Source organism: Arachis stenosperma, chromosome 3 (assembly GCF_014773155.1).
Source record: "Arachis stenosperma cultivar V10309 chromosome 3, arast.V10309.gnm1.PFL2, whole genome shotgun sequence".
In the NCBI taxonomy this organism is placed as follows: Eukaryota; Viridiplantae; Streptophyta; class Magnoliopsida; order Fabales; family Fabaceae; genus Arachis; species Arachis stenosperma.
The window spans coordinates 111,275,798-111,390,520 of NC_080379.1; the positions used below are offsets into that span (position 1 = coordinate 111,275,798).

Genomic DNA, 114,723 nt, shown 5'->3' on the forward strand with positions numbered 1-114,723 from the left:
TCTGCTGTCTTTACTGGCGTTTAAACGCCAGCAAGATTTTCCTCCAGGGTGTGCTGTTTTTCTTTCTGTTTTTCATTCTGTTTTTGCTTTTTCAGTTGTTTTTGTGACTTCACATTTCCATCAACCTATAGAAACCATAAAATAACAGTGGAAAATAGATAGATATAACATTGAGTTACCTCTCAACAAGCGCTTCTTTAATGTCAGTAGCTTGACAGTGGGCTCTCATGGAGCCTCACAGATGCTCAGAGCAATGTTGGAACCTCCCATCACCAAACTTAGAGTTTGAATGTGGGGGTTCAACACCAAACTTAAAGTTTGGTTGTGGCCTCCCAACACCAAACTTAGAGTTTGACTGTGGGGGCTCTGTTTGACTCTGTATTGAGAGAAGCTCTTCATGCTTCCTCTCCATGGTGACAGAGGGATATCCTTGAGCTTTAAACACAAGGGAGTCTCCATTCACTTGAATGATCAATTCTCCTCTGTCAACATCAATCACAGCTTTTGCTGTGGCTAGGAAGGGTCTGCCAAGGATGATGGATTCATCCACACACTTCCCAGTCTCTAGGATTATGAAATCAGCAGGGATGTAGTGGTCTTCAACCTTTACCAAGACATCCTCTACAAGTCCATAAGCATGTTTCCTTGAATTATCTGCCATCTCTAGTGAGATTCTTGCAGCTTGTACCTCAAGGATCCCTAGCTTCTCCATTACAGAGAGAGGCATGAGGTTTATGCTTGACCCTAGGTCACACAGAGCCTTCTCAAAGGTCATGGTGCCTATGGTACAAGGTATTGAGAACTTTCCAGGATCTTGTCTCTTTTGAGGTAATCTCTGCCTAGTCAAGTCATCCAGTTCTTTGGTGAGCAAAGGGGGTTCATCCTCCCAAGTCTCATTACCAAATAACTTGGCATTTAGCTTCATGATTGCTCCAAGGTACTTAGCAACTTGCTCTTCAGTAACATCTTCATCCTCTTCAGAGGAAGAATACTCATCAGAGCTCATGAATGGCAGAAGTAAATCCAATGGAATCTCTATGGTCTCAGTGTGAGCCTTAGAATCCCATGGTTCCTCATTAGGGAACACATTGGAGGCCAGTGGACGTCTATTGAGGTCTTCCTAGTGGCGATCACTGCCTCTTCCTCCTCTCCAAATTCGGCCGTGTTGATGGCCTTGCACTCTCTTTTAGGATTCTCTTCTGTATTGCTTGGAAGAGTACTAGGAGGGAGTTCAGTAATTTTCTTGCTCAGCTGACCCACTTGTGCCTCCAAATTTCTAATGGAAGACTTTGTTTCAGTCATGAAACTTTGTGTGGTTTTGATCAGATCAGAGACTATGGTTGCTAAGTCAGAGTGGCTCTGCTTAGAATTCCATGTCTGTTGCTGAGAAGATGATGGAAAAGGCTTGCTATTGCTAAGCCTGTTTCTTCCACCATTATTGTTGTTGAAACCTTGTTGAGGTCTCTGTTGGTCCTTCCATGAGAGATTTGGATGATTTCTCCATGAAGGATTGTAAGTGTTTCCATAGGGTTCTCCCATGTAATTCACCTCTTCCATTGATGGGTTCTCAGGATCATAAGCTTCTTCTTCAAATGAAGCGTCCTTAGTACTGCCTGGTGCAGCTTGCATTCCAAATAGACTCTAAGAAATCATATTGACTTGTTGAGTCAATATTTTGTTCTGAGCTAGTATGGCATTCAGAGTATCAATCTCAAGAACTCCTTTCTTCTGATTTATCCTATTATTCACATGATTCCTTTCAGAAGTGTACATGAATTGGTTATTTGCAACCATTTCAATGAGTTCCTGAGCATCTGCAGGCGTCTTCTTCAGATGAAGAGATCCTCCAACAGAGCTATCCAATGACATTTTGGACAGTTCAGACAGACCATCATAGAAGATACCTATGATGCTCCATTCTGAAAGCATGTCAGAAGGACACCTTCTGATCAATTGCTTGTATCTTTCCCAAGCTTCATAGAGAGATTCACCTTCCTTCTGTCTGAAGGTTTGAACTTCCACTCTAAGCTTACTCAATTTTTGCGGTGGAAAGAACTTTGCCAAGAAGGCATTGACTAGCTTTTTCCAAGAGTTCAGGCTTTCCTTAGGTTGTGAATCCAACCATATCCTAGCTCTGTCTCTTACAGCAAAAGGGAATAGCATAAGTCTGTAGACCTTAGGGTCAACCCCATTGGTCTTGACAGTGTCACAGATTTGCAAGAATTCAGCTAAGAACTGATGAGGATCTTCCAATGGAAGTCTATGAAACTTGCAATTCTATTGCATTAGAGAAACTGATTGAGGCTTAAGCTCAAAGTTGTTTGCTCCAATGGCAGGGATAGAGATGCTTCTCCCATAGAAGTCGGGAGTAGGTGCAGTAAAGTCACCAAACACCTTCCTTGCATTGTTGGCATTGTTGTTGTTTTCGGCTACCATATCTTCTTCTTGTTTGAATATTTCTGTTAGGTCCTCTCCAGAGAGTTGTGCTTTAGCTTCTCTTAGCTTTCGCTTCAAGGTCCTTTCAGGTTCAAGATCAGCCTCAACAAGAATGCTTTTGTCTTTGCTCCTGCTCATATGAAAGAGAAGAGAACAAGAAAGTATAGAATCCTCTATGTCACAGTATAGAGATTCCTTGAGGTGTCAGAGGAAAAGAAGAATAGAAGGAGGAGGTAGAAAGAGAAGAATTCAAACTTATCAAGAGGGATAGAGTTCGAATTGTTGATAGTGGAGGAGTGTTAGTCCTTAAATAGAAGGATGTGAGAAGAGGGAAAGAATTTTCGAAAATAAAGTAAAAGATTTTAAAATAATTAAAAGAAATTTTGAAATTTTGATGAATGATTTTCGAAAATTAAAGTTGGGAAAGAAATAAAGTGATTTTGAAAAAGATTTTGAAATTAGAAATAAAAAAGATATGATTGAAAACTATTTTGAAAAAGATGTGATTAAGAAGATATGATTGAAAAGTTATGGTTTTAAAAAGATATGATTGAAAAACAATTAAAAAGATTTTATTTTTAAAATTAATGACTTGGCTAACAAGAAATTTAAAAGATATGATTCAGAAAAGGCAACACACTTGAAAGTTTTGAATCAAATCATTAATTGTTAGCAAGTATTTTTGAAAATGGAACGAAATTGATTTTGAAAAATATATGATTGAAAAGATATGATTTGAAAAAGATTTGATTTTGAAAAATTATGAAAACTTGAAAAAATTTTGAATTAAAAACAAAATCTTCCCTCTCGTGTCATCTGGCGTTAAACGCCCAGAATGGTATCCATTCTGGCGTTTAACGCCCAAAACACTACCTTTTTGGGCGTTAAACGCCCAGCCAGGTACCCTGGCTGGCGTTTAAACGCCAGTTTTCCTTCCTCACTGGGCGTTTTGGATGCCCAGCTTTTTCTATGTGATTCCTCTGCTGTATGTTCTGAATCTTCAATTCTCTGTATTATTGACTTGAAAAGACAAACTTTTGAAATTTTTTTTGGATTTTTAATGAACAATTAAAATGCAACTAAACATGGAAAACTAAGATTAAATCAACAATGCATGCAAGACACCAAACTTAGAAGTTTGTATACTACTGACTATAATAATTTAAAAATGCATGTAAGAAACAACTAAACACACAAAACAAGAGAATTTAAAGACCAGAGCAAGGAAATCATCAAGAACATCTTGAAGATCAATGAAGAACATAATGCATGTAATTTTTCGAAAATTAGAAGAATAAAGACATGCAATTGACACCAAACTTAAAATTAGACACTAGATTCAAGCAAGAAACATAAAGTATTTTTGATTTTATGATTTTATAAATTTTTTTGTGCTTTTTCGAAAATTATATGGAGAAGTAAAATAAAGGATTCAAAATTCTTAATGAGAATTTCAGGAATCATGCAATGTTAGTCTAAAGCTGCAGTCTAAAAAGATTAGACATGGCTAGTCAAGCTTCAGCAGGACATTACATTCAAGAGCTAGATTGATGGGAATCAATCAACTTTGGTGATGATGAAAACATTATCTGAAACTCTAGAATTCATTCTTAAGAATTCTGAAGAACAAAATAAAATAAAATTACCTAATCTAAGCAACAAGATGAACCGTCAGTTATCCAAACTCGAACAATCCCCGGCAACGGCGCCAAAAACTTGGTGCATGAAATTGTGATCATCAATGGCGCCATCAACATGGTACGCACAATTATAATCTCAACTCTTTATCACAACTTCGCACAACTAACCAGCAAGTGCACTGGGCCGTCCAAGTAATAAACCTTACGAGAGTAAGGGTCGATCCCACGGAGATTGTTGGTATGAAGTAAGCTATGGTCATCTTGTAAATCTCAGTCAGGCGAATTCAAATGGTTATGGAGGATTAATGATTAAAAGATAAATAAGACATAAAATAAAGATAGAGATACTTATGTAATTCATTGGTGAGAATTTCAGATAAGCGTATGGAGATGTTTTGTCCCTTCCGTCTCTCTGCTTTCCTACTGTCTTCATCCAATCCTTCTTACTCCTTTCCATGGCAAGCTGTATGTTGGGCATCACCGTTGTCAATGGCTACAGTCCCGTCCTCTCAGTGAAAATGTTCAACGCGCTCTGTCACAGCACGGCTAATCATCTGTCGGTTCTCGATCATGTCGAAATAGAATCCAGTGATTCTTTTGTGTCTGTCACTACGCCCAACACTCGCGAGTTTGAAGCTCGTCACAGTCATTCAATCCTTGAATCCTACTCGGAATACCACAGACAAGGTTTAGACTTTCCGGATTCTCAAGAATGGCCGCCAATGGATTCTAGCTTATACCACGAAGATTCTGATTAAGGAATCCAAGAGATACACACTCAAGCCTTGTTTGCATGTAGAACGGAAGTGGTTGTCAGGCACGTGTTCATGAGTGAGAATGATGATGAGCGTCACATAATCATCACATTCATCATGTTCTTGGGTGCGAATGAATATCTTAGAACAAGAATAAGATGAATTGAATGGAAAATAGTAGTAATTGCATTGATACTCGAGGTACAGCAGAGCTCCACACCTTAATCTATGGTGTGTAGAAACTCCACCGTTGAAAATACAAAAGTGATAATGGTGTTCATTGGCCTCGGCCCCAGAGAGGGAACCAGAAGAACCAAGATCGATCCGAAGATGAAAATACAGTAGCAAAAGGTCCTATTTATAGAGAACTAGTAGCCTAGGGTTTACAGAAATGAGTAAATGACGTAAAAATCCACTTTCGGGCCCACTTGGTGTGTGCTTGGGCTGAGCATTGAAGCTTCCATGTGTAGAGACTTTTCTTGGAGTTAAACGCCAGCTTTTGTGCCAGTTTGGGCGTTTAACTCCAGCTTTTGTGCCAGTTCCGGCGTTAAACACCATCAAATCTCAAGCAAAGTATGGACTATTATATATTCCTGGAAAGTCCAGCATGTCTACTTTCCAACGCAATTGAAAGTGTGCTAATTGGGCTTCTATAGCTCTAGAAAATCTATTTCGAGTGCAGGGAGGTCAGAATCCAACAGCATCTGTAGTCCTTCTTCAGCCTCTGAATCAGATTTTTGCTCAGGTCCTTCAATTTCAACCATAAAATACCTGAAATCATAGAAAAACACACAAACTCATAGTAAAGTCCAGAAAAATGAATTTTAAATAAAAACTAATAAAAATATAATAAAAATTAACTAAAACATGCTAAAAGCACACTAAAAATAATGCCAAAAAGCGTATAAATTATCCGCTCATCAGTGCGTCATTTAAAACACGACTAGCATAGTAAATGACATGCATGAGCTTGTCATGCCTCTGTCCCAACACTGCACCAATGGCATGATCACTGGCATCACACATCAATTCAAATGGTAATGTCCAGTCTGGTGCAGAGATGACTGGTGCTGTGACCAGCTTAGCTTCCAGGGTCTCAAACGCATACAAACACTCCTTATCAAAGAGAAATGGCGTGTTAGCAGCTAGCAGATTACTCAGAGGTTTGGCAATTTTTGAAAAATCTTTTATAAACCTCCTATAGAATCCTGCATGCCCCAGAAAGCTTCTGATTGCCTTAACATTGGCAGGTGGTGGTAATTTTTCAATTACCTCTACCTTAGCTTGATCCACCTCTATACCCTTGTTTGAGATTTTGTGCCTAAGGACAATTCCTTCAGTCACCATAAAGTGACATTTTTCCCAGTTTAAAACCAGGTTCGCCTCTTGGCATCTCTTTAGAACAAGTGCTAGATGGTCAAGACAGGAGCTGAATGAGTCTCCAAATACTGAAAAGTCATCCATGAAGACTTCCAGAAATTTTTCCACCATATCAGAGAAAATAGAGAGCATGCACCTTTGAAAAGTTGCAAGTACATTGCATAGACCAAATGGCATCCTTCTGCATGCAAATACTCCGGATGGACATGTGAATGCTATTTTCTCTTGATCCTGGGGATCTACTGCAATTTGATTATAACCTGAATATCCATCCAGGAAGCAGTAGTATTTATGGCCTGCCAGTCTTTCTAGCATCTGGTCTATGAATGGTAAAGGAAAATGATCCTTTCTGGTGGCAGTATTGAGCCTTCTGTAATCAATACACATACGCCACCCTGTAACTATCCTTGTAGGAACCAGTTCATTTTTTTCATTATGGACCACTGTCATGCCACCTTTCTTAGGGACGACTTGGACAGGGCTTACCCAGGGGCTATCAGAAATAGGATAAATAATCCCAGCCTCTAGTAATTTAGTGACCTCTTTCTGCACCACCTCCTTCATGGCTAGATTCAGCCGCCTTTGTGGTTGAACCACTAGCTTAGCGTCACCCTCCAATAGGATCTTGTGCACGCATCTGGCTAGGCTAATGCCCTTAAGATCACTGATGGACCACCCAAGAGCTGTCTTGTGTGTCTTCAGCACTTGAATTAGTGCGTCCTCTTCCTGTGGCTCTAAGGTAGAGCTTATAATTACAGGAAAGGTATCACCTTCTCCCAGAAATGCATATTTTAGGGATGGTGGTAATGGTTTGAGCTCGGGTTTGGGAGGTTTCTCCTCTTCCTGAGGGATTTTTAGAGGTTCTATTATTCTCTCTGGTTCCTCCAGATCAGGCTGAACATCTTTAAAGATATCCTCTAGCTCTGATTCGAGACTCTCAGCCATATTGACCTCTTTTACCAGAGAGTCAATAATATCAACGCTCATGCAGTCATTTTGGGTGTCTGGATGTTGCATGGCTTTGACAACATTCAACTTGAACTCATCCTCATTGACTCTTAGGGTTACTTCCCCTTTTTGAACATCAATAAAGGTTCGGCCAGTTGCTAGGAAAGGTCTTTCCAGAATTAGAGTTGCACTCTTGTGCTCCTCCATTTCCAACACCACAAAGTCAGTGGGAAAGGCAAATGGCCCAACCTTGACAATCATGTCTTCAATCATGCCTGATGGGTATTTAATGGAGCCATCAGCAAGTTGGAGACATATCCGAGTTGGTTTAACTTCATCAGTCAACCCAAGCTTTTCGATAGTAGCTGCAGGTATTAGATTAATACTTGCCCCAAGATCACATAGAGCTTGCTTGGTACAAGTACCTTCTAATGTGCATGGTATCATAAAGCTTCCCGGATCCTTAAGCTTCTTAGGTAAGCTTTTTAGAATGACTGCACTGCATTCTTCAGTGAGGTAAACTTTCTCAGTTTCCCTCCAATCCTTCTTATGACTCAAGATCTCTTTCATGAACTTAGCATAAGAGGGTATTTGCTCAAGTGCCTCTGCAAACGGAATCTTTATTTCAAGAGTCCTGAGATAGTCTGCAAAGCGAGCAAATTGCTTATCCTGTTCCGCTTGGCGGAGTTTCTGAGGATAAGGCATTTTGGCTTTATATTCCTCAACCTTAGTTGCTGTAGGTTTATTGCCTACAAATGTGGGTTGAGAAGCCTTTTTAGAGGGGTTGTTATCAGTACTTGTATGTGTCTGATCTCCCACTAGCGTTCGAATGCCAGGGGTGGAAGCTGGAGTGGCGTTAGACGCCAGCTCCCTACCTGTTTCTGGCATTTGAACGCCAGAACTGTGCTTCCTTTGGGCGTTCAACGCCGATTCATTGCTTGTTTCTGGCATTGAACGCCAGAACTGAGCATGGTCTGGGCGTTCAGCGCCAACTTTCCAACCATTTTCTGACGTTTGAGCGCCAGAGTTATTCCTCTATGGGCTCTGACTATCCTCAGATGAATTTTGGGTGGTTTGCTCATTTCTTGGCTTCCTGCTACCTTGAAGTGAGGTATTTAATGTTTTTCCACTTCTTAATTGAACTGCTTGGCATTCTTCTGTTATTTGTTTTGATAACTGCTGTTCTGTTTGCTTCAACTGTGCTTCCATATTCATATTAGCCATTCTTGTTTCTTGTAGTATCTCCTTGAATTCGGCCAGCTGCTTTGTTAGAAAATCCAGTTGCTGATTGAATTCAGTAACTTGTTCTACCGGACTGAGTTCAGCAGTTATTGTTTTAGCCTCTTCGTTGATGGAAGGTTCACTGTTTAAGTATAGATGATGATTTCTGGCAACTGTATCAATAAGCTCTTGAGCTTCTTCTATTGTCTTTCTCACATAGATAGATCCACCAGCTGAGTGGTCTAGAAAAATCTGAGCTTTCTCTGTAAGCCCATAATAGAAGATGTCTAATTGCACCCACTCTGAAAATATTTCAGAGGGACATTTTCTTAGCATCTCTCTGTATCTCTCCCAGGCATCATAAAGGGATTCATTATCTCCTTGTTTGAAGCCTTGGATGCTTAGCCTTAGCTGTGTCATCCATTTTGGAGGAAAATAGTGACTCAAGAATTTTTCTGACAGCTGTTTCCATGTCTTTATGCTGTCCTTAGGTTGGTTATTTAACCACCTCTTAGCTTGGTCCTTTACAGCAAATGGAAATAGTAATAATCTGTAGACATCCCGATCTACTTCCTTATCATGTACTGTATCAGCAATTTGTAAAAACTGTGCCAGAAACTCTGTAGGTTCTTCCTGTGGAAGACCGGAATACTGGCAACTTTGCTGCACCATGATAATGAGCTGAGGATTCAACTCAAAGCTACTGACTCCAATGGAAGGTATACAGATACTACTCCCATATGAAGCAGTAGTGGGGTTAGCATATGACCCCAGAGTCCTTCTGGACTGTTCATTTCTACTTAGGTCCATGATGGAGAAAGGGAGATAACGTGGATTTATTTTATTTAATTTTTTATATATATTTTCGAAATAATAAAAAAAATAAAATAAAAAAACGAAATAAAAATAAAAATAAAAATAAAAATTTGAAAATATTTTATGAAGATTTTCAAAAAAAATGAGGAGAGAGAAATTGGTTAGGATATTTTCGAAAATTTTGAGAAAAGATAAGATAGAAGATATGATTTGTAAAAGATAAATATGATAGGAAAAAGATGTAATTGAAGATTGAAAAGATATAAAAGATATTTGAAAAAGATAAATTTGTTTTGAAAAAGATATTGTGAAGATTTGAAAAAGATATTTATGAGTTGAAAAGATTTTAAGAAGGAAAAGATATAGATTTGTTTTGAAAAAGATATAATAAATTTTTTTAAAAATCTTAAAAGGATAAGATTTGAAAAATTTTGAAATTGAAATCTGAATTTTTATAAAAAAAATTCGAAAATATGGCTTAAAAATAGTTAGAAAATATATTTTTTTGAATTTTGAATTTTATGATGAAAGAGAAAAACACACAAAAGATACAAGACTTAAAATTTTAAGATCTAATGCTCCTTGTTTTCGAAATTTTGGAGGGAAAACACCAAGGAACACCAAACTTAAAAATTTTAAGATCAAAACACAAAGAAGACTTAAGAACACTTTGAAGATTCACAAGAATAATAAGAATAAAAGAAAGAACACCAAACTTAAAATTTTTAGAAAACTTCAATAGAATTTTCGAAAATTATAAAAAGATTAACAACAAAACACCAAACTTGAAGTTTGGCACAAGATTCAATCAAAGAAAAATTATTTTTGAAAAAAATTTTAAAAAGAAGATACCCAATTATCAAGAACATAGACCAACGCTCTAGCCAATTGGGCAGTAAATGTAACGTGTTTTAAAGATGTATTATTTTTATAGATAAAAATAAATTTTTGAAAACTAATGTTTTGAAAAAGCACAAGAAAAACAAGAAAAGACACAGAATAAGACAAACCAAAGATCAAACAAGAAAAATTGACAAGAACAATTTGAAGATCAAGGAAAAACAAAGAACACTAATTCGAAAATTTAAAGGAAAATACAAGATATGCAATTGACACCAAACTTAGAACAAGACACTAAACTCACGAAAAAAATTTAAAAATTGATAAACAAAAATAATATTTTTGAAAAATTTTTGAAAAGGAAATACAGGACTCAGAATTTAATGACTCTATAGCAACAAAAATAAATTATTCCTAATCTAAGCAACAAAATAAACCTTTAGATGTTCAAACTCGAACAATTCCCGGCAACGGCACCAAAAACATGGTGCACAAAATTGTAATCCCAATATCAAAATCAAGATTTCTTATGATTTCGTACCACTAACCAGCAAGTGCACTGGGTCGTCCAAGTAATACCTTACATGAGTAAGGGTTGATCCCACGGAGATTATTGGTTTGAAGCAAGCTATGTTTATTTTATTATTCTTAGTCAGGATATCAATTATAATTATCAGTTTGAATTATTAGAAAAATAAAAGAGCGTGAAATAATTACTTGTTATGCAATAATGGAGAATATGTTGGAGTTTTGGAGATGCTTTATCCTTCTTATTTAAGCTTTCCTCTTGTATTCCTCTTCCCACACGCAAGGCTCCTTCAATGGCAAGCTGTATGTAGGGTGTCACCGTTGTCAATGGCTACTTCCCATCCTCTCAGTGAAAATATTCCAAATGCTCTATCACAGCACGGCTAATCATCTGTTGGTTCTCGATCATGCCGGAATAGAATCCGTTGATTCTTTTGCGTTTGTCATCACGCCCAACAATTGCGAGTTTGAAGCTCGTCACAGCCATCCAATCCTTGAATCTTACTCGGAATACCACAACAAGGTTTAGACTTTCCATATTCTCATGAATGCTGCCATCAATTCTAGCTTATACCACGAAGATTCTGATTAAAGAATCTAAGAGATACTCATTCAATCTAATGTAGAACGGAGGTGGTTGTCAGGCATACGTTCATGGGTTGAGGAAGGTGATGAGTGTCACAGATCATCACTTTCTTCATAGTGAAGCGCGAATAAATATCTTAGATAGGAACAAGCGTGTTTGAATGGAAAACAAAAAGAATTGCATTAATTCATCGGGACGCTGCAGAGCTCCTCACCCCCAACAATGGAGTTTAGAGACTCATGCCGTCAAAGAGTATATAATTCAGATCTAAAAAATGTCATGAGATGCAAAATAAGTCTCTAAAAGTTGTTTAAATACTAAACTAGTAACCTAGGTTTACAGAAAATGAGTAAACTAAGATAATTGGTGCAGAAATCCACTTCTGGGGCCCACTTGGTGTGTGCTGGGGCTGAGACTTAAGCTTCTCACGTGCTTGGGCTGTTCCTGGAGTTGAACGCCAGGTTGTAACCTGTTTTGGGCGTTGAACTCCAACTTGTAACCTGTTTCTGGCGCTGGACGCCAGACTGTAACATGGAACTGGCGTTGAACGCCATTTTACGTCATCTATCTTCGCACAAAGTATGGACTATTATATATTTCTGGAAAGCCCTGGATGTCTACTTTCCAACCCAATTGAGAGCGCGCCAATTGGACTCCTGTAGCTCCAAAATATCCATTCCGAGTGCAGGGAGGTCATGATCCAACAACATCAGCAGTCCCTTTTCAGCCTAACTCAGATTTTTGCTCAGGTCTCTCAATTTCAGCCAGAAAATACCTGAAATCACAAAAAAACATACAAACTCATAGTAAAGTCCAAAAATATGATTTTTGCCTAAAAACTAATAATATTCTACTAAAAACTAATTAAAACCTACTAAAATCTACATGAAATTATCCCCAAAAAGCGTATAAAATATCCGCTCATCACATGTTCTCATGCTAAACTCAAGAAAGACAAGAAAGGAGTATTAACATTTATTCAAAGTAAACTACCTATATGCAACCTATCTATATGAATGCAACTATTTAGTCAAAATAAATCAATTTCCAAGAAAGCATATATGATCACAAGGGCTAAAGGTATTAACAACCAAGTCAAATCCACAATTGAATTGAGTCCTAGAGAAGAATTTACAACTTGTAAGATAAGAAATAATAACCGGTGGAAATATAGAATTTGAGCAATTGAACCCTCAACGGATGTGTATACGCTCTAATCGCTCAAGTGTGTAGGGTTGATTCACTCAATTCTCCTCTAATCATGCTTTCCGAGATTTGTTTTTCATCTACCAATCAACAATTATCCAATGCATGCATACAAATATCATGAGAACTTTTCACAAGGTTGTAATGGGGCTAGGGTCAATGTAAGATTGTATATGGTCAAGTGAGCTTGAAATTTGAACCTTTGATTAACCTAAGCTCTCACCAAACACATATAACAACCTAGACTATTCTAATGCAAACCTATCTACCCATTATTCACTTTTTCACACACTCATGCATTCTCTTTTTAATCACAACACATATGCATTGTTATTATTACTTTTCTTGGGACATTTTGTCCCCTTTTTATTGCTTTCTTTTTCTCTTTTTTTTTAATTTTTTTCAAAATAAAATATATACAAGTGTATCAATGCATATGGTCTACACATTTAATGCATGAGTATATATCCAATTCCCAAGATCTTCAACAAAAGTACAAAAATACACTTTTATCTCAACCAATGTTCCCAAACTTCTCCACACTTAAATAATACACACTTTCACTAGCCAAAACTAATCAAAGATCCAAATGAAGGATATTTATTATTTTTTGCTTAAGGTTAGTAATGTGCTAAAATAAAGAACAAAAGGGATTAAAATAGGCTCAAAGTTGGCTAACAATGGTGGGTAAAAGGGTAAGGCCATTTGGGTAAGTGAGCTATTTGAAATGAAGGCCTCAATCATATAAATGTATTCATACACAGAATAACGGACATAAAGAATAAAAAAAATCAAAGATTACAATCATAAAAAGAGAATAATACACACAAAAATGAAAATAGTGGTTATATGATGTAACCACACAATTAGGCTAAAAAACTCACAAGCTTATGTGTTCTTAGCTCAAAAACATGTTCCACAATATAGTTCAAGCAAGTTTCAATGAAAAATATTTTAACTCAAATCAATTGGGATGTCAATGCCCTATTAAGAATGTTCTTCTTGAAAAATTTCATTATTTTGACTAAGCTTATTATATATATATATGCAAATCAAGACAATGCAACTAAGAATTCTAAAAGTCCTAGTGATAACAGAAAAATTAAAATATGAAAGTGTTAGGATTAGAACTTTCACCTAAGATTGGCCGATTGGTCGGACAACCTCCCCACACTTAAAAGTTTGCACCGTCCTTGGTGCATTCAAAGATGAGTAAGCAGGTACAGCGACTACACGGATTGCCACCTCCAACTGATAGATCAACCGGCTGTTGTGTGTTCTTTCTTCCGCTTCCCTTTTCACTTATGGTGACTTATCTTGAAAATAGAAAACAAGATAAAAAGGCAAGTAAATGCAAAAGCAAGGAAGCAAATATTATTGGAAGGAGGTAAGAATCACTAAAGTGAAGTGAGTGATAAGTGTGTGATATTAAGGCAAAATAGTGTTGAAAGCTATGTCACAATTACACAAAAGAAGTATACACTTCACTCATTCTAGTGTGTTTAAAATACTTCAAAAGAAACTTGTGGGTTAAGACAAACAAACAAACAATAAAGAGGCATGAAAACACTCAAGCAAATAATCAAGCAATTGTGAAATGGATAATGAATAAAAATTGGTTGATGTCCAAGAGAATTTAACGGATCAAAGAAAGTATGGAACTCACACATCAATCAATGAGACACTTTGAATTTTTTGTTTTGCATCGCCTAATTGACATAGAGTGGGGTACATGGGTGCTATGCAACTTAGGAAAACAGAGATATAAGGTGAGATTAATCACATAGCAAGCATGGTCCACAAAACTTAAAAAGCTCAAAAAAATGTCATTAGGTAAGCTTACGATCTAATTTCACAAATCCAAAATCTCAATGCATGAACTAGGTGACATAAATAAAAATCAATCATAAACAAGCATCACCTAACAAAAAATGCGTTGAGTATATACAATTGCCCAATAATAGATAGTGAATTTAAATTACATGGTGGCTAGCTACAACATGCAATTCAAAAATCCAAAAGCATTCTTAAAGGCAATATCATAAGTACTTAGTATGCAAAAAAATTAAGCATGAACAATTCAATATCAAGCAACAAAGTATAACCTCAATAAAGAAATCCAACAATGAATATTAACAACAATGATGCTAAAATAGCATCAAGGCAATAATCAGCAGCAATAAACAGCAAACAAGATTAATAATCCAACACTTTGCACCAAAACAGAAAATTAAACTATCTAACTAACAGATTAACTAACAAACTAACTAAAAAAGATGATGGTAGATGGTGAATGATAGTGAAGGATGGTGGTTGAAGGAAGGGAAGAACAGAGGAGAAGAGAAAAGAAGAAAAGAAATGGAGAGAAGAGAAGAAAAGAAGAGTGTGTGAATAGAAGGGGGTCACGCGTACACAAAAGTTCACGCGTACACGTGAGTAGCAGAAATGGGATACGACGCGTACGCGTCTGGCACACGTAGGCATGAGATAGGAAAATAAAAGGTGACGTGTACGCGTGGGTCAATCGTAAGCGTGGGAAGAAATTGTATTAGACGCACAGTTCCTACATACTACGCGCACAACTCACTGTCTGGACCGTGCGATGGCACAGTCCACGCACGATCCTGGCACGCTATGATTTATGGGGTCACGCATACGCGTGGGTCAGGCGTGTGCGTGATAGGCCTCTCTTTTTTTTTAAAACATATAATAGAAACAGGGCACTCCCACCCACTATTTACATATCTAACACCAACCAAAATCAAAATTACCAAAATTCCTAACTTCTAAAAACTATTTAAACATGCAACTAACCAATTCAAACCAAAAATGCAATTCAAAACAAATAACCTACAACTTAAAGCACAAATCTAACCAAACAAACTAACATCTAATGGCAATATATACAAGAATAATATCAAGGGAAAGAAAGTACCTAACAATGGTAACTCAATTCATTCATCAACTATATATACAAGAGAATGGAAAGAGATTACCATGGTGGGGTATCTCCCACCTAGCACTTTTATTTATTATCCTTAAGTTGAATATTTTGGAAAGTTCCTTGTCAGGGTGGCTTGTGCTTGTATTCTTTCTTAAATTCCCACCAATGCTTGAACTTCCAATAAGCTCCAAAGTTCAAAATTAATAGCACCAAGCTTTGAAGAAGTTCCACACAAGCTAAGAGCTCCCAAAATTGGTCCACATGATGTATACCAGGATCCCAAATCTTGTTTCTATACCCGTCTTCAAGTGGATCATCAAAATTCCAATCAGGTGGAAAGCAATCCGAATTCTCACTTAAGTACACAAACATCTTTCTAGACCCAAAAAATCTAACTCTACACCAATCCTTGCACTTCAACCTTGAGCTCTTAACCATAATGGACTTTGAATGTTGTTTCCAACCACTAACCATCTGCATTTTTCTCTTAAAGCCACAAAGAGGTCTAAGTTGACCATCCGTCTCAAGCAAATCATATTCAAGTGGAATAAGAAAGCTTAGGAATAATAGATTTACCCACTTGAATGAAAGAATGAATGGTGATGGCTTAGTGAGAGAGGCTACAACCGGCTTTGGCAAAGTGATTGGAACTCCCTTTGACTCCTCCTTAATAACTTCCACCTCTTAACATGCTTCTTCAGCTTCAACCTCTTCCTCACCAAATTCTTCTAATTCTTCTCCATCACTCAAGTCATAAGTTGGAAGTTGAGTGAGATCTACTCAATCTCAAATTCAAATTCAATGGGGGAGGATTCATTAGGCTCAAAAGAATCATATGTTGATGTGGAATCATCATCAATAGGACGACTTGTTGCTTGCTCCACTTCTTTCAATTCTTCACTCATGACATACTTTGGAGGTTGCACACCCTTTTCAACACTAATCTCAAGCTTAATGGAAGAAGGTTCTATAACTCTAGATGATGCACAGAAACTTGTCTCTCAACAAATTTTCCTTCGGCAAGTATACCGAATTGTCGTCAAGTAAAAACTCACAATAGAGTGAGGTCGAATCCCACAGGAATTGATTGGTCAAGCAACTTTAGTTAGAGGAATGTTCTAGTTGAGCCGAGCAGAAATTGAGTTGAGAGTTGCAGAAAATTAAATGGCGGGAAAGTAAATTGCAAGAAGTAAATTGCAAAATCTTAAATGGGGATTTGGGGAGATGAACATAAAAGTAAATGGCAGAATGTAAAGAGAATGGGTAAGATCAGAAATGGGGGATTCATTAGGCTTAGGAGATGTTGCATTCTCCGGATCAAGTTCATTCTCATCTTTCCCTCAATCAATGCATTCATTGATCTCCTTGGTAATCTTAGGTGATTGGATCCCAATTCCTTGGCAACACAATCTCTCTAAACTTGAACTATTGCCCAATTCCTTGATTTAATTGCTCATGGGAAGAGATGAAGTATGGTCACTGATTATACCATATGTATTTCCAATTCAAAGTATTGGGAGGATTATATGTCATTGTATCCGTCCAAACCCCAATTTGGTCCAACATGAGAAAGCATTTTTAGCATGATCTCCTCATCCCTTTTCCAAGGCTCAGAGGAGATCCAATTATGGAGAGTTTATTTTCCAAGACAACTAACCAATTGATTTAAGATCGAAAGCTTTCTAGTAAAAGAAAGATGAAGAAGAATGAAAACTATAATTGATCCATCAAATTACAACAGAGCTCCCTAACCCAATGAAAAGGGGTTTAGTTGTTCATAGCTCTGGAAATGGAAGATGATAGAGAAGAGTACATTCTAGAATTGCAGGAAAAGTAAATATATAGAGTGTAGTTCTCCAAAATGCCAAGCTCCTTTTTAGTTCAAAACTACTCCTATATATACTACTCTTCTTGATCTTCTAGTCAGCTCTTCAAGTCTTGGATATGGGCCTTTGATCTTGAGTTGAAGCAGTTACAATCTTCAGTGAGCTCAGCTTTGCTTGCAGAAAAAGTGTGAGTCAGGCATGGGTGGACGTTAGTTAGGACGTTAGTGGTGTTAACGTTAAGTGAAAATGTGGGTTCGAGAACGTTAGTGATGATAACCTTTTTTCACTAACGCTCCAAACCAAATTGATCCATGTTAACTTCAACGTTAGTGGCACTAATGTGACCACTAACGTTGCCTCTTAGTCCTTCACAAACGTTATTGGCATTCACCTTTACCAATAACGTTGTCTCTTAGTCCTTCGCAAACCTTATTGACATTCACCTTTACCAATAACGTTGCTCTTTGCTTCTTTTTCCCACGTTAGTGATCCATGTTAGTGTAACTAACGTGGCCCTTAACGTGGGCATGCCCAAGCTTCGAGAGCGTTAGTGACACTCACCTTTGTCACTAACGCTTCAAACGCCTCTTCTTCCCACGTTAGTGCCTCACGTTAATTGCATTAACGTGACCACTAACGTGGTGGTAATTGCCATCTCCAATGTTAGTGACAAAGGTGAGTGTCACTAACGTTAGCCTATCATTCCTTGCTCCACGTTACCCTTCACGTTAGTGGTCTTAACGTGACCACTAACGTGGGCAATATTGGCTTAGTCCAACGTTAGTGACAAAGGTAAGTGTCACTAACATTGGCGATTGCTTTCTCCTCCCACGTTAGAGTTCACGTTAATTGGATTAACGTGACTCTTAATGTGGCTAAGTGGGCCCTTTTGGAACGTTAGTGGTATTCACTTTTACCACTAATGTTGGAGCTCCCCTTTTCCTCCATGTTAGCTACCACGTTAATTCAATTAACGTGGCAACTAACGTGGGCTATAATGGCTTCGAAGGCGTTATTGGCGATCACTTTTTCCATTAGCACTGCAAGCTTATTCCCATTCCACGTTAGTGGTCACGTTAATTAGATTAACGTGGCTGCTAACGTGGCTCTTCCTTGCTTCCTTTGTCCTGAAATCAAGCAAATAAAGTGCATCAAAGCTCTGTTCCAAGTAATGAGATCATGCATTATCCATTTTATCATTCAATTCATGCATAATTCTCATGAAATCATGTAAAGTTCACAATGTTTGCTTGAATCAAGATGTAAGTGTATTTTTATCCAAAACTTGCTTATTTACTAAGAAAATGCATGAAACTACCCTAAAACAGTAAAGAAAAGGTCAGTGAAACTGGCCAAGATGCCCTGCATCACTAGATTCCCATGGACATTCTGCATCTCCTAAATCTTCAATCACTTCTTTTTCTTCAATTATTTTGGCTTCTTCCACTTGTTCCAATACAAAATCTCACTCCTTGTTCTCCACCAGAGTTTCTAACCTCTCTTTCATACTCCGTTCTTCATTTGATTCTCCACATATGACCATGGGAGTGCTTTAAGTGTCTAAGTATTGGGAGACTAAATTAGTTACTACCCCTTGAAGAATAGTATAAAGCTCCCTTTGCTCTTGGAGAATTGAAATGAGAGTGTCATCCATTGGTGTTTGGTTGGATAGGAGGGTTCATTGTTTGGGAGAAATGGTTCATAATAGGAAGGTAATTCATCTTGGTAAGCATATGGAGATGGTGTATATTGAGGTGGTGGTTCTTGGGAGTATTGATATTGGAGTTGGGGTTGTTCTTTGTATGGTTCATATGGTGGTTGGTATGGTGGATATGGACTAGGGTCATATGGAGGTGAACGGTGATATGGGACTTGTGAGTATGGTGGTTGAGGGTTATGTTGAGGATATGGCTCATAGGCATATGGTGGTTGTGGTTGATAACCACAAGGAGGTCCACCATAACTATTGGATTGGTATGCATCATGGAATGGTTCTTGCTCATAGTACATTAGAGGATGTTGTTGCCATGAAGATTGATCATATGCTTAATGCTCCTCCCACTTTTGATGTTCCTATCCTTGATGCATGCTCTCATTATAATTCTCATTTCCTACAACATAGTCAGAACCAAACTCATAGCCAAAATGGTGAGAAATTTATAGTAGAAAAGGGAAAACAAAAACAAAAGCTAACAAGAGACAAAGGAAACAAACTCCAAAACCAAAACTAGCAAACAAATAAAAAGCAAACTATTTACAACATTCACATATGAACAATAACCAATAACAATGACACATTGCAATTCCCCGGCAACGGCACCAAAAATTTGATCTAGGAAAATCGTTGGTATAGAATTTTCACAAAAAAAATCTTGTCAAAGTATAGATCTAAACCGACAAACAACCATTAATCAAAGTTTAATTTGTTTGTCACTTAAACAAACCCAATAAAAAACGAGAGTATTTAAACCTCGGGTCATCTCTCAAAAAATTGCAGGGAAGTGTGCATATTATTGGCTATGGAAAAGTATTTTTGGGGTTTTGAATGATAGACAAAAAATGTAAATAACAAGAAAATAAAGCTACAACTAAGAAAGGTCTTAACAAGGGTTAAGAATTGGAATTCCTATCCTCATTATCATCATCAATTGTAATGGTAAGTGTAAATTGTTTTTACTTAGTTAACCTCTAACAAATGAAGGAAAGTCAAGTGAATACAATTAACTTGAGTTCACAAGTCCTAGTCAACTCATAGTAAAAGACTAGATTTAGTGAAATTCAAGCCAACTAGCAACCTTTAATTACCAATCAACAAGAGATTTAGATAATTTAAGAGTCTCCAAATTACCAATTTCAAGTCAAGAATACAAAAATCTACTCTAAAATCCAACCAAGCATTTTATCAAATACTTAGAAGGTATAAAAGAAAGCATGGTAAAATTGCAAGAAATAATAAAATCTAAAACTACCAAATGTAAGAAAACAATAATAATAATAATAACTCAAAAAAAACATCAATAAACAAAGAAACATCAAAATTACATTAAATGAAAATTAAAATCAACCAAAGTCATGAACATAAAAATGACATAATAAAGGAAATAGAAAGTAAAACTAAGGTTGCATTTGTTTCCAAGAACAAGACAGGACAAGACACTGAGAACAGGACAGGATAAGACACCGATGGACAGAGACACAAAATTTTGTATTCTTGTATTCTGTTTGGTGATAAATAAGAACAAATTATGAAAATCCAATTTATTCTCTTTTTTTTTTCATTCAAAAAATTTGAGATGAAAAATATAATAATAAAAAATATAATTATAAAAAATTAATAAAAAAATAAAAGAAAAAATAAAAAATAAATTGTGTCCATTGTTAGTCCTTCCTGTCAGGATGGACACAAAATACACTAATTTAGTGTCTTTGGATACATTGTCTCTGTCTATGTCTCCTCTGCCAAACACAATTTTGTGTCTCTGTGTCTCTATCTCAGTGTCATGTCTCTATAAACAAACGCAGCCTAAAAGAACAAAGATGTGAGAACAATAAACTGTAAGGAAACTAAATTAAAGCAAGAATTAAACCTAAACTTAAGAGAAATCTAACCTAATCTACCCTAATTCTAGAGAGAAGAGAGAGCTTCTCTCTCTAAAATATGACCTAAAGTATGTTACTAAACTATCCTAATTGCTCTCCCTTGTTCCTTCTTAGTTTTGGCCTCAAATACTTCAGAAATGAGTTTGATTTGGGCTTGAAGCAACTCAGAAATTGACCCCCAGTATGTTCCTTTAATGAGGTCACATGACCAGTGTCACGCGTACGCGTGGGTGACCCGTGCACGTCGCTTGGCGAAATTTCTTGGTTACGCGTGCGCGTGGGTTATGTGTGCGCGTCGCTATGATTTTCACAAATCCTCATATCTTCATGAATTCTCTACTTTGCATGTTTTTTCTTCACTTCTTCAATCCAATCCTTTCCTTATAAACCTGGAATCACTCAACAAATATATCAAGGCATCGAATGAAATTAAAGTGAATTAAATTTAGCAATTTTAAGGCCTAAAAAGCATCTTTTCACTCTTAAGCAGAATTTAGGAGAAATTCACAAAACCATGCTATTTCATTAAATAAATGTGAGACAAGTTGATAAAATCCACTAAATTCAACACAAGATAAATCACAAAATTGGGATTTATCAAGAGCTCAACTAGTTTCGATTATAACTTGGAATATTTGGAATGAGAGGTGTCGGTCAGTCTTCAAGTATGTCCAGGAGCCTCGGGAAAAAGTGCTAGCAACGTCGCTTAAGTTGAACTAGGAGCTATCTATTTTGCCTTATGCATAGTGTGAAGGGTATTTACAAATTTGATTAATTAATATTATTAATATTATTATTATTATTAATAAACGGTTACTATCCGTTTAGTACCATTTGGCTAAAGGGACACAACTTTTTAAGAATTGTGTATGTTCAAAACATTGTATCTATTGGCTAAAGAGACACAACTCTTTAAGAATTGTGTATGTTCAAAATATTGTATCTATTGGCAATAGACACAACCATTTATGTACGTAACAAATTATAATTGCTACGTGCAATATGTATAAATAAGTCCTTGTCCACTATTTCAAAAATGAGTATTAAGTGTACATTTTACTCAACTATTAAGAGATTTTCTTTGTTCAAAAGAGTTGAAAATTTTTTACTGTTGCTAATTAAAAACTTCTTAGATTTCATTGTATCCTTGAAGAGTATTGTCATCAACCCTATAACAACTAAGTGTGGGGACAAATATCTCTCTAAAGAAAGCAATCTAATCGTACCTTGAAACCAAAACACAATTAATGTTTTATGATCTTCCCATCTTTGTATACCCAACAATTTTAGAGATATATTACTTGAAGATGGCACAAGATCAAAACACACGTTCAAAGTCATGAATCAAGAGTTTGTCAACTTAGATCGCTTTGATGGAACAAACTTTAACTGTTAGAAGGACAAAATGATGTTTCTTCTTTTAGTTCTCAATCTTGCATATGTGATTGAACCAAAGACTACACCTATTGCCGATGCTGCTAAAAATTCCACGCCGCAAGAGAAAGAGAAGATTGTTCAATTGAAGAATTAACGTGATGAAGATACTTTTTCATGTCAATGTCATATTCTCAATACGTTATTCGACTAACTCTCTGATCTCTATATGTTAATTCAATCACCATTGGAGATTTAGAAATCTTTGGAAGAAAAGTACAATACTAAACGACAAGGAACAGATAAGTTTGTTATGATAAAATATTTTGAATTTATTATGAATGATACTATACTTGTTATGGATCATTCATGAATTACAAATTCTTGTAAGTAGATTTCGTGATCTACAAGTGGTGATCCCTGAATCATTACAAGGTAAAGAATATTCTTTTTAATGAATTTGATAAATTTTGTGAATTATGTGGTATTGTGCATGAATCTTTTGTTCCATATACTCTGCAACAAAATGGTTTGGCAAAAAAAAAATCGTACCTTACTGGATATGGTTAATTCAATGTTACTAAATGCAAAATTGCCTTACAATTTATGGGGTGAAACATTATTGACATTATGACATATCCATAATAGGATACCATCAAGATATAGAAAGGTTTTTCCTTATGAAATTTGGAAAGGAAGCAAACCTAATTTGAATTATCTAAAAGCATAGGGGTGTTTAGCCTTTTATCGAGTTCCTGATCAAAAGAGAACCAAATTGGGGTCAAGAACTATAAAAGGCACTTTTATAGGATATGCTCAAAATTTTAAAGCATATAAATATTAGACTTAGTGTCTAATGTAGTTGTTGAATCAAGAGAGGTAAAATTTATTGAAAATAAATTTATGAATGATTCAACTTCTAATTCAGAATATCCCCAAAATGATATTAATGTTCTACAAGAAATTTATATGGAGCAATAAGAAAGCTATGTGCTATCCGAAAATGAAAAGAAAGTTTGTAAATTAATTAAGTCTTTGTATAACATACAACAAGCGCCTAAACAATGACATGAGAAGTTTGATTCGGTGGTGTTATCAAATGGCTTCTCACATATTAGTGCGGATAAATGTATTTACTCAAATTTACCAAAGATTATGGAGTAATTATTTGTCTATATGTTGATGATATGTTAATCATCAGAACAAATTTAAAAGGAATTTGTGTAATAAAGGAGTATCTAACTTCTAAATTCAAGATGAAGGATTTGAATGAAGTTGATACAATATTAGGCATAAAGGTGCATAAGAATGAAGTTGACGTTACTTTAAGTCAATCTCATTATATCAGAAAAGGTATTGAAAAAAATTGATCATCTCATAATTAAATAATGAAATACACCCTATGATCCTAATCTTGAATTAGAAGGAAACATGGAAAGACCTATAGCACAATTAGAATATGCTAGTGTTATAGAAAGTTTAACGTATGCAATGCATTGTACTAAACCTGATATAGCATTTATTGTGTGCAAATTATCAATGTTTACAGAAAAGCTTAGCAATCAAATTGGAAAGCTATAATAAGAGTTCTTTGTTATCTCAAGAAAACCATAAACTTAGGATTACATTATAGTGATTATCTCGCAGTTTTAGAAGGTTATTCCGACGTGAGTTGAATTACAAATCTTAGTGATAACAAATCCACTTCAGGATAGATTTTTACCATAGGTGGTGGAGCAATAAATTCGGTCTCAAAAAAACAAACATATATTATACATTCTACTATGGAGGCTGAGTTTGTAGCTTTATCAGCCGCAGGTAAAGAAGCAGAATGGTTAAGAAATTTATTATATGATATAAAGCTGTGGCTACAGCAGACGACAACCATTTTAATCTTCTGTGATAGTGAATCAATCATGTCTTGAGCATATAATAAGATTTATAATGGAAAGTCTAAACATATAAGTTTGAGACATGAGTTTGTGAGGCAACTAATAAATGATAGTATAATTACCATCATTTATGTAAGATCTCAAGGAAATTTAGCAAATCCTTTGACTAAAGGTTTGTCAAGGGATAAAATCAAAGAGAATACTGCTAAAATAGGATTAAAACCTATTATTGCTAAATGATGGGAACGCAGCCTTATTTTAGTAGACCACTAGTTTCAAGATTTAACGCGTAATAACAAGTTATTTAGCAATTGGAGCACTAAGATATAGGATTTAGTGCTATTTACAATAAATTAGGATGGTGAGTTAAACTCTTAATGGAATGATAATATTATTTATCAAAAGATTCCACCTATGTGAGTATAGGAGTGGTGCTGCTCTAATCGAGAATTTTAGAGGTTTTATTCTCGTAAATATTCATGAAATCAAGATGAGCACAAGGTCATATAAGTGCTTAAAATTATAAACTCTTGAACTTGGAGGGTATAAGTAATATGTGTGATTTTTGGTACTAGCATATGGAGTATAGGATTAATGGATTTGACACCTATTACTTCGTTAGAACTTTAAAATTTACACTAAAAGAATGTTTAATCTTAGTGGCACATTCTTTATCCATATACTTGTATGAAATTTAAATTTTGTAAATAGCGGGGGATTGAATGGTATTTACAAATTTGATTAATATTATTATCAATATTATTATTAATATTAATAAATGGTTACTAACCATTTAGTACCATTTAGTTAAAGGGACAGAGTCTTTTAAGAATTGTGTATTGTACCTATTGGTTACACTTTGTTTTGATGAAAGATGGAAAATGAGAAGGAAAAAAAATGAAATGAAAGAAAATGGAAGGAAAGAAAATAAAAGGAAAAGTTGATTTTTTTTTATGTTATTTGGATGAAGAGAAAATAGATGGAAAGAAAATAGAAAGAAATTTTTCTTGTGTTTGGATGAAAGGAAAAGTAAGAAAAGAGAAAATCATAACCAAGTGAAATTACATTAATACCCTTCTTTATATTATATATAAATTATAATATACTAATGTATTTAAATTATTTTTGTAATAAAAAAATTATCCAAATTATATTTCAAAATTTTAACATGTTTTCTTCATTAAAAATAATATTTTTTGAATTTATTTTTATGAACTTATTTTTTTCTATTATCTTTTAATGTCATTAAAAAAATATATATTATTTTTTTTAAAATATATAAATAAATAATGTCGTAAAAGAATAATAAAAACTACTCACACTTTACATCATTAATCTCCTTAAGCATATTTAAAAAAAAGTTTCACTAAATTGTATTTACAAAATAAAATATTATCAAAAGTAGGTAGCATTTCTTTCTAAGTACGTGCGACCAAAAATTATATACAATTTTTATAAACATATAACAAAACGCCAAAAAAGTAATAACCAAAAGAACTTCTAGAGAGTACTATTTTATCATCAGACAACACTTTTCAAAAGGGTCATTCTTCATGGTCAGCGACATCGCCTACTTCCAAAAAATCAATTCTACATAGCTTGAGCTATCTGTACCCATCTATTTCAAAAAAATAAAGTTTCTCCGAATCAAAAATATTAACACATGATCGATTTTTACTTGTACTAAGCAGTGTACTTCTTGTTCCCAAACATTTTCAAGTTATGATTCCTGCACGAGCATATACAACAAAGACTGTAAATCACATGATATATTACTCAATGCATTGGATTAGCACCAAAATTCAATGGACTTAGCTACTAAAAGCACTTAATAATTTAGATGGCCAAAAAGTAATTTAACCAACGCAGCATTTTGTATATTATGTAAAATAATAGTTGAAAATGTGTTGCACAAATGCTTTCTTGTGCAGATAAAAAAGGAAATAAAAGAAGGATATAATTAAGAAATGAAATCAATACAAAAAAAGGAAACAAATAAAAAAGAAAGTTAAGAAATCAAACATGTATAAATGATTGTCATAACTGAGCATCATGTGTACGTATTCTATGAACATTAAAATTTAAATTTGAAACTCCCAGCTCCTTAAAATTTTGTTTATTAACAATTATACTATACTAATATCAGTATGTAACACAAAAATTAATCTCTACTTTTAGACAATAAGAATATAATTAGAATTTATCAACGGTAATTATCATTACATACATATAGATTGAAATTTAACAAAATTAAATATAAAGTATGCAATTAAAATTTCTTAAACTTTTCAAGGAGGAAACAAACTTTATCCATGAGCAATTGAGAACAAATTGAAACATGTGTACTGTATATAGCAGCCGGGAAACGAAACCAATTCAAAGGCCATCAAAAGCTCATAGATGTATGGCAGAGTAGTCCCACAACCAGGCTTGCAGCAGCAAAGTCTTCCCTAACAAAGAATGTTCTAAAACATGTTTTCCTTACTCAAGTAGGCCCTGCCTTTAATTTGATGGCTGCACCATACTAACTTGTCCCTCTTTTTAAATAGTATTTGTTTATTGACTGAGTAACCTTAAGTTAGAAACAAGTATATTATAGTATTAAATTGCTAACAGAGATTTTTTTTACCAATTCAAGTTCTTTTCAGTAGCCTTGTTATTTTATCTAAGTGTATATTATAGTATTAAATTGCTAGTACTACAAAAGGGCTAAATAACCCTTCAAAATATCTAAGATTTACATCACACTGCTAAAGTATTTGATTCAAAATATTGTAGCATTGAATACTCCAAATTAACAGTTATTTAGTCCTTTCTTTGTCAAATTCAACTGAAATGAATTTATAATGAACTTGAAATCTCAAATTTATTATATTCATACTGTATTTTGCTATTTGTATCTTTTAACTATTGTGAGTATCTACATAACTATTTTAGGAAAGTCAAAATTGAAGTTTGAAATGAGATCATACCAAGACACAGTAGAGAGCAAGATAAAGCATATAAATGATGATAGTCGATTGCTTGGATATTTTAAGGATAACATAGCTAAAGAACAATTGAAATCAAAAGTTCTTGAACAGTCTTTATCTAGAATGACTAGAAAATTACGCATCACAATGGAAGAAAATCGTGTTATGAGGGAGCGTGTTAAAGAACATCACCTTCGTCTGCCCTTTACACGAATGAAGACGCGGTGGAGCTCTCACGATGCCAACGAAGCTGCTAGTGATGTTGAGGACGGTGAGAACTTGCGGTGGCTGGGTTGAAGACGCCGCCAAAATAGGAGAAGAGTACATCAATTTTTCAGAGAAGAGTGTGGGTTAGGGATTTTGGTTTTTGTTAGTGAAATGGTAACTTTGGAATTTCAACATTGTTTAGCTTTCTCTTGTAGTTTTCTTCGCAGCATTGAGAAGAAAAAATTTGTATGGGCCCCATGGTAACTTTTTTGTTTTCCATTCATTTTCGTCTCTGATCCAAATAATGGAAAATGGGCTTTTCCTTCCATTTTCTACTCTTTCATTTTCTTTCCTTTCAAAATCTCTTATTCCAAACAATGTGTTAAAGAGACACAACTCTTTAAAAATTATGTATGTTCAAAATATTGTATCTATTGACAATAGACACAACCATTTATGTACGTAATAAATTATAATTACTACGTGCAATATGTATAAATAAGTCCTTGTCCACTATTTCAAAAACAAGTATTAAGTGTATATTTTACTAAATTATTAAGGGATTTTCTTTGTTCAAAAGAGTTGAGAATTTCTTATTATTACTAATTAAGAAATTCTTAGGTTTTATTGTATCTTGAGAGAGTATTATCATCAACCTTATAGTAACTAAGTGTGGGGACAAATATCTCTCTAAAAAAAGCGATCTAATTGTGCCTTGAAACCAAAACGCAATTAAAATTTTATCATTTTCTCATTTTTGTATATCCAATATAGTACCCTAAGATTTCTTTTTTATCTATTTTTTATGTTATTTTTTTTTACAATTTCATTTATTCTTGAATATTTAAAAATTCTCTTTTTCTAATTTTTTGTCCTAACTTTTAAACATTAAATTTATTTTTTTTATAGAATAAAATATCACCATTATCTCTAAGAAATTTTTTTATTAGAATCTACTTATTTTATATTGTACAGTAAATCTTAAATACCAAATTAGTTTTTCGTTCGTAGTTACAAAATATATATATAAAATATGATCGCATCGGTTCAGTTTTTAAAAGATTTGTAATATTATTTTAGTTAATGAAAGTTTTATGAATATATAATTAATAAAAAAAAGTATTAGAGGTGGGTAAATTTTATAATTTATAGTTATTAATTAATTATTATTAATATTTTTAATAATATAAGATTATATTTAATGATATAAAATTATTAATTTTTTTGTTTAGTTAAATACTAATAAAATTTTAATAAAAATGTTGTTGTTAAATTTTTTTTTTTGGAATAAAAATACAGTAATGAGTAGTTAGTAATTCGGCGATGCAAATGGAAACGGATATAGTCACCAAAAAAAAAATGGAAACGGATATGTAATTGCAAGCAAAGGAATCCGACCCGGTTAGGGGAAAAAATAATGGAAGGTTTTATCGGATTAGGTGACAGTAGATACTCATTTTCAGATTAACATCTTCAACTTCTTCAACCTCGTCCCGTCCCTCCATTTCCATAATCATGCATTCAACTCATGTTGTTGCTCAACTATATTTAAATCTTTAAACCCTAATTTCATAAACCCCTTTTGCTGTTCCATTCATCCATTTATGAATTTGCCAGAACCATGAACATTCTCTCCCCACCCAACAAGCCCTTCTCCACCTACCATGGAACCTGGAATCCATTGCTCTCCAACCATCGCAATAGGAACCTTCCAAAGCAGTTTCTCCTCCGTAGGTCGCTCACAGTGCAGCGTAAATCCAATTCCAACTCCTCTAAGATCAGCGGTGCCAGCTCGGACGATTTTGTGAGCAGAGTTTTGAAGGAGAACCCAAGCCAAGTGCAACCCAAGTACCTAGTTGGTGACAAGTTCGTTACTTTGAAAGAAAAAGAGAATTTGGGTAGAAAGTTCAATGTGGGTATCTTTGATGTGTTGTCCAAGAGGTTGCAGAGCTTGAAGCATCAGAAAAAGGGTGAGGGAACTGAGAATGAGGCTCAAAATCAAGCCTTGGAAGAGAAAGATTCTGTGCACTTGAGAGACTTGCTTAAGGAGTATAGAGGGAAGCTTTATGTGCCTGAGCAAGTTTTTGGCCCTGAGTTGTCAGAAGAGGAAGAGTTCAATAAAAATGTGCAGTCTTTGCCCAGAATTAGCATTGAAGATTTTCAGAAAGCTATGAGTAAAGACAAGGTTAAGTCAATAACTTCAAAGGGAGATACGGCTCAGTTCTTGAGCAGTGGTTATAGGGACTACATTGTGGAGTTGAAGGAAATTCCTGGTGATAAACGCTTGCACATAACCAAATGGTAAAAAGAGAATTGAATTCTTGGCTCGTTTATTCGCATTGTTGTTTGCAGTGCAGTTGCACTGAGAGTTTATATGTTGCAATTTTGTAGGGTTCTTAAACTGGAGAATAGTGAAGCTGAAGAGATCTTGGAGGGCTACACTGGACCACGATATGAGATAGAGAGGCATAATACGGTTGTTCATCTTTATGTCTTAAATATTTTGAAAATTTAATTATATTATGACATATTATGCATTCAGATTTCAGAGTTTAAATCATTCAGCATTCTCCATAGATGCGATGCTTTTGTGGGTGACCATATTTTATTGTTCTTATTGCAGTATTGGGTAGGAAAAATACCTGAGTACCCACATCCTGTTGCATCTTCCATATCTAGCAGAATGATGGCTGAACTTGCGGTGGTGACATTTTTAGTCAGTGTTGCAGCAGTTCTAGTTAGTGGCTTCCTTGCAGCAGCAGTATTTGCTGCTAGCACTTTTGTATTCTTGGCTTGTTTCTACGTCGCATGGCCTATTGCCCAACCGTTTGTCAAGCTTTTCTTTGGAATTGCTTTTGCAATTTTGGAGAAGATTGGGGATGCCATTGTTGATTTTTTTGCTGATGGTGGCATTTTCTCCAAGTTTTATGAGATTTACACTTTTGGTGGCATATCTGCCAGCCTCGATGCTTTGAAACCAATTCTGATTGTTGTTTTGACTATGGTCCTTCTTGTTCGTTTCACCCTTTCAAGAAGGCCTAAGAACTTCAGGAAGTGGGTAAGTGGCCAAGTGTTTCAATGACGTAGTTATTGATGAACTATTGTGCCTATTTTGTTCTGTGGATATGCTTAATAAGCTTTTTCTGAGTTTTTTTCTTTAATATGCAGGATCTTTGGCAGGGAATAGACTTCTCAAGATCAAAAGCTGAAGCTCGTGTTGATGTGTGTTGAAACCTGTTTCATTGTTCACTGTTATTAAAATAGTGTTGTATTAATTTATTATTATAGCTTTGGGAAAACATATTTTCAGGGTTCAACTGGAGTTAAGTTTTGTGATGTGGCTGGAATTGATGAAGCAGTAGAGGAACTTCAAGAGGTAATTCATTAACTCTTTCATTCTTAGAAAATATTTATGTTATGTACATTGTACAATTAGGTATATAATTCATATTAATTTAAAACCTTCAGTGACCGTGTCCCCAGTAATTTGTTCCTTCTTCTTCTCCCTCCCTTCTCTCTTGTATTTCTAAGTGTTTATGATAAGAAACTATGGTGTCATTTCATTGATGTAACCATCCCCATCTAGCGGAAAGATACTTGGTGGTTGTTGATGAATTCTTTTCTTATGTCTCATTTTGTCGTTTCTGCTTATTGTATTTTAATGCATGTAAACTTATAAGGACTAAAGGTTATTCATGGATTGTCTAGTTGGTGAGATATCTAAAAAATCCTGAGCTATTTGATAAGATGGGAATCAAGCCTCCACATGGTGTTCTTCTGGAGGGCCCTCCTGGATGTGGCAAGGTCAGGTTGCTCTCTCCAGCTATGCTAGATGTAAGAGTCTGTTTGAAACTGTGTATCATATGTAATCATGCATTTGCAGACCTTGGTAGCCAAGGCTATAGCTGGTGAAGCTGGTGTACCATTTTACCAGATGGCTGGATCAGAATTTGTGGAAGTCTTAGTTGGTGTTGGCTCTGCACGAATTAGGGATTTATTTAAAAGAGCCAAGGTAATTTCAACTTCTATTTTATCTGGATTTCATTGTAAATTAATGCATACCAATTATAGCTTCTTCCTTTTTTTTTTAAAGATGGTGTACATTGTAGTGTTTCATGTTTCTATTTCTTTGGAGAACTGGTGGTGTCAGGTTCTCAATTTTTTATTCAATTTTATTTTCAGGTAAATAAGCCATCAGTTATATTCATAGATGAAATTGATGCACTGGCAACAAGGTATGGCCATCTATGTGTGGAAAGTTTTGACTTTTTTTATTATCTATGGCTTGTTTACGTTTAGCAGAGAACATCTTTAGAATGCTAACATTTTTCAGCCTTTAGCCAAGTAGAGTAAATAGTTTAAGTTTAACTTTATAAAGCAATCGGTCACTATGAGCAATCGGTCACTGTTGATCAATTGGAGCTTGCACTACCATTTTGATATTCTATTATATAGTGAATAGCAGTTCCTGCCATAGTGATATTGCGTGGTTTACATCTGTTGTCAACTTTCAGTCCACTAAACTTCCACCCTGCTTGATTGTGAACTGTGTTTGATTAGGCGTCAAGGAATTTTCAAAGAGTCCTCAGATCAACTTTATAATGCGGCTACCCAGGAAAGAGAAACTACGTTAAACCAATTGTTGATAGAGCTTGATGGTTTTGATACTGGAAAGGGTGTCATATTTCTAGCTGCCACAAATCGTAAGGATTTGTTGGATCCTGCACTTCTTCGTCCAGGTCGCTTTGATCGCAAGGTTTCATTCTGTGCCTGAGTTATTGGATGTCCTTCTCAGTTATTCTAAGTATGTTGTCTTAACAAAACACAAAAAGGTGGTAAAATGGAGAATCAATTGAATGCTCTTTTTAAAAATACAATCTTCGGGTGCAAACAATGATTATCCTGTGCACCACTGTCACTACTTTTGTTTGATTATATTTGTTGTGGTTTATGAAGCTCTCTCAATGGTAATTTTCTGTTGGTGGCCACTAAAGTTTTCTCCTGTAGATCAGGATTCGCCCTCCGGGTGCGAAAGGAAGACTTGATATTTTGAAAATTCATGCTAGCAAAGTAAAAATGTCAGATTCTGTCGATTTATCCAGCTATGCGCAGAACCTACCAGGTAAGTTTACATCTTACACTGATTGAATATTTGGTTTCAATCTCTGAGGACAAATCTCAATGTCCAGGATGGACTGGAGCAAAATTGGCACAACTGGTCCAAGAGGCTGCTCTTGTGGCTGTCAGGAAACGGCATAACTCCATTCTTCAGTCAGATATGGATGATGCAGTTGATAGACTTACAGTAGGACCTAAACGTGTTGGAATAGAGTTGGGATATCAAGGACAATGTCGTAGAGCTACTACTGAAGTGGGAGTTGCATTGACTTCTCATCTGCTCCGGCGATATGAGAATGCAATAGTTGAATGCTGTGATCGCATCTCAATAGTACCTCGTGGTCAGGTCCTTGTTCAGCTTCCTTAACTGTATCATTCACTACTATCTTGTGGAAACATTTTCAGTCTTTCCCTAACATATGCTTGAAAAATTACTTAGTAATAAACATATGTGTGCTTGTCTGGCAGACATTATCTCAGTTGGTATTTCATCGACTTGACGACGAAGCATATATGTTTGAACGTGAGCCTCAGCTGCTGCATCGCCTTCAGGCATGGGCTCTGGTTCGATGTTTCCCTTTTCTCTCCATTTGTATTATGGTTCGCTTTCAGATCTGTCTTTGATGTACAGGTTTTGCTCGGAGGTAGAGCTGCTGAGGAGGTCATCTATGGACGTGACACATCGAAAGCCTCAGTTGACTACCTTGCAAGTGCATCCTGGCTTGCTCGCAAAATATTAACTATGTTGGCAACTCGGCATTACTAGTATTTTATGCATTCCGTTTTGTTCTTATGTTGTTTTGTTTTATGAATGCATTTGCCCTTGTTACTTGCAGATGGAATTTGGAGAATCCAATGGTCATACACGGAGAACCGCCTCCTTGGAGGAAGAGTGCTAGATTTGTCGGCCCTAGGCTGGATTTCGAGGGGTCTCTCTATGACGACTACAACTTGATTGAACCCCCGCTAAATTTTAAGCTGGACGATGAAGTTGCAGAGAGGACTGAAGAGCTGATACGTAAAATGTATGGAAAGACGGTGTCTCTCCTTGGAAGCCATCATGCGGCTTTGCTCAAAGCTATAAAGGTATGCATGTGGAAAGTGTTTCCTTTCTTTAGAATTGAAAATTATTACAAGTTTGATCAATACCCAAAAAGTGCAATACAATACAATCCAATCCAATTAGCATTAGATGCTCCTTGTTTGCTTCTATTTCATGAATTGGTGTCGCAGGTTCTTCTCAACCAGAAGGAGATCAGTGGTGAAGAACTAGACTTCATTTTGAACAATTACCCCCCACAAACACCAGTTCGCGTTCTGGAGGAGGAAGATGATCCTGGCTACCTTCCTTTCCCCAAAGAACAAGTTCGTGATTTGGAGTTTGCCTTACAATCTCAGTCAAAGGAGGAAGCCGTATGAACCTTTATTTATAGCTGGGAATTTGTTAGTGGCCAATCAGTGCTTGTGCGTCATGGAATTGGAATAAGCACATTTCACTAGTAACGTCTTCATATAGGACCCTTTCTTCTTCTCTTCTCTTCTTCTTCTTCTTCTTCTTCTCTCATCCCTTGTTTTTTATTTGGATTAAGTTAAATTTTTGAAATATTCTCTTTTTGACGAAACTTATATAAAGCAAGGATTTGTCTATTGTGGGGAAAGTAGAAGTTGGTTCTTAGAGGACCTGTTTGGAATATGCTAAAATTGTGGTTGTCATTCGTGCCGTACATGAAAGTGGTATCTAAAAGGTTGACCCCAAAACTTTTGATAATACAACAGGTTCCCCATGTGATTAAGGAAATGAATGATGATGTGGCGGCTGTTTAAAGGAGTGGTATTATTTGGGCTAGGAATAACATAGTGGACTAGCGTTGGACATGTATTGAATCGGTAAGGCCCATGCAGTGCTCAGCTCATGGCACCCAATAGAATCGGCCCGTCATAAAGAGTGGATTAAATGTGAATTAAAAATGAGTTTTCCTTAATGACCAAAAAAAAATGAGTTTCGTTATGAATTTAAAGTTGTACAATGTTAAAATATTAATTCAATAATTAATAGAGATGGTTGTGGTTATTTTTAATTGTTATAGTCGTCGTTATTGTTACATGGTTACACCATTAGTGCATTATTGTTAATTTGTTATTGTTATTATTATTATTATTATCGTCGTCGTCGTCGCAGTTGTTTTTTCTATGACTAACAAAATTTTAAAGAAAATATTTTAGACTTTTTAATTAAACTGTTTTTAAAAATGAGTAAGTGATCTAAATTTGTAGTGTTTTTTTTATTAGTGATATTGACATGTATGAAGGATAATATAGACTTTTTAAAGAAATAAATTTTTTTTGCCATATTTGAAAATGATTTTTATGTTTGTTATATATATTTTTAACCTATTCTGATCCTTTAAAAATCTTAAAATATTTTTTTTACGATAGGAGCGTCTTCATAATATTCTGCCTTCTTTATGTATGTATGTAACTAAAAACAGACACTAAAAGAGGCAACACTCTTAAACAGCTAAAGACATCGGATAAAGGTTAGACGTAATTTACATATCAATATATAGGATATTTTGAAATGAGTAAATTATCGTTTTTGTTCTTAACGTTTGTAGTAAGTCCATTTGTGTTCCTAACGTTTAAATCGTCTTATTTGTATCCCTAACATTTATAAAAGTGATTTAATGTTATTCTGCTATTAATTATACTAACAAATAAGAGTCTATTTTTCAATTATTTCTCATTTGGATGTATTCATTCTTAATTAGGTCTCATTTAGATGTGTTCGATTTTAATATTATATCCACTATTTGTGTTTATATTCAATTATGTCATTAGAATAGTGAATTATGTAAATGTTATAAGAATTAGTTTCAACTTTTGATAAGCTATTTTTCGGAGTGGATTATCGATTCTATCCCAAACATTTACCACTACAAGAATATGGCCGATTAGCTACCATAAGAAGAGTCGTAAAATCATCGCTAATCTGACGCAAAATATAATTTGTGACGGATTAGCTACTGCCTAGCAACTAATGCTTTCCTCGCTAATTATAAGTCGCAGATCAGTGAGGCAAACACAACAGTCGCTAATTAATCGGAAAGCTTTTTAGCTACCGAATAGATAGTCGCAAATCCATCACTAAAATAAAAGCTAATTCCATAGAAGAAATAGACTAAACGGGAGTCACTAATTAACGACAAACTTTACTGCAGCAAACTCATCGCTAAATGCAAGCTAACTTCGTAGACAAAATAGAGTGCATAGTTGACGCTAATTAGCGAAGAATTTTTCCGAACCTAACTCGTCGTTAATTGGCCGCTAATATAAGTGCTAATCTGTCACATTTTATAACAAATCTATAGCTAATTTTTGAAAATCTTTAATCAAATTTGTCTAAATGTTGTCGCTAAACCAAAACTATTCGAAATGAGAAAATATAATTATTAAATAGTTGCTAATTTACTAAGAAATAATATATAATCAATTAATTGCATTATTATCACAAAATATCATTACAAATTTTTTTAAAACTAATAACAAATTAGTTATCTATAGGTAACTAGTGTGATTGTAGCCCTTCAAAATATTAATAAACAAATTATTGGAAATTGTTTAGTTTTTAATAAAATTACTAATTCTTCATAACTTTTAAATGAATAACACTTTTGTACGAAGTCAATTATAATTTTTCTAAAGCAAGAATAGTTTTTCTTTATCCAAATCACAAAGAACCTTTACATCATTTAAATAGTCCCAATTCCCAATAATCTAAACAATCCAATCTGTTAGAGCACCTATAATGGTGAGTTCCTCTTTTACTTTTTTCTGACACATATGAATTCTAACCATTGGAAGATAGAAGAAATGAGTTCTTGCACGGGTCTCAACGTGAGAGAGTCCCGTTAAACAAGGACTCAAATTAACCAATAATAATTTGCTATTTGGCAACTTATTTTAAAAAAAATAATAATATAAAATCTGAAATAGTTAAATAATTATGTTAAGTAATAAAATAATAATTAAATTAGTAATAATTGTAATAACAATTATAATAGATAATTATATTTTTATTTAATGAATAATTTATATTAATTATTTAAATAATAATTAAAAAAATTAAATAATTAAATTTTATTTAATTAAAGATTTATATTAATTGTTTATATCATAATTAATATTAAATATTATTTATATTATTATATTAAATTATAATTAATTAAATTTACTTACATTAAAAAGTAAATTTAATTTTTACACCTTACAAAATAATTCTTAGTTGAGTTAGTTATTTTTATTTATAAAATTTAAAATGCTAACGCTATTATTAAAATTAGCAGTTGTAAACACAAAATTATAAATTAGTGTAATCTCGAATTATATATTGTGTATTATTGTTATATATGAATTTATTTAATATTAATATCTTTTAACAGTGAATTATTTTTAAACTTATAAATTTAAATAATATTATTAAAAAAATCAATTACTTTAATTTTAAGTATTTTAATTAATTAATTAAGTGGGACCACAATAGGGATTAAACTTAGTTCCTCCTAATGGAGAAGAGAGAGATGCTTTGAGTTTCTATTTACCGTTTCTGACGCAAAAACTGATGTGGAGTTACTTTTTATGACAGGTGGACCATAAATAGGGATTGAGATGAGTTCCCTATTGGAGATGGTCTTATGCACCTAAAACTCTTCGCTAGCAGATCCAATAATCTCGGCTTTGTCCTTTCCACTAGCAAACTTCTTAGGCAATAAATTCTGGTGAATATTCGGCATGCAGTAGGTATAAATCAACTCCATTTGCTTTTATTTAGTAAGGACATCATAATTTAAAGCTATTAGGTTCGATTTACATGTGAATCAGAAGTTACATATAATTTGAACCTTATGAATTCAATTCATTATGTGTTTGTCTAAATCAAATTTATTTAATTCGATTTATATAGAAATGCAAATGGAAATTTTGACGTAGCCTATTATGATTTGGGAGATTCACGTAATTTTGGCAAGTAATTGATTTATTAAAATTTTTTGTCCTTAATTTAAGTATAATACTAAAATTATTATTTTATTATTATAAGTAACAATCAAGATAGAAAATTTAAAAATATTTATAAATTTGTTTATTTTTTTTCAATCTTATTTAATTTGAAGTTGATATAAAAATTTAAATTCAAAGAATTCTTTTTGTCGCATAAATTTGATTGCTAAAAATGTTTTTTCTTTTAATTTTATATTTAATATCTTAAATCATCTTTAGTTTTATTATATTTTTAAATTTTTAAATTTTTATTTTTATTATTTTTTCTTATGATTCTCTATACATATCTATCATTATCTTTTTTTATTAATTATTAAAAAGATAGAAAAGAGTACTACATATACTCAGAAGAATAAAGAAAAAGATAACAAGAACAGAAGTTATGTGTAAAATAAAGAAATAACTGTAGGAAGAAGGAACATGAAATAAGTGAGGAAAGTCTATCAGTTGTTAAGCGGTCGTTAATTCCTCACTAAATAAGCTTTTGATTAGTGACTCAATTGTAGGAAGTTACTTCTAACATTTTCTCGGTTAGCTTTGGATTTGTCATAACTCTGCGACGGATTTCCAACGAGATTAGCGAATAGTTTGCCACAAAATAGGTTGGATATAGCTTTTGCTTTACGACAAGATTGCAGTTGCCAAGTCGCTCGCTAAATTAAACTTGCGACAAATGTATTTCGCCCGCTAATCAGCGACTTAAAATCAGCGAACGAAGTGTGTCATTTGTTAAACGGTCGCAAATTCCTTGCTACTTAGGTCATAGGCGCTCAATATCCATATTTCCACTTTAGCGACTAATTAGCAACGAACACTTTTCTAGCTGAATGATATATGCGTTGCGACGAGTTAGCGACTAATGTTTAAGGTTTATAGCTAATAATTTAGGTTTTATTGTTGAATATTGTGTGTAGGGATTAATGTTTAGGATTTTATGTTTTTGGATTTTAAAAATGATAGTTTAGATTTAGGATTTAGAATTTATGATACAAGGGTTAAAGTATTAGAAATAATAGTTTAGGATTCAATATTTGGAGTGTAGGGTTTAGGGTTTAGAGTACAAAAATTACAGGCTTAGAAATGAAAGTTTAGAGTTTAGCATCTAGGATTTAGGGTTTACGATGCAAGGGTTAGAATATTAGAAATGATAGGTTATGATTTAGAGTTTAGGGTTTACGGTACAAGGGTTACAGGATTAGAAATTATAGTGTAGGGTTTAGATTGTAGGGATTTAGGGTTCATGAGTTATGTGTTAGGGGTTACGAGTTACATTATTGGAAATGATCGTTAGTGTTTAGGGTTTAGGATTTAGGGTGTAAGGATCATAGTATTAAAAATGATAGTTTAGAGTTTAGGATTTAGGGTTTAGATTATATGATTTCGCGTTTAGGTTTTAATTTTTAGTATTTAGAATTTAGGGTTTAGAGAATTTTTTTTAATATTTGGTAACATCAATTTAATGCAAGAATAATAAATAATTAACATATATTTTTATAAAAAAAATTATTATTTAAAAATAATTATGCCACCAAAAAATTATATTCTAAAATCAAAATGGGATTTTGAATTAAAAAAAATACAAAATAATCAAAATAGATAATTTAGCAGATTGGATAAGGCATAAAGAATTTTTTATTGGAGAAGGTTATGCAGCAGCACTTTATGATGGAGAAGTCCATCGATTGTATTCAAAAAGTGATTACAACAGTTGAAAATAAACATGACTCTGATATAATTGAAATTAAATATTTGTCTCCAGAATTATATATTTGTTGAGAATATTAATGTTCTCATTAAAAATTAAAATTAAAATTAAATTATTTTAAAAATAATAATTTTGATTTAATTCTGTAACTATTAATATGATTTTATCTACACTAATATGTAATTATGTTTTGGTAAACAAATTGAGAAAAAATACTATTTTTAAATAGCATAATAAAAATAAATTATTTTTATTTGTGTAATAGATGATATCATCTAATACGAGATAACAATCAAACCCAGAAATGCGATTAAAGCTCAGGCTCCAATACTTCAACCATAGTTGTCAGAACCGAACCGGTAATCGAACCGGTCAAGTTACTGGGTCACTGGGTTACTGGTTCAACCGGTTGGTCCCTGGTTGAACCGGTTGACTCGGTACTATGTAAATAAAAAATAAAAATAGTCAAAAGCCTAAAATTAAATTTTGAAAAATACATATTTTTACTAACATTTTAAGAACAATTAAGTCGAATTCTATAATTTACTAATACAAAAATAGACATATAATTAGTTCATACTACTATATAGTATCTTTAACAAGTATAATTACCCGTGCCATGCACGTGAGAATATTGAAATTATAATTTTAAATTATGTTTTTAAAATTAATTTGAATTATAATAAATTGAGCAATAAAAAAGTAACATGTTATGCATTGTTTGTTTTTTTTTCTAATTCAGTGTTAATTGGATTAATTCTAAAATAGTTATTAATCGGTTTTAATAATTTACTTTCTTCAATAAATCACACATATATACTGAATGTGATCATAAATAATATAGTAATAATAGTTAAATCCACCAACAAATATATTAGCTATAGAAGTCGTAAGCAGTTTTCAAATCGACAAACTCTATCATCATAATCTCCTCAGCTCGCAACACATCAAAATCAATTGCACCAAACGAACCTATTCCGTCGAGAAAGATGACATCTCTTTCATTGTCTGACTGACTAGCACCAATCGGAACGGATTCTGTTTCTGCAACAAAGGTCTCATTTTCTATCGGGTACTCTTCCACCTGAAACAATCCATTACCATAGCAATACATAGTTGATGCCAAGAGGTTGTCCTAAAAAATACTCTTATTTTATTTTCCATCAAGATTACGATGATAGGCTTACCCTTGGAGTGACATTCTCCTGAAAATTAGATGAAACCTCCTCGGTCCCCTCCATTGTTACTCGCCAAATCCCAAACCGCTAATAAATCGGAAACGAAAAAAACCCGAGGATAAGAAAACAAAGACAAGACATCATAAATTGATCTAACCAATCTTATGCCTGGTCAATTCTAATTTTTTTTATAGAAGGAATGGAGAAGACGTTGGAGCCATCATCACGAATCACAAGTGGTAATGTTACTTAAGACTATCTACAAAACAAAAATCACTTATCAACTAAGAATAACATAGGTAAGAAGTTTCATTTTGATACAAATTCAAAATTAGAAATGAAAGGAACATAAGGGGATTTTCTTTGCTTGCCTTTTATTTTATAAGAATGACATAGACAAAACAATATAATAGCTACAATTTTGTTTTCCTTTTCTTTATTCTCGTTTTTTTTCAGCATGGTTCATATCTTGTTGCTAATGGGGGCTCCAAAGAACCATCCCCTCTTTACACACACACACAACAAAAAGAAAAACAACTCACATATACAAACTAGAAATATTTTTATCCAAAACAAACAATCAGAGGAAGCCAGCAGAAATAATATTTTTATCCACACATTACTGAGGATGGGTAGGTTGAAATACTGAAGTAAAAAACAATGTGAAACCTGTTAGGTCTTCAAATCAACATTCACCCAGTCTTGACAAACATATAATCTTGCTGTAGTGATGTCACAATGAGGCCATGTGCCCTTCTATTTACTTTACCAGGTTCACTTAGTGCAGCTCAAATAGCTTCTTTGATGTGCAACTGTACCTCAATGAAGCCCAAGTCAATAAATATGGTAATGTCAATAAAAAGTAAAGTAAACACCCACAATAAGTGCATAACTAAAAATATATATTCTTTATGAACCGTTTTTATGTTCAATTAAACTTAAGGAACTACTTATTCTAATGAAATAAGTAACTGACAATGGGAACATAAGCAATACGAAAGAAATAAAAGCAAATCATTGCAGATTACACATATAAGCCTAATATATGAAGGGATTAATTACTTTAAAGACATATACGTGTTTCTTGTCATTGGAGATTTCGCACACTTCCTTAAAAAATTACAACCTTCTAAGCAAATCTTTCAATAAAATGACATATGCAAGGGCGGTGACAATTATCTTAATTGATTTCAAAGGGAAATATGAAAAAGAAAAAAAAATGAAAGACGACTACAAAATTCTGACTATGCTTAACCTGTCGCTAGCAGTGCAATCAGAAATACATAAGCAAAAACATGAAGAAATTCAAGGCATAGAATATGTTTAATCTGCATTCATAAATTGTGCACCTTTAGAAACTCATGATTTATTGAATGCCAACAGCATACTCACAAGCTATAAACTTGATATTTTAGAAAAATATGATCACTAATGAGATAACAAATATTTAATGTTTAAAAGCTGTAAACTTGATATTATAGTAATTTTTTATTCATAAAATTTGATTTAAAAAATATCTTTAATTATTATTTTAGTATAAAATAGTTTTACATTAAAAATAATAACACCTCTTGTACTATTCTTTTTCTTTGAAAAAATTGAGACTATTTAAAGATTTTTTATTTTCAAATGCACATTTATTAAATCAATGCGAGCAAAATAGAATCAAGTGAATATTGAATCACCTTATATACCTACTGAAGATTTTCATAATTATGTTTACAGTCAAATACTCCATCCAATAAAGATAGAAATCATGACAGATATTAATTTTCCTCAGGTGTGGGTTTACCTCAGAGTTGTATTATCATCCTCATCCTTGGCACTTGTCTATTGCCTGGTTGATGACGGTGAGTAACCAGGTTGACTTGGCGAATATTCCATTGAAGCACTACAAATGATGAAACAGAATGGCAAAATTAATAGACATGCCCAGATATTTGGCAACTAGAATAATGATATATCTATAGATGCATACCTGAATTGTGGAGAAGTTAGGCTGAACTCCAGACTTGTAAAATGCAAAAATGTGAATTAGTCAAACAATACAAGAAATGCAACCTCTTGCAATTTTAGCAACACATAAAAAAGCAAGAAAAGAAAGAAAGAAAGAAAGATATAGAAAACATTTGTACTGTTGTTCTTAACTTACCTGCTTCGACTAAATGTTGGGCTGGATGGAGAATAAGTTGGTGATGAGGGGCTGCAAAATAATATGGCACATAGTTATTTGGAGTGAAGAACTATAACAAAACAACTGTGCGGTTGAGAACTAAAGTCACTGGACTATTTTCAACTACCCAAAAAGCTACTATTGAGAACCAAGGTTAAGGCTCATCCTCATTTTAGCGTTGGCAAGTTCCATTTCTGCATTCATTAGCAAAGTTCAACAATCAAAAGAATCCAAAGAATGACTCACCTATAGTATGGTGATGTGGGACTATACTCTGCACATAATCGACTGTAATAAGGGGAAGTAGGACTATAGCTTGGGGATGTAGCTCTGTTTAAATAAATAAACAAATAATTTTTTTCCCCAAGCCAACATTTTGCATAAACCCTTCACTATTTTTTCCCCTTTAATTTTCCTTACAGAAGCACAAGAGTGTAGCAAAATTCTTACTTACCACTTATCAATATTGAAAAGTATGTTCAAAATATCTCACCTTGCACTGCTATAAAAGGATAAGCCTCGCCTGAACCAAAGAAATCTACAACACCTCAACTTAGTATCACATTTCAACACAAAATTCACTTTACAACCCATTAAAACCGTGAAAAACAACCCCATGACACGTCTGTTTGCTCCAACAAAGGAAAGAAACTTAGCAAGGTGAAACATATGGCACTCATTCAAAATTAGGGGTTGTCGTTATAGGGTTCCCCAATCCCTACCTCAAACATTCATACAGCAAAAAATTGCACTAACCTCATGGATCTGAATCGTTGGATCTGGTGGATGGAAGGCAGAACAATGACATGTTGATATGAGTGTGCTGAGATTCGACCCTAGTGCGTCAGATCAAGTGGCCGAAGATACTCCTTTCTTGTAGCTCAGTCGAAGCCATTTCTCTCTGTAGCTGCTGTTTCTTCTTGTTCGATGCTATATGCCTCTTCACACGACGTCGTTTTGCTCCTTTCAAGTGTTTACAATACTCATCTAAATCATCAGCAAATTTATCTCTAAACACTTTCCTAAACACAACTTTTGAACTAAATTAATATTTATAAATCAACCCCTATAACTTTTTTATTTCATAAAACCTCCCAGGTCCTTAGAGGACCACATTATTCTTTCCCCATAGTAGAACCGTCCATAAAGCAAATACTGTTGTTATAAAATGATATAATATTCTGTGTATGCCATTTAAAGAAAATCTTAGATTAAGAGGAAAAAAGATTCTAAAAAAAAATAAAACTTTTACTAGAAATTTGGAATACTTGTTTTATTTTTATTTGATAGTAGAAAAATGGCAAAATCTTGGCTAGTAAATGATTTTGCAGCAGAGTTTCCACGTATTTAAAGTAAGGTCAAAATTTTGGGAATTTTTTAAATTAAATAAATATAGTATTTACGAAAATAAATAAACGTGGAAGTAATTACAAAAATATATCGTCAATCATATTTCGGATGCAGGCGGTGTTTGTAAAAAATGAACACATCTTGGATGTACAGACCTTGTACTGTAATAGGACGTCTGCGAGTCATATTTCGGATATAACCGTGATGTGGATATGCGCTAATATTGAATATTGAGCATTCGAGATATGTGTGTCTCGTGATTGGGGTCAGTGCATCTGAGATAAACGCAGCTTCCTAATGCCCCCCTCAACATCCGAGAGATATAGTCAAGTATATAATTAGGATCTTAGCACCCGGGATATGTGTATTATGGTATATATGTCTCTACACTCAAGATATCTTATAGAATAAGTCAATTATAGAGACCATCCCAATACTTCCCCTTATACAATTCAGAAACCATTCTTCTCTTTTTCTTCTTTTCGTTTCGTTCTAATGGAGAATAATCAATTTTTCTTTGTGGTGGTTTATCCCAATGGGATAGTCAGTCACAGTGATAAAGGAGTAATTTTTGAGTCTGACAAGACTGTCATGTTGCACACTTACCGGGTTGATAGCCTGGATGCGCTAAAGACGGTTAGTGCATCGATATGACGACGCAGACTCTGGATCCTGCCATCATGACGATCTCTGCTCTGCTGTCCTAGCCCTGTCAACCTACGCAGATCAAAGATAGTTTAACAGAATTTCGTTATTTATATTCCATAATCTATTACGTGACTACTACATGGTAAGTTAAAAATTAATTACAATATGCACATACCTGGAAGCAAGTGGGAACCTGACCACGTTGTAACCCACGGGCTAAAAAACGGGAACCTATGGTAGATCCATGATAGAAGAAGCGGCATACACTCCGCAATGTCCATCATATCACGCGATGGAGCGGTGTATAATGAGTGGTAGCTAGGTATGACAGAGCAATGCAAACCCCATGATAACCAGCTGCACCGATCGAAATCCTCTAGCAGCGGCAGCCATCTCAAAGGCACAAGTGTAGCTGACTTGTCCGTGAACAAAAATCCCTCAATTAGCATCATCAAGTAGCATCGGGGCTGCCCCATCAAGAGTGTGTGCCACCCGGTCCCTGAGTCACGTTATCTTGACCCCAAAACCTACTTGCCTCCCTCTGGCTGTGGTGGCGGCCTAACACCTAGTAAATCCTCACTCTACTCCCATGTCAGGTGTCTGTGCCACTACTGGAAGTCTTTGGTACAACCCCCAACAGCATCTCCAACAGTGCGCAGTCCAATGTGGTAGAAAACATCCTGGAGCGTAATGCTGGCCTCACCCCATGGAAGGTGGAATGTGAGTCTCCGGCCTCCAACGCTCGACAAATGCAGTGATCAAGGAATTACCAAATATAAAATTCCTCAACTCTATTGCATGTTCAAATTCCGCCTTCCTTATATAGGGCAATAGGATGGGCGGCAGCGGGAAACCCAGCGTCTCACGATGTGGCAAAAGTAACTATGGTCTCTGCAATTCTCAAAACATTTTTATTAATTACATCTAAACCATTAATTGTTGCTAAACATTACTAAAACTTATCCACCTAGATAAGCATTTACATTAAACGTAATAGATATATATTTATTTTACTAACATGTTCAATGAGAGTTACTTATTTTATTCATTGAACTTAACTCACAATTAGGTACCTATTTTATTTATTTAACTTAACTAATTATTTTCAATTGTACAAAGCATGTAATGATTCCAGGTATACAAAACAAACCAATGTAATTCTTCTAACTTTGTCAGCTGACTATACCCTACTCCACTAACTAAGTCAAAATCTAAACCTATTATTAACTAACAATAAAAAAAGGTTAAACTACTAACCCCAAAGTCTAACGCTCCAGCTACGTGCCAAGTAGTATTTAGTTTGTTGATGTCTCCTTCGCGGACATATTGTCGGGGGGCCATACTTTATGAAGGAACTCAATTTCACATGTCCAGAAGCTCAGAAAATTGGAAAAAAGGGTTCTAATGCACGTTCTTCCCGGATGCAGTGACTTATATATGCAATTGCGCATATCTCGGATGCACTGATCCCAATCACGAAACACGCGTATTTCGGATGCTCAATATTCAATATCAGCGCATGTTCATATCATGATTGATCCAAGATATGATTCGTTGATACCCTATCACAGAACGGGTCTGTGCATCTGAGATGTGTTCATTTTTGACAAATATCTTCAGCATCCAAGATGTGACTGACGATGTATTTTTGTAATTACTTCAACGTTTATTTATTTTCGCAAATACTATATTTATTTAATTTAAATAAAAAAAAATCCAAAGTTTGGACTCGATATTAAACATTTAACGTGGACAATATATTTGTTCATAATTTTATGATAAGGGTTGTTGTTAAGATTATTTATATTAGAAAGTTTTAATAGTTTTTATGTAATACATATTTTAAAACTTAAAAAACTTTAATTTACTAATACAAATTTTATAATTTTTTTTGTACAAAAATTTTACAGTTTTAACATCTTAGAGTTGTATAGAATCAATCTATATAATTGGTGAGACTCCAACAAAAAAAAAAATCTATATGATTGTGTTGTAAAATAGAAATTACTAATTTAAAAAAATATAGGATAAACTATTAAATTGACATTTAAAAGTTTATATGGCTAACAAAAATAACTCTTAAAAGTACAAATAATAAATAAGTTTTTAAAAAATTTAAAAATATGATAAAAATAATTAAATATTAAATATATATCTTTAAAAAGACTTTAGAGATCAAATTTTAAGGTAATATTTTATAAGTGTTATTAGAAAAGTAAAAATTTTTTACTCTTAAAATTTAATAATTTTATGTCAAGTAAATTATTAAATAAATTATTGTGAATGATAATTTTTTATTGAAAAAATAAAAAATATTAGATATCGAATTTTGCTCCAATTTTTTGTTTGTACCTTTTAAATAGTTATTCAAGTATTATCACAAAAATTCTAATCAAATACATAAGTCGTTTACTAAATACAAAAGCTTTTGTTATTACTTATAAAAAATATAATATTTACAGATTATTTTTGTTATATTTTAAAATTATTTAAGAATTTATTTGTCGTTCTTATCTTTAAAAGTTATTTTATTCAGCGTCATAAATTTTTTATACCATTTTACTGGTTTATCTAAAAATATAATTACAATTAAGTCTAATAAAACAAGTATTAACTTAAGCCATTAACATAACTAATAGAAGTAAAAGCACTAAAGATTAGACATTCAAACGGTATATAAATATTGAGTATTGACAGGTTGACATAAGTCCTATCTAACTTATCTCGCGGAACTGGATTAAATCTCCATAATGGTCCTTGATATTCAAGTTGTTATCCAATGTGGTCCGTGGGATCCCAATTGCACTATTATAGTCCTCCAAATATAGCTCCTGGCACTATAATAGTCCCTGATCATCTTTCTGGTAATGAGTCATCATCGAAACGTTGACGTGGCTTCGTTTTGCAACGTTGGATGGTGCCAACGGCTAGCTGAGTTGGCACAATTCCAATTTATACTCAATGTGGTCCCTCCCTCTATATTTAACCCTAAATTTTCAAATGTTCAGTAAGTTAATTTCTTCTTCTTGTTCATCTTTCGCTTCTCATTCTTCTTGTTGTTGTTGTTCTTAGAGCTAGAAGTTAATATCCATGATGGTTGGTGGGAGCACTAGAGGTGGAAGCTCTATTCGTTCACCGTCTAATGGCCTCAGACGAGAACGCAAAGCAGGAGTAGAAGATCGAGGGTGCCGGAATGGTGCGGTTGTGGCGATCGGCCAATTCAGGTGGTCTGAGACATATTTAAACCCAATCAAACCGTTTTTTAGTTGTCCTAATTATAATGTAAGTTATCAGTATTACTTGTGTTGTTATGATTATTCTTACCTCACTGTTCTTCTCTTGTTGTTCTTCCTGAAACTTGAGCATTCTATATGTTTACTTGATTACAGACAAGTGGAAAGAGATAGTGTGGACTTTTTGTGTGGACAGATACTTGGCAGGATGAACCGCTTGAGAAATCAGAATCTTATGGAGACAATCATGAAGTGAAGATGAACTTTGATTGGAAACTTGGGAGGTTAGAAGAAGATGTCTGGAATAAAAAATTGGTTAACCAATTATTGGTATTAGCTGTGTCTGTATTGATATATAGTGTTGATTGTTATCTTGTATTGTAAAGCATGAGTGAAAAGAGTTGGTGGTGTGTACCCTATATCCATTGAATGAACAATATATGAAAAAATGATAATAAAATGATGGTATTAAAAACTGATAAATAGTGTTTGTTGATGGAATGTAAACTTGTGTAACTCAATTAATAAAAACAATAATATGCTAAAGAAGGCAGGGTAAGTGATTGAAAACCATAAATTACTGTATTAAGATAATGGTTCAAACTTAAAACATAAGTGTATTAAGATAATGGTTCAACTTAACACAGTCAGTCACAAAACGCAAAGGGCAACCAACTAACATGAGCATGCTAAATATAGTTGCCTCAAAAGAGAGGGCTTCACAACAAGACATAAAGGATCACACATCCTTGTGTAGTCTTTGTCTAGTGAAAAGTTTTAAACCCAAAATAGAAAGCCCTATACATATTAAGTTAAAATTTTCAATTCTTCTTTTTTTGAGCCTCAAATCCTAAAGTTGGGACAAACTTCATGTAATTAGCAAGTCTTGTTGCAGTTTCTGGTGACAATTTTGAAGGCCTTTTCATTCCATGATCCTAGATGAGAAAAAAAATTGGCATTATCCATGAATGACGATTCACTTGAATCACAAAAAAAATTAAGAAATATAAATATTAAGCTACTTTTGAGAATCTTCTGCATCGAAAGCAGTTGGTTGAGATATAACACCCAATTTTTTTATTTTTTTTTGCAAACTAAATAATAATTTATTTATGATTCATTATCTTTATTTAGGATTTTATTTTTAGAATTTTTTTATGATACTTTCAGTTTAAAAAGTTTATTAGAACTCATATAATTTTTTTAATTATGGGATATTTTCTTATATAAAATTTAAAGTTTTAGCAATTAAGATATAATGAAGATTTAAAAATTTAATTTGAAAAATTGAGATTTTTAATATAATTTTATAAACTAAAAAGAATTTAATTGAATTATCTCTAATTTAAAATTTGGGTACTTATTAAAAACTAACTAACAAGTTGATAAATAAATAATGTTCTTAAAATAGTTTTATTGAAATATATTTGATTTTTAATTACTATTTTATCCTCTAATTTTATTAAAATTTCTAAAATATCCTTACTCATCTTTTTTCCAAACCAAGTCCTAACTCTAATTTCAAAACACACTCACTTTCACTTCTCACACACACACTAACACCTTTCACTCAGTTTCATTCTCTCGAACCACACAGAAGGAAAGAAAAGAGAGAGAAAGAAACAAAGGGAGAGAGAAAATAGAAGAAGAGAAAAAGAGAGGAGGGTGGAGAGAGACCACACGGCAAGGCTTGGTCCCGCTGCCGCCATTGCCATCGCCGTCACGTCGTTGTCACAGAGGAAAGAGAGAGAGAACGAGACTGCGATAGAAAAGAAGAATGGAGCTGCACCGCCGTCACCGCCGCGCACCGTCCCGCCTCTGAAGCCGATTGGAACATCTGCCGTATAGTCACTTCGTCGCAGTCACCATTGTCGTTGCAGCGACAGGTGTGAGGGCCGAACAGGGAAAAATAGGTCGTGTGGAGGGAGGGGCTGTGACAACGTCGTTTTCCAGGTTTCCTCTTTATTTTTGGTGCATGTAGCCTGTTGCATTCCTCTGCATGCTCCCATAATGGTTGTCCAGGAATCGGATTAATGTGATGATTATATGTTTTCCTATATGACTCCATCGTTAGCCAGAAATGACAAAAGTCTTCTGGTGGCTTGTTAACCCGAGACAGTGCAGCACATGCATGCACACAAGGAATACCTGCATATGAACAACAGCCACATCAACAATGGGTTTTAGTCATATACCATTAATCAGATTATTAATAGAACCCAAAAACAATTACTATAACAATGCAAATGACTTGTAAGCATCCAAAATTGGCAAGTACATAGTCTTTTTCCTAAGTCCACCACATGATTAGTTGGGTGTCCATGCACCTCAAACTTTTCGTATCCGTTATCCCTTGTCCAAATAGGCTTTCAATTCTTAGATTATTTTCTAACTTTCTCCAATAGACTCTTTATAACCGGTGTGAGCACTCCAATGTGATTGTTTAGTTTTGCCTTGTTCTTGGATATGGTCCGTATAACGAACATTCAAACCTGCTCCAGCAATGTTATAATGGGTTTGGCTCTTGCATCCATGATCTTTCCATTGAACATCTCACATGCATTGTTATAAATGCTATCCAACTTCGACTTATGGCTGAATGAGCTTCTGGTCCATGCATCTCTTGGCCATTTATCTAAATATGGCCATGCATCCTCATTCAGTCTTTTTATCTTGTCCATTCCATCCATGAACTCTTGATAAGTCATTGCCCTTGCACATTCCCACAAAAGCCCCCTTAGTTGTAAATCCTTCCAACTCTTGTTGAAATTTTTCCACAAATTCCAGACGCAAAAATGGTGATGCACATTGGGCATCACCTCTTGCACTACTGATATTAATCCCTGCCAATTAGGAATATTATATAATATTATAGTTATAGTGTATTCATATGCATATCTACACGTAGTTGATTCCTAATAGTTATGGTCGATCACCATAATAGTCCCTAACATAAACTCACTCTCCCCATAAAAAGTCCTTCACATTTGTCAAGAGTACACATAACAATCCCTGACATTTAAGTCGATAGCCCATAATAGACCCTAAATAGTACCTATGTACAATGATATGACAAAACATATAGTAACAGTCACATATTAACTTCAACAATAGACGCACTAATCATGCTAATCATCAACTAATCATACAACATTCCAATCAAACAACTTGCAAACTAAATGGAACCTATGTGCACTAATATAGCATACATACTCTCAGGTTATAAATTCAGCAAATAAATTGTATTATTCATTCACAACAAAATTGTCATAACAGTCATAACAGTTAGCTGATAATAGGATTAATCTTTCTCGAATATGCATGGTTACTTTTTGCATATCTGATATAAAGCACCAGCCATTATTTTTGTAATGTTCTAAGTCTAGATGCAGTAATTCAAGAAACGACCTACAGTTCTCCCTATTCTCTATCTCCACAATTACCCACGCAATGACATAGATATGATGGTTCGCATCATGTCCAACCGCTAACAAAATTTGTCCACCAAACTGAGTTTTGAGGAATGCTCCATCTAATCCAATTAAAGGAAGGAAGCTAGGTTTTGACAAAATAGGTTTTGGACCCATTTTTACAACCACTTAAGCACACATACATTCTCTCAAAAATAACTTCTCCGTTTGGTTAAGGTTTGGTACATATTTGCACTGTCGAACCGGGATTGGTTTTCAGCAAAGTCAAGCCATAGTCCCTCACCATCTTATATTGTTCCTTTTCATCACCATACACTAGGGGTGTGCATCGGACGGGTGAAACTGAGTTTGATGTGACCCAGACCCGACCCTAGACCCGATGAAATCTATACACTTTTAGGCCATGATTATACCGGGTAAAAATCGGGTAAAAACCAGACCGTTAACATTACATTACCTTGATACCTTCTTATAAGCTAGCATGTGAAAATATCCAAATTTCCAAAACTCCAACCATTATTTGACATGGTAAAATTCACTTAGAAAATAATAACAAGAACTAACTTTTCTCTAAAATTAAAGCATAACCATAATCAACATTAATATTGTCTAATAACACCAAATATTTAAATCAATACAAATAACACAATATTATGCATTAGTCTAAAATTTTATGCATTTTAAACATAAAACATTAACTTATAGTCTTATAATAACTAATAACACAAAATATTAAGGTTTACAATAATTAAATTCCACATAAGAATAGTTATCATCCATCACTAATAACACAAAATATTAATTGTGTATGATGACCGGGCCACCAGACCGAGTTCAGGAGACCTGACCCATGGCCCAGACCCGACCTGAAATAATGACCAGTGATAGTGAGAATTATCGTCGGTCTAGAATTTCATTGATAGAAAATCATGTCATAGTATAGTTCCAAACCAACTAATAACTCTTAAATCAAATTTAGAATTATGGTTGTCACAAAGTCAACCCCAATATAAAGTAAATGAAAGTATTGGTCTCGGGTCGTCCTCAAGAGAAAGGGCAAACATGTGCATTAATATTGGTTAGAATTCTGGGGTTGGGAGTCATAAACAAGAATTTAAACTACTAAACTTAACATGCAAGGAATCTTACGGTGCAAGAAACTAAATCAAAGCAACTAAAGCAAGGTATGAGCAATTTCAATCTAGCAAGAGAACATATAAGCCTATTTCTACTCTAGAACTAAGTAAACAATTAACTAACTATAATAAGAATCAAGCAATTGGAATTTTTGGGTTTCAAATATAAATAATAAAAGGAACCCTTGGGTAGGCATAGGAATTGGGGTCAGCATTTTTTGTCTAATAACCATATATTGACAATTATGAGGAATCAAGCTCATTAAGTCTATCTCTATGCTTGAAGTACGTATAACGTCTACTTCCAAGCTTGAAGTACGTTAAATGGCTTGATCAATCTCAACTCATAAGTCCCAATCCAACTACTAATTGACTTAGTAGTAGATTGGTGTGGGTATCAAGTTGACCACTAGGGCTCTCAAATCACCAAATCAATTAGACCCAATAACTCAAGTTTACTCAATTCATTTAGCCTAGGCCAAGAGTAAAGAAAACTACTCCATAATCAAAGAAAGTATTTCATCAAACACATGGTATGCATTAACAAAAGACATATTCGAATTGCAAATAAATTAAAAATTACAAGTACCCACTAACAAGTATCAATAGAAAACAACTCAAATAACACTATCAATCATGGAAAATATCAATGCACTAATGAAAATTCAAAATCCCAAAGTTCATAAAACGAGAAGAAAAGGGAAAATAACAAGAAAATTCAAATTCAACACAAGATCTAAACAAAATTATAACTAGAGAACTCAAATTAAGTAATTGAAACTAAAATTAACAAAATCCAATTCAGAAATTCAACAAAGGAGAATCAAAACAAACTAGATCTAAAGAGAAGTAAGATTTTCTCTCTCTAGAACACAGAAACTAAAAACTAGCTAAAATTGTGTGTAAAGTGTGTATCAATGATCCCTCCCTTTCCCCCTTCAATTCCTGGGTCTTTTCTATGAGGAATCAAGTTGGAATTGGGCCTGGAGCCTCTCAGAAATCGCCAGCCACAAGTTCATTAATGATGTCACGTGCCAAGCATCACGCGTGCGCATCGGCCACGCGTGTGCGTTATCTGAGTTTTGCGAGCCACGTGTACACGTCAAGCACGCGTACGTGTCGGTCAGATTTTTGCCCAGCCACGCGAATGCATCAACTTTTGCGCGCCAATCCTAGCAATATGCTCCCACACGTGCGCGTTGATCACGCGTGCGTGTCACGACCAATTCCTTCCACTTGTGCATGCTTCATTTCCATCTTCTAGGTCATCCTTGCCCTATAGATCTTGAATCCACTTAACGAACACATCACGGCATCAAATGGTAATAGAAGAGGATTAAAATATAGCATTTTTAAGGTCAAAAAGCATGTTTTCAACCATGAAGCAAAATTAGGAAAGAAACACAAAACCATGCAATTTATATGAATAAGTGCAGAAAATATTGATAAATCCTCCAAATTCCACACAAGATAAACAACAAAATTGGGGTTTATCAACCGGGTCTATTTTTGAGACCCTTACCCAGTCCTAGACCCAGTGAAATACCATCAAAATAGCCCCTAAAGTGTTCGAGACCAGGCCGGGTCTTCGGGCCGGACTGGGCCATGCACACCCCTACCGTACACTACACTTCTAGCATCCATCAAAACCCTTGAGATTAAATTTTTGTTCAATGTCAAATCAAAACGTGTTCTGAAATAGGTCGTAACTTCACAGTGTCTGAAGTTAGGATATTTTCTGACCTTTTTCACAAGCTTGATGCAGACCCAATTCCTATTAGCAGCCCTATTTCTGTCTTCTCTGGGATATGTATGGTCGTCATTAAAGGTTTTGATTTGCCAACAATTGTCCTCATGGTCTTGATGCATAAACCACCTAAGGACACTCCTTAACCTTACAATCTGTCGTGCACCTTATGCTATCGTTCTTTGCAAGGCGCATGCACATACTCTCTTGAATTGTATATTCCCTAAAAGCTTCTCTAAAGTCTCACTTGGTGCCAAATTTTATACCAATCTCAAGATGCAACTCACCAAATCTTGCACCCTCCCTAAACATTGAACATACATCATCAGAATCATTGTCTTCTTCTAGTCCATCTTCTGAATTTGGAGGAGTCTTCATCTCCTCTGAGTGCCATAAATTGGCACCATATGAATCGGCTCCAGGATCTAGACCATATTCTATACCTTCAACAAAACTACCAATAAAACCAAGATCTACTTCTTCATCACTAACCTCTTGCACAAATGCATCATCCTCAACCAGAATCTTCTCCTTTCCTTTAGATAGAGGACCAATATTTGTCAATATCTTCTCTATTTGGTTTTTATTCACCCTACTCCTACTTTCACTGTTGACATTCTTCTCCCTAGTATTTGAATCAAAGGAGTTGTCTTCATCAAGATTTGACTTAAAAAAACTATCTTTTGCACTCTCATAAGAGTCAGAAGATACCTCAAATGGAATCTCATTGTTAAAAACTTTGCTCTTGAATCTTCTGGCAACAAACCTTGTACAAGGTCTCCTAGATATACTATTTTTGTTAGGCTGTTTGGACTTGTTAGTTTTATCTGTTTTAGTGTTTTGGGTGGTCTTGATGGGTTTAGTGGGTTGGATGCTATTAATGGACTTGTTTGGCTTGACATGATTGACTTTGTTAGTGGATTTCTTGGTCTGACTTTGAGTATTTGAAATTGGTGGTGGTGGTTGTGTACCTTTGGTGTTGAGACAACTTTGGTCTTTGAAAGTAATGATTGTGTTAATCTTGGAGAATTCTTCTTCTGTTGTGTATTGCCCTTCAAAACTTCTGGCAGTGATACTCCATGCTCCAAATATATATCAATAACTCCGTTATTTTCCTTAGCACACTTTACCATCTCTTTTATCTCCTTGTCACTATTCAAGCTTCTCAACTCGTTCTCCAAACCTTTCCTAAAAATATGCCACCAGCATTGCTTTATCTCATCATAATCAAATTTTTAATGATAGTTCTTCAGGTAAAAGACATCTAGAGTATCTACATCTAAATCACCAAAATAAGCCTTATTATCCAGATAATATACCATGTTTCTTCTTGATTTTCTTTAAAATCACCCCGTGATGAAACATAATATCCAACATCTCTTTCATCTGAAAAAAAAAATTTCAAAAACCATTACTTGACAACCACCATAAATACAAACAGATTTTTCTGTCCTATTTACACTAACTATTTGTAGGATATAGCCACTTTATTTAAATAATATATGTTCCCTAAAACAACAACAAAGTTATACAAATTCAATCATACAAAAAGAGCTTATATACATATACAAATAATACAATGATATCTTAGATGTTTGAAAAATTAATTCATGAATTATTTTCGGCTGCACATACACACCTCTAGTACAGGGCAAATAGAACACTCATGACCATGAAACAGAGCATGGTTTCTAACGCTTTTTCAGTACTTAAATCCTTCATTAGTTAACACTCACTATTACCCTAAACCCAAATATACCAAATGTAAACTTGCTAAACCGTCATTAACAATAAAGTTGTTCGTCTAAAGAAGAGACAATAACACAACACCATAATCAAACAGAGCATCTTTATGAAACTCCAACCTAATCAAACAGCAAATAACACCAACCACACTCACAACACAAACATAAAAAAGAAAACTATCATGCATTGTAAAAAAAGAATAAAAGAAAAAATTTACCTTCACCAACAGCAAAACCTCTACTTTATGATGGAGGAGGAGACGAACGACGAAAGGAGACCTGATTTTGATGTCTTCTTGATACAAGAATTTTAATCTCACCGACGGATCTCTACGGTAGCGTTATTGATGAAGAAAGGAGGAAGAAGAAGAAGAAAAAGAAGAAAACAGAGGGTGAAAGTGGAGAAGACGAGTGAAGGGAGAGTGTTTAATCAAACTCGTTTAACATTTTTATTTTGACTAGAACGATGATGTTTTTAACAAAATGGGACGCCAAACCAAAACACCAACGTTTTGGCTCTCTCCAGCATGGTAACTTCGTGACACGTTAGAGTGTCGATGATGACTCATCACCGGAAAGATGATCGGAAATATTATAGTGCCTAAAATCGTATCTGAAGGATTATAATGGTGCAATTGGAATCTCAAAGACCACATTAAATAACGACCTGAATCTCAAGGACTATTATGAAAATTTACTCTACGAAACTAGAACTTTTGCAAGCATGATTGTGTTTTATAAGCCAAAGATGTTGACTCCCATGTCTGATATTTGGACAACTCTTGAACGTAGGTCTTATTATGATCCCTTATTTGATCTTGTCCGTGTCGCCATCTACATTTCCATTCTGCAGTGCACAAGATCGAGAATCCTCATTAGAATTAACTGATTCTTTTTTGTCACTTCCTTAGGAGTTAGGACTTAGATTGTCATCCGCGGCTAATTCGCTATGCAACTGCTATTGCTTTTGCTATATCTTCATTACAGTACAATAAGTACATATTTATCCAAATTGACGGCAACTTAATTATTACAGGCCATAATAGAGTCACAATGTACAGCAGTAAGATTTACATATAATGATATAATGACTCCAATGCACAGCGCAACTGTTGAAATACTTGTAATTGCGCCAATTATATTTTTTAAAGAAGTAAAAGAAAAAGGTGTTGAAATTCTATTTTTTTTTATAAAATGTATACCAATACGTGAAAAAAAAAACTCTAGTTCAAATATTTTCAGAAAAAAGTTAAAATAAAATAACACTGAAAGTGTATTACTAATAATTTTAAGTTGAAAAATAACTTTTATACAGAATGTAATTTTTTTACTATTTTCATTTTAGTTTCTTACACTCTTATTATATTGTGTTATTGACTTATTGTACAGCTTCTTTTAAGTGAATAATTATATAGTAGTTTTTTTTTTTTTTTGTTCTTGAATTATATAGTAGTTGAATATCCTAAACCTTATGCTGCATCCCACCCGTCTCTCCCTCGGCCCTTCTTTTTTATAGAAGAAAAAACAAGAGTAAATGTTAAGATTTATTTTTATAAAAGAGTTATAGTTTAATCATTCACATTTATTTATTTAAAAAAACACTCAAATAGACAAATACTCAATGATCCGTTTTATTCCTAGTCCATAAGCATGGTGGATGGAGGCATGCAGAAACATTTAGTAATTAAAATGTTAAAATTTTGAAACCGTTGGTTTGATCTATTTGTTTGTGGAGAAGAAAATCAAGAAATAGTGAAATATACAGAGGGGCCTGTATTTGACCGAAGGCAACCGCAATGCAGTAGTGGCTGCAGCGGTTTCAGTCAGTTTGTGAGTCAGCACCACCTCTCTCTCAGCCCTCTGCTGCCTCTGCTTCTGCCGCTGTTACTTAATTGAATTCTTTTTCTAAATTTCTCTTTTCTAACGCTCAAATTCCAATAACCCCCGAAAAATTAAAACAGAGTTAGGGTTTGGGTTTGGCACCAATTAATACTCACAACAGCCCTACTACTACTAGTTGCGATGTGATGCGAGGGGCACTCACTCACTCACTGAGAAGAACGAAGTTAGGGTTTTTGATGTTGTTGTGGGAATTCCAAGTTTTAATGTCCTATGAATGGAGATTTCCTCTGTCACTGTCTTGTCGGAGCCATTCCTCATCGCCGTTACTGTAACCGCTCTCTGCTTCTTCCTCGCCATCTTCTCACTCCTCAGATCATCCTCTCTCTCTTCTCCCCTCTCCAAATTCGCACCTTTTCATTCCAAGAACCACCGCGATTCTGGCTGCTCCTGCAACGGTACCGTTTCGCCCTCCGATTCCGCCCCCTACTTGAACGGCGGCGCCGCCCAAATGCTCGACCCCACTCCTCCCGTCCCAGCTCCCGTTGCCCCGGCGGTGCTGGCGGAGCGGCGCACAGGGTCGTCGTCGATGATGGAGGAATTGGTTCCGGAGATTACGACTCATGCCCTCAGTTATTTGGATTATCCAAGCTTGTGTCGTCTTTCTATGACCAATTCTTTGATGCGAAAGGCTGCCAACGATGACAATGCCTGGAAGGCCCTCTATCACAAGGTGAATTCAATTCTCAACCTATTTATTTCTTGACCTAATTATCTATAGGTGGGTGTCTGAATTGAAGTGTTTATAATGTTTGAATAATGTGCAACTAGATGCCTCAGTAGTCACTACTAGGATTTTCTGATTCCTGTGATGTTTTATTATTTCCTCTTTGTAGGGTATCAATAATGCCGCTGACATTCCAATGGGATTTTCTGAAATTTTATGTGTTCTGTCTTAGAGTGTTATTAAATATTAGCTGATCATATCAAAAAAGAAAATATTAGCTGCTTTGATTTTAAGAATTCATATGCATAGTTGAGATTTGGCTGCTTTCAAAATACCGCCGTAGGTCTTAGGGAGAGAAAAGATCATCAATTTGTCACTTTGGTTGTTCATGACTTAATGGTAATACATTTGCTGTTTGTTGTTTTCTTTCCCCTAAAATGTTCAATATGGACTGTATGAAAGGAGGAGACATACTTGTCTTGGTAGGAAGAACTAAATATGGGAATTGTAGGAGGCATACTGAACTGGGTTTTCAACCTTCTCTTTAGGGGGAGGAACAAGGGATTTATCTGTTGCATGACATTTCCCTCCTTTCTCTAAGTAAATCTATGAAATCCAAATAAGCCTACTTTCTACTCTCCTCTCCTCCGTCAATTATAAATTTGAAAATATATATATATATTAAGGCAGTAGATGTAGAACTATGGAATAGTTCAGGGGAACTGATTATATATGGCCACAAAGCAAATTGGTAGAAACTATTAATACCGTCTAATTTGTCCCATCAAACTGATTAACTGAGGACGTGCATGATCTTTCATTGTATTTTTCAGTTGAGTTTCATCATTCTCATTTTTATCCACCATGTTTCTTCAGACATAACCTTTTTGAAATTATTTTTTCTTCAGGACTTCACATTGGAACAAGATACTATTACACCAAGTAATGGGTGGAAGGCATACTATGCTGCAACAAGAGCAATTGTGAATATTAATACAGAATTCTTCAACATTGTAAGAGATAAGTCTCTTCAATCAATGAGTCGTTTTTGGCTAAATGCAGATTACGTGAAGTGCATTCATGCCTCAGGAGAACTCTTTTCAGGGTATGGCTTTTTGTTTCTTAAATGGTTGAATCCGCTTTTTCTTTAAATTTACCAACTGCACTGGCAGTGTCTTTCTCATATTTTTTGGACATTCTCGGGTTGACTTCTTGTGTGCTTGCTATGGGCTGAAAATTGAAAAGATTGTTTTTGAGGTCTCAATCTCATGTATGTAAATTTCACATAAGTTCTTGGGGGGCTTATAGTTGAATTAGATCACATTTCATCAAGCATGCCACCAAAGTTCCTGTTAGTATTGACTGCACACTCTAGGAACTAGTTTTTGGCTAACAAAGCTAGTTTTAGAGCTAATTTGGAGCTTGACACTCCTGAGATATGAGGATTTTGATGAATTTGTGAATTTATTTTATTCTATTTTTTAAAACTGATCCTATTTATTCCATAAACAGCTTGTTTTAAAGTTGTGGAGTTGCATCTTTTCTTTTGTCCAACTTCTGCCACACTAGCGGACCAATATATGTTCAATAATGCAATTACCTATGCCACAGGTATAACGCGGTAATGCAGAGTTGGCAAATTATGTTCAACTGGGAGCAAGGATTAAACTTTCAGGTTCGGGATGTACGTGCTCGGGTCTTGACGGACATGGCTTGGGTCACCATGAAAACATATGTTGACATGGATACCGGACCATTTAACGTTACCAATGTCTTTGAGTCCCACAATGGACGGTGGTATATGGTTCATCATCACAGTTCTGTGATGAACGGTGAGGTGGAGCAACATATTGTGCATGGATAAATATAGTGATACATTGTTATGTCTGATACTGGTTACCAAAGGCGATTTTATTTGGAGAAGCAAGTTACTTAAATTTTAGTGATTTCTCTGGAAAATCTTTTTTTTTTCTATTAATTTTTCATTGAGTTCCATTTTCATACTGTATATAAGACAAGAAGTTGCAATGGCGCCAGAAAGTTTATAAGTACAGTGGTAAGTGGTGGGTTAAAGTAAAAACAAAAGAAGAGTTGGAACTTGGAAGGCATTGCCTGTCAATGTCATTGAGGAGTTATCTGGCACCAAAACTTTAGGTTAAGGCAAGACATGTGAAAACTGAAAACCAAGGTTGTGCTGTGCAGTGTAGTCACGAGAGCAAATGCACAAAGCATTCTCCATTTTTGTTGTTCATACTACTAGAGGCGTGCATCTTTTTTTTTTCCTTGTTTTTGCTGAAAATTCAACAATCAATCCTATGCTAACCATGCTTTGAATGTAAAGCTTGATTATTACCGTTTTTTAACAGGTGGTATTGGTACAAATGTACAAGTATTGAAAACGTTAACAATGCTATGATTAAAAAGAAAGTTGATGATAGATTTTCTGTATGATAAAAGCCGAAAGCACAAAAAGATAATCTATTTGAACTTAAATTTGTATATTTTAATGCAAAAATCTTGAAAATAGCATGTCTTAAAAATGTAATTTGGTCGAGGATGGATTAGTATTTTTAAGGGCAAAAAACTAATTTAAACCAATGGGAGAATTTAATTACCCAAATCAGCCAAAAGAAAAATTTTTTTACCAATCCACCAACAATCAAATTTATATAATTCGAATCAATTCGATTTGAATTGCAAATGCATGTAATTCGAAACAATTTGAAACAACTTGTTTTGAATTACCATTGAAAAAAATGCATGTAATTCGAATCAACTAGATTCGAATTAATGCTTGCTAAATCGAATTGAATCGTTTCGAATTAGTATGGAAAAGTGACTCAATAGAGTTCGAATCATGTTGATTCGAATTATTCACATGTTGATTCGAAAGGTAATTCAAATTAAGTTGATTTGAATCACTTGTTAGTTTCCTATATAAGGAGTTGGAACCAAGCTCATTCGAATCACTTTTACTTGTTACCTTGGTTATTTATATTAGTTCCGTTACTAACCTTGCAAAATCTGTTAAATTAGACAATCCTTTTTAATGTTGATGCTGTGTACTTTATGATGGAATAATAAATTTTTTGGTAGTTCACATTCGTTATAAACAAGAGACATACAAAGCATTTGCAACTAAGAAATTTTTTAACCTTACATAAATAAAATTCAAAATATAGTACAGTAGTAAAACAAACAACTCAAAACCAACCCTACCCATCTATCACTGTCCTCCCTGGCTACCTCCGACCTGTGGGCAGCTCCGACGAGTGTGTCCAGGGAGCCGACATAAGCCGCATCTCTTAGGCCGGTTTGAATCTGCCTCGTCCATGTTCGTCCGAATCCGAGTAGACCTGGGACGACCCTCCCTTGCACGCCTCTTGTTCGGGTCCGGTATTACCGTCGGCCCATCATATGGTGACCAGAAACCCTCTGGGATTGGAGGTCTGAATCCCATCTGATAAACACTAAAAACGTTACTGAGTCGATAGACTGGGTGGACATAGGAGTGACAAGTGACTCGTGAGTAAGCACAGCATGCCAGTGCGTGCGGACAAGGAAAATGCAGTGCCTGGAAGTATCCGCAATCACATGTCTGAGATCCAAGTGACACCCTGCAGCTACCAAGGGAGAAAGAACCAGTAGGAGTGGTCTCTGCGACCGTGTACTCCAAGTTGTCCCTGTCATACAAAGTAACTATGAAGCACCTTGCCGTCTTCAAGTTGGCCTCGATACATTTAACAAGGTGTTGACTGAATTGTTGTCCCGTACCCAGCTGGGCCTCCGCCTCTTTCCCCTTGCGAACAAAAAGTTCGGCCAACCAACCGTACGTTGCTTTAACCAACGAGCATACAGGAAGGTTCCTCACACCCTTGAGGATTGAATTCACACACTCAGATATATTTGTGGTCATGTGACCGAATCTTCGGCCCTCATCGCAATACTGTGTCCACAATGAATACTCAATCCTGTTTGCCCAGTCACACATCGCCGGATCTTCTGAACGAAGAATATCAAACCAGTAATGGAACTCGACCTCCGTCTTAGCATAGGCAGCGTTCACGAGAAGCCTCCTTGTGTCTTTACCCTTGAAGGTGAGGGCGAAATTTGCTGCTACGTGCCGAATGCAGAAAGCTCGGTATGCAGCCGGAGGTAGCCAGCCACCGTCGGGAGCCTCAAGGGCGGCCTTGATGCCGTTATGCCTGTCAGAGATAACGAGTAGACCTGGATGTGGTGTGATGTGCTGACGGAGGTGGGAGAGAAAGAATGACCAAGACTCAGCATTCTCACCCTCGACTAGCGAAAGCAACAGGGAGTATGTTGGAGTTCTCGTCCTGTGCAATCGCCACAAGCAGAGTACCCCCATACTTGCCATAGAGATGGGTCCCATCAATACTAACCAACGGCTTGCAATGACGAAATGCCTCGATACACGGCGGGAAAGTCCATAACAGTCTGTGAAAATATACCTGAGATTCGTCCAGCTTTCCCCCAACTCGAACAGGGCTAGTCCGAAGAACTGCAATAGAACCAGGCATTGTCACCTGCACTCCTAACACCCACCGTGGGAGCTCGTTGTAAGACTCATCCCAGTCACCATAAATGAGCGCAACAGCCTTCTGCTTCGCCATCCACACCCTCCTGTAGGTCGGCCTGAATCCGTAGTGCGACGCAGTCGCATTTAGGAGCACCTTGATGCTAACGGATGCATCAGCTCTAACCATTGGCATAATGAATGCCGATATCACATGATAATCCAAACTCCTGTGATCACTGGAGATAGAGTTGGCGAGACAAGTGTGCGGTCCATTGTACCATTTGACCTCCCATATGCCCTTGCGCTGCCGGAGACTCAGCCGAATCAACCATGTGCACCCATTCCCGAACTCAGAACACTTGCCAACGTAACGGCGATAATCAGACTCCACAACCTTGTACTGTACACCTCGGCGGATGCTGTAAGTCTTCACACTTAACAGGACATCATCCTTATCTTGAAATTGCTGACCAACCTGAAACTCTGTCATACCAACTGACCCTTCAGCATCTCTAGCGCCAAATCTTGCAGCCTCCCCAGGCACCCCCGGCTGCCTCATGGCATCCAAGTCCAAAGATGAAAAATGTGAAGGGTACTGCTGCGTGCCAGAGCTAGAGCCACCACCGGCACCGGCAGGCTCACTCGCTCCGATCTCATCGCCACTATCATCAGCAATCATATCCAGCTCGACATCATCGTCCTCTACATCATCAAACAATCCATCTCCAGCCCCAGCCGGTGCAGCACAGTGTACAGAGGTAGGAACAAGTTCCGCTGTTCCAACCTCGTCGACAACACTGCCGTTAAGATCAACAGCGAACGAAGGGGAGGCAACAGGCGGGGCGGGTGGCTCGTAAGCAGGGACTGAGGAAGATGCAACAGCAGGTCTTGAGCTAGAACCGGCAACCGTCGCTAAAGTGTTGGTATTCCGGTTCGAACCCCCCGAGCTGGACACCATATCAACCAGCTTTGCCAACAGCTCCGGTGTCCGAACTTCGGGAAACTGCTGGTGACAAAGAAACATGACCTGTAAGTCCTCATCATTCCCGATCGTGAAACTATCATACTTCACGCTATCTTGGAGCACCGTGATTGTAATGCGATAGAAAAACCCTTTTAACACCTTCCAGACCAAGTTTTTTCAGTACAGACCTAGCAAGGTCATCATAGCTCGTCGTAGAACTCACGATAATACAGAGAGAATCTTTATCGGTGAACTTGACACCTGGCCGAGTTTTCCTCTTAATCGATCCTCTGTGGTGAACCAACACTATAAAACTGTCCTCACCAGCCATATGACCCCTCAATGTTGAGAGCAACTTCACATTCATCACATATATATACAGGCCTGGAACACATTAATTCGAAACAACCTAATTCGAACTATATACACATAATTCGAATCAACTGAATTCGAATTAACTAATGCTTTGTTTTCCTTAGTAATTCGAGTCGACCTAATTCGAATTACGTATTGGTCCATTTTGCTACTAGTTCGAATCTACTTGATTCGATTTAATAAAGGATAATTCAAATCTACTTGATTCGAATTACATGTTTTTTATTTCAATGGTAATTCGAAACAAGTTGTTTTGAATTACTTGCATTTGCAATTCGAATCGAGTTGATTCGAATTATATATATTTGTTCGTTGGTGGATTGCTAAAAAAATTTTGGTTTTGGCTGATTTGGGTAATAAAATTCTCCCATTGGTTTATTTTGGTGTTTTGCCCTATTTTTAACCAAGGGAAATGTTATATCTATATTTATACCTCTTATATATTTTCTACTTTTTGTATTTAAAATGGTTAATAAAAAAATAAAAATAAAAATAAAATATTATTTTAGTCTATAACATTTGGACTAAATTATAATTTAATTTCTAACGTTTCAAACGTCTTATTTATGTCCCAAAAAATTTTAAACATGTTCAATATGGTCTTATTGTTAAATTTGATACTAATAGTTAATGGAATGAATGACGTGATAGATGTTAACAAGTGATAGATGTTAACAACGTTACTAGTTAAGTCATGTCTTCTTTTATATGATTTTCTTTTATATGGTCTTATTGTTATATTTATATCCTAAATGATAAAGTGTGATCTCTCACTATTTATTTCATAGATGGAACTAAGAGAAAATATAAGAGAAAAACTATTCAAGGATGAGAAATCACATTTTACCCTCTAAAGTAAAAATTCAAAATTTAGAGAATCTAAATTCATAACGAAAACCTTCTTATAACACTTTTTTTTCTCAATTTTCTTTGTGTACAAAATTTTAAATTCTAAAAATTAATCATCAACTTAAATCAAAGAAAAAACTTTTATGTTAGTAATTGTTGTCGATTTTACTTATTAAAATCAAATGCTGGCTCTTTAATATATGAATTGTTTATTTTAAATTTAATAGTACAATAATATTAAACTTGTTTAAAATTTTGTTGAGATTAAAATAAGATATTTAAAAAATTTTAAAACTAAAAACGTTTAAAATATTAAGAGATTAAATTAAGATTTCACCGTAATATTGAGAACCAAAATAATTCCCAATCCTTAAAAAAACAGAGATCTTATCTTTTATACTACAAGAAAAATGGATTCTTTTATGCTAGAAGGAAAAAGCTGGGTGTGATGCGAGGAAACATGAGATGAGTCGATCGTGTTAATTAGAAGATATTAGAGGGAGGCAGGCCCAGGGACAGGATGGGTATATTTTAGTGGTTAGTGGTGACTGTGAGTAAGCTAGCACCTCATAAAATTAAAGGGCTTTTGAGACTTGAGAATGTTGAAGATAAAAGAGTGGTGCGCGTTATCCAGCCAGAGAGTGAGAGAAAGAGAATGAATATAGCTCTTTTCTCGGTTCCATCTTCTCTCCCTCTTCCTATTCAGCCTCATGCCCGATTGAACAAGCATAATACCTCATGTCAAACAATCTCTTACCATCTTTCTTCTAAGTCATTTGTTGCTCTGTGCTCGCCTTCACCGAGTTCTTCTTCTTCTTCTTCTTCTTCAGTGGTTGGGGTTCCTGATGAATCTGGATACGGCACCACACAGAGGTAAGGTACCTATAGCTATGATGATTTTGCCATGTCATTGTATCGGTACTATATGATAACTGAGTGGGATTGGGTGGGTGACAGCGGGGGTTGTAAGGCATGTGGAAGAGAAGAGATAGAGAAAGGGTGCAACGGTGAAGGAAGGATGCAGGGTGGGATTGCCACTGTTCCTGGATTTGGTTGGTGGCCCATTAAAGCTTATAGACCATGCCCGGGTTTCGTGGCCTCCGGTGGTCGCTATCGCCGATACGGACAAAGCATGGACGAGGTTGCCTTCGGCCGTGGCCCTACCCCCTCTTCCTCTCCCACCGACTCCAACCCGATAAGGTATGTATTTGATGAGTTAGGGTTTAGGGTTGGGGACCCTTAATCATGATTTTCTGTGCTGACCTCGTTGTTTCGCTGCTTGCCTGGTAATGTTTTCAGCAACAAGAAGCAAGACCCCGAGAAATCAAAGAGATAATAGCCTTCACACTCACTGCATTGCTCAATGTGGTTCTGCTTCGGTTGTTCTGCTCTACACTCGTACACTCATTCACTATTCCGCAAATATAAATACTCTTACTCTCATTACATTAAATTATGCCGATGTAATGCAACCATGTAATACTTCTTTCGGTTTCTATTAGAGCAAACATAACTTCAAAAATCTTAGTATTAAGCAACGGTTTATATGTTTAATTCAAGATCTTAACTACATTAAGAGTTTCTCCATTTTAAGTATAAGTTATAAGGAACTCTACAACGTCCAGCAGGGGAGAAATTGCAGATCTTGCCAGGGAAAAAAGGGTTCATGGGTTGATACCTCTCTATCTCTCTCTAGATTATGTTTTTGTTGGTTTCTTATTCTTTTATAATTCAAACTAATTTAATTTCAATACGTTAAGTGTGAAAAACAGAAAGTATTATATACATATTATTGCTCATCATCTCCACTACTCGACTTCTGCAGGGAAATCCTCTCGATTTCTCAGTTATACATATATCATGATTTAGTTTTTATGTACTACTAATAAACCATTACATCTATGTCACAATAGCATCCTGTTTAGTATTATTCAGCCGGTTGTTATCTTAAAATGTTTACACATGCAATATTTTATTAGACAATACTATATTGTTTCTGCATAGGATTAATCTCTACATACAAGTGATTCTGTTATATAAGTCTTACAAGTCCTCTAATTCATATTAAGCTTAAACGCATCTCAACAGATTTTTAATTTTTGAAAGGATTTTATTTCCTTTTTCGAATTTCTTAGACTTCTCTTTTTCCTTCATTTACGTGTTTTTTTCTGTGTTTTCTTTCTTCGTTATTCTCGATTTCCATTGTTTTTTAACATCAAGCTTTGAAATCGTTTTTGAATTGTTTCATCTTCATCGTCGTGTTTCTCCTCGTTCTTCTTTTGATTTTGCAACATTATGTATTTTTTCTTCTTTGTTTGATTTTTTACTCCAAAAAAGAATTATGAGAATATGAAATAAAAAAATGAAGAAGCAACAGAAGATGAGGATGAGAAAGAGAAAGAGTTCTGAATTATGCATAAGGTGTACTTCAACGAATTTTGGGTGTATTTCTTAAATCCTTTGGGTGTATTTTTGTAATCCTTTGGGTGTATTTCTATAATCGTTTGGGTGAATTCCTATAATCGTTTGGGTGTATTTCTGTAATCGTTTGGGTGTATTTCTGAAGTTTCATTATCTTCAAAACGATTTCAAAGTTTGATTTTAGAAACTATGAAAATCGAAAAAAAAAAAACGAAGCAAGAATACCAGTGATAAACGCAGGTAAAACAACGAATAAAAAGGCGAAAAGATAACGCACGAAGGAGATCGAACAAATTTGTCAAGAAACTCGTTTTCATGGAGGAAGAAGAAGAAGAGTCGTTCATAATGCATGGTGAGTAGCGCGCTTTGCGTATATTTACTCTTGAACGTGGGAGTAATGCGCGTGTGTTTTGTTGGATTTGTGCCAACTTGTAAGACTTATAAATAAAAAAGACTTGTATGTGTAACAGACCTCTTCTGCATAATAGGTAAAATCTAAATAATTTAAAAGTATATATGCAAATTGATCTTTAATGAAATTTAGATTAGACATTTTATGCCCTTTAAATTTTTATTATTTTATAAGTCTTTAAATAATCCTTTTGATTATACAATTTGATTCTTCTATCCCTTACCATCAAACATTTAGTTATTGGCTTTCGGTCTTTATCTCTATCAAATACTACCTTAATGTCTATTGAAGGATTAAGTATAATTTTGGTTTTTAAGGTTTAAACTGAAAATTTTATTCCTTTCTAATTTTTTTTTTCATTCTAATTTGTTCTTAAAGTTTAACTTGGTTTTAAAATCATTATTTTTCTCAATTTGTACAAAAATACTCTTGCATAGAATCACATTTTTTCTCACTTTTGTTATAGATTCACTATTTTTGCACTTTCAAATTTCAGATGATCTCAAATCAAAACACAAATCAAAACAATTTCAGATAAAAACTGAACATCTATGCAATTAACAAGAAGAAGAATAAGAAAAATAAAAAACAACAACTAACAAAGATTGAAGAAGAAGAATTAGCAACAATTAACAACAAAAAGAAGACGACTTAGACCACCGTGCGCGAGCAATGCTAAAGGCCATGCGATGAGAAGAGGATGACTCAGACCATCGCCGCCCACGTATCTATCCGCCCACATCATTGCTGCCAGTGTTTGACTGCTCGTGTAGCTGCCACCAGCATATCTACCCGCCTGTGTCGTTGTTCAGTGTCTTTGCCTGCTCACGTCGTTGCTCCCCGCTTGTCTACTCGCCCATCTGCTCTCCTTTTCGGTCATATCTCTGCTGCCTCTTTGCCCACCTTCTTCTGCCGTGGGTGGCGTATTAAGGGGATTTCGTTTGCAAGATTTTTGCGGGCAACAGTAAACTAAACAGGCATTGAGAGGGGGATTCACACACAAGGCGATGCAATAGGATGGAGCGATTGCCAAAGCAATATGATGAGGTTGGCACAGTTTTGAGTACAGCGAAGAGGCAAAGAATCCTCAGAGGTTTTGTATTTTTCTTGAATCATGGAGGGAGAGAGTTTCTTTTTTTTTTTAATTCCCATGAAGAAGAAGGGTATTTTGTCTAAAATAATGATTTTAAAATTAAGTTAGATTTTAGGGACGAATTCAAATGCAAAAAAAAGGTTGAAAACAAATAAAATTTTCGACCTAAATTTTAGAAATTAAAATCGTACTTCATCCGTCTATCAAACAAATAAGTTCTTAACAAATTTTATTATAAGATAATTAGATTTCTAATAAATACCATTATAAGAAAAAGTTATCCTTCTTATAAAGGAATAGTTCTATTTCAAAGACTTCTAAAATAACAAAATTTGTTGAAGATCAAAATATTAATTTAAAATTTTCTTTAGGATTAATTTAAATATTTATTCTTAATAAGTACATTTAATCTTGTTACTATGTTTAGATAAAAGTACACAGAACCAATCATTATATTACTTAACCAAAAAAATATCGCATATCTATAGTTTTTGTATTTTTCAATTATTTTTGTTTGTTTAGAATTTTGTTAGGTATTTTATTAAATTATTAATTAAATTTTTTTAATGAAGTGTATGATTAGGATTTATTATATTAATTTAGTATAATTAAAAATTAAATAATGTTAGGTTAGATAGAATATAATTTAGAATTTATTTTGAGTTGATGGTATTTTAGATGATTGTTATTTTTCTGAGTTTATTATTGTCTGAGTTAATTATTTTTTGAGTTAACTAATGTTGATTGTTGTTAATTGTTTGAGTTAATTTTAGCTTGTTAATTTTTTAAGTTAATTATTGACTTATTATTGATTGTTGTTAATTTTTTGAATTAATTTTGCTAAATTGATTGTTGTTATTTTATTAAGTTTATTGCAATTTACTCATTTGAATATATGGACCTTGATTTGTTTGTTTAATTATAATTTGTGTGTTGATTATATTTGTAGTTTGTAATTGAAGGTGTACTGCTATTCTAAAAAATGCGCCTATACACAGCAGGTATATAATGCAAAATCTCCAACTAAGTTTGTAAGTTGCTAAAATTGTATAAACTTAAATAGATATACTATTTGAGAGATATACATATGCGTGTTAGTAGATTACTTAAAATCTTAAATAGATATACTATTTTTATAATTAATTTTTTTTAATATTTTATTGTCTAAAGAGCTTCAATTATGCAATTTACTTAGCCATCATGAAGTATTTTTTTTTTATATCGAACCTTATATAAGTTCATCTTTTCTAGATTTAGAGTATATGTTTATAGTACTACTTTTTGTTTCATACATGAGTAATTATTATTTTTCTTCTTTATTCTTAAATTTTGATGTGTGAACTTATTTGTAAATTTTTAACGAAAAATCATAGGTAAATTATTATGAAAATTATAAAATTTGAATTTTATTATTTTAAAAATGATTGAATTTAAACATTTAAAATTATATATTAAATTTTTAAATTTTTTTTCAAAAAATAAAATTTAAGATTACCGTACCGGGGGATAAATCTGATGGTAACAATCTCTAAAATTTTGCCAACTAAAAGTTAATATCCACTGCTAAATTTGTCGGTAATTAACGGGCCGAGAGACAAAAAAATCTGTTGATAAATAATTACTGGCGAAATATATACCGTCGAATTTATTCCAATAATAAACATATTACCGGTGAATTTTTTGATAAATTCGTTGATATTCAACATTTTCTTACAATAAAAAGTTTGACAGATATTAAAAATCATTTGAGGATTAGGACTCTAGAAAGAAAAAAAAAAGATACCAATTTGTCAAAAAGATATTTTCATCGCCACATTAGCATGGCACTGTAGCAAGAATAAATCCGACTTAAGTTTTTTACGGAAAGTATTTTAGGAACTATTATAAATTTTAAAGTATAATTTTAAAAACATATTTAGGTAACTATCAATTTTAAAGATTTAGATTTTTTAAATTTTGAATTTTATTTTAAAAAAAAGTATAATCTTTTATCATTTATTTTATAAATGGAGAAAAAAAAATATAAAAAAGTTTAAAAATAAAAAATTACATTTTATTTTAAGATAAAAATTTAAAATTTAAAAGACTCAAATTCTAATTTTAAAATTTAAATATAATTTTAAAGACCACTTTAAAATTTAATTCATTTAAGATTTTGCAAGCTATAAATCATACTATTCATTATTCGATATTATTATTTTATAAACAAATAAACAAATGATAACAAAGAGGAAATCTTAAAAAACAAAAACAAAAACCAAAACCATAACAATAATCTAGAGGGAGAAATACATGCGGAATGCCGAACCTACCCTTATTTAAAGCAGTGGGTAGAGTATGGTGATTTAAGTTGCAGTGTCAGTCACCGTAAACTGCACTTCTGCGGTCATCACAGAGAGAGAGAGAGAGAGAGAGAGAGAGAGAGAGAGGGAATGGAGGACGCGGAATCGAAAGAGAGGATTGAGGAAACGGTGCGGACGATTCTAGAAGGATCCAACATGGATGAGATGACAGAGTCGAAGATTCGGAAGCAGGCTTCCACCCATCTCGGCCTCGACCTCTCCCAGCCGCCCCTCAAAGCCTTCGTCAAGCAGGTCGTTCAAGCATTCCTCGACGAGAAGCAGCGCCAACCTGAACCTGAAGCAGATCACAACAAGCCGGAGTACGATGACGACGGCGATCTCATCATCTGCAAGCTCTCTGAGAGGAGAAGGGTCACCGTTCAGGACTTCCGAGGCAAAACTTTGGTCTCCATTCGCGAGTATTATCGAAAGGACGGCAAGGAACTCCCTACCTCTAAAGGTACTTCTCCTATTTCTCTCAAAGGTTTCATTTTTATTTTCCAAATACCCATATATTTTTTTTTCTAGCTACTTACCTCGAAGGGGAACCAACCCACTTATGATGATTTAATTTCTGAAAACATTCTTTCCTAATAAGCAATAGATGATATGGTCTTGCTAGTTGTTCATGGAGTTTAGCATTCTTTTTATACACATGGTTCCTAAGAAACCCTTGGTTGGAGTTCTAAGTAGTGTTTATTAACTTGAGGCTTGCTGTTGTAATGCTCTGATGCTCATTTGAGAATAGATGACAAGTTCTTTTACCGTATGAACTGGTTTTATCTGAAAGTGTTTCTGTCATATCGAATCTAGAAAGTAAGCTTTGTTGTTTCTGCTACTGATAAGTGATAAGCGATACTGATAGTTGCATTTTGGCCTTGTTACCCTTATTATGTTAATATTAATCACTACTGTTGGCATTTTGGTTCTTATTTATAGTGATAATTATATGTCTCACGATCAAGGATATTTGAGATTTTTTGCTTATATGAGTTTTTTTAATGCTTCAATGTTGGGATTAGTTACTAGTTCGAATTTGATCCAAATTTATATCTTTTGGGAATTAGTTGGAATGTGTTCTTATCTATTAATAGGTTTTTGGTTTACACGTCCTATTGCAGCAAATGCTTGTCAAAAGGCATTTGTAACTAAGTGTGTAGGGGATTTTGGTTTATTATTCGGGATACTCCCCCCAGTCCGGGGCTATTTAAACTAACCAATTCAGAATTCTCCGATGTACTAGTATTAGCAATAGCAAGTGCATCTTTGATGCAGTCATCATAGTTGCATTTTGGCCATGTATACTGCTAAGCTGAATATCTTCATCAATTTTCATTTCTTTATTCAGCAGATACATAGTACTAATTATTAATAAATATCTCGAGGCGATTTTCTCACATTCTAATTTTGGTTGTGTTTCAGGAATAAGTTTGACAGAGGAGCAATGGTCAGCCTTCAAGAAAAATGTGCCTGCTATAGAAAAGGCCATTAAGAAAATGCAGTCCGGCAACATATAAATGTCTCTTCAAGTCCGCTTGCATGTCAAACAAAGTATTCACCTCACTCCCCATGGGCCATGAAGACAGCTGACATTTCAACTCAAGCGATGTAGCGCTTTTTTGCTCTTTTATTTTGGCAAATATTCTGCATCATGGGGTCATTTTGTTTTGGGGCTTGTAATCACTGTGAATTATGTACTGTTTAAATTACTGCTATTGGAATCCTTGTAGCTATTTTAAGGAAGACTCTGAAGTTAGGCAAAAGGCCAAAAATGAATGCTAGTACTTTACATTATATTCAATTATCTTGTGTTGTTTCCTGCAATATCCATTTGATTTCTGTGGTTTGGCTAGATAGTGGCTTGTTTATGTTAGTTCTTTGCTATGTTTTGGGTTCAATTTTGGCAGCATTCTGATTAGAGTTTCTGCCAAAAAGATAGCATTAAGTAGAAAGAGTCAATTTTGCTTTACAAGCAACACTTATGGAACTCTCATTCGCTACCTTACACCTTGCTTTCTTGGCACAGTACCTTTCATCACTTTGCTTACTGAATATAGCAGTCTTGAAGATAAGATTTTGAAACCTATAAACTCTGCTAAACAGTTGTTGCCCTTCCAGTGTTATGAGTCTTTGGTTGCCGATCATTGTTTATTTCATGGTATTTTTATTACATGCAGAAGATTTAATATTTAACAACTTTCATGCCGTGGTGTGGAAAGTAGTTATAGATACACAATGTAGAAATGTCAAGTGTCTAACATTCTTTGGCATTCATAATCATAACATTTCATTGATATTTTGGACAGGTCGTAAAAAACACAAGACCCCAAGCTTAGATTAACCTAGAACTTCTAGATCTTGTTAGGAAAGATCTAAAATACTCGCAAAGTGCTCCTCTTGATGGATTGTTATAAACAGCTGGAAGCTGATGAAACCATTCCTTAACCCGAACCAAAGCTATACTCTGAAGCAGTGATTCTTGCACGGGAAATAGGTGCCAACAATGTATGGAAGAGTGTTGGCTTCCACCCAACTTTCCAAGTGGCCATGGTTCTGCTCCTTGTAGGGCTACTACTTGCAGCCATCCTCATCTTCTCGATCAGCGCCTCCGTGTTCACCTGCTCCGACAAAATCTCCTCTAGCTGCCTTGTGCCAATCACCAGCTTCACTCTCCACACCCCATTCTTAGCCGAAGGCAGCACTTCAAGAGCTGACCCGGGAGACAAGTTCTGGACATAATTGCATGCCCCTTCAGCACACAGCAACTTATTAGGTTGCTCAGTATCATCGCTCTTCTTTGACTCTACCTCTGACCATTGAAGAAGCTCTTGGCCTTCCCCTTGTGCTGAAACCCCATTACTAGGTATCTGGTCCTCCGCTGGGGCTTTCTCCTTCAGGGGAAGAAGGTAATAGAAAATACCATAGGCTAAGGTCTCATGGACCTGCAATGGTGTTGAGGGATGACCCCAGAGGAAAACACCATAGCCTGGGTAATGCTGGAGCACTTGGCCAACAGTTTTAGGACCTTTGAACTGTAAAATGGCACCACTATCACTCAGGATACGGATAGTATGGTGGCATTCTCCAGTGGTACCCTTAATGGAGCAATTCCCCATTATCTAAGTTTTCAGTGATTCTTTCAAGATCAACGTTTTCCCCTAATATATATAAAAAGTTTGAAACTTGCACTAGTAGTTGTTATGTGATGGCACGTTACTGTGCTTTGGTGGAATTGTTTATTTGTATGCATGTATGTATCTTATGTTAGATGTTAGCGGCGTCCATGTGAAATTGTACCGTTGGGGGAATTTGTTTTGACGAAGTTATTGGATCCTTGCTAACTCATCCAAAGGGAAAACAACACAAGAAGATGCTACATTCTCAAATTTAATATTAGCAACGAAACAAACTTTTCAAATATCGGCACAGGCTTTTCAATACAGTATACACCTCTGCCTCCAATTGCCATTCTTCACATTTCAAATAATAGTCGGAGTTCAAACCTAATTACACTGATATCACAAGAATGGTTAGTGAATTATTTGTTAATTTTGTCATTTTGAATTCTAAACTAAGTATATTCCCTTGTTTTTGTCTTGACTTGCCCACCTGGTGGATAAGGGGGGAAGGAATTAAGGAAATGGTAATTAAACTTGAATCAATCACCGCAGCAAATGGGTTCGTTGAATGTATGGGCAATTTGGCATCAAGAACATTCGCTATAAATATTAAAAACTGGTTGCTAGTTATTCACGGACCACCGTTTCTCTATATGGCCCGTGACACAAGAAGTCTAAATTAGGATAATCAAGCGTGTCATTGACATTGGGATCAACACATTAAGAACTAAAAGATGGTAGTTTTGACACTTCACCTAAACCCTAAAATGATTGCGGGAACAAGATAAACAAGATAATTAAACACCGTGATTAACAGGAACCTGATAGCACATCTATTAGTCATACGGGATAAAAAAGAAGGCATAAAAAACATAGCTGGGAAGCTCTTTTTGAGAGAGATCATACTGTTTAACGAATGGACAAGATTTCATTGTTCTGATAGTTGTTCATTTTTTTTTTAAAGTATTTCATTGTGCTGATTATGAGAACTGATTTCAGTATTTGGACTGGGCTGAAGCAAATGATTAAGAGGCCCAAAAGAATGAGACAATTATAAATCAAAAACCAAAATTCCTCCTTATTCTCATCATTATTAACTTCTGCATCATCTTCATCATTCCTAAGCATCTCTGTCCCTCTCCCTCTTTCTTTCCTCATGGCCATCACCACTACCACCATAATCATCACACCTTTTTTTTCTCTAAATCACTATCATCCACCTAAAAACTAAATTCAGCAATATCAACAACAAATTTAGCAACAAATTCAGCAACATCAACACACTTTTAGCAACAACAACAAAATAAACACCGGCAACAACATCCACAAAATAAATCAACAGAAATTTTAAATTTAACAACAATTCAACAATCATCAATCGCAACTTCTGATCTAAAATCAGCAGCAACAGAAATTAAAAAAAATCAAAAAACAAAGAAATGGTGTTTATCAATTTATGTTCTTCAAAAATAAAAAAAATAAAAAAGGAAGAACAAAAAGAAGAAGAAGGAAGTGATGGTACAAGAACCTACTGCCATCAATCTCTAGTCGTTGCCGCCCTCAGTGCGCCGATTCTACCCTCTTTCTTCCTCCCCTTATTTTCTTTTTCCTCTTCCTTTCAACTGCCACCCACCCTCGACGTTCGTTGAAAGCCAGCAGCCACTACAAGCGGCGCCTCTCCCTTCCCAGAACACGTCATAGCACTGTCATGTTGAGGGATTCGAAGTTGAAGACAAAAAATTCGAAGACACTTCTATCGATCCCACCCCCCTCTGCTCTCCACCTTTCCAACCTTTCACAACTGACCTCACTCCTCCTAACCCCATCGATCCCCAACCTGATCCCAAACCCACACTCTCCGATCTACCGAAACTGCCGCTCACCACCTTTGATTTCTGGACGAGGATGAATTCAAAGGCCTCCCCATTGAACACTCTCCTCCGATCACAATGCTTTCCACTCCAATTCCACTTCTCCTTTCACTCATCTCGACGCCAAACATCTCCGGGATTCTCTTTCTTTCTCCACTTTAATTAGCGGTAATTTGGTGAGGGAGAGTAGGAGTATGGAGAAAGAAAGAGAGAAAGAATATGTGATTATGCTGAAGGGGATTAGGAGTTAGTGGGGAGAGAGAAGAATTTTTTTAAGGGTAAAATAGTCAAAAAATATTATTTATGGACAAAATGACGATTTTATAATGTTTTGTAAAGTTAAAGATGATTTTAATACGAAAAAAAAGTTAGGGACAATTTTGATTTTAATCCAAGATATCAGAGACAAAAAAAAAAAAAATACTTAACCATTTTTTTAAGTATTTCATTGTGCTGATTATGAGAACTGATTTCAGTATTTGGGCTGGGCTGAAGCAAATGATTAAGAGGCCCAAAAGAATGAGACAATTATAAATCAAAAACCAAAAATCCTCCTTATTCTCATCATTATTATCTTCTGCATCATCTTCATCATTCCTAAGCATTTCTGTTCCTCTCCCTCTTTCTTTCCTCATGGCCATCACCACTACCACCATAACCATCACACATTTTTTTTCTCTAAATCACTATCATCCACCTAAAAACTAAATTCAGCAATAGCAACAACAAATTTAGCAACAAATTCAGCAACATCAACACACTTTTAGCAACAACAACAAAATAAACACCGGCAACAACATCCACAAAATAAATCAACAGAAATTTTAAATTTAACAACAATTCAACAATCATCAATCGCAACTTCTGATCTAAAATTAGCAGCAACAGAAATTAAAAAAAATCAAAAAACAAAGAAATGGTGTTTATCAATTTATGTTCTTCAAAAATAAAAAAAAATAAAAAAGGAAGAACAAAAAGAAGAAGAAGGAAGTGATGGTACAAGAACCTACTGCCATCAACCTCTAGTCGTTGCCGCCCTCAGTGCGCCGGTTCTACCCTCTTTCTTCCTCCCCTTATTTTCTTCTTCCTCTTCCTTTCAACTGCCACCCACCCTCGCCGTTCGTTGAAAGCCAGCAGCCACTACAAGCGGCGCCTCTCCCTTCCCAGAACACGTCATAGCACTGTCATGTTGAGGGATTCGAAGTTGAAGACAAAAAATTCGAAGACACTTCTATCGATCCCACCCCCTCTGCTCTCTACCTTTCCAACCTTTCACAACTGACCTCACTCCTCCTAACCCCATCGATCTCCAACCTGATCCCAAACCCACACTCTCCGATCTCCCGAAACTGCCGCTCACCACCTTTGATTTCTGGACGAGGATGAATTCGAAGGCCTCCCCATTGAACACTCTCCTCCGATCACAATGCTTTCCACTCCAATTCCACTTCTCCTTTCACCCATCTCGACGCCAAACATCTCCGGGATTCTCTTTCTTTCTCCACTTTAATTAGCGGTAATTTGGTGAGGGAGAGTAGGAGTATGGAGAAAGAAAGAGAGAAAGAATATGTGATTATGCTGAAGGGGATTAGGAGTTAGTGGGGAGAGAGAAGAATTTTTTAAGGGTAAAATAGTCAAAAAATATTATTTATGGACAAAATGACGATTTTATAATGTTTTGTAAAGTTAAAGATGATTTTAATACGAAAAAAAAGTTAGGGACAATTTTGATTTTAATCCAAGATATCAGAGACAAAAAAAAATACTTAACCATTTTTTTAAGTATTTCATTGTGCTGATTATGAGAACTGATTTCAGTATTTGGGCTGGGCTGAAGCAAATGATTAAGAGGCCCAAAAGAATGAGACAATTATAAATCAAAAACCAAAAATTCTCCTTATTCTCATCATTATTAACTTCTGCATCATCTTCATCATTCCTAAGCATTTCTGTTCCTCTCCCTCTTTCTTTCCTCATGGCCATCACCACTACCACCATAACCATCACACCTTTTTTTTCTCTAAATCACTATCATCCACCTAAAAACTAAATTCAGCAATAGCAACAACAAATTTAGCAACAAATTCAGCAACATCAACACACTTTTAGCAACAACAACAAAATAAACACTGGCAACAACATCCACAAAATAAATCAACAGAAATTTTAAATTTAACAACAATTCAACAATCATCAATCGCAACTTCTGATCTAAAATCAGCAGCAACAGAAATTAAAAAAAATCAAAAAACAAAGAAATGGTGTTTATCAATTTACGTTCTTCAAAAATAAAAAAAATAAAAAAGGAAGAACAAAAAGAAGAAGAAGGAAGTGATGGTACAAGAACCTACTGCCATCAACCTCTAGTCGTTGCCGCCCTCAGTGCGCCGGTTCTACCCTCTTTCTTCCTCCCCTTATTTTCTTCTTCCTCTTCCTTTCAACTGCCACCCACCCTCGCCGTTCATTGAAAGCCAGCAGCAACAACAAGCGACGCCTCTCCCTTCCCAGAACACGTCATAGCACTGTCATGTTGAGGGATTCGAAGTTGAAGACAAAAAATTCGAAGACACTTCTATCGATCCCACCCCCCTCTGCTCTCTACCTTTCCAACCTTTCACAACTGACCTCACTCCTCCTAACCCCATCGATCCCCAACCTGATCCCAAACCCACACTCTCCGATCTCCCGAAATTGCCGCTCACCACCTTTGATTTCTGGACGAGGATGAATTCGAAGGCCTCCCCATTGAACACTCTCCTCCGATCACAATGCTTTCCACTCCAATTCCACTTCTCCTTTCACCCATCTCGACGCCAAACATCTCCGGGATTCTCTTTCTTTCTCCACTTTAATTAGCGGTAATTTGGTGAGGGAGAGTAGGAGTATGGAGAAAGAAAGAGAGAAAGAATATGTGATTATGCTGAAGGGGATTAGGAGTTAGTGGGGAGAGAGAAGAATTTTTTTAAGGGTAAAATAGTCAAAAAATATTATTTATGGACAAAATGACGATTTTATAATGTTTTGTAAAGTTAAAGATGATTTTAATACGAAAAAAAAGTTAGGGACAATTTTGATTTTAATCCAAGATATCAGAGACAAAAAAAAATACTTAACCATTTTTTTAAGTATTTCATTGTGCTGATTATGAGAACCGATTTCAGTATTTGGGCTGGGCTGAAGCAAATGATTAAGAGGTCCAAAAGAATGAGACAATTATAAATCAAAAACCAAAAATCCTCCTTATTCTCATCATTATTAACTTCTGCATCATCTTCATCATTCCTAAGCATCTCTGTTCCTCTCCTCTTTTTTTCCTCATGGCCATCACCACTACCACCATAACCATCACACCTTTTTTTTCTCTACATCACTATCATCCACCTAAAAACTAAATTCAGCAATAGCAACAACAAATTTAGCAACATCAACACACTTTTAGCAACAACAACAAAATAAACACCGGCAACAACATCCACAAAATAAATCAATAGAAATTTTAAATTTAACAACAATTCAACAATCATCAATCGCAACTTCTGATCTAAAATCAGCAGCAACAGAAATTAAAAAAAAATAAAAAAATAAAGAAATGGTGTTTATCAATTTATGTTCTTCAAAAATAAAAAAAAATAAAAAAGGAAGAACAAAAAGAAGAAGAAGGAAGTGATGGTACAAGAACCTACTGCCATCAACCTCTAGTCGTTGCCGCCCTCAGTGCGCCGGTTCTACCCTCTTTCTTCCTCCCCTTATTTTCTTCTTCCTCTTCCTTTCAACTGCCACCCACCCTCGCCGTTCGTTGAAAGCCAGCAGCCACTACAAGCGGCGCCTCTCCCTTCCCAGAACACGTCATAGCACTGTCATGTTGAGGGATTCGAAGTTGAAGACAAAAAATTCGAAGACACTTCTATCGATCCCACCCCCCTCTGCTCTCCACCTTTCCAACCTTTCACAACTGACCTCACTCCTCCTAACCCCATTGATCCCAACCTGATCCCAAACCCACACTCTCCGATCTCCCGAAACTGCCACTCACCACCTTTGATTTCTGGACGAGGATGAATTCGAAGGCCTCCCCATTGAACACTCTCCTCCGATCACAATGCTTTTCACTCCAATTCCACTTCTCCTTTTACCCATCTCGACACCAACATCTCCGGGATTCTCTTTCTTTCTCCACTTTAATTAGCGGTAATTTGGTGAGGGAGAGTAGGAGTATGGAGAAAGAAAGAGAGAAAGAATATGTGATTATGCTGAAGGGGATTAGGAGTTAGTGAGGAGAGAGAAGAATTTTTTTAAGGGTAAAATAGTCAAAAAATATTATTTATGGACAAAATGACGATTTTATAATGTTTTGTAAAGTTAAAGATGATTTTAATACGAAAAAAAAGTTAGGAACAATTTTGATTTTAATCCAAGATATCAGAGACAAAAAAAAAATACTTAACCATTTTTTTAAGTATTTCATTGTGCTGATTATGAGAACTGATTTCAGTATTTGGGCTGGACTGAAGCAATGATTAAGGGGCCGAAAAGAGAGACAAAATATGAGATAAACTCAGGTGAATAAAAAGATGAGAAACCTTTTTGTTTTGTTTTTGTGTGGATATGCTATGCATGATATTTGTATGTATTAATGATATGGCACAAAAAAACGAAAGCGGCATGTATTGGAACTTGGAAGTGGGCAGTGGCCACACAAGTTGCAGTAGTCCACAACCACAGGTGTGATTGAAGCAGACTCCCACTGAACGCGACATTATGACCTAACAAACATCTATTCGTTATTCCGAGCGGCGATGCTTGCTATCTCCACGTTAATAACACCAACACCAGACATTATCGTAAGGTTCTCTAAGCTTTGTCGAATCAATAATATAACTAAACCAAACAATGACAATCCCATCCCTCTTCCCAAGCCACATACTAAATTACTAATATATTACATTACATAAAACACGCACCACGCATCTATCAATCTCCATGTATCCCACCATATAATTATATCATTAGATTAGATGAGATTACATTACCTTGTTCAATCATATGTGTGGCTGCTTTAATATCTATATATACGGGATAATAATTTCTGTAAATTGACATTAGTTATAAGTGAATTTTGCGGTGTTTATTACTTAATATTTAAATTTTGTCTAATTTATTTTTATAATAAATTTTAAATATTTAAAAATTATTTTTTTTTTTATATTTTTAAATTAAATATTAATTTTTATATATTTATATTTTTGGACACATTAAACACTCTCTTTTACAAGTACCATAACAATCTCCTAAATTATATACACAAGAGTAAAATATGATAAGTATTGATGTGGGATAGATAGATAGGACAAGATTAGTCAGTGGACAAATATGCTTACTTGCTTAGCTTGCTCACTCACTTATTCATTCATTAAATTACCGTGTGACTGCAACTCCTATTACATACTCTACTTTTGTTCCTATATCTATTCTGTGGAGTAGTATACCTTATCTCCTGAGGCATTCATTCGCTGAGAAAAACAAAGATGGGGTGCGCCTCCTCAAAGGGTATCGACCCCGCCAACGCAGGCGTATACCGTCCAGCACCGACGAGCTTCGCTGTGTTCGACATTAACGCCATAGAGGAGCCATGGCTCAAGCACCTCAACAACACTCCCCAAACCCATCAGGACGAGAAGCCCATCCCCACCCACGTGCCCACCCCTATTCTCCACAAGCTCAACATGCTTGATTCAACCGAAGCTCCCCAATCATGGGACGAAGTTAGCAAAGCCCTCCAAGACCTCAACAAGCCCTTACAACCGCCCGAGGAACCGCCACAAAAGCTAAATCCACATCCACAGCCCCGCAAGACCATGTCGTTCCACACATTGGAAGAATTAGACGCCAAGTTAAACCCCAAACCCAGGCCAGAGTTGACCAAAACTGCCACCACCAACTGGAAGTTGAACAAAAAGGAGTTTAATAAACAACCACCGCCTGCACCAATAAGAACATCTGGAAAGGAAGAGGAAGCGGAAGAAGGAGGCGTGAGAATCAAACCGGTGAAAGACAACATCTTCATAGTGAGGGACAGGATGGAGAGGCAAAAGGAAGAAAAGGAATCAGCATACGAGAAGATAAGTCGGGACCCGCTGAGTTCGTTCCCGGAGAAGTGCCCGCCGGGGGGAGAGGAGGCGGTGGTGCTTTACACAACGTCTCTGGGGGGAGTTCGGAAGACGTACGAGGAGTGCAACAGAGCGAGGGAGGTTCTGGAAGGGCAGAGGGTGGTAATCGATGAGAGGGACGTGTCACTGCACGGTGAATTCCTTCGGGAGCTGAAGGAGGTGCTGCGGGAAGAGGAGCAGGTTCGGCTGCCTCGGGTTTTCGTGAAGGGAAGGTACGTTGGTGGGTTGAGCGAGTTGGTGGAGCTGCAAGAGACGGGTCGACTCAGAAGGATTCTGAATGCGAGTGGTGTCGAGAGAGGCCTTGGTAGGCAGGCGTGTGGAGGGTGCGGTGGAGCCAGGTTTGTTCCTTGTTTGGATTGTGGTGGCAGCTGCAAGCTTGCTTCCAAGGAAAGGTGCCCTAATTGCAATGAAAATGGCTTAGTCCATTGCCCTGCTTGTCTTTCTCTTTGATTCTGTCTTCGTAAACAATACATCTTTCGTTATGCTTTTTGCCTTTTTGGAATGTGGAATTGTCGCTACAATGAACCTAGGCACCTCAACAACACTACCCCGTCCCCTTGTTGCTTGCTTGCTTGTTAACTTAAGAAAAAAAAAAAAAATCATGTTCAATGGGTTGGGGCCAATGACCTCTTCATCTCCCCTCATCCTTTTTATTATTTAGTTTATATTGCATCCTGCGATCAACCTCCGCTGTCATCCCTGACCAGTACTCATGAACTTCTATATACAGTTTAACTACTTTATGGCCACTTCTATGTTTTGTATGCGAATGTTATAATGTCTTCAAGAGAATGCAATATTCATTTATTTAAGGTAAATTCTTTTTTGACGCATGGCTATAGCCGGCATTTATAGCGGGTAATAATAGGAAGATAAAAAAAATTAAAATTTATTTTATATAGTATTTATTAATTATTATTAAAATTAATAAATATTCACTAATATAAATTTTGATTATTTTTGACTAATTTTATTTTATTATTAAATATTTTTGTTTATATGTGATATTATTTAAATATTTTATTTTTTTATTATTATATATATATATATAAAATTACATATATTATTATTTATGTTTTAATATATTTATTTTTTTTATAATCATTCTTGTAGAATATTTATAATTTAAATTGTTGTCTCAGAAATCTTAAAGTTTGACATCCAACTCCACGTGTCACTTAACCATTAAAGCATCATCATTAACACCATTAACCGTCATTATATCATTCAGCCGTGCAAGCTTTGTTTTGGATGAAAAAAGAGAGATAAAGTCGAGTGAGAAGAAAGAAATCGTGACCCTTCAAAAACTTTCGAGTTCGATTTCTTAAATTTTGTAACTTTGATAAAAAATCTAATCCAATTAGAAAAATCGATGGTAAAATTCTCTTCCAAGCTTGTATGGTTCAGCCAAGTAAGATAAAGATGGAGTAGTCGATTTTTTTCGACGTTTTCTTTTTCAATTATTTGATCAGAAACTTTCTCTAGAGCTTCGGTTGTTGTGATTTTCGCACGAAAATAAGAGTTGATAATTTTGTTTTGATTAAATGTGAATGTGATAAGTGAATATTAGTTTGATTGATTATTATTTGAGTTTGATTGAGTTTATGTCGAAGTTTGTTGAATTATTGTTGTTTTCTTGAGATCTATGGTTCGACCATGTGAGAACAGCACAGCTGAGGTATTATTGACGACTTTTGGCGCTATTGCAATATGGGATATTGATAAATGTTGATGAGGTTTGATGGTAAAACTATGAAAAATCGATAACCGTAAAGCTCAAAAATGGATTAAAAATCAAGTATAAATTTTGGAGAAAGTCACAAGAAAGGTTTCGGTTTTGGAGAGCTGTTTTATCACCAACACAATTATTTTTGAGAATAAAATTGTAATTTGATAAAAGATTGAGGTTGATTTTGTAATTATATAAGTTTTGGAGTATTTTGAGTAAAAAGTAAGAGTTTAGAGGTAAATGGGCATTCTATAAAAATTCTGGGTTACTTTTGTAAATATTAATATATCTGAGATTTAGTTAATATTTTCTAAAAATATTGGGCTAAAAATAAAATACTTAAAAGCTTAGGTTTAAAATATAATTTCTAAATGATAAAGAATAAAGCTTTAATGAAACTAGTTTTTGTATATCAAATTAGTATATTCGTATTAAAGCCATTATTTTTATTAAGTAAGAAAAGAAAAGTAAAATAATAAGATCCTCTAGAAGCATTAGAAATATAGAGTTATGTTGAGAATCTTACAATCATCTTTTCATAAGACATTTAAGGAAATGCCAGAGAATAGTGCGAACAAGATTTGATATATTGAGAATAATAAAGTAAAAGACTGAAAAAAGAAAAAATAGAAGAAAAAAAAAGAAAGAAAATGAGCAGAGATATTGTTTGACACTGAGAACGAGCTGAGATGGTTGTTTATTGGTGAAAACGAGCAAATGTATGGTGGTAATTTCACCGAGAAGTTGCTTTCTAAGGATACATCATCCATAGAGGGTCGCACCTGTAAGGTGGTGTCCTTACAGAGGTTATCAGTACATACATTAGCTAGGAATGAGCCGCAACTATAAGACAGAGGTTGCTTACAGAGGTTATGTTTGCGTACATTAGCTCAAGAAAGTCGCACCTGTAAGGTAGAGGTTGTTTACAGAGGTTATACTAAATGGAAAGTCAAGCTTAGACAAAAGTTGCTCAGTTATGTCGGGAGTGGGTAGAAACCAACAGATGAGCTTATTACCTGCACTAGGAATAGGCATGCATTATGATTGTTTGTGCATATTTTTTGTGAATTGTGTTTTCTGTAATTATGTGTGTGTTATATCTGATTTCTATGCTCTTTAATTATTATGCCTGGTTGTGCTTGTTGACTGTTGCTATGGCTGAGTATTTAATAAAATGAACCTAACTAGCTATCCCGACCCAACTAGGGACTTCCTAGTTCTTAACCCTTCTTTTCCTTCTTTAGATGGAGACGGGAGTGATCTTCTATGAGTTGGACGATCCCTACATATACGAGGACCCGATGCATTACATTTTCTACATAGTAGCCGCTGAGCTTCGAGTACGACTGTATGTGTTACATGACCATCCTTTCCAGAATCTGATCAACACTCCTTTCTTTGACCCTGACGCCCCCTACGAGTTTCCTTTATCTTGGCTTCATTTGGATGCTCCACATAATCTGTTTCCTATGAACCTAGACACTCTCATCCTGTACAGCCTGAGGACCAGGTTATTCCCCTGCCGGACCCAGTTGAGCAACACGTGCCTAAGTGGAATGTTCCACTAGAGCCGGTTTCATCACCTTCGTCTGGTGCATAGACCAGAGAGCAGTCTAGACTTTCTGTAGATACTTTGGATACATCACCTGTGAACAGACTTGTGTCTACTGATGGGCCTGTGCATATGGATTTGACCAATGATAGCTTATGTCACGGCATCTTAGGCTAATTTTACTAGCCTTTTTCTTTGTTTTTAATAGGTTTTATGGACTTTCTTGAGTTATAAGTAAGCAATTTGGGTAGAAATTCATACATACCTAGATTCATCCAATTATGATTAATTTGATGTAATTTCATGAGAATTATGCTATAATTACTTGTGTGCTAAGAATGATTAGAATTCTCATGACTTTAGCAAAGCTTTGATGCATATGTTGGTTGATGATAGGTGAAAGAAAGTATGGAGGAAGGTTGGAGAAGGAGCTTGGAGAAGATGAAGAAGAAGCAATGTTGGTGGCTAAGTTGGACCACCAATGTCGCCTCCAACGTTGGAAGAGGGGCAAAGAAAGTCTCTACATGATTAACTGTTGTTCACGTTTGAGGGAGCGTTGGACATCCAACGGTAACCCCAACATGGTAAAGAAATGAGCTCCCTGGAGACTCTGAAAAATTGCAGCGACACGCATGCATGCTACACGCATACATGCGGATGGGAATTTCTTGCAATCCACATGCACGCGTGCTGTGCGTGTACGCGTGGATATGCAACGTTGGACCCCAAACGTTACCTTAAACATGAAAGCCAACGTGCGCAATCTTGAATCTGAAATTCTGATTTAGAAAAAGTACAATGACGCGCTCGCGTAGATGTGAATTTTGAGCATCCACGCACACGCGTACATGACGCGCACGTGTAGATGTGAATTTTGACCCAAGCGCGCAGACGCGACAGCACGCGTACGCGTGGGTTAGCAGAACGTTGGCTGACGAATGGATTTTTGACGGTTTAGAATTTTCCAAATGAAATCTCGTTGTAAAGTATAGTTTCTAAACCAAACAATAATCCTTTCATACAAAAGATTGTTTGTCACAAGTAACAAACCCCTAAATTTATAAACCGAAGTATTTAGACCTCGGGTCGTTCTCCCTAGGAATTACAATAAAGTGTCTTGTTATTGGTTGTGAATTATATTTAGGGTTTTTAAGATTTTAGACAAGAAATCAAAATGGCAAAGAAAACAAACTAACAACTAATAAAACTCTTGGCAAGATATGAGAACTAGAAGTCCTATCCTAGTTATCCTTCTCAATTATGATGAGAATTGTGTATTGCTCCCACTTAGTTAACCTCTAACCATGGAGGAAAGTCAAGTGGATGAATCAATTTGATTCCTCAAGTCCTAATCAACTCCTAAAGGAAAGACTAGCTTTAGAGGCATTCAAATCAATTAGCAACTTCTAATTATCAATCAACAAAGGAATTAGATAACTCAAGAGTCACTAATTACTCTACCTAGGCCAAGAGGAACAAAACCTACACTAAAATCCAACCAAGCATTTCATCAAACACTTGGAAGGCACTAAAGAAAAGCAAAGGAAATTGACAACAAGAATAGGATCTAACAACATTTATTGAAAGGAATTAACAACAACAATTAAAAGAAACACATTTATTATGAATTACTTTTTATTGAATTGAAAGAAAGTAGAAGGAACAATGCTAGATCTACAACAAAATATAAGAACAACATAAAGGAAATTACAACAAAAGAATAGAGGAAGATTGCAACAACAAAGAATTAAAAGGTAGAAGTAGAAGAAAGCAAGATTGAAACCTAGATCTAAGAACTAATCCTAATCCTAATCCTAATTCTAGAGAGAAGTGAGAGCTTCTCTCTCTAGAACTACTTCTAAACTAATCCTAATGAACTAATGAGTTGGAATCCCCTTTTCTCTTCAATCATTGGCTTTAAATAGCATCTTTGGCGCCAAAGTTGGTTGGGATTGGGCCCCACAACCCTTCAGAATTCGTTGGCCACGTTTTCATTAAAAAATCATAAACCAACACCGACGCGTACGCGCACAGCACGCGTACGCGTCCATGGAGTGATTCGCAGGTGCGCGCAAGCGCCAGGTGCGCGCGCGCGTCCATGGGCGAGTTCAACTTCTTTGACTTTTCATGATTTCTCCACTTTGCATGCTTTCCTTTTCACTCCCTTGATCCATTCCTAGCTTTTTCAATCTGAAATCACTAGCAAACATATCAAGACATCTAGTGGAATCAAAGGGGGATTGAAATCATCAAATTAAAGGCCTAAAAAGCATGTTTTCACATCTAAGCACAAATAAGGAGACAATCATAAAACCATGCTATTTCATTGAATAAATGTGGGTAAAAGGTGATAAAATCTCTTAAAATCAATACAAGACAAACCGTCAAAATGGGGTTTGTCAACCTCCCCACACTTAAACCAAGCATGTCCTCATGCTTAAACCAAGAATGAAGTAAAGGGTATGGCATTTATTCAATGGAAACTAACTAAATGCAATCTACCTATATGCAACTATCTAGATGAATGCAATTGCTTGGTCAAAATAAATTAATTCCCAAGAAGCATATATGAACAAGGGCTAAGGACTAACAAGTCTAATCCACAATTGATTTGAGTTATTAAATATTTTTTTTACAAACTTGCATGAAGATTATGATCATAGGTGAAAACATGTAATTGAGCATCAAACCCTCACCGGATGTGTTTGCACTCTATTCGCTCAAGTGTTTAGGGTTGATTCACTCAATTCTCTCCTAATCATGCTTTCTAAGATTTGTTTTTCTTCTCACAATCAACAAATATTTCATGCATGCATACATATATCATGAGGTCTTTTCATAGGTTGTAATGGGGTTAGGGTCAAGGTAGGATGCATATTTGGTCAAGTGAGTTTGAAATTTGAATCTTCGATAAGCTTAAACTTTCCACCTAACCTATGTCATCCTATACAATTAAATTCCAACCTAACTACCCATTCCTCACTTTTTCACATACTCATGCATTTTCTTTTCATTTCACAACACTTATGCATTGATTCTTATTGAGCTTCACTTTGCTTTGGGGCATTTTGTCCCCTTTTTATTTCTTTCTTTTTCTTCTTTTTCTTTCTTTTTCTAATTTTTTTCTTCCTTTTCCATATTATTTTTCTTTTCTTTTTCGTTTGTTTTTCTCATTTTTTTTTTCTATATACAAGAACATCAATGCATAAGGTCTATTCATTTGATCAATACATGAGCATGTACCCAATTCCCAATATTCTCAATAAAAATACAAAACTACCCTTTTATTCACCCAATGTCCCAAGGTTCCCACACTTGAATGATACTCACACACACTAGCCTAAGCCGATCAAAGATCCAAATAAGGACATTTATTTTTTTTTCGCTTTAGGCTTGTAATGTGCTAAAATTAAGAACAAGTGGGTCAAGCGTTGGCTCAAATTGGCTAACAAAGGAATATAAAAGGTTAGGCTATTTGGGTAAGTGAGCTAATGAAATGATGGCCTCAATCATATAAATGCATGTATACACAAAATAATGGACATAAAGAATCAAACAAATCAAAGATTGCAATCATAGAAAGAGAATAATGCACACAAGAATGGAAAATAAGTGGTTATAAAATGTAACCATATCAATAGGCTCAAATCTCACTTGCTTGTGTTCTTAGCTCAAAACATGATCCACAATATATATATTTCAAGCAAGTTCTATGAAAAGTTTTCACCCAAATCAATTAAGGTGCCTTATAGATAAAAATCTTGAAAATTTTTATTATTTTGACTAAGCTTATTGTGTATACATGTACAAAAATTAAGAGAATGCAAATAAAAATCCTAAAATCCTAAAATGAAATGCAAAAGTGATGGGATTAGAAACTTGTCACCCGAAATCGTCGATCGGTCGGACGACCTCCCCACACTTAAAAGTTTGCACCGTCCTCGGTGCACTCAAAGATGAGCAAGGGGGTACGACGACTTTCCGGATTGCTACGTGTTCTTAGTCTTGCTTCCGTTATTGCTTGTGGTGCATTCATCATGAAAATCAAAAATATAACACCATAAGGTAGGGTAATACAAAAGCAAGGAAGCATAATTGTTGGAATGAGGTAAATCACTAGAATTGAGTGAGTGAATTAGTGTGACATTAATGACAAATAAGTGTGTGAATTCTAAATTGCGCAGTTTAGAGCACACATTAGCATAAAAGTTATGTCACAAAAGAAACATGCACTTTACTCATTCTACTATGCTTGAGATGCTTTAAGTGAACTTGTAAGGTAAAACAAGCATTAAAGAAGCATGAAAGCATTCAAGCCAAACACATATGGATGCATATAATCATAAAGTACAATGCATTAAGGTAAATGCACAACATCATCCATCAAGAGGTTGCCTAATCACAAAATAAGGCTCAAATCACATGGTGGCCAAATCATGTAATTCAAGAAGAGTTACAAGCTCGAAGGCAATTCTCATCATTTGGTATTTTTCAAAAGATAAGCATGAAAAACTCAAGACCAAGTAGCAAAATATAACCTCAATCATAGGATCCAACAAAGATTATCTAAAAACATTAATGCTAAATTAGCATTTAGGCAATAAGGGGGAAGCAATGCATAGTAAACAAAGTCAATAATCCAACACTTATGATGAAAAGAGAGAGAATAAAATGAAAACTAAACTAAAACTAACTAATCAACTAACTAACTAACTAATTAACTAACTAACTAAAATAAATGGTTATCAATGGCGTTTGGAAGTGTTGGATGAGGGGTAGGAGGAGGGAAAAAGAAATGAGAAGGAAGGAAATGGAAAGGGGAGAAGAAAAGAAATGTGGTGAAGGAAGAAAATCCGCGCGTACGCGCGCATGCCACGCGCGCGCGGATGGTTTATTTCGAGAGTGGCGCGTACGCGTCATGTGCGCATACGCGTGAATTGGTTTGTGCCTCAGGCCCAATTCTCGCATGGTGCAGGCCTAACTCTCGGGTCAAGGTATGGACGGTGGAACTTCTCAATCCACGCGTACGCGTGTATGGCGCGCACACGTGGATGGTCCAAAAATGCTTGATGCACGCGTACGCACGCAGTGCGCGTACGCGTGGATGGTGCTCTGTTTTTTCAAAAAATTTTGCTATGTTTTTGCACCAATCCAAGCATTCCAAACCTCCAAACAGCTACCAAAACACCCTAGAACCTTATTCAACATACTATACTACTAACTAAACTCAATAAAACACTAAAAACAAGGAATTAAACTAATTCTACCAATATTTACAAAAGATGAAAATGAGAATCTACCTACAATGGCAACTCAATTCACTTATTAACAAAACTAAAAGAGTATGGAAAGAGTTTACCATGGTGGGGTGTCTCCCACCTAGCACTTTTATTTATTGTCCTTAAGTTGGACTTATGGGGAGCTTTTTATCAAGGTGGCTTGTGCTTGTACTCATCTTGGAACATCCACCAATGCTTGGTCTTCCAATAAGCTCCATCATTCAAGATTAATATCTCCAAGCTTTGATGGAGTTCTTCACAAACCATGGGCTCCCAATGTTGATCCTCATGTGTTCCCGAATCCCATATTTTGTCTTCACACCCATCTCCAAGTTGATTATCATTAATCCATGTGGGTGGTGAGCAAGGTGAATTCTCAATAGAGTGACCAAACATCCTTATAGACCCAAGCAATCTAGTTCTACACCAACTCTTACAATGAAGCTTTGAGTATGCAACCATGATGAACCTAGAATGATATTTCGAACCACTAACCATCTCCTTTTTACTCTTAAAGCCACAAACATGTCTTAGTTGACCATCCGTCTTAAGCAAACCATATTCAAGGGGAATAATAAAGCTTGAGCATAAGGAATTTACCCACTTGAATGAGAGAGTGGATGGTGGTGGCTTGGGGAGAGGTATTTCCAATGTGCTAGTAAACTCCACTCCCTTGTTTGCTTCTTTGTCAATCTCCACCTCTTCATAAACTTCTTCTTTCGCAATCCTTTGTTCATCAACTTCCTCTAACTCTTCTCCATCACTCAAGTCATAAATGGGAGGTTGAGAGAAATCTACCTCCATATCACTTTCAAATTCATTGGGAGAAGGTTCTTCAAATTCAAAGGATTCTTCACCAAGAAGATTGGATGCATGATCTTCATCACCAAGGGAACTCAATTCTTGCTTCATTCCTTCCAAGTCTTCATTCAAAAATTGTTTTGGAGGTTGTGCACTTTCCTCCTCAACATCAAATTCAATCTTCTTGGAGGGGTTTTCTTCAATTCTAAGTTCCCGAGGGGGTTCCGCATCTCCTAAGTCTTCAACCACTTCTTCCTTTTCTTCAATGACCATAGGTTCCTCCAATTGTTCTAACACAAAGTAGCATTCCTCATTCTCCACCAAAGTTTCAAATCTCTCCTTTAAGCTATGCTTTTCAATTGATTCTCCACATGTAACCATGGGAGTGCCTTGAGTACTCAAATATTGGGAGACTAAATTGCTTACTACCTTGGTCAAAGTAGCCATAAATTCTAGTGTCTCCCTTTGCATTTCTCCTTGCCCTTGAAGTATAAGGCTAAGGGTTTCATCCATTGAAGATTGGAGTGGATAAAAGGGTTCATTGTCTTGGAGAAAGGGTTCATTATAGGAAGGTGGTTCTTCTTGGTAAGGTGGTGGTGTGTATTGAGGTGGTTCTTGGGAGTAGTAATCTTGGAATTGTGGTTCCATGTATGGCTCATATGGTTCAAAAGGTGGTTGGTGTAGTGGATATGAATCATGGTCATATGGAGGTGTTTGGTGAAAATAGACTTGAGAGTGTGGCTGAGACTCATGTTGAGGATATGACTCATAGGCATATGGTGGTGGTTCTTGAAAGTCACAAGGAGATTCACCATAGCCATTGGATTGGTGTGCATCATGGAATGGCTCTTCTTCATAGTGCATTGGTGGATGTTGTTGCCATGAAGATTGATCATATGTATATGGCTCCTCCCACCTTTGATTGTCCCATCCTTGATGCATCTCTTCATTGAAGTTCTCATCACCTACAACATAGTTGTAATCACACTCATAGCCAAAATGAGAATTCATGATAGTAAGAGAAGGTAAAACAAAAACAAAAACAAAAAATTAGTAACAAATAAAGAGAACACACTAAAAACTAACAAAGAAGCAAAGAGAAAACATATTCACAATATTCACATATATACAATAACCAATAACATAACACCATTGCAACTCCCCGGCAACGGCGCCATTTTGACGAATGGATTTTTGACGGTTTAGAATTTTCCAAATGAAATTTCGTTGTAAAGTATAGTTTCTAAACCAAACAATAATCCTTTCATACAAAAGATTGTTTGTCACAAGTAACAAACCCCTAAATTTATAAACCGAAGTATTTAGACCTCGGGTCGTTCTCCCTAGGAATTACAATAAAGTGTCTTGTTATTGGTTGTGAATTATATTTAGGGTTTTTAAGATTTTAGACAAGAAATCAAAATGGCAAAGAAAACAAACTAACAACTAATAAAACTCTTGGCAAGATATGAGAACTAGAAGTCCTATCCTAGTTATCCTTCTCAATTATGATGAGAATTGTGTATTGCTCCCACTTAGTTAACCTCTAACCATGGAGGAAAGTCAAGTGGATGAATCAATTTGATTCCTCAAGTCCTAATCAACTCCTAAAGGAAAGACTAGCTTTAGAGGCATTCAAATCAATTAGCAACTTCTAATTATCAATCAACAAAGGAATTAGATAACTCAAGAGTCACTAATTACTCTACCTAGGCCAAGAGGAACAAAACCTACACTAAAATCCAACCAAGCATTTCATCAAACACTTGGAAGGCACTAAAGAAAAGCAAAGGAAATTGACAACAAGAATAGGATCTAACAACATTTATTGAAAGGAATTAACAACAACAATTAAAAGAAACACATTTATTATGAATTACCTTTTATTGAATTGAAAGAAAGTAGAAGGAACAATGCTAGATCTACAACAAAATATAAGAACAACATAAAGGAAATTACAACAAAAGAATAGAGGAAGATTGCAACAACAAAGAATTAAAAGGTAGAAGTAGAAGAAAGCAAGATTGAAACCTAGATCTAAGAACTAATCCTAATCCTAATCCTAATTCTAGAGAGAAGTGAGAGCTTCTCTCTCTAGAACTACTTCTAAACTAATCCTAATGAACTAATGAGTTGGAATCCCCTTTTCTCTTTAATCATTGGCTTTAAATAGCATCTTTGGCGCCAAAGTTGGTTGGGATTGGGCCCCACAACCCTTCAGAATTCGTTGGCCACGTTTTCATTAAAAAATCATAAACAAACACCGACGCGTACGCGCACAGCACGCGTACGCGTCCATGGAGTGATTCGCAGGTGCGCGCAAGCGCCAGGTGCGCGCGCGCGTCCATGGGCGAGTTCAACTTCTTTGACTTTTCATGATTTCTCCACTTTGCATGCTTTCCTTTTCACTCCCTTGATCCATTCCTAGCCTTTTCAATCTGAAATCACTAGCAAACATATCAAGACATCTAGTGGAATCAAAGGGGGATTGAAATCATCAAATTAAAGGCCTAAAAGCATGTTTTCACATCTAAGCACAAATAAGGAGACAATCATAAAACCATGCTATTTCATTGAATAAATGTGGGTAAAAGGTGATAAAATCTCTTAAAATCAATACAAGACAAACCGTCAAAATGGGGTTTGTCATTGGCCCTCCAACGTTGAGTCAAACGCCAATGACAGCAAGCTTTCTGGTTTTTTTGATTTCGCTCTAAATGGCGTTTGAGTCAACATTGCGCATCAAACGTTGACTCCAACGTGAAGCATCAGAATTCACAATTCAAACAGATCTCTTCTCAACAGCAACGAAAACCAATTGGAGCCATTTTCAATCCAATTCCATCAAGGCCAAAAGCCCAATTCAGAGATTGAAGATGAATGGAAGAAAGTGTATAAATAGTTTAGAATTTAAGTTAGAGAGGAGCTTTTCCCATTTTTTCTATTTTTCTACACTTACTGCACTTTTCATTTTGAATTCAGAATGTATATTTTAATTCAAATTTCCATTTTGAGAGCTATGAACAACTAAACCCCTTTCATTGGGTTAGGGAGCTCTGTGTAATTCAATGGATCAACATTAGTTTTCATTCATCTTCTTCTTTTTTTTTCTCTTGATTTTGCTAGAAAGCTTTCGTTCTTCATCCGATTGGATAGTTATCTTGGGAAAGAAGCTTTTTATAATTGGATCTCCTCAGAACCTTGGAAGAGGAATGAGGAGATCATGCTAGAAATGCTTTCTCACATTGGATTAGATTTGGGTTTGGATGGATATAGTGACATGTAATCCTACCAACACTTTGATCTATGAATTTGTGTGGTATAATCAGTGACCAAACTTCATCTCTTCCCATGAGCACTTAAATCAAGGAATTGGGCAATTGTTCATGCTTAGAGAGATTGGTGAGCCAAGAAATTGGGATCCAATCACTTAAGATTGCCAAGGAGATCAATGAATGCATTGATTGCGAAAGAGATGAGAATGAATTTGATCCAGAGAATTATACATCTCCTGAACCCAATGATTCCCACACTCTGATCTACGCATTCTTTTATATTCTGCTTCCTTAATTTCATGCTTAATCCCCATTCCCATTTATTATTCAGCAATTTAAGATTCTGTCATTTAATTTCTTGCAATTTAAGATTTTGTCATTCAATTTCATGTAATTTAAGTTTCCCGCCAATTTACTTTCTGCAATTCTCAACCAAATCTGATTTCGCTCAACTAGCACAATTCACCAATTATAGTTGATTGATCTACCAATCCCTATGGGATTCGACCTCACTCTATTGTGAGTTTTTACTTGACGACAAACCGGTGCACTTGCCGGTAGGAAACTTGTTGAGAGATGGTTTTCGAGCATATCAAGTTTATGGTGCCGTTGTCGGGGATTGATTTTGTATTGACAATTACTAAATTGGAGGATAACTAGATTGAGCACTTTTCTTTTCTTTTGGTTAATGGAGTTTTTAATTTCAGCTGTTCATTTTAATTTTTCTGCAATTTTAGTTGCTTTTCCTTAATTTCTTCATTCTCTTTTACTTTCCAGCAAACTAACTCACTAACCCACTAACTATACTCTGTTTTAGTGGACTCTGCATTTGCTGTTTCTTGTACTTGTTCATTATATGACAGGTAGAAGAGAGGTCTCAACCTCATTTGATAGTGAACCCGAAAGAACCTTTCTAAGATTAAGGAGGGAAGCAAGAGGAAAGAGGGCTGTTGGTGCAGAAGAAGAGGAGGAAGATTTGGATATAACCATGGAGGATGATATGGAAAACCATTAGGAAGGAGAGGTGAATAATCATGCCAGAAGAGGTGGAGCCAACCCTGCGGGACAAGAAAGGAGAGTTCTGGGATCATACATCAATCCAAACCCAGGAAACTGTGGTAGCAGCATTCAAAAGCCAACTATCAATGCTAATAACTTCGAATTGAAACCCTAGCTCATAACTCTTGTCCAGAACAACTGCTCTTTTGGAGGGAGTTCCCTAGAGGATCCTAATGAGCATCTCACTAAATTCCAAAGGATATGTGACACGGTTAAATCTAATGGTGTTCATCCTGACACTTATAGCTTACTACTGTTTCCATTTTCTTTGAGGGACAAAGCATCAAAATGGCTAGAATAATTTCCAAAGGAAAGCTTGACCACCTGGGAAGATGTAATGAGCAGATTCTTGACAAGGTTCTACCCTCTACAAAAAGTAAATAGGCTAAGAACGGAAGTACAGACATTTAAACGCAAGATGGTGATACAATTTATGAAGCTTGGGAGAGATTCAAGGATTTGACAAGGAAATGCCCCCCTGATATGTTTAATAAGTGGGTGCAGATCCATATCTTTTATGAAGGGTCAAATCATGAATTGAAGAAGGCTATAGACCACTCATCTGCAGGTTCCCTAAACAAAAAGAAGATCATTGAAGAAGCCATTGATGTGATAGAAATAGTGGCTGACAATGAGTACTTTTATGCCTCAGACAGAAGCAACAACAGGGGAGTCCTAGAATTAAACCATATGGATGCAATCCTGGCTCAGAACAAGATGATTACCAAGTAACTGGCTGAATTGACTAAGCAAATGGAGAAGAATCAGGCCGCAGCAATCCATACTCAACCATCACCTCAAGAAGAGTTGGAGACAGAAGAAAGAGTTAACTGGGAGGATGCTAATTACCTTGGAAATTCATCTAGGCAAGCTAATGATCCGTATTCTAAAACCTATAACTCTGGTTGGAGAAACCACCTAAACTTTGGGTGGGGGAACCAACAAAACTAAGGCCAAGACCACAGACTACACAATCCAACTCAATATAACAACTCCAATCACCAAAACTCCAACCAAAGACCATACCAGACCACACAAAATACTTATTCACAGCAACCATACCAAAGCCACAACGATCACTCTCAACACCCCAATTCCAACCAACCATCACCACATGATGAAGATAGAATGGCCAAAATGGAAGCTATGATTGCCAATCTTTGCAAAGAGTCTGAAGCCATGAAAAAATTCTGGGAAGAAGTGAGGGATAGTATAAATAGCCGAGGATAGGTTATTAAGAACCTCGAATCTCAAATAGGACATCTTTCACAGCAGATTCCAAAGTTCACTGATAGTTTCCCAAGTGACACAGAGAAAAATCCAAGAGAGGAAATGAAGAAGGTGAGATGGGAAGAGTGTAAGGCAATTACTCTTGCAAATGAAGAAATCCTAGAAGAAGATACCAGTAAGCCAACAGAGCATAGCCAAGAAAGTTTCGAGAGAAACATGGAGAAAAAGGAACAAGGAGCTGGATCTATACAAGGGAAAGAAGCAATAAGGAAGGAAATGCCGGAATCTTATTTGCCAAAGGCACCATTTCCTCAGAGGCTCAGAGGAGGTGATAAAGAAATGTCATATTCAAGATTCCTAGATGTGTTCTCATCTCTCAGTGTCAACATTCCCTTTATCAAAACTCTCCAACAGATGCCTACATACATCAAGTGTATGAAAGAGCTACTGACCAAGAAAGGAACTTTAAAAGGGGGACAAACAGTGACAATGAACAAGAAATGTAGAGCTCTCATCAAGAAGGACGTGTTCCTGAAGAAGAAAGATCCAGGGAGCTTTCATATTCCATGTGTCATAGGAGAAACAAAAATTGACAGAGGATTTTGTGATCTAGGAGCTAGTATAAATGTAATGCCTCTGTCTCTTGTGAAGAAGTTGCAAGTCAATGAGCTGAGATCCATGATGAGCGGATAATTTATATGCTTTTTGGCATTGTTTTTAGGTAGTTTTTAGTATGATCTAGTTACTTTTAGGGATGTTTTCATTAGTTTTTATGTTAAATTCACATTTCTGGACTTTACTATGAGTTTGTGTGTTTTTCTGTGATTTCAGGTATTTTTTGGCTGAAATTGAGGGACCTGAGCAAAACTCTGATAAGAAGGCTGACAAAGGACTGCTGATGCTGTTGGAATCTGACCTCCCTGCACTCGAAATGGATTTTCTAGAGCTACAGAACTCGAAATGGTGCGCTCTCAACGGCGTTGGAAAGTAGACATCCAGAGCTTTCCAGCCATATATAATAGTTCATACTTTATTCGAGATTTGATGACGTAAATTGGTGCTCAACGCCAGTTCCATGCTGCATTCTGGAGTCAAACGCCAGAAACACGTCACGAACCAGAGTTGAACGCCAGAAACACGTTACAACTTGGCGTTCAACTCCAATAAAAGCCTCTTCACGTGTAACATTCAAGCTCAGCCCAAGCACACACCAAGTAGGCCCCAGATGTGGATTTCTGCATCAATTACTTACTTTTGTAAACCCTAAGTAGCTAGTTTATTATAAATAGGACATTTTACTATTGTATTTTCGTCTTGGATTGTATTTTTGATCTTTTGACCATGTTTTGGGGGCTGGCCTCTCGGCCATGCCTGAACCTTCATCACTTATGTATTTTCAACGGTGGAGTTTCTACACACCATAGATTAAGGGTGTGGAGCTCTGCTGTACCTCAAGTTTCAATGCAATTACTACTATTTTTCTATTCAATTTGGCTTGTTCTTATTCTAAGATATTTGTTCCACTTCAACATGATGAATGTGATGATCCGTGACACTCATCATCATTCTCACCTATGAACGCGTGACTGACAACCACTTCCGTTCTACCTTAGACCGGGCGCATATCTCTTGGATTCCTTAATCAGAATCTTCGTGGTATAAGCTAGAATTGATGGCGGCATTCATGGGAATCCGGAAAGTCTAACCTTGTCTGTGGTATTCCGAGTAGGATTCCGGAATTGAATGACTGTGATGAGCTTCAAACTCGCAATTGTTGGGCGTGATGACAAACGCAAAAGGATCAAGGGATTCTATTCCAACATGATCGAGAACCGACAAATGATTAGCCGTGCTGTGATAGAGCATTTGGACCATTTTCACTGAGAGGATGGGATGTAGCAATTGACAACAGTGATGCCCTACATTTAGCTTTCCATGGAAAGGAATAAGAAGGATTGAAGGAAGGCAGTAGGAAAGCAGAGATCCAACAGGGACAAGCATCTCCATACACTTATCTGAAATTCCCACCATTGAATTACATGAGTAACTCTATCTTTATTTTCTGTTTTATTTATTATTATTATTCGAAAATCCAATAATCAATTATTATCCGCCTAACTGAGATTTACAAGATGACCATAGCTTGCTTCATACCAACAATCTCCGTGGGATCGACCCTTACTCACGTAAGGTATTACTTGGACGACCCAGTGCACTTGCTGGTTAGTTGTGCGGAGTTGTGACTTAAGTGTGATTCACGTTTGAGAGCGCTACCAAGTCTTTGGAGCCATTGTTGATGATCACAATTTTGTGCACCAAGTTTTTGGCGCCGTTGCCGGGGATTGTTCGAGTTTGGACAACTAACGTTTCATCTTGTTGCTCAGATAAGGTAATTTTCTTTTCATTTTCTTTTCAAAAAAGTTTTCAAAAATTTTCTCTATTTTTCATTTTTCCAAAAAAATTAATTTTCGAAAAATATAATAAAAATACAAAAAAATCATAAAATCATAAAAATAAAAAATATTTTGTGTTTCTTGTTTGAGTCTTGAGTCAATTTTTAAAGTTTGGTGTCAATTGCATGCTTTAAAAATTTTTCTTGCATTTTTTTTGAAAATTCTTGCATTCATGGTGTTCTTCATAATCTTCAAGTTGTTCTTGACAAGTCTTCTTGTTTGATCTTGATGTTTTCTTGTTTTGTGTTGTTTGTTGTTTTTCATATGCATTTTTCGTTTGTTAGAGTCCATGCATTAAAGATTTCTAAGTTTGGTGTCTTGCATGTTTTCTTTGCATCAAAATTTTTTAAAAATATGTTCTTGATGTTCATCATGATCTTCAAAGTGTTCTTGATGTTCATCTTGACATTCATAGTATTCTTGCATGCATCATGTGTTTTGATCCAAAATTTTCATGTTTTGGATCATGTTTGTGTTTTTCTCTCTCCTCATTAAAAATTCAAAAATAAAAAATATCTTTCCTAATTTCCCTCAAAAATTTGAAATTTTGGGTTGACTTGGTCAAAAATTTTTTAAAATTAGTTGTTTCTTACAAGTCAAGTCAAATTTTCAATTTTAAAAATCCTATCTTTTCAAAACTTTTTCAAAAATCAAATCTTTTTCATTTTTATCTTATGATTTTCGAAAATTTAAAAATATTTTTCAAAAATCTTTCTCTTAATTTTATCTTTATTTTCGAAAACTATGCTAACAATTAATGTGGTTGATTCAAAAATTTGAAGTTTGTTACTTTCTTGTTAAGAAAGGTTCAATCTTTAAATTCTAGAATCATATCTTTTAGTTTCTTGTTAGTTAAGTAATTAATTTTAATTTTAAAAATTAAATCTTTTCTAACCATATATTTTTAATCATATCTTTTTATCTTATCTTTTATATCATATCTTTTTCAAAAATTTGATTTTAAAATATCTTATCTATTATCTAACTTCTTATCTTCTTATCTTTTCAAATTTGATTTTAATATCTTTTTCAACTAACTAATTAACATTTTGTTTGTTTCTTATCTTTTTCAAAAACACCTAACTACTTTTCCCTTTCTAATTTTCGAAAATATATCATCCCTTTTTCAAAATTGTTTTTAAATTAATTGATTGTTTTAAATTTTAATTTTAATTCTATCTCATCTTTAATTTTCGAAAATCACTAACTCCTTTTTCAAAATTAATTTTCGAATTCTCTCTCTCATCTTCCTCTATTTATTTATTTATTTACTAACACTTCTCTTCACCTCTCTTCATCTCCAATCACTTCCTCTATCCTTACCCTTGTGTTTGGATTATTCCTTCTTCTTAATCCTTATCCCCTTTCTTCTTCTACTAATAATAAGGATCCTCGTTACTGTGACATAGAGGATTCCTCTTCCTTTTCTTTTTCTCTTCTCTTTCATATGAGCAGGAACAAGGAAAAAGGCACTCTTGTTGAAGCTGATCCTGAACCTGAAAGGACTCTGAAGAAGAAACTAAGAGAAGCTAAATTACAACAACCCAGAGGCAACCTTTCTGAAATTTTCAAACAAGAGAAGGAGATGGCAACCGAACCCAACAACAATAATGCAAGGAGGATGCTTGGTGATTTTACTAAACCCAAGTCCAAGTTTGATGGAAGAAGCATCTCAATTCCTGCCATTGGAGCAAACAATATTGAGCTGAAACCTCATTTAGTTGCTTTAATGTAACAGAACTGCAAGTTTCATGGACTTCCATCTGAAGATCCTTACCAGTTTTTAACTGAGTTCTTGCAGATTTGTGAGACTGTTAAGATGAATGGAGTAGATCCTGAAGTCTACAGGCTCATGCTTTTCCCTTTTGCTATAAGAGACAGAGCTAAAACATGGTTGGACTCACAACCTAAAGATAGCCTGGACTCCTGGGATAAGCTGGTCACGACCTTCTTGGATAAATTCTTTCCTCCTCAAAAGCTGAGCAAGCTTAGAGTGGATGTTCAGACCTTCAAGCAAAAAGATGGTGAATTCCTCTATGAAGCTTGGGAAAAATACAAACAGATGACCAAAAAGTGTCCTTCTGACATGTTTTTAGAATGGACCATATTAGATATATTCTATTATAGTCTATCTGAGTTTTCCAAAATGTCATTGGACCATTCTGCAGGTGGATCCATTCACCTAAAGAAAACGCCTGCAGAAGCTCAAGAACTTATTGACATGGTTGTAAATAACCAATTCATGTACACTTCTGAGAGGAATTTCGTGAATAGTGGGATGCCTCAAAGGAAGGGAGTTCTTGAAATTGATGCTCTGAATGCCATATTGGCTCAAAACAAAGTGTTGACTCAGCAAGTCAACATGATTTCTCAAAGTCTGAATGGATGGCAAAATGCATCCAACAGTACTAAGGAGGCAGCCTCTGAAAAAGCTTATGATCCTGAGAACCCTGCAATGGCAGAGGTTAATTGCATGGGTGAACCTTATGGAAACACCTATAATTCATCATGGAGAAATCATCCAAATTTCTCATGGAAGGATCAACAAAAGCCTCAACAAGGCTTTAATAATGGTGGAAGAAACAGGCTCAGCAATAACAAGCCTTTTCCATCATCTTCTCAACAACAGATAGAGAATTCTGAGCAGAGCCCCTCTAATTTAGCAAACTTAGTCTCTGATCTGTCAAAGGCCACTTTAAGTTTCATGAGTGAGACAAGATCCTCCATTAGAAATTTGGAGGCACAAGTGGGCCAGCTGAGTAAGAAAGTCATTGAAACTCCTCCCAGTATTCTCCCAAGCAATACAGAAGAGAATCCAAAAGGAAAGTGCAAGGCCATTGATGTAATCAATATGGCCGAATGCACAAGGTAGGAGAAGGACGAAAATCCTAGTGAGGAAGACCTCCTAGGACGTCTCTCAAACAAGAAGGAGTTCCCTATTGAGGACCTAAAGGAATCTGAGGCTCATATAGAGACCATAGAGATTCCACTAAATCTCCTTCTGCCATTCATGATCTCGGAAGACTATTCCTCCTCAGAAGAGGATGAAGATGTGACTGGAGAGCAAGTTGCTCAATATCTAGGAGCCATCATGAAGCTGAATGCCAAGTTATTTGGTAATGAGACTTGGGAATGTGAACCTCCCTTGCTCATTAGTGAACTTGATACATGGGTTCAGCAAACTCTACCTCAAAAGAAACAAGATCCTGGGAAATTCTTAATACCCAGTACCATAGACACCATGACCTTTGAAAAAGCTCTGTGTGACCTAGGGTCAGACATAAATCTTATGCCACTCTCTGTAATGGAGAAGCTGGGGATCATTGAGGTACAGCCTACCTTATTCTCATTACAATTGGCAGACAAGTCAGTAAGACAAGCTTATGGATCAGTAGAGGACGTGTTAGTAAAGGTTGAAGGCCTTTACATCCCTGCTGATTTCATAATCTTAGACACTAGGAAGGAAGAGGATGAATGCATCATCCTTGGAAGACCTTTCCTAGCCACAGCAGGTGCTGTGATTGATGTTAACAGAGGAGAATTAGTCCTTCAATTGAATGGGGACTACCTTGTGTTTAAGGCACATGGCTATCCTTCTGTAACAAGGGAGAGTAAGCATGCAGAGCTTCTCTCAATACAGAGTCAAACAGAGCCCCCATAATCAAACTCTAAGTTTGGTGTTGGGAGGCCACAACCAAACTCTAAGTTTGGTGTTGAACCCCCATATCCAAACTCTAAGTTTGGTGTTGGGAGTCCACAACATTGACCTGATCACCTTTGTGGCTCCATGAGAGCCCACTATCAAGCTATTGACATTAAAGAAGCGCTTGTTGGGAGGCAACCTAATTTTTATTTATCTAATTTTATTTTTATTTAATTGTTATTTTGTGTTTTAGTAGGTTCATGATCATGTAGAGTCACGAGAAAATTATTAAAATTAAAAACAGAATAAAAAAACAGCAGAAGAAAAATCACACCCTGGAGGAAGGACTTACTGGCGTTTAAACGCCAGTAAGGTGCATCTGGCTGGCGTTCAACACCAGAACAGAGCATGGATCTGGCGCTGAACGCCTGAAACAAGCAACATCCTGGCGTTTGAATGCCAGGAATGTGCCCTAAGGAAAGTTGGCGCTGAATGCCAGTAACAAGCATGGAACTGGCGTTCAACGCCAGAAACATGCTACACATGGGCGTTGAACGCCCAGAACGTGCACCACTTTGGCGTTTAAATGCCAGAATGGTATGCTAGGGCGTTTTACATGTCTAATTGGTGTAGGGATGTAAATCCTTGACACCTCAGGATCTGTGGACCCCACAGGATCATCTCAGGATCTGTGGACCCCACAGGATCCCCACCTAACATATTCTCCCCTATTCTCAACATTCATCCTCTCTTTCCAATAAACACTCTTCCCCAAGACACTTCACCAATCACCTCAATCTCTCTTCCCAATTACCCCCTTCACCACTCACATCCATCCACTCTTCCCCATAAACCCCACCTACCTTCAAAATTCAAAATCTTTCCCACCCAAACCCACCCTAAATGGCCGAACCTACCCTCTCCCCCCTCCCTATATATACCCCTCCATTCTACTTCATTTTCACACAACACGACCCCCTCTTCTATACCTTGGCCGAAACCTACACCTCCCATTCTCCTCCATATTTTCTTCTTCTTCTTCTTCTTCTCTTCTTTCTTCTCTTGCTTGAGGGCGAGCAATATTTTAAGTTTGGTGTGGTAAAAGCATAAGCTTTTTGTTTTTCCATAACCATTGATGGCACCCAAGGCCGGAGAATCCTCTAGAAAAGGAAAAGGGAAGACAAAAGCTTCCACCTCCGAGTCATGGGAGATGGAGAGATTCATCTCCAAAGCCCATCAAGACCACTTCTATGATGTTGTGGCCAAGAAGAAGGTGATCCCTGAGGTCCCTTTCAAGCTCAAGAAAAATGAGTATCCAGAGATCCGACATGAGATCCAAAAAAGAGGTTGGGAAGTTCTAACCAACCCCATTCAACAAGTCGGAATCTTAATGGTTCAAGAGTTCTATGCTAATGCATGGATCACTAGGAACCATGATCAAGGTATGAACCTGAGTCCAAAGAATTATCTTACAATGGTTCGGGGGAAATACTTAGATTTTAGTCCGAAAAATATGAGGTTGGCATTCAACTTACCCATGATGCAAGAAGATGAACGCCCCTACACTAGAAGGGTCAACTTTAATCAAAGGTTGGACCAAGTCCTTATGGACATATGTGTGGAAGGAGCTCAATGGAAAAGAGACTCCAAAGGCAAGCCGGTTCAACTAAGAAGACTGGACCTCAAGCCTATGGCTAGAGGATGGTTGGAGTTCATTCAACGCTCCATCATCCCCACTAGCAACTAATCTGAAGTTACTGTGTATCGGGCCATCATGATTCATAGCATCATGATTGGAGAGGAAGTAGAAGTTCATGAAGTCATCTCCCATGAATTCTACAAAATAGCCGATAAGTCCTCCACTTTGGCAAGGCTAGCTTTTCCTCATCTTATTTTCCATCTATGTTACTCAGCTAGAGTTATGATAGAAGGAGACATCCTGATTGAGGAGGACAAGCCCATCACTAAGAAAAGGATGGAGCAAACAAGAGAGCCCACTCATGGAGCCCCAGGGACGCATGAGAAAGCTCATTACCAAGAAATCCCGGAGATGCCTCAAGGGATGCACTTTCCTCCCAACAACTATTGGGAATAACTCAACACTTCCTTAGAAGATTTGAGTTACAATGTGGAACAATTAAGGGTGGAACATCAAGAGCACTCCATCATTCTCCATGAAATAAGAGAAGATCAAAAAGCAATGAGGGAGGAGCAACGAAGGCAAGGAAGGGACATAGAAGAGCTTAAGGACATCATTGGTCCTTCAAGAAGAAGGCGCCACTAAGGTGGACTCATTCCTTGTTTTTATTTCTCTGTTTTTCTATTTTTATGCTTTATGTTTGTTTATGTTTCATGTCTCTACTTCATGATCATTAGTAGTTAGTAACTATGTCTTAAAGCTATGAATAATTCCATTAATCCTTCACCTCTCTTAAATGAAAAATGTTTCTAATTCAAAAGAACAAGAAGTACATGAATTTCAAATTTTTCCTTGAATTTAATTTAATTATATTGATGTGGTGACAATACTTTTTGTTTTCTAAATGAATGCTTGAACAGTGCATAATTTTGATCTTGTTGTTTATGAATGTTAAAGTTGTTGGCTCTTGAAAGAATAATGAACAAAGAGAAATGTTATTGATGATATGAAAAATCATGAAATTGATTCCTGAAGCAAGAAAAAGCAGTGAAAAAGCAAAAGCTTGCGAAGAAAAAAAATGGGCGAAAAAAATAGAAAGAAAAAGAAAAAGCAAGCAGAAAAAGCCAATAGCCCTTAAAACCAAAAGGCAAGGGTAAAAAGGATCCAAGGCTTTGAACATCAATGGATAGGAGGGCCCAAGGAAAAAAAATCCAGGCCTAAGCGGCTAAATCAAGCTGTCCCTAACCATGTGCTTGTGTCATGAAAGCCCAAGTGAAAAGCTTGAGACTGAGTGGTTAAAGTCGTGATCCAAAGCAAAAAGACTGTGCTTAAGAGCTCTGGACACCTCTAACTGGGAACTCTAGCAAAGCTGAGTCACAATCTGAAAAGGTTCACCCAGTCATGTGTCTGTGGCATTTATGTATCCGGTGGTAATACTAGAAAACAAAATGCTTAGGGCCATGGCCAAGACTCATAAAAGTAGCTGTGTTCAAGAATCAACATACTTAACTAGGAAAATCAATAACACTATTCGAAATTCTAAGTTCCTAGAGAAGCCAATCATTATAAACTTTAAGGGAAAAAGTGAGATGCCAAAACTATTCAGAAGCAAAAAGCTACAAGTCCCGCTCATCTAATTAGAATTAATATTCATTGATATTTTGAGATTTATAGTATATTCTCTTCTTTTTATCCTAATTGATTTTCAGTTGCTTGGGGACAAGCAACAATTTAAGTTTGGTGTTGTGATGAGCGGATAATTTATACGCTTTTTGGCATTGTTTTTAGGTAGTTTTTAGTATGATCTAGTTACTTTTAGGGATGTTTTCATTAGTTTTTATGTTAAATTCACATTTCTAGACTTTACTATGAGTTTGTGTGTTTTTCTGTGATTTCAGGTATTTTCTGGCTGAAATTGAGGGACCTGAGCAAAACTCTGATAAGAAGGCTGACAAAGGACTGCTGATGCTGTTGGAATCTGACCTCCCTGCACTCGAAATGGATTTTCTAGAGCTACAGAACTCGAAATGGTGCGTTATCAATGGCGTTGGAAAGTAGACATCCAGAGCTTTCCAGCCATATATAATAGTTCATACTTTATTCGAGATTTGATGACGTAAATTGGTGCTCAACGCCAGTTCCATGCTGCATTTTGGAGTCAAACGCCAGAAACACGTCACGAACCAGAGTTGAACGCCAGAAACACGTTACAACTTGGCGTTCAACTCCAATAAAAGCCTCTGCACGTGTAACATTCAAGCTTAGCCCAAGCACACACCAAGTGGGCCCCGGAAGTGGATTTCTGCATCAATTACTTACTTCTGTAAACCCTAAGTAGCTAGTTTATTATAAATAGGATATTTTACTATTGTATTTTCGTCTTGGATTGTATTTTTGATCTTTTGACCATGTTTTGGGGGCTGGCCTCTCGGCCATGCCTAAACCTTCATCACTTATGTATTTTCAACGGTGGAGTTTCTACACACCATAGATTAAGGGTGTGGAGCTCTGCTGTACCTCAAGTTTTAATGCAATTACTACTATTTTCTATTCAATTTGGCTTGTTCTTATTCTAAGATATTCGTTGCACTTCAACATGATGAATGTGATGATCCGTGACACTCATCATCATTCTCACCTATGAACGCGTGACTAACAACCACTTCCGTTCTACCTTAGACCGGGCGCATATCTCTTGGATTCCTTAATCAGAATCTTCGTGGTATAAGCTAGAATTGATGGCGACATTCATGGGAATCCGGAAAGTCTAACCTTGTCTGTGGTATTCCGAGTAGGATTCCGGAATTGAATGACTGTGACGAGCTTCAAACTCGCAATTGTTGGGCGTGATGACAAACGCAAAAGAATCAAGGGATTCTATTCCAACATGATCGAGAACCGACAGATGATTAGCCGTGCTGTGACAGAGCATTTGGACCATTTTCACTGAGAGGATGGGATGTAGCAATTGACAACGGTGATGCCCTACATACAGCTTGCCATGGAAAGGAATAAGAAGGATTGAAGGAAGGCAGTAGGAAAGCAGAGATCCAACAGGGACAAGCATCTCCATACACTTATCTGAAATTCCCACCATTGAATTACATGAGTAACTCTATCTTTATTTTCTGTTTTATTTATTATTATTATTCGAAAATCCAATAATCAATTATTATCCGCCTGACTGAGATTTACAAGATGACCATAGCTTGCTTCATACCAACAATCTCCGTGGGATCGGCCCTTACTCACGTAAGGTATTACTTGGACGACCCAGTGCACTTGCTGGTTAGTTGTGCGGAGTTGTGACTAAGTGTGATTCAATCCACGAATGTAATCATACAACTGGCTGATAAAACTCAGAAGCAGGCTGAAGGAATAGTTGAAAATGTGTTGGTGAAAGTGGGAAACTACTTTCCCCCCACAGACTTTGTTGTTCTGGACATGGTGGAAAGCTACCTTTATCCCATTATTCTTGGGAGCCCATTTCTAGGCACTGGTCGAGCACTCATTGATGTAGAACAAGGAGAGTTGATACTGAAAATACATGATGAGCAGCTCACTTTCCAGGTCTTCAAACCCATGCATGAATCTGCACAAGAGAGAAAGAAATTGAAGGAAGAATACAAGGAGAGCTTTCTAAAGGAGAATAGCAATGAACCACCAGACAAGCATCTGGAGTTTCCCTCGATAGATAAACAAGAAACTCAAGAGATGAAGCAACCAATGGAGTTCAAGGAAGAGCAGAAGCCACGAGAATTAGGAAGAGCAGCTAACAAGGATCTCCCTAACACAAGAGTCAATGGAGCACTAATGGACGAAGAGAAAAGAGATGTGAAGAAATTGCCAAGGGGATGGAGAAACAATAAGGTGCCTACAGAAGGTTTCTCCCTAGGAGGCAAGGTGATATCAATCCACCAGCCACCAATCCCACCCCATCTTCCAACCATTCCATCTCAGTTACTGGTGTACAAAAATTATACTCACACCATGTAATTCCGCACAACTAACTAGCAAGTGCACTGGGCCATTGATGAGCGGATAATTTATACGCTATTTGGCATTATTTTTAGTATATTTTTAGTATGTTTTAGTTAGTTTTTATTATATTTTTATTAGTTTTTAGTTAAAATTCACTTTTCTGGACTTTACTATGAGTTTGTATGTTTTTCTGTGATTTCAGGTATTTTCTGGCTGAAATTGAGGGACCTGAGCAAAAATCTGATTCAGAGGCTGATAAGGACTGCAGATGTTGTTGGATTCTGACCTCCCTGCACTCGAAGTAAATTTTCTGAAGCTACAGAAGCCCAATTGGCGCGTTCTCAATTGCGTTGGAAAGTAGACATCCTGGGCTTTCCAGCAATATATAATAGTTCATACTTTACCCGAGATTTGATGGCCCAAACCGGCGTTCCATATCAGCTCAAGAATGCCCAGCGTTAAACGTCAGAACTGGCACAGAAGTGGGAGTTAAACGCCCAAACTGGCACAAAAGTTGCTCTTTAACTCCAAGAAAATTCTCTACACATGAAAGCTTCAATGCTCAACCCAAGCACACACCAAGTGGGCCCGGAAGTGGATTTTTATGTTATTTACTCATTTCTGTAAACCCTAAGCTACTAGTTCTCTATAAATAAGACCTTTTGCTATTGTATTTTCATCTTGGTTCTTCTGGTTCCCTCTCTGGGGCCGAAGCCAATGATCACCATTATCACTTATGTATTTTCAATGGTGGAGTTTCTACACACCATAGATTAAGGTGTGGAGCTCTGCTGTACCTCGAGTATTAATGCAATTACTATTGTTCTTCCATTCAATTCAGCTTATTCTTGTTCTAAGATATTCATTTTCACCCAAGAACATGATGAATGTGATGATTATGTGACGCTCATCATCATTCTCACCTATGAACGCATGCCTGACAACCACTTCCGTTCTACATGCAAATAAGGCTTGAATGTTTATCTCTTGGATTCCTTAATCAGAATCTTCGTGGTATAAGCTAGAATTGATGGCGGCATTCTTGAGAATCCGGAAAGTCTAAACATTGTTTGTGGTATTCCGAGTAGGATTCAAGGATTGAATGACTGTGACGAGCTTCAAACTCGCGATTGTGGGGCATTAGTGACAGACGCAAAAGAATCACTAGATTCTATTTCGACATGATCGAGAACTGACAGATGAATAGCCGTGCTGTGACAGAGCGTGCTAAACATTTTCACTGAGAGGACGGGACTGTAGCCATTGACAACAGTGATGCCCAACATACAGCTTGCCATGGAAAGGAGTAAGAAGGATTGGATGAAGACAGTAGGAAAGCAAAGAGACAGAAGGGACAAAGCATCTCCATACGCTTATCTGAAATTCTCACCAATGAATTACATAAGTATCTCTATCTTTATTTTATGTTTTATTCATCTTTTAATCATTGATCCTCCATAACCATTTGAATCCGCCTGACTGAGATTTACAAGATGACCATAGCTTGCTTCATACCAACAATCTCCATGGGATCGACCCCTACTCGCGTAAGGTTTATTACTTGGACGACCCAGTGCACTTGCTGGTTAGTTGTGCGAAATTATGATAAAGAGTTGAGATTGCAATTGAGCGTACCATGTTGATGGCGCCATTGATGATCACAATTCTGCTTACCATGTTTTTGGCGCCGTTGCCGGGGATTGTTCGAGTTTGGACAACTGACGGTTCATCTTGTTGCTTAGATTAGTTATTTTTCTTCAGAATTTTTAAGAAAGAATTCTAGAGTTTCAAGGTGATTGGTGCACGAAATTGTGATAACTACTTTTCACAACTCAAATAATCCCTGGTAATGGCCCCAAAGACTTGGTGCTCAATACCATGGCATAAACACAACTTCGCACAACTAACCAGCAAGTGCACTGGGTCGTCCAAGTAATAAACCTTACGCGAGTAAGGGTCGATCCCACGGAGATTGTTGGTATGAAGCAAGCTATGGTCACCTTGTAAATCTTAGTCAGGCAGACTCAAATGGTTATGGATGATATATGAATAAAACATAAAGATAGAGATACTTATGTAATTCATTGGTGAGAACTTCAGATAAGCGTATGAAGATGCTTTGTCCTTTCCGTCTCTCTGCTTTCCTACTATCTTCATCCAATCCGTCTTACTCCTTTCCATGGCAAGCTGTATGTTGGGCATCACCGTTGTCAATGGCTACAGTCCCGTCCTCTCAGTGGAAATGTTCAACGCACCCTGTCACGGCACGGCTATCCAGCTGTCGGTTCTCGATCATGTCGGAATAGAATCCAGTGATTCTTTTGCGTCTGTCACTAACGCCCCACAATCGCGAGTTTGAAGCTCGTCACAGTCATTCAATCATTGAATCCTACTCAGAATACCACAGACAAGGTTTAGACCTTCCGGATTCTCTTGAATGCAGTCATCAATTCTAGCTTATACCACGAAGATTCCGGTTAAAGAACCCAAGAGATATCTACCCAATCTAAGGTAGAACGAAGGTGATTGACGGTCACACGTTCATAGGTGAGAATGATGATGAGTGTCACGGATCATCACATTCATCAAGTTGAAGAACAAGTGATATCTTGGAATAAGAACAAGCCGAATTGAATAGAAGAACAATAGTAATTGCATTAATACTCGAGGTACAGCAGAGCTCCACACCTTAATCTATGGTGTGTAGAAACTCCACCGTTGAAAATACATAAGCACAAGGTCTAGGCATGGCCGAATGGCCAGCCTCCCAATGATCTAAGATAGCATAAAACTACTCAGAGATAGCTACCCAGATGTCTAAATACAATAGCAAAAGGTCCTATTTATAGGGAACTAATAGCTTAAGAATTACAAAGGTGAGTAAATGACATAAAAATCCACTTCCGGGCCCACTTGGTGTGTGCTTGGGCTGAGCATTGAAGCATTTTCGTGTAGAGACTCTTCTTGGAGTTAAACACCAGCTTTTGTGCCAGTTTGGGCTGATTTGCAACGCTGGTTTGGGCCATCAAATCTCGGGCAAAGTATGGACTATTATACATTGCTGGAAAGCCCAGGATGTCTACTTTCCAACGCCGTTGAGAACGCGCCAATTGGGTTTCTGTAGCTCGAGAAAATCCACTTTGAGTGCAGGGAGGTCAGAATCCAACAGCATCTGCAGTCCTTTTCAGTCTCTGAATCAGATTTTTGCTCAGGTCCCTCAATTTCAGCCAGAAAATACCTGAAATCACAGAAAAACACACAAGCTCATAGTAAAGTCCAGAAAAGTGAATTTTAACTAAAAACTAATAAAAATATACTAAAAACTAACTAAAACATACTAAAAACATACTAAAAACAATGCCAAAAAGCATATAAATTATCCGCTCATCACAACACCAAACTTAAATTGTTGCTTGTCCTCAAGCAACTGAAAATCAAATAAGATAAAAAGAGAGAATATGCATGAATTCCAAAACATCTATGAAGATCAGTATTAATTAGATGAGCGGGGCTTTTAGCTTTTGCCTCTGAATAGTTTTAGCATCTCACTATCCTTTGAAATTCAGAATGATTGGCTTCTTTAGGAACTCAGAATCCAGATAGTGTTATTGATTCTCCTAGTTAAGTATGATGATTCTTGAACACAGCTATTTATGAGTCTTGCCGTGGCCGTGGCCCAAAGCACTCTGTCTTCCAGTATTACCACCGGATACATACATGCCACAGACACATAATTGGGTGAACCTTTTCAGATTGTGACTCAGCTTTGCTAGAGTCCCTAATTAGAGGTGTCCAGGATTCTTAAGCACACTCTTTTTGCTTTGGATCACAACTTTATTTCTTTCTTTTTCTTTCTTTTTCTCTTTCTCCCTTTTTTTTTCGTTTTTTTTCAAGCACACTCTTTTTCGCTTCTCTTTTTTTTTTTGTATTCACTGCTTTTTCTTGCTTCAAGAATCATTTTTATGATTTTTCAGATCCTCAGTAACATGTCTCCTTTTTCATCATTCTTTCAAGAGCCAACAATTTTAACATTCATGAACAACAAATTCAAAAGACATATGCACTGTTTAAGCATACATTCAGAAAACAAAAGTGTTGCCACCACATCAAAATAATTAATCTGTTATAAAATTTAAAATTCATGCAATTCTTCTCTTTTTTCAATTAAGAACATTTTTTTTAGAAAGGTGATGGATTCATAGGACATTCATAACTTTAAGGCATAGACACTAAGACACTAATGATCACAAGACACAAACATAGATAAGCATAAGCATAGATTTTTGAAAAATAGAAAAATAAAGAACAAGGAGATTAAAGAACGGGTCCACCTTAGTGATGGCGGCTTGTTCTTCCTCTTGAAGATCTTATGGAGTGCTTGAGCTCCTCAATGTCTCTTCCTTGCGTTTGTTGCTCCTCTCTCATGATTCTTTGATCTTCTCTAATTTCATGGAGGAGAATGGAGTGTTCTTGGTGCTCCACCCTTAGTTGTCCCATGTTGGAACTCAATTCTCCTAGGGAGGTGTTGATTTTCTCCCATAGTTTTGTGGAGGAAAGTGCATCCCTTGAGGCATCTCAGGGATTTCTGATGAGTGGGGTCTCTTGTTTGCTCCATCCTTTTCTTAGTTGGGGCTTGTCCTCATCAATGAGAATGTCTCCTTCTATGTCAACTCCAACTGAATAACAGAGGTGACAAATGAGATGAGGGAAAGGCTAACCTTGCCAAGGTAGAGGACTTGTCCGCACCTTATAGAGTTCTTGGGCTATAACCTCATGAACTTCTACTTCTTCTCCAATCATGATGCTATGATTCATGATGGCCTGGTCTAGAGTAACTTCAGACCGATTGCTAGTGGGAATGATTGAGCGTTGGATAAACTCCAACCATTCTCTAGCCATGGGTTTGAGGTCATGCCTTCTCAATTGAACCGGCTTCCCTCTTGAATCTCTCTTCCATTGGGCGCCCTCTTCACAGATGTCTATGAGGACTTGGTCCAACCTTTGATCAAAGTTGACCCTTCTAGTGTAAGGGTGTTCATCTCCTTGCATCATGGGCAAGTTGAATGCCAACCTTACATTTTCCGGACTAAAGTCTAAGTATTTCCCCCGAACCATTGTAAGCCAATTCTTAGGGTCCGGGTTCACACTTTGATCATGGTTCTTGGTGATCCATGCATTGGCATAGAACTCTTGAACCATCAAGATTCCGACTTGTTGAATGGGGTTGGTAAGAACTTCCCAACCTCTTCTTCTAATCTCATGTCGGATCTCCGGATATTCACTCTTTTTGAGTTTGAAAGGGACCTCGGGGATCACCTTCTTCAAGGCCACAACTTCATAGAAGTGGTCTTGATGCACCCTTGAGATGAATCTCTTTATCTCCCATGACTCGGAGGTGGAGGCTTTTGCCTTCCCTTTCTTCTTTCTAGAGGTTTCTCCGGCCTTGGATGCCATAAATGGTTATGGAAAAACAAAAAGCAATGCTTTTTACCACACCAAACTTAAAAGGTTTGCTCGCCCTCGAGCAAAAGAAGAAAGAAGAGAGTAGAAGAAGAAGAAATGGAGGAGATGGATGTGGCTTTGTGGTTCGGCCAAAAGGGGGAAGTAGTGTTTAGGTTGTGTGAAAATGAAGGAGTGAAGATGGGTTTATATAGGGGTGGAGTTCGGTTATGT

General features: G+C 36.0%; 7 protein-coding genes and 1 non-coding gene across 8 annotated transcripts; 6 read left to right on the forward strand and 2 right to left on the reverse strand.

The window, feature by feature from the left end:
* Window positions 1-28,602: 28,602 nt before the first annotated feature.
* LOC130969050 (probable inactive ATP-dependent zinc metalloprotease FTSHI 1, chloroplastic) lies at window positions 28,603-33,936 on the forward strand. Its single transcript, XM_057894609.1, has 15 exons — window positions 28,603-29,472; window positions 29,563-29,647; window positions 29,795-30,229; window positions 30,340-30,393; window positions 30,482-30,547; window positions 30,880-30,975; window positions 31,055-31,183; window positions 31,354-31,406; window positions 31,732-31,927; window positions 32,179-32,293; window positions 32,361-32,635; window positions 32,758-32,841; window positions 32,921-33,033; window positions 33,126-33,375; window positions 33,523-33,936. The coding sequence occupies exons 1-15, from the start codon at window positions 28,793-28,795 to the stop codon at window positions 33,706-33,708; spliced, it is 2,817 nt and encodes a 938-aa protein (XP_057750592.1). The 5' UTR covers window positions 28,603-28,792; the 3' UTR covers window positions 33,709-33,936.
* Window positions 33,937-57,316: 23,380 nt separating this feature from the next.
* On the forward strand, window positions 57,317-60,634 carry LOC130967664 (F-box protein SKIP8). Its single transcript, XM_057892621.1, has 3 exons — window positions 57,317-58,262; window positions 59,165-59,361; window positions 59,868-60,634. Exons 1-3 carry the CDS (start codon window positions 57,807-57,809, stop codon window positions 60,118-60,120), a joined length of 906 nt encoding a protein of 301 aa, XP_057748604.1. The 5' UTR covers window positions 57,317-57,806; the 3' UTR covers window positions 60,121-60,634.
* Window positions 60,635-65,450: 4,816 nt separating this feature from the next.
* On the forward strand, window positions 65,451-66,755 carry LOC130969804 (uncharacterized). Its single transcript, XM_057895694.1, has 3 exons — window positions 65,451-65,857; window positions 65,942-66,184; window positions 66,284-66,755. Exons 1-3 carry the CDS (start codon window positions 65,640-65,642, stop codon window positions 66,318-66,320), a joined length of 498 nt encoding a protein of 165 aa, XP_057751677.1. The 5' UTR covers window positions 65,451-65,639; the 3' UTR covers window positions 66,321-66,755.
* A 4,492-nt stretch (window positions 66,756-71,247) lies between these two features.
* On the forward strand, window positions 71,248-73,056 carry LOC130967631 (RNA polymerase II transcriptional coactivator KELP). Its single transcript, XM_057892577.1, has 2 exons — window positions 71,248-71,712; window positions 72,675-73,056. Exons 1-2 carry the CDS (start codon window positions 71,343-71,345, stop codon window positions 72,767-72,769), a joined length of 465 nt encoding a protein of 154 aa, XP_057748560.1. The 5' UTR covers window positions 71,248-71,342; the 3' UTR covers window positions 72,770-73,056.
* A 395-nt stretch (window positions 73,057-73,451) lies between these two features.
* On the reverse strand, window positions 73,452-74,376 carry LOC130970323 (uncharacterized). Its single transcript, XM_057896374.1, has one exon. The coding sequence runs from the start codon at window positions 74,366-74,368 to the stop codon at window positions 73,694-73,696; it is 675 nt and encodes a 224-aa protein (XP_057752357.1). The 5' UTR covers window positions 74,369-74,376; the 3' UTR covers window positions 73,452-73,693.
* Window positions 74,377-81,599: 7,223 nt separating this feature from the next.
* Window positions 81,600-83,032, forward strand: LOC130966233 (uncharacterized protein At5g39865). Its single transcript, XM_057891017.1, has one exon. The coding sequence runs from the start codon at window positions 81,768-81,770 to the stop codon at window positions 82,857-82,859; it is 1,092 nt and encodes a 363-aa protein (XP_057747000.1). The 5' UTR covers window positions 81,600-81,767; the 3' UTR covers window positions 82,860-83,032.
* Window positions 83,033-96,486: 13,454 nt separating this feature from the next.
* Window positions 96,487-96,592, reverse strand: LOC130972578 (small nucleolar RNA R71). The gene has a single exon (XR_009083738.1). It is a non-coding gene; the product is annotated as a small nucleolar RNA R71 (small nucleolar RNA).
* A 265-nt stretch (window positions 96,593-96,857) lies between these two features.
* Window positions 96,858-98,027, forward strand: LOC130966590 (uncharacterized). Its single transcript, XM_057891403.1, has 2 exons — window positions 96,858-97,008; window positions 97,363-98,027. Exons 1-2 carry the CDS (start codon window positions 96,858-96,860, stop codon window positions 98,025-98,027), a joined length of 816 nt encoding a protein of 271 aa, XP_057747386.1.
* Window positions 98,028-114,723: the final 16,696 nt, after the last annotated feature.

Coding starts and splice junctions, on each gene's coding strand:
- LOC130969050 (XM_057894609.1), top strand. CDS start 28,793: ATGAACATTCTCTCCCCACCCAACAAGCCCTTCTCCACCTACCATGGA. Junction 32,842..32,920: donor AGCTGCTGCATCGCCTTCAG/GCATGGGCTCTG, acceptor TTTGATGTACAG/GTTTTGCTCGGAGGTAGAGC. Junction 33,034..33,125: donor GCTCGCAAAATATTAACTAT/GTTGGCAACTCG, acceptor TGTTACTTGCAG/ATGGAATTTGGAGAATCCAA.
- LOC130967664 (XM_057892621.1), top strand. CDS start 57,807: ATGGAGATTTCCTCTGTCACTGTCTTGTCGGAGCCATTCCTCATCGCC. Junction 58,263..59,164: donor GGAAGGCCCTCTATCACAAG/GTGAATTCAATT, acceptor TTTTTTCTTCAG/GACTTCACATTGGAACAAGA. Junction 59,362..59,867: donor TCAGGAGAACTCTTTTCAGG/GTATGGCTTTTT, acceptor CCTATGCCACAG/GTATAACGCGGTAATGCAGA.
- LOC130969804 (XM_057895694.1), top strand. CDS start 65,640: ATGAATATAGCTCTTTTCTCGGTTCCATCTTCTCTCCCTCTTCCTATT. Junction 65,858..65,941: donor GGATACGGCACCACACAGAG/GTAAGGTACCTA, acceptor GGTGGGTGACAG/CGGGGGTTGTAAGGCATGTG. Junction 66,185..66,283: donor ACCGACTCCAACCCGATAAG/GTATGTATTTGA, acceptor TAATGTTTTCAG/CAACAAGAAGCAAGACCCCG.
- LOC130967631 (XM_057892577.1), top strand. CDS start 71,343: ATGGAGGACGCGGAATCGAAAGAGAGGATTGAGGAAACGGTGCGGACG. Junction 71,713..72,674: donor GGAACTCCCTACCTCTAAAG/GTACTTCTCCTA, acceptor GTTGTGTTTCAG/GAATAAGTTTGACAGAGGAG.
- LOC130970323 (XM_057896374.1), bottom strand. CDS start 74,368: ATGGGGAATTGCTCCATTAAGGGTACCACTGGAGAATGCCACCATACT.
- LOC130966233 (XM_057891017.1), top strand. CDS start 81,768: ATGGGGTGCGCCTCCTCAAAGGGTATCGACCCCGCCAACGCAGGCGTA.
- LOC130966590 (XM_057891403.1), top strand. CDS start 96,858: ATGGAGAAGAATCAGGCCGCAGCAATCCATACTCAACCATCACCTCAA. Junction 97,009..97,362: donor TTCTAAAACCTATAACTCTG/GTTGGAGAAACC, acceptor AATCTCAAATAG/GACATCTTTCACAGCAGATT.